The sequence below is a fragment of the Lagopus leucura genome, unplaced genomic scaffold (genome assembly GCF_019238085.1).
Source record: "Lagopus leucura isolate 7727_CA_CO unplaced genomic scaffold, USGS_WTPT01 Super-Scaffold_73, whole genome shotgun sequence".
NCBI classification, from domain to species: Eukaryota; Metazoa; Chordata; class Aves; order Galliformes; family Phasianidae; genus Lagopus; species Lagopus leucura.
This window is the reverse complement of record NW_024962252.1, coordinates 81,619,060-81,763,238: the sequence shown is the minus strand read 5'-3', so window position 1 is coordinate 81,763,238 and position 144,179 is coordinate 81,619,060. Positions and strand designations below refer to the sequence as shown.

The following is a 144,179-nucleotide window of genomic DNA, read 5'->3' as shown; positions in this document are numbered from 1 at the left end:
CCCGCCCCCGCGCGGCGCCGAGCGGCACGGCTGGCCCGGGGCAGCCGCGGCTCCGCTCGGGGCTCCGCTCCGAGCCGCCCGCAGCCGAGAGCTGCGGGCACCTCAGGATCAGGATCAGGCTCCTCCGGTCGCCGGCACATCCCTCTCCCCGGAGCCGCCCGCGGTTCCTACCTTTAGTCCGTCGCCGCCGGCCGGCCGGGGCTGCTCGCCGGCCGCGCCGCGCCCGTTCTCTCTCCCGTGCCCGCTCCGCCGGCGGGAGAGCAGCGCCCGCTCGCGCTCCCCGCGCCTCTGCCTCTCGCCGCGGTTGCATCACTCCCCTTATATAGCCGAGCGGGTAGAGCTGGTATTTACTCTGGCGGCGAGTCCCGGGCTGATGTCATGCTATTAATAGCTCCCGGAGGGCGGGCGGCCGGGCGGCCGGGCGGGGGGGCAGCGGGGCCCGCGGCGGTGATGCAAGGCTTCACACGGAGGCGGGGCGGCGCAGCCTCGCGCTCCATAACAGGAGCGCACCGAGCCGGGCCGTGCCGAGCCGGGCCGCGGGGACCCCGCGGGACCCCCTCCCCCCGGCGGCGGAGCGCCCCGTGCCGGCAGCGCCCAGCGGGAGAGCGGCTCTCGGCACACGGCGCGGGGCCGTCCTCCCCCGGCGTTCTCTCTTCCCCTTCCCCTTTTTTTTTTTTTTCCTTCTTTTTAACAGACTTCAGGGGGCGTCCCGACTTCTTAGGCGTGCGGGACGCCTTGTCGCTTTATCATAAATCGGAGTCCTTCTTACGGCTCGGAAACAGTCAAATGAAGTGAAGGCAGCGCAGCTTTCGAAAGGGCTAGAAACGGGAGCCTTCTTCGCCCCCAAACTGTTGAACACCCCCTCCCAAACAAAAAAACCGAACCACCCCGCGCTCCCTCCGTGCCGCTCCATCTGACGGCCAGAAGCTCTTCGCGTTTCGGGGCGGGGGGCTTCAGTTCTTAGCCCGAGGAAACGGGAAGGAGCCGTTTAATTAAATTCCAGAACGCTGAAAATAAATAAATAACTTCTCCCCTTAAAACAGCGCAGCACGCGATGTCGTTCTGGTTTCGGGGAGAACCAGAGACTCCCCGTAGGAGACAGGGGAACGTGCTGGTGGTAGTGGTGAAGGGGTTTTGTTTTGTTCTTTTTTGTTCCCATAGCTTCCTGGTTCGGTGAGTGACAGCGATTGCCTTCCAAAATGTTAGAAAATAGACGTATCAAAAAAGCACTTATCTGAGAGCACGAGGCTCACAGAGATTTGCACAGCATTTTCCAATACGATAATATTCCATCCTCGGTTCATACAAACTTGTTATCTTTGGGTCTCCCTGCTAAGCATGGGAAGAGCCTGGAGAGTCGTTTATTCACTTATAACACAGACCCCAATCAGCCCTCCAGACAGTTAATTCATTTTGCAGTGTTCATGGGGCTGCATTTGGTAACAGGTAACATGTCTCAAGTGGGAAAAGCTGGCATGTATTGATAGCTTAGAGCATGGAAACAAGGACATGGATTTCTAACATTAGTCTAGCCCATCTGTACCTCACCTTGGCGCACTTGCGTCCACACGGGTGTATGTGTGCATACATAAATGCACACGCTGCCCACCCAGATGGGAACTGTACTCTCAGCTTTTGAAATGTCACCGTGTTAGCACGCTCAGCTTTGCAAACACAGCGTTCCTATTTCGAATTTAATTGTCTGCCTTGGGGGAAAAAAAAAAAAAAAAGAAAAAAAAAAAAGCAGGCAGGCAGACCTGTGCTGTTGGCTCTCCTCCTGCAGAAGGTGCGGCTGCTCGTGCTCCCCAACGGTTCCATGCACTCTGCAGGCACAGGAGCGAGCCCTGACCCACCTGGCAGCTGCTCCTGCTGGAGGCTCGGGCGCTCACTTATCGATAAATCAAGCTGAGTTCTTTCAAAACATGGTTATTTCTTAATCTAGGTAAAGAAACGTCAAAAATAACGCCAGGCAAAGGCTTTGCTTTTCAAAGCTTTACATTTCAGCTGGGCGCACTCTGAGGAGCTCACACTACTTTGGAGGCATAATGTTATAATTCATGCTGTGTTCAGAAACAGCTGGCATCGTTTTTCTCAAGCCTAGAAGAAAAAAAAAAATCCCTCTCAAGCAGAGGCCAAATGTGGGAAATGTCTTCCTAAAAGATAATTGGTTGGAAAGTTCTGAGCGTGAAGTTATTGTGGAAATGTGTTAGCAATGTTTGTTTGAGTGGTCACGACCAGGTGCCTGCTACAATGCTGACAGAGATGGAGCAACTGCCCGCTCCCCTGCACATAGCTGCTCCAGAAGGGGGAATTTGTCTGGAGGCTTTTCTGACCAGCAGGACAACGTCACAGAACGATGGAGGTGGAAAAAATCATGATTTTTTTTGGATTTCCCTCATCCGAAGTGACCAGAAATACCTTTGAAATGCAACCATTGCTATCCAGTTGTTTAAAGGTCACTGACATTTACTCAATAATCACAACACTTGGCTGAGTAGACAGATGATAATTTTGTTTTGAAATCATACTACATTCTACAGACGTAAAGCCAATAGTTTTGTTTGCAATCAAGGGTTTCTTCCCCGCTGCTGGTCCCACCACTCACTGCAAGCCACACTTGGAACTAAGAATTGACAGCAAAACAGTTGTGTTAACTCCTGAACCATTTCTGGAGCAAGGGAGTCCCTCCCTGCAAAGCAAACAGAGATTGTTCCCTGTGCATTTCAGATTAGGCCACCGAGACATGTCCTGGCTTGAAATTCTCCAGAGAAAAAAGAAAATGAAACCACAGTGAAAAATAAACCAGGCTCCTTTGTGTCACACAGGACTTACCCTGCTCTTTAAAAACAAGTTACCCTCACCTCCGTGAAGATGTAGGATCAGAGTCCTGTTCAAAACCAAATTAATTAATTATTGAGACTACCAGGAAGTGAGAGAAAGGACTGGTACAGTCACCAGATGCTCTGATGCTCTTTGCCAGTTTCATTCTCTAGCATCTCAGGAAATATCTTTCATTTGCTTCCCTCTCAAATCTACCAACCCTTTTCCATTCCATTTTTCTGCTGGTGTCAAAAGCTTCAGGGGACAGTCTCACTGGCCAGTAGCCACTTCCTGTAGCTGAAATTCCTGTTAAATTTCTGGTCTCCAGGTACAGCAGCTCATCACCAGCACTGGCATTTGTTGGGCTTCTCCCTCTGGAGAGACACCAGACAGAACCTGAGGTGCTGTCTTTGCAGCCCTCAGAAAATGCCCAGTGCAGAGGAAAGAACTCTTTCCTTTACCTTTTCCTGACCAAATCCTGCCTCCGTATCCCTTCACACCACATGATGGGGGTATTTGCATAAATCAAAAACTTGTTAAACAGAGCTGTGAGAGTCACTAAACAGAGCAACACATCCTTACAGCAACAGCTTTCTTCTGTCTTGTGCAAATTTATGGGGGTCAATCGGACTAACGCAATGCAATCCACACATCCCATCCAGATTTTATGTTGTTTTATGGTCATGCAGTTCCACTAAACTATTTGGTCTGGTTAAAATACAAGATGCAAACAAATAAAATGTGTAGTGGTATCCTGAGTAAAACCTGGCTCCCTGTGTGCTTTGTGGCTTTAATTGTTTTAAGTCTTGAAATTACTGTAACCCTGAGAGGTCCAATTTTTCCTTTCATGACACAGATGTGAGAAAGAGCTTTCCTGAACTGGGTTATTGTGCTGTAAAATCAGCAGAGAAATCAGGCTTGCTGACCGTCCCTCAAAAATGTTCTGTATTTCTGTGATGGCAATTAGCTTGCACCATGTTTATCTTACAACACAGTACAATCCATATGGTAAGGCTCCTCTGTTCACCAAGACATGAACTATTTTTAAGCTAATTTTCACATCCGATTGGATTAACAACCGAGCTGAAACTTAAGAATATTCTTTCCAAGATTGCTGCTGCTTACGCAGAGCCAGCATCGGTGGTTCCCAGTCAGCCCAAGCTTCGTCAGCTGCCAGGCAGGGACCCCTTGGGGGTCTGTGAAATGCCTCCATGGCTTTCCCCAGTAAGCCACTAAAAATCCCAAGGCAAAAGTAGCAAGAAACTAATGCACCACAGAAGGTTTGGATGTCTGCTGGTCTAAAAATTGATGGGAGTTAAAAACCGTGGAGGCAGAGGGCAGATTCTCACTCCAGCTGTATGGCAAATTATCTCACCGTATTACATTCAAACTCACCCAAGTGGGTGGGTATTTGTCGTGTAGTGGGAAATCAGCTGCTAATAAGTGCACAATTTTTACTTCTATTCTTTAACACTGAAGACAAGATTCATTTGCTCCTCGCTTTTCTCTCCACAGCTTACGTTTTTTTTCTTACTGCCTGTTTCCATCACTACCCAATATTCCTTCTAAATACATTTATTCTCTGTTTTTTGGGTTGCTTTTTTTTTTTTTTTTTTTCAATTTCCTTTTCTGGACACTCCTTTTTCCTCCACACTTTTGCTTTGTTTCAACAGCAGCCCTCCTTCCCATCCCTTTAAACCAGCAGCTTCTCATTTGCTTTCCCCACTTCTCTGTTTCTCTCTCTCTCATGTCTCCCTGTTCCCTCCCTGTATCCCTGGATTCTGTCATCCCACTTTTTGTTCCCCTTTTCCACAGTTTCTCCCATTGGTCATCTGCTCCTGCCCGGGCAGCTTCCTAAGTCTAAATGAGTCAAATGAGTCATTTTGATTTTCTCTTTCTGTCCTTTTTTTTTTTTGGTTTGTTTCTCTGCTGATAAGATGGAGCCAGAGATAATTACATTACCAGAGGGTGCAGAAATTACCACAAACTTTAATGCCCCAAATTTCCGTGAACTTTCATGGAACTTTAGTGAACTAGACGTTCCAGAATGGTGTCTGTTGTTCTTCTGTCCAGCGCTCTGGGAGTCTCTGGGGGCACATTATTCAGATCTCCCCCTCTGTAGCTGAGAGAACCTGATGGGCTGACTGAGTCAAGTGCATTTCTCGCTCCTTTCTAATGAAGACTTCCACGGTGTTTTTGTGTTCACTGGCATAAGAGCTGCTCACCACAACAGCCTGCAGTTACATTCGTTAATCCAACAACCAACAAAGAAAAGGCATCCCACACTGGGGATCCCACATATGAAATAATCACTCTTAAAACAGGCTGAGTAAAGCAGAATCACTGGTTCCACTGAACAAGAAAAATATTAATTGCGCTCCAGGCAACTGTGAACTACATCTCCCTTACCCAGCCCTTATCTTCCCACCCAGATTATGGCAATAAAAGTTCTGTCTTCACAGACCCTTCCCTCCACTGTCCTCTCCCCATCCTGTAAACACACGCTGGCAGGTTGTTTCAGAGAACAGTCAGGGGTTCATACTGAACCACATGCACTCAGTTTATGTGTAAAAAGCAGTTCACCAATTAAAGTGTACGCCAAGACTTGATCTAACCATTGCTAGAGTCAATGGAAAGATTCCCTTTGACTTCAGTGAGAGATAGATCTAGCTCTGAGTGGCTACGAAAAATCAGCACTTGATCACACTGCTATTGAAATGACTTAAAATAAATGCTTAGGAATTGTTCACTGAAGGCATGCGTTTCACTGAGAGGACTTGATGTGAGTGTGTTCCTGTAGCCTGCAAGGCAATCACAGGGATGAGGGAAAGAGTGTGAGAATATATGCATTTCTTACTGTGATAAGTTCCAAATATTTTGGGTACATTATGGCATCATCATCTTGCTACACACAAACACACACATGCACCCTATAAAAATTGCCTGCTCACATTGATTACACTTGAACCGTGTGTGCATAAAGAATGTTCCAGGGCTTAATATACTTAATGACACTTACAACAGCACTTCTATCTTGTTAGTATGCAATTTGCAATTTACTAAAATGATGAACTGAGATTTCCTATTAGTAAGTATTGATTTCTGCATTAAAAAATACATTTTAAATACCAACAATATAGAATAGATTTGTCATCTACAGAAAATCCATAACCAAGGCAGCCACTGCAGCTTCCCCTGTGCTTATCTTTTGTCCTCTCACCTACTTCACATGTGACTTGCCATGAGGAGAACACATGAATGATCTTAACTTTCAACCTCTTATCTTTGCTTTTTTTTTTTTTTTTTTTTTTTTTTGTTTGCTTTAACCATACAAGAACCTGCCAAGCTAATAAGGACAAAGTGTAAATTAACTGAAACTGACAGAACTGCAGCCTGTCCTTATTGCCAGCCTGGAAGCCCACCCCCAGCCCGGATCTCAACTGCCCTTGGGCACAGGAGGCTGCACCCACCTGGCACCTGCCCTCAATGATCAGCCCAGTAAGAATATTAACAGGCTACACAGGTGCTGATTTTGTTCAGTGACTCTGAAGCAGCACGGTTACATGGAGAGGAAAGCAGGCTCCAGGATGCCCTTTGTCCAGAGGCACGTCCTCCCCAGCACACTCTAAGTCAGGCATCATCTGCTTTACTAACAGCTCTCAGCTTCATGACAGCATAGCTTCAGTGGGAGAAGCCAAGAGTGAGGTTTCCCAAACAGCACAGATTATCATTTTGAGGTGGGTCATTTCTCCTCAGAAAGAGGGGACATGGCTTTCATCCCTCTCAGTAACTGACAAGAACTGAACTCTGGTCCTTACTTCCACACCGAGTGCTGTCGCTGATGGGGCTTTATTAAAAGATGGCCTCGACCACTGAATGGTGTTCTGCAGAGTTTATGGGGGAATGCTGGGGTCACAAGAGCTCTGATCACAGTGATGCTTCACCTCAAGCCACAGGCTGGGTGTCAGTGGGGTGGGATTTCAGACACAGCTGCCCTGCAGTGCTTCTGATCAGCACACAGGGGTTAGAGAGGATAATGGTATTTACATCCTAGGGTAAAGTGGCTGAGGACCACAAACAGAAATCACAGATGAGGCTGGTGTACTTCATTTTTATGTCTAACTTAAAATAGCACTCTGATGTGCCATCAGTCTGGGCCTTTGTTGCTTTCTAGTGGCATTATTATCTTTTCTTACCATTCGCCATATTCGCTTGCAGCAACATCTAGCAGCAATAAAAGTTCTGGGTGTGTTTCACTCACAAATAAGAGTCTTATACTGAGCTCTAAAAAGGATGACAGTTTTTCAGCCGCCCAACTGAAGCCCAGGTTCAGCACAGTAATTCAACACACAGCTCAGCAGTCTCTGTCCAAAAACCTCAGGACTTGCCGTTTAGTGAAGAAATAAGAGAACCTTTATAAATAATACAACTTATTCCCGTTAATGGTTTCTTTTTCCAACATGTTTGGGATGATAGTGCCTGATATGGTACAACGTTGTGGTCTTCTGTTAAGATTATTATTGTGGCCATTTTCTTATGTATAGGGGCTAACAATTCATATGAAGTATTGGAAATACTATTATTTTTTTCTGAACCGACAGAAGTTTAAAATTTGAGTGGAATCTGAACTATTAAAATAAACAGAAGCCTAATAACCTTAAAAGGCCATGGAGAATAAAAGAAGTGTTTTGTCCACCTGTTAACACCAACCTCTGGATGCCTGTGGATGTTCCAGCAGTGCCTAGCTAGCAAGAATTAGGTTCCACTGTACTGCACAACCAGCTCTAAGATAAATTTCCTTTTTATTATTTTCATTCTAATTATAATGGACCTGGAATGTAGCAAATCATTTAAAACTACCTTTTTCAGTAAGTTATTTAGAATTAAATGCTTCCTGTACTTAAATAGGAATGCAGAGGATTAATTGCACAGTCCTTTACACCCAGATGAACCGTGAGCTTTGCTGACTGAAAACTCCTTGGAAGCATTCCACCCTGAAGTGATTCTCCCTGCAGCAGCAATAAGCGATGATGACTGATAAGAAAAGCTTTTTCTGGTACTTTAATGATGAGTTGGAAGAGTTTTCATCCCTGTATCTGCACTCTGCTTGTCATTTACTGGCAGGAAATGCCTTTCCCATCAGGCATTTTTACTGTTAAACGCTGGGAAAATGTAAAACATCAAGAAGAAAAAGAAAAGGATAATTTCTACTTCATTTGGACGAGCTAAACTCACACTGCAGCAAACAGCAACAGCAGTAAAGGTAGAACCAGGATTGGACCCCAGGCACTGGTAGTGGGACTGCAGAGACCAGAACTGGGAGGTAGGAGGGCTGCTGTATAGCAAGTTAGCAAACTAAAGAAAAATAAGAGAAAACTAAGAAATTTCACCCAGGCAGCTGCAGGACAAAAGAATGTTTTGATGGTTCTGTTTGGTTCTTTGCGAATTATTATATGTTGTTAAAGGGTAATTTTGTTCCCTGGTCTTCCACCATTTCAGGCATTCCAGAGCTTAGATGCAATCTTAGGCAGACTTAGATGATGGAGATGTTAAACTAGTGTAAAGAAACACAACAAAGTGGCTGATTTCTTAAGCTATATATTCATTTGAAGTAGATGGTATATGCCTTATAACTTCACTATATTTTTGTCAGTGCTTTGCAGGACTATTCAAACCACAATTTGTAGGAGCATATGTAAAAAGATCCAGCTTGCACTATGGCTTCAAGAACCAAAGTGAATCCTGCGTAACAGAGATCAGCAGGGTGAATCAGAATATTGGCCAGTGCATATGAGAGCATTTTGGTAATGATTTGCAGAGACATTGCACTGTCCCGTGCAAGCAATCTCTAACAGGTATGCATGTAGCTAGTTTTACAAATTTTAATTAATTAATCAATTTAATTTATTAATTCTAGTACTTATCAAGACCTTTAAGAACCAATGTGGGGAGTTTTTTCTCTGATACAACTCCTGTGAAGTTCAGTGCAAGGTCAGTCCCAATTAATTTTGCAGGGCTGTGCCTGCAGTGGGAGTGGACTGCTTTCCAGAATTGCTGATTACCAGGTCAAGAGTCTGCTTGCTTTTGCAGATAAACACTGGAGGATTCGTAGTGACTGTTTGTACATGAACGTGCATGTTAATTTAAAAACATATAGACCTATTTAACTAAAACTACCATGCTTCCCTTCATGTAGAAAAGAGACTTTGATATGCATTTATATAGAAAAGAGTCTGTGATATGCCATCAGCCAGCAAATGCCATGAGAGAGAGTAAAAATAAAATACTCATGGAATGGGCTGTCAGGACTATTCAGCAGATTTCACCGTGACTTTCACTGTGTTCTATACTGGAATTCAATACTCTATTGCTCCACATTAAGGGAGAAATGTACCATGTTTAAGGGTTCAGTTTCCCATAAAAAGAAAATGTTGATCAAATATACTTAAATATATCAGTTTTTCCCATAAGTGAAAGCTGATCAAAGTAAAACGTGGTTTACCTTCTCATTTTAATGATGCAGATGTCTGTTACTTTTCTGGAGAGGAAAGCATTTTCATACCACTGCAGTTATTTCCTGCTCTTATATAAGCCAAGATGCTCCTCTCTGTATCAGAAAAGTTGTGAAATGCTTCATTAAATGTGCTCCAAACAACAGCCATGCTGTGGCATGGGTAGATACCAGGCAACTGCCAGCTCAGCCTGACATTTGGTCTTGGATTGATAGCTTTCATCACCAGGTAGCACGTGTTTTCACACACTATTCTTTCTCCTTTTCAAAATGCCTGCTGCACGTATTTTCACAAGAGGTGATGTAAGAGCAGCACTCCTGGCTGCAGCCCAGCTCCCAGGGAGGTGACCGGCACTGCGGAGCAGTGGGTGGCCGGGGCAGGGCTGCCTCAGGAACTGTCAGTACAGGCCTGGGAAATTTTGTCTTTCTCCATTGAAAGATTGGGCCCTTCCGAGTGTAGCCATTTATCCAGAACCATTTTAGGATTCTTCCTTTCCTTTCAGGTTTTCTAGTACGTCATTCGGTTGCACTGGTACTTCAGACACAGCCATGAAGGCAGTGAAGAGGCTGCATGCTCGCACAGCTTCTCCCCATTGAGCCCCTACCACAGGCTGTCAGCAGGATGGAGTCATGGTCCTCCTCTCTGAACCCACTCCCATGAAACGTGTGACAGGAGAACCTCTATGCCCTTTGACTCTCCCACACTGTCTGTTCATTACGTTGTGCTTCCTTGAAATGTGCCTGTCCCAAGTGGACTGTTGACAAAGCTGGAGGTGGGAGGGGTTGTTATAACCACCCTTTTTCTGTCACCCCAGCCCAAGACTTGTCTCTCTCAGCTCCTGCTACATGTCTTGTGGAGCCTCAGAGAAAGATTATATAGTGAAAGTTAATGGCTGCGGTATACATGAGATCTGACCCAGTGAGATAATGGTCATCAACTATTATCGTTACAGTGACTGTTATCACAGTCACCTATCTCCCAGATTCCCCTCAGGTTAGTACAAGGGTCTGTCTCTCGACCTCGGCTCACTTTGGCCCTAATTCTCCTTTCATATCCCAGAGCGACTTGACTGGCTTCAGTCTGGCTGCACTTAGTTGGCACAAAGAAGAGGGCTGGTTCTTGAGGCCAGCTTCTGAGAGATCTAGCATTCCAATAGCATGTACATTTATGTGGTAAGACACCTAAATATCTTGTGAGGTGCTAAGTGTTCTCTCTGAGTTACGCCTCCTACTACAACACAGATTATTTTAGATGTTACATGTATATCACTTTCTAACTGCAGCCTGCGAGGCCATTTCCATTAATGTAAGCATTAAACTGGCAGCAGGGTTAGGGCAGGCCCTAATTATATTACAGTGTAATGGGGAAGCAGCCTGTGTCAAGTGGGAGGTCAGCAACATATTTTTGGAGAGCATTGCAAAGTTCACTCTGTACGTGTCCTTTGCTTTTACTAGAACATTCACAGTCTGTTTCAAACAGGCAACATCCCTTCTGTGAACCTCTCCTGAGAGACCTTTGGGACAAAGATGGTAGGTAGAGTCTCTGAACAGACATCTCCTGTAGGAGAGTCTCCTGTTCTGTGTCCTCTTCTTCTCCAGCTCTCCCGTGATGGATTAAAACAGCAGCTTTAAGGTGAACAGGCTGTAGTAACCCAGACAGCAAATGTCAAGTTCTAGAAGACCATATGTGGTGCAACCAGTAGTCAGACAGGGATCTCTCTGTTTAGGCAGCCTCTTAGATCAAAATAAATCTGATTTAAACCTTGTTAGACAATCAGTGGGACCTAACCCTAGTCTTACCTATCCCTATTGAGTATACAAAATCAGCAGCACTACCTTGCTCTTCCATGAGGCTTTGTGAGAGTGATGAAGAAAGGAGCTAAATTGCAGATAAGAAGTCAAAGACGAGGCAAAGGTCTCACATTTAGAGACTGGAGAGGACAGAGGTGCTCCCTGCAGCCCCGGGGTCTCCAGTGGGGAGTTCAGGCTGCTTCCTGCACAGCACAGGCACTGCTGGGAGCGGTTTTGGAGGGAGTGATTTAGCAGAGTTTAGTAAATCTTGTATACACAAAGCATGTTTCCAATCCAAAGTAACATACAGTATTTTAATTTTTTTTTTTCAAATATCAAGCTTATATTTATAGAAAAATGAAATGAACATGTGAAAAAAATCCTATCTTCTGCCACCTTATTCTAAGACAACAACGGGATCGTCTTGGTGCAGCATTCTTTCCAGCTTATACTTGTAAGGATTCCTCCTTCCTACCAGGAAGCACAGCTTCTTGGGGAGAGTGTTTCATTCCATTCAATCTGATACACACGTGTTTTATTCAATACTTTGCCTATCAAACAACCACCACGTAAGTATTTAAATTAAACATAATTGCCATTTTCTTATGTGAATATGTGGTTACTAATTCTGTTTTTTCTTTTTAAACTCTGCACTAGGGAAAGAAATTGAACATCTTGACCTTGAGACACTTTTACGCATGCTTAATTTTAATTGTGCAAGTAATCACAGTGGGTCCAGTACTACTCGTGCATTTAAATTTCAGCACAGGCGTAGGTGCCAGCAGGTCAGGGCTTTAACACAGCAGAAAAATTGATGTCTCATTTTTCAGCATTAAAATTGATACGAGTTTTTAAAGATAAATCCTAAGAAACAGATCATAAAAATGAATTTGTATCTAGCAAATACTTATACTCACTTATATATCTCTCAGAAATGTTTTCATAATTGTAATTCTAAACATCCTGTTAGAGGCTTGGCTTTCCCAGCAGTCATACAGGAAAAGGGAAATCAGGGATCTCCTCAAAGAATTAGCATCTATTTTCTGTCACTGAGCCTATGTGCTGCGCCTCTACATCCTATGGAAACCATTCCTGCTCCAAGGCTTTGCCAAATTCAGGCAGTAGTAAAGCCCCCCTGCAGTCTTTCTGGAGTATAACAACTGCTAAGGTTCATGTGGAGATACACAACCCCATGGAGAGAGGAAGAAATCCATGGAGAGTGTTAAAGGAAGGAAAAAGTAGGAAAACTCTGTTTTCCCTTCTCTTAGCAGAACAGTCAGTATATATTCCAAGGAGGCATTCCAGCCCCTGCCCTGCCCCACACCAGTGCCTGGGATCCTCCCGAACAGCTCTACTCTTTCCAGCCCACAGACCCAAGAAGGCTGGCAGGCTCCATGCTGAAACAACCGTCCTTGCTAACTCGGTGCCTGTTGACACAAGTGCTGGGGAGCTATCGCCACTGCAAACAAAAATATTTGCGGTTCATCCGAGGATTTCCCAGGTATTTCCTAGCACACTTGTTTTCCTTTGCCGGGGTGTTGCTCTGACGCCAACAGCAGCGCTCCCAGGGCAGGAATATGGGGAATCTTATTTGTCTGCTGCTGGTGTGAGTATGCAGTCCTCATTCATTCTGTATTCAATTCAGTACTAATTCAGGGTAAGACGTTATCAATTACTGTCAAGATAGTTACTTTTATTATAGGAAACACTGAGCCTCTATATGTGATCTCTATACTCTAGAAAGTCCAAAAATAAATGAGTTAATTTTTCTCTAATTCAGAAAACAAACCCAATCTCAATGTTGACTTTTATTTGCTTTTTAAAATGGTAATGATTTTCTATACTGAACTACTGTCTGAATACTTTGATGTGAACTTGGTTTAAAAATCAAGCTAACAACAACAAAACCCAACCAACCAGTAAGGGCAAGCTGTACTCTCAAGATCTTATCGGTTACTTCCAGCAAACTCCCCTCACTGCCTAGTTCGCTCTGCTATTTTAAGTTAATTTGCAAAGCTTCGATAAAGAACAAAGGTTAAATACTTGGGATTTGCGCAGGTTCTGCGGTGCTGCCAAAAGGTGAATAAACATTACAAATAAATGCTAGTTTCTCCAAGAAGGACAAAGGCAGATGGTGGAGGCACGGCATGCAGCTGCCCTGAAAACTGTGGTAAGAAAAAAATTCCTCTGGAGCTGGTAGCAAAGCAGAAGCTGGAAATGCAGAGCACTGCAGAGGTACTGCTTTCAGGAGTGTGTGATCAGGGGGCTCCAAGTAGCTATGGAGCCCAGAACTGTTTTGCAAACAGTTCCTATTAAAACACAAAACTGTAACACATGAACACACTCTGGGAATAATGGAGTACATTTTTGCAATCTGAGCTGAGACATGAGTTTTAGTAGCTAGGGATATTGCTAATTACAAGTGGTGAAAATACACGTGAAGCCAGCCATTAGATCCATGTGGTGGCATAGCACGTTACGGTGGTGGATGTTTGTAGTTATAAGACCTTAACCCTGCATGAGCTTATAGCAAAGGAGAGTCATTTTATGACTGCTAGGTTGTGCTATGTGAAATTATTTCTGTCAATGGGGCTTGGGTTGCTCTGTTTGTGTATGTTTGCTTTGGTTTCTGCTTAGTAATTTTATCAAGGTCTGTTAACTTCATTCGGGCTGCTCACTGTAGTAGCAGCTGCCATTCAAAGCCACCTGAGCACAGCACACCATAAATCTCCTAGCAAGTAAGAAGCAGGGAAGCTGAGGGTGCAGAACGAAGGTCATGGTCAATAGGTCATGCAGTATGAAAACCACTGTAGAGAAAACCAAAAGCTTCCAACTCTTGGTCAACTCTTCTGGCAAGTGGCTGGGTGGCATTGTCAGCACAAGATGCCATTAGCAACCCTTTCTTCCTCCTGCCTTCTTCAGACACGTACAACTATTTTGTGACCAGTTCTGGTATTCATTCACTCTAAAAATCAGCGATGATAATCAGTGCATGGTTAGTGCCTGGTCTCGGCAGCGTTTTGAGTGAAATTAAAATATGGGATGCGATTTGGGAGTTTCTCCTGAATCCTTTGAATATGCCTCCTGGAAAATAGTCTTCCTACCAACAGTTCTGCATTTTGCTCTCTTCCCCACTTGTATTACTGTGACAATGTACAGAAAAGTTATTAACTATTTTCAGTTTTAGTACTCTATGGACTCTTAGTTCATTTCTGGTGGTATTTCAGAATCAGATTTCAACATTCACAGGCCAATTCTGGGAGAAGTAAGTGTACTCAGCCCATAGGAAACCTGCAAAGCTGCGCACACTCGGCACATGACTAAGGCTGAAGGATACCCAGCCTTAACAAACAACTAGCTGAACAGCAAATACCCCACTATCATCCCAAAAACTAAACCAAAACAGGCAGGAAAAGAAATGGTAACTGTTCCTCCAGCTATTCTAACAAAATTACTAGGAAGCTGGTCAGTTCTAAAAATGGTACCTAACTGTTGAAACTAAGCACTAACGTTTTAATTTATTCTTACAGTTTCTTTTTTTTTTTTTTTTTCCTCCTAGCTTATGCATTTCATGAATAAATACCTCTCCTAGTATTTACTCAGAATGTATTCATCATAATTCTCTATACCATTATCGCTAGCCTTCAGACACATTTTTCTTAGAGAGGAAGATTTCATCACGGTAGCAGCAACCAGCTTTGCCTTATTCTTACTGTTTTCCTTCTTTCATGTTATTCACGTATACAAGGTCCAAAATACTTGCACAATGATCTCATACTTTTTGTTGCTGTTTCATTTTGATCCTGTTTTCCTGTCTGAAAGGATGTGTGTCACTTGCATTTTGAAACAGACTCTGGTAAATACAGCCATTTCTTGAAAAGATCACTGCTTTCATGTGAGCACCACTTTTCCATAAATATCCAAGTGGGATGAAAACCATGAGGAGTTCTCATGTGAACTACCCACGGGCTCAGCCTTAGCCCCATTACAGCACGGTGCCATTTCTGGATTCTTCCTCGCAGCCCACAACCTATCTTCCAGCTGTGTGCAACACTGAGTTCCAAAGAGGGATCACTGTGTTATAAGACTTTTTAATTCCCCAACTTAGTTCAGCTGTTATCAGCAGCTGGTTACTTCAGCTAGCTGATATGCCTCAGTGCCTTGTAAACATTCTCTCTAGTATTGCACATTACTCATAGATTGAAAATCACTTTGACTCCTCTAACATAATTATGTTAATGTCAGATGAGTCACAGAGAAACAGAAAGCCTGCATCAGAGCTGCACCTTAGTGCCAGTTTCTGAAGGTCCTGTTAGCACAGGAGAAGTAGGTTAGGGGGTTCACCGGGAAAAACAACTTTCGTTTAATGACTGATGGTAGATGACGAAAATGACTCATGAGGAGGCTGTGTGACAACCAAATTTGGATTCAGGGAAACAAAATCGGTAAGAGAATAGGCTGTCTGATTATTTACAAGAGCAAGAATGAAAAGTACGGCATTTTTAAAGAATGGCTTTTTTAGGAAAACTTCACTGATACCTTCTGAGCATAAACAGCTTTCAACATTCATGATTTAGTACCAACTGCTGTAGTTTATTTAAATTTACACCTTAATTAGATTACACTTCACAGTCACCCATCTCTAATGCTCTATTAGTTCTACCTCTTTCCTTAGTTAATGCAAGTGATTCTTTTGGATCACAGTGTGGAAAGGCAGAAGCTCTTCATCAAGCCCAAAGGGGTGGCAATGCACTTTGTCTCACTTCAGGCAGCTGAAGGGACATTCAGGGTAGGGCTGTTCCAGAGGCAGGGATGGGGACACAGACCTGCAGCAGGGGCTAACATTGTAACCTCTGGCACTTTTTACCTGCCATACAGAAGCTGGTTACTCTGGTATTTCCCTAACAGGTCAGTACGTGCTTATCAATATTCATCAGGCTGGCATGTGTGAGTAAGATATATCACCTCAGTGTGAGAGAAAGGCTCTTTTATTATTATTTTTTTTTTTTTTTTTTTTTTTTTTTTTTTTTTCATTGAGCAGATACGTTATTCCCGGAACAGTTCAGTCCTCAACAGACCCACGGTGCCCCTTACAAAAAGCAGACTCCCAGCTAAACTAACGGCAAAAGCGCACTAAAGTAAAGCAGGGGAAGCCTCAGACAGGCAGCGCACCCGCAGCACTCATTCCGCCACAGCCACCTCCACGTCCGCATCCCTGTCAGAAGCTCAAAGCGCACTTACGTTTCCCCGAGCGCTACATCCCTCAGCACCGCCTGGCGGCTCGCTCCCTCGGACCCGCTCCCACCAGCCCCGAACCCGCTTATTAAGAGCCATCGCGCGTGCCCCGCGCCGTTACTAAATCGGGCGGGAGGAAGGTCATGCCGCAGGTGACTAACGGCGCCCTGGATGCCGGCTGACCTCAGTGCGGGGCCGCGGTATCCCCTCGCCCCGCCGGGGGGGCTCGCGGCGCTCCGCTCCCGCCCCCTGCCGGGCGAGTGCCGGGTGAGTCCCGACGGCTTCCCCGCCGCGGCCGCGAGGGGACCGCTAAACGGCCGGCAGCCGCCCGCGCCGCCGCACCCCGGGCCGGGCTCCCCCGGCGCCGCTCCCGGCCCCCAGCTGCGCCCGTCCGTCAGGGCCGCCCCCCGCACGCGGGGCGGGGCCGGGGGGCGCCGGCCCTTTAAGGCAGCGAAGCCCCGCGAGCATTCCGACCGCATCTCCCCCCAACGGCGCGGCCGCGTCATCGTTCCGGGAAGCAGATGGCGTCATCCCGTCCTCCCGCTGCGGAGGGGCGGGGACTTGAAACAAAGGAATAAAAATAGAAGGTGAGGCCCGGGGCACGGTGGCCGCGGCGGTGACGTCGCAGTTGACACCGTTCCCGAGCATCACAAGCATCGCAACCCCTGTCTCCCCCCCTTACGCACTCACACCCCTGAACCGCGCCCGCGCCGCGCATGCGCCGTGCCGCGGGTTATTTATAGGCGGTGGGAGCGAGAGGGGTGACGTAATTCGGCGCTCGCTGCGTCGTGCGCGCGGTGTGTCACGTGCCTGGCGGCGTTCCCGGCGGCCTCGCGCCGTTGCCCAGGCAACCGGGGTCCCGGCTTCCCTTGGAGCGCGCCCTGCCCGCCGGGACCCGCTCCTCCGCCCGGGTTGAGGTGAGGGGGCTACGAGCGGGGCCTTCCGCGCCTTACCCGCGGGACAGGGGGGGAGAGAGGTCACCGACACGCGTGCTGTATCCCCCGCGGTTAATTGGTGCGTGACCAATTGGTTTGCTTCTCGTCCCGGGAAAAGCCCTTGTGTAAAGCCCGGCTGTGCGGCCCTCAGCTCTGTGTGCTGGGGCAGCGGGAAGCACGGCGTGGTCACACTGCCCTCAGGAGCTGCCTTGGATCCTTTGCCATTTTACTGACAGCCAGCTCTTCCTTCCTGAAAAACGAAATTACACGTGTAGGTTTCTCCAAAAGTAGTGCCTCCTGTTTATTTCCGTGCAAACAACCAAAGACAGAAATGGCAGAGTAGCTGTATTTGGTAGAGCAGATTCTCAGCTACGAGAAGTGCTTTTTCAACGTAGCACCCACCTGTGTTGAAGTTAGCTGTGTATTTTCACCAGCAATGAAGGAGAGCCTCCATTGCTGCGCACGTGGCGGTGACCCACTGTCGCCATGGCTGAAGCACACTGCCTCGCTGTGCTCACACTCGCTGGTTGGCCTCCAAAAACGTTCAGCAGATACCGATGAATGTCAGTGGGTGCCAATTTTTTATGCGTGGAGGAGTTCAGTGATGCGCCGTTGCTCCATAGGCACTCCCGGGTCAGATGTCATTTTGTCAGACTGCCCCTCTGCTGCCATCTGTCGCATGGCCACAGCGTGGAATGGGATATTGGTGGGAAGGTTTGACTTCTACTGCCAGAATGCCAATATCTGCCTCCGACATCATGGGCCGACATCATAAAATAGGAGGCATTACATTTGCAGCAGCCCTTACATAGTAATGATTGTGTATTTGAAAGAGTACTGGGCTACGTGCAGGCTTTTAATAGTTGCCTTGGTTAGACAATGCTTAATCGCTACTGTATTTCTGTGTGTTGAAACCAGCTTTTACAGTGATGCTGGGATCTTTTGATTCAGTCAGGAGATGACTTTTTAGGGAAATTGTCCATTGAAGTCTGTGTCTGTCTCAGAGCTGTTGTTTTCTGTTATATGTACCAGGCAAGAAATAGCTATTTAGCTTGTAAAGGCTTGTGTCAGATGGTTTGAGCTCAAGGTGAATGTGACAGGCCACATGAAACAGTCTGAACTGCACCATCAGTAAGTAGCTTCTGGGCCATTGCTGGCTGAGGAATAGTGAGCAAGTGAAAGACCTGAGAAGATGCTCAGTTGTATAAGTACCAATAGCCATGTCTGTGAAAGAACCTGCACGTGGGAAGAGGCAGTAGATTAGTTGCTGATGATCCTCTTCAGTCAGTCCTTGTTTTAACAACATGCATTCACAGGTGTTGCATATCTGATTTGAAGAGCTTTGCTGTGCAGGAAATGGTGGTGCAGTACAGTGCAAACTTAAACCAAATACTGCTGTCACAAAGGATGTGAAGGGAAGACATGCTTGATGAAGGGTGGCTGCTGATCTGTTGTTGGATCAGCTCATGCAGTGGAAGAGAGGAAAGCAGTGGGCAAGTCTTCAGGTTGGCAAGCTTTTTTCCTTCAATAGCTTTAAAAAAAAATGTGAAAACCTGTACCAATAATTTATGCTGTTTCTAAAATTAGGGTTAGAAAACTGTTCTCTGTCAAAAACCTAGATTGCTACATCAGTTTCTGTGACAGAAACTTAATAGCTGCCGGTTTTCCATTCGGCTGTTTCTGGTGACGTGCTGCTATGAACACACCTCTCCAACAGAAAACTGTTTAGACCAGTATACGTGCAGTTGCACAGTTAGTTGCTCTGTGTGCAAGAAAATGGCCTCAGGATATACTGTCAGTTCTGCAGTTAGCTCTGCACTGCTCTCAGTGGGCGCTTGCAATGCCTGCCTCGCCATTACAAGGATGACTGGATGCCAACAAGGAAAGTCTTTGGAATGAGCTACCAGAACGTCACTGCAAAGCTTACTGTAATTCTGAAAAAATCTGTAGTGACTGTACATCCCTGGCTGTGATGCAGTATGCTATTACTGGAACCTCTCTGGAAAATGGTTAAATAATCACCTTATCCTGGAAGAAGTCCCGTGCTGTGAAACAGTTTTCCTGAACTTTCCCATTTGCCCTCTGTGGCTTTCAGGCAGTGCTGCAGCCTTACCATCAGGAGCCACCTTCCTGGAAGCCCTTGAGCACCAAGCAGAAGCATGCTGTGCATGTCTTGCATAATAAATGTCCTCTGCAGCAGAACCACCATGATTTATGGATCCTACTCATTTGCATTCCAAAATGTGACGTACTTGCTCAGGATTCTGAATGTCCTGATGGAGGTCAGTGGGATGAGCCCAGGAGGCCTCCAGGCATTCAGTGCTGCCTGTCACAAGCTGAAGGACAGAGATGCCAGGTCAGCAGCTGGAGGACATTTTCATAAAGCAGTCCAAGTAGACCGTTTGGGTGCCTCTAAAACACAAGCCCTGTGTTTGTGGACGCCAGAGAGCAAAGGAGCTTAAATTTAGTATTTAATTTTGTTATTAGTCTTCCTGCTAGCCTTTTCTTTCCCACAGGCAGTAATTAGCAGCTGTTCTTTAAGTTCTGTGGTGATTAAAGCGTCTCCTCACTTTTCAGTGCTAATTGCTCTTTTCTCTAAGAGTATCTACTGTTTTCACATAATCAGAGTATTTAAATTCTTAAGAGAATCGTTAGGGTCCACATACCTCTAACAAAGTGTTCTGTTGGTTCAATTAAACAAAACATTTTTGACTGCGTTCTACATCCTTGCCTTCTATGTTTCCATGTCTTCTGAATCTGGAGTCCATTTTCAAGGCAGACTGTGAGGAGTTTCTGGTGGAACTGAAGAAAGACTCAACAGGACTCTATTTTCAAGGAAGAGAAACCAAGAGGATCTCTTTTGAGTTTCCTTTAATTACAGGCCTGAGGGTAGAGGGAAAGGAGCAATAATTTTTGTTTCTCAATATGATGTTTGCGATTTAGTTCTGCCTGGAGGAGTTGCTGATTTGTTGCTACACTGTAATGCAACTTCCCTGCAGCTATAGGGTTTTGGCTGTGTTACACTGCTGATTGGAGATTGTCTTCCCTTTATCTGTGGGAGCTCTCCAGAAGGCACACCAGAGTTGTATCTGTGACTTAAACATTCTTCTGTGCATTTCTCTCCTCACTCACAAGGATTTCCTTTTGGTGTGATCTGGAGCTGAGTGTCAAGTTGGTTCTTGTAGTTTGGCTTTTTCATTTTAGAGAAAACATGATACATTTGAAACGTATTTGAAATACCGTTTTCTCATTAGATCGTTGGTTATGCAAGGTGGAGGATGGCAGTTACCCTTAAAGCTATTTATTAAACTGTGGTTGTGAATCTAATGAGGGAAGATGAGATTCAAGAAAGGACATGATGAAAGTTTTGGTAGAAGGGGGTATAGTCAGGGTGATGAAGGTGTGAGAAAGTTAACGTCAAAAAAAGGTTCACAAACCCTTTGGAGCATACATCTCCGCTGTTATGCGTGAGCAGCCCTTGATCAGGCAGAGGTGCTAAATCAGTGCTCTGTAGTTTCCTTCTTTATGGCAGTCTTGTAGCAGCACCAAATTCAGGAGTTTTGTGACTTTTTGAGAAGCGTAGAAATTATTTATTTTGTCCCTTCTGTGATAAGTTCTTGCCTCCTAGCAAGTGTAAACAGAACCATCAGTGATCCTGAGCGTTTTTCTGTACGGGTGGGAAGAGCAGTTAACTTGGGAGCGAGGGTCTCAGCAATCAGTCCGCCCCAGTTTGATTCAGGTAAGTCATTTAGTACCTTCTGACAAATAGAAATGATGTTTTGTACCTCATAGCAGTGTGGTGAGCATATCATTTAGAATGTTTATATTGTAAACAGTGAAGATAAATAGAAATTGCACTTAAAAGGCCTTTTACTGCTTTCGACAGAACAGGTACTGCAGCGTCTGTATCGAGTAAAACAATACAGCTATTCATAGAAGCTGCTGTAATCTCTCAAGTAAACTTATGGAGCTTGTAAGATTGTTCCATATTGAAGTCTGAATAGCTGTTGGAAAGAAGTCCCTTTTTGACCTCTGCCTTCAAAGCTTGGTCACATTTCAGAGTGATCAGCTACCTGTGAATTAATCGTGAACTGGAACTTGTAAGGATATCAGAACTTCTCACTTAACAATCTAAATTCTGTCCTTCCATTTGATCATCCAGTCCATTCATAGGGTGAGTGCAGAGTTGTTGTTTTTCAAGACAGAATGAATTATAGAATTCACGAATGTATTCTTGTTGCAGCTGCTCTCTACCAGCAGCACAAATTGAAAGTTTATATTAAACATGACTCTTGATGTTCAGAAATAGAGATCAAGCACCACTGCTGCATTCTGCATTCTAATCCTCCCTGCCTTACCTCCAATTCCCACCTCCAATAGTGTTTCCAACAGCACAGAGTGAAAATATTTCACATAGGTCTTGGTGCACTCAGTCCCTTTGAGAACTTCAGTACTTCTCTGTTTTTTCCCAACACCTCACACTGTCCATTTCCACTCATTCTTATTTTGTTTGTTCTGGCATGATATTTAGCATTATCTAACATTTTAGTGGTCTGGAACTCTCATTTTCAACTGTTACTCAAAGATGTGGACAATTTCATTACTTTCATACAGAAACAAATGTAGCATACTGTGAATTGCAGTGGGAAATTTATTTTGCAAAGCAGGAATGGTTGTGTAAAGAAGTTTAAAAATAAAAATAAAAACAAAAAACCCAACCCTTTGTTTTCCCCCAAAGGCTCCTGTTTCTATTACTCTAGACTCAGACGTTCTTGGAACTTGTCTCAATCCTTGGCTTCAGAATTCCTTACCAAATGTGAGGAGTCTGAAATAGACCCCAGATCATGCCTGCCATTTTGAAACTTCCATAATCAGCAGGGCACACTGTGTATCATGAAACATCTGTCTTCAGTGAGCACCATGCTTACATATCCTTCAACTTACCCACTCACTTGCATGCGCAGCAGCAGCAAAGCCATGCATGAACACATCTACAAAGGCAATGTATTTAAATAGTGTCAGCAGAAGTGCAGCGTGTGGTTGACACTAGAGGTGACAACTGTTGCTCTGTGGGAATTTCATCTTTCCACATTTTTTTTATTGAACAATTCTGAGATGGTATCTTCCCTCCGCTCTACCATTAAAAACAGCGCAAATAATATAAAGTTGTCTTCCAAGTTGGGTGTGATTCTTGCCCTCTTGAGCAAGCGTCACACTTCTTGTTAAGTGGAGTGATGCAGGACCAGGTGTGTAGGTTTCTGTGATGGAGAAGATGGTTTGTTTGTTCTTGGCTTCCTTTCTCTGTATGGATTGATGTGTGAGCAAAAGCCAGAGGTTTGGCTGCTAAAACACACAACCTACACTGTTAAAAGTGAAGAGCGTTTTAAAATTTGTTTGATTCCCTTTCAGTAACTATTTTTATGATAAACAAAGTCTGTAGATTGAAATTATCTACTGTTTTTTTCTCCTAGCACCAGGAATACAAATTCTATTTCTGGGCATTGATTTCTGTCTGAACTTGACTGGCTTCTTAATGCTGTGTTCTCATAAGCAGGGTCTTCTAAGGTTTTGTGATAACGTGTCTGATTTTGCAAACTTTGTGGGACTGGGAGAATTCCCACAAAAGCTTGTTTCCTTCCTTCCTTCCTTTTCCCATGGAAGTCACTAATTTGTTTTTGAAAATACCTTTCAAAACTTGTCCAACTGTAAGTTTTTTAGCTTTTTACTTTGCTTTCTATCCTAAATAATAATATTTTTAAGGATCAAGCCGTATACTCCATGAATGTTATTCAGAGTTCTACTGCCAACTGGTTTTTGTTCCACTGCTATTTAGTCTATCATTGCTTTGTGTTCTAGAACACTGGATTGCAGTAATTCTTAGTAGTATCACATGTGAGAACAGCTCCACGAAACTCAGAAAAAGGATATTCTGAATTGTTATGCTGTGCTAAACGCAGTATTAAGAGATAAGTTTTGCTTTAGAGAAATAAGTTTTGGTTTAGCCTCTGTAATTCAGATTGGTTTCAATAACCATGATTACAGCGTAGTCTCTTGCCTGCCTCCTAGGCAGTTAGGCCATCCTTGATGCAGTCTTTGACAGCTTGGCAATGCAGGTAAAGAAATCAAGATTTTATTCTTTTGCTCTTTCATAACTGCAGTAGAGATCTGCAGTTTATGATTGCTGTTCTACTTAAACGCCAGGTTCTTCAGGGCTGAAAAGAAGCAGTCTTCAGCTGTTGAAAGTAAACATGCATCTGTATCAAAGGTTATTATGATTCATTTTTATGCTTGTTGTCAGTTGTTTGAAAAATATCCTTTCAAATGTAAAAAGATAGATCCTTGTTTATTTAACGATCCATTAGAATATGTTCCTGTGTCACTGAAACAGCGATAATGGAAAGAGGTAAAAATTGATGATTAAAGGCAAGATTTTAAAGTTCATTGAGAGTGTTTTAGCGTTAGTGAATCATATTCTGCATCCAGTAAAGCAGAGATTACCAATTACTTCTGAAGGAGTTTAGGGGAAACTGAATTTGCTGAAATGGTCTGTTTTCACTCAGACTTGCAATACACGGATTATGTGTTGACGTGTATTTAAACCAAACTGATGTGAATACTAAACAGATGTTTCATGGGACCATTTTTTATAATGCACTTGAACCATAAAACACAAGGTGACACTTTTTAATCAGCTTTTCTGATGCTTGCATTGAGGACGTGTGAATTCTAATAGATACAGTGCTCGGTGTTATTGTGCAGATTCTTGTTTGGTTACGAAATACAGTGATCTTATACAATGTTAATGCTGCAATGAAAATCTGGGTACAAAATAGAGTGATCATTTGTACGAGAGAAAATAAATCACCTTGACCTAAACTAAACTAGTACTCTTGCTAAAATAACTTTCAGAAAGTTTTAAAAACTAGGTTAAATCTTAGTTTCTGTCCATTCTCACTGAGCACGAGGCCAGCAGCAATCAGTTGAGAAGTCAATGCGGGGTCCAAGAGTGAAAGCGGAGAAAATGTAAGTCCCCTAATGCTTTTCTCCCCTCATGGAGGAGCTTTCAGAGGTGGGACAGTGCTGTTCCAGTGCAACCCCTTCTGTACCAGTGTCAAATAGCTACGCCAAGAGACACAGCTGGGAGATCATCATCTCCATATTGGAATGCGTTACTCTGATAGGTGCTGACTTTTATTAATTCTACTAAAAGGAGTAGAGGAAGTTACTGAGAGTTGCTTCTACCTTTTCCCTCCCCCCTCCCCCAAAGTTATGCTTGACTGTTCTACTGAAATCCTCTAGCATTTATAATGAACTTATCATACTCTTATTAAAAACAGAAAATCCGTGAATTTTGGACAATTGATGACTGTAAATTATCTCTCCGCTGTGTAGTAATGTTACCTCTTCAGTCATTCAATCACAGGAGTTTTGCTGTTGGTATGTCTGGAAAGATGACTTTCTCCCAGTCCTCTTATTTCTCAGAGAATTGGATTATACATTTATAACAGGATGTAGTAAATTAAAAGGGAACAGTTGCACATAGAAATATTTTCTGCTCTCCCTTTGTTTGCGTTATATGATTTATGTAGAAAACATACTGAAAGCCATTTGTATCCTTTCTTGTGTATCTTTGAATGCCTTTTCTCCAAAACCTGATGGTTTAAAAGAATTCTTACAGCATCTGACACCAAGGATGACCTTGAGGTTTTGCAAGATGTGCTGACAATTCTGTGGTGACGTTTTGCATAACATTTCAGTAAGACAGTATGACAGTATGTCCTTCCTGCTTGCATCTGCTTTCAGAAAACTTCTGTCTTAGGATGATGGAGTAGTTCACTTTCTTATGATTGGCAGTGTCATAACAGGATATAAATTGGGCATAGTGTTTCACCGTGTGCAGATGGATGCAGTTTGGAACCAATTCTACAGCGATCAGATTAGACCTTTTCTGAAATACACTTCACATGCATACACTGCCTAGTAGTAGCAGTGTGCAGGCAGGGGTACGTAGGTTAGTTCTGAAGAAGCTCGTGGTATCTGTATGTCACAGCATGGTGTCTAGCTCAGGTCTTTGATGTGGTGCAGTGCTGTTGTGGATAGCTGAGTTCTCTTTAGAGCTATGCCCAGACGATATAGAAGCTCATATTACATATTGTAAACTTATATATTATTTCTGAAACTGCAGAGGTTTAGAAGAGGATAGAGGCAAAGAACACTTTGTACAGTTTGCTTTAATCCGCTAAGGGAACTTTAGTATGAATACAAGCAGGTCATAGAAGTATAACAATAACTTGGCTTTATGCACTGAGCCATTTTTTATTCTACATTTTACATATTTATGTGCTTGCATAGCTGTACCTATAGTTCAGCTGCACAAAGAATATGTATAGCAAAGAATAGCTAATGGTTAAGGCTGCTTTTGTTAATATTTGCTTATACATTCTTCTGTCTAACTGCCAGTGATGCCAACCGCTTGCAGAAGGACAATAGCATGTTAATTGACATCAGCTTGGTGGGTGAATTCCCAAAGTGATGATAGGTCCACTGTCGTATACAAATCTTCAACGATGACAAAGGCTTTTAGCACAGTGATGCCTGGTGTATAAATTCTAACTAATGTTAGAAAAAGCTGCCAGATTCTTGGCTCTTGATTTTGTTCAGAAGTCTGGGAACCTGATCATTCAGACTGTTAATCAGTCTGGAAACTTAGTTCATCCATCCTTACAGGGCACCTACCCAAGGGTTCAACAGCAACTGTTCTAACGTTGTTGGTGTTTTTTGTTATTTCATTTTGCATTATGGTGTGTTTGCTCCCAAAAGCAGCATAAGTCTCTCATTTGACTTTGATTAACTGGTCACCACATGACATTATAGTAAGCATGTGTTGATTAATTCTCTTCAGTTCCTAACAGACACCACACATCATGGAGAACCGTGAGTGGCCGTTGTCTCTGTTACTCACTTTCCTGTAATATCTCATTTTCAGTATGAAACCCTTGGTCCTACACAGTATTACAAATAAGCCACATAAATAAAAAGATCTTGCCACAAAACTGGAGTAGTAGGGCGCTATTTTCTAAACTTGGAACTTTCCCAAAATCACGGTCACTGATCCATGTGACATGTTACCAAAGTTGCTGATGCCATTGTTTGGTGTTTTTAAGCATGACTTTCAACTTGTAGATGGCTGAAGGCTGCTGCAGTCTGTAGGCGGAAGGACACAAAGGGCAATGTATTACACAGTGAAATGGAGCTGTGACTCAGCTTTTGCCTGAAAGTAACACTCAGTTCATTCCTTTTACTTCTTCCTCGCTATCAAAAAATGCCCTCCAGCACTGAAACAAAGGAACATTCTGCCTATTTAAATAATGCTTTCAAAACTTACTGAAAATGGTGAACTACAGAAAAGTAAAGCAGTAACTAACAGTAGCAGTGTTGCTTTCTCAGCTATGAAATTTGTAGCAAGTACAACAGTGCAGCACAATTCCTTATTTTAGGGGCAAAGGGTCTCATTTTGTGTACACACAGCATAAAACATTGGACAGAGGTGAAAACTTTCTGTTAAAACTTTCTGTCTCTGATATAATGCGGCTTTGCTATAGTAACGCTGAAGGATAACAGTAGTACAGATGTTTTGGGAAGACCTAAGAAGTTCTGGTAATGGCAAGTGTTTTCCATGCTTGGTTTGTGTTATCTCAGGTATCAGGGATGGAGAATTAATGGCATCGGGACAGAATGGGTGCTGTGCCTCATGCAGAGATTTCTTTGATGCTGATGAGAACTGGTGTTCTTACATTCCATGAACAGCTATGTACTGTAAATAATGTAATATTAAATAAATAGGTTTATGGGAGTGTTCTTGTTTGTCTTGAGTTTTTGTTACTACGGACCGTAGTTTCTACTTTGCTTCTCACACCACCTAAATTCTGAAGCTTCCAGACCAGAAACCCTGACACCTCTCTCCCAGGTTTGCCACAGGACAGCATAGTAAAGTAAGCACTGCATGTGCTTGTTGAAGAAAGTTTCACAAGTTACCACAGATACACTAACAGGATTATTTTCTTGAAAAATCTTCGTCGCATTTCATCTTCCTAGCAAGCGAAATCTCTGTCAAAGAATAACAGAATTATATAGAAAGGGACATCTGGAGACTATCTGATTCAAAGCACAGCCTACTTAAATTGGGTTGCTCAAGATGTTATCCAGTCAAGTTTCAAGCACTTCTAAAACCAGAAGAACTGTCTTCTCTCAGTGACTTGTTGCAAGGTTTAACTAGTGTCACGGTGAATAATTTCTTAAAATATAATCAGAATTTCCCTTCTTGCAGCTTGTGTACATTACCTCATCTAATGCAGTCCTATCACTGTGCCTTTCTGAGGAAAAAATGACCAGACCTTCTCTGCATGCTTCCATTAGGTCATGGCAGACAGCAATGATCTTCTCCTCTTAAAACCATGTAGGCCCATTCAGAGTGCTGCTTTGGTGCTATTTAACTGTCCACTGCAAGATTAAAGTGCGTGTCTTATCTTGGGGAAAGAGGTTTGTTTATCTTCAAGGCCTTTCTGTGACTCCCAGAACGGTAGGTGAAGAATCAATAAAAAACCTGAAGACAGAAAAATGTATAAATATATTTTGCATTAAAGTGTGTGACCTTTACAGTATGGAATAGGAAAAAAAGTCAAAAGGGGCTTCCCAGTTCTGTATTTCCACAAACAGTGTAGGTGCTGTTGTCTATCATTACAGCCAGACACAGTGACGTAACAAAGTTGCTTGAAACTCTACGCATCCAACCTTCAACCTCCCTTTTTGTTAATCTCTAAAGCCTGTTTGGGTTCCACTCCTGCTAGAGATTTATGTAGCAGAATTTGTTCTATGAAGGAAAAAAATGTCATTTCTGTTGTCTCCTTTGTTATGTATCAAAGTATTCTTCCCAGTTACTGAGCATGTAGTTCTTCCCTGCCTAGTCCTTTCCCGCCTTGATTCCAGTAGCACTACAGATTGAAGTGTAGACTGGAAAACCCTAGTGTCTTTTCTTTTTTTTTTTTGAAGCAAGTGCCCACGTTGCCATTGCAATCTCTACTGATGTCGGAAGCAACTTCAAACTGGTTCAAACACCATCCTATTTTTACTCTTTTTGATGGGTCCTCACCTGTGCCAGCAAACTGCTTACGCCCACAGCTAAATTCCAGATCTGCTAGAAACACTGCATGAGATAGATCCAGGAGCAGTTCTCACATGTTTTCTCTGCTATACCCTAACCTTCCTCCTGGCTGGAAAAGTATTTTGTTGAGGTGAACAGAACTGGTCAAATAAGAGGTTGGCAATGTCTCTAGGGTGCCCTCTGGTGAAATTGCCACTGCGGGTGCCTCTCCATGATGCACAGAGAGGGTGGCTGCTAGGGGCTGCAGATACCAACGTGGTGCCTTTGGGCATCCTGTCTTATTCTGTTTCACTGTCACATGACAGAAAGGAAGACAGATCAAAGTGGTGTGCTTTGAGCATTCTGGTCAAAAGCACAGAAAAAGACTTTGCATCCCACACAAGGCCAAGCAAATTCTGAGTCCATTGCTCAGGGGTTGGCTCAGCCATGAGTGGAAAAGCTGTATCTACTTTGAGAAAAAGATATGAAAAGGTTAACAGTTTTTCTCTGCTGCATAGCACGCGTCCCTCACCATCTAACATTCTTCTTGTGGAAATTTCTATTGCTCACTGAAAATAGAAGGCAGTCTGAGGAAACATTACGTGTTTTTTTTTTTAGTATAATTGTGCATCTGTTTGTGACTTTTTTTGTCATAGCAATACTTAGTATCTTTTGGATTAGTGTTGCTGTTGTCTTCAAGCCTAGGATAAGAAATGCCTTGGAGTAGACTTCAGAGCACATTTTTGTTCTCTGCATTAATGTTGCTTTATTTCCTTGTAAGTAGCACAGACTGTGTCTTAGAATATTCTGGTGACATCTCTACTTGACAATTAATTAATCCTCATGGAGTGAACTTCTTAATCTTCTTAGGCTTTAGTGTCTTTCTGAATTAAGATCTGTCTCATTTCCTACCTGAGAAAAAAAGAAATTGGTAATAACTCTTAAAATGTGTGTCTTATTACTGACATGCCAACAAAATCATGTACTTATTATACATTCAGGAGCCTTTTGTTTTTTTGTTTTTTTTTTGGTTTTTTTGCACCCTACATGCAGATGTCAGGGATGAGAGTTAAAAAGGTCTTATCTTCCTCCCTGTGTTCTCTGTCTCTTCTCATAGATGGCCTAGCATCCTGCATCCACTTTCCTGACTCTTGGATGCAATTTGAGCACAGCAGTCATCGGAAGGGAGATGCAGTCAGAATGCTTTTCTGTAGAGATATCCACCTCTCTGGTAATATTTTAAAGGGCTGCATTATGAGCACAAGCTGGGAAATCTGGAAACTGCCCTAAGTTGTGCTACTGACTGTATGTGGCTCCAACATGTGAAGATACAAGCCATCTCTCTTAGATCCTTGTACCCTGTGCTGGCAGAAAGAACATGGATGAATCTGAGTTGGTGTGGAAAACTCAGGCATAGTGAGCAACCACATGGCTGGGACAGCTTCTGTGAATTTGTTGTCTCCAGGCAATGGACTTCGCTACTTATAGAATTACAAGTAGAGCGTTTATTCTGAACGCTTGGACATGATTGTGAAAATCTGTGAAGCCTTGGTAGCATATGAGCACTGTAAGCAAATGCCCACACTATAAAGTGATGGTGTGAACAACAGCTGAGTTGTGTATATTGACTTTTGCCTGTCCTTTAATTTGCCAGTGCCATACCAAGCTGTGTTTTTTACATAAGGTAGGACTCAAATTACTGTCAATATTTAACTTACAATTTGAACTAAGATTACAGCAAAACCAAATTTAATATCAAAGAAGCCTGCAGGAGTGGCTCCTGGATCAAAATAATAGTTGATCTGACATGCCAATCTCGTGTATGGGCCTTTTGAAGAATGAAACTATTCTGAATTCCTATAAATACAAAGGCAAACCCGAGGGAAGTGAGGTCACTTTTCATCTAAACATGTAGATTGAATCAAGGACTTCAGGAGACCTAGTTATAAATTTGATTTGCTAATCTTGTGTACAAATTACTATCTTTATTGCTATTACAGAGTTTTCAATACCAGTGAGCTGACTGCCTGAACCATTTTGCCAGCCATTGCTGAGCTCCGTGCTGCCCCACCTAGATTGCTGCAAGTATCCCAGCAAATTATTCTAAAGCTAGAACAGGCATGTCTAGGTGATACTGCAGCCACTGTTTTGACTGCATTTTTAATTACTGTGAATTAATATAATTTTTTCCTTTATGAGGACAACTCTTGGAGACACTGCTCTTTTTTTTTTTTTTTTTTTTTTTAATTGTTTCTGTTGGTTGAAGATAAAAGCTACTTAGACTAAAAAAGTACAGAAGTCTTTTTTGTTTTAATGAATCAATGATATATGCCAGTATGAACACATCTGACATGAAAAAATAGTGTCAGTTGTACTTCACGCTTCTAAAACTCCTAAGAAATGAGGTACTCAAAAGATTTTAAAGCAACTTTAAATAGGACATTGTGATGCATCTATCTTGAGTAATTCTGGATTTCTAGAAGAAAATATTTTGTTGTATTTTACACATACGTAGATTTAGTCATGCTTAGAACAGCTATTTAGTCATGTTGAGATGAACTATGGATAACTATGCAGATGTTTTGTAGTGGAGAAGTGATAAAGTAGCAATATAGAATATAAAAGTGGGATGGATCATTGAATTAATCTTCAAGGTATGACTTAAATTGAGGAAAGACAGTTAAATCCTTAAATTCACCCATTTTCAACAAGTAATAGCAGCAAAAAAAATGGGCTGATAGAGTACTACATGATCTGAAATTTTCGAGTCTGAATGTAATTTGATCCAGCACCTCACCACTCTCTTGGTAAAGAACTTCTCTTTGATATCCAATCTAAATCTTCCCTTCCTCAACTTAAAACCATTTCCCCTTGTTCTTTCATTGCTCTGAATGCCGAGCAGACTTTCTTCTCAAATGTTAATTCTGTACGGATAGCTCTTCCTCCTAGGTCAGCAGGACTGTTCTTAGAAGGACTTGAAGTCGTTATCCATTTTCCTTTGCAGTTATTATTGAAATGGCCATCTTTTACCCGAGAATAGGAATTTTTCACATGAAATCAGACAATTCTGCTCTATTTGACATCATTAGTTTAGATTTTTTTTTAATTAATGCAATTTTGTATGTGTTATTCTTAGTTATAAAATACAGTTAATTTGTCAGGTACACTTCAGAGTGCATACAGGACTGTATTCAGGATAACTATCTTGGAACACATCGTGTGTGTCTACAGTAACCTGTAATTTTATCTCTTCTGCCAAGTACTTCACAAAGTAATGTCAAAGTCATTGTTTTTTGCATAAGAAGTTGCTTGACTTGTTAATGCGCAAAGTGTAGCTAGCATCATTTTTGTATGTGTTGATAAGACCCTCCATATGATATAGGGCTATCATGGGAGTGCTATTGATAGAATAGGATCAGACGCTCTGTCCCCTGTCATAAATCCAGTGTCTATGTAGGTTGGGTACAAATTCCAGACTCTAATCTTTGTGTTTCAATGTCCAGATGTAATAGTGTACCTTGATATACAATCCACTATATCCATTTAGAAAAAATACAGTTTATATCCAATTTATTGCTATTCCAATGGATGTTTATCTTATTTGTTAGTTTTAAATTAGAGTAATTTCTCTAGTTTAATATTTTCTGTGTGACTTTCTAACCAAGAGTTGTATCATAAAGGAACTAAGGAAAAATATTAAAACCTTCGTGGCACAGATAATGCATTTAGGTTTCCTTGCAGATTGCCCCATATTGTCACATGCGAACAAAACCTTTTTATAACTGATTTTTTTTTTTTATCAATGTTTGTTAATATTACAGAACATGTTGCAAAAAGAACAGTCATTTACAATAAACCTTTAGTTTTCATTCTTGTGTTCTAGTAAGACTCTTTGGAAAGTATTGGAATTTTGTGTGACTCATTACGGTAGGGAATTCTTAATCTCAAATATACATTCTATGGTCCTTGGAAAGTACACTGTTGATTGCACAGGAGGTGTCTAAGTTGCTTAATATATTACCAAACACTTGATTACTAAATAATGCTTTACATAAATGAATTTTGCTTACAGAGAAATTCTATGCTAGAAACAATTTACCACAGACTTGAAAGTCGAAGAGAAGATGGCCAGGTTAGATGGGGCCCTGAGTAGCCTGCTCTGGTCTGATTTGGTTGTTGGCATCCCTGCCCATCGCAGGGAGGCTGGAACTACATGATCTTTAAGGTCCCTTCCAAGCCAAGCCATTCTATGATTCTGTGTTTTGTTTTTCTCAAATCTGTGATCTGAAATGGCAGCGTAGGAGGAAGATACTCTGTGCCAGAAGCACTTGTTAAAATCCAAAACCCACTCAAAATAAATCTAGTTTCATATTTTGTTATGTACTCTGTATGGGAATTAGGCCTGTCATCCATGCCTGCAAATCAAGCATGTTACTATTATTTCTAATGTAGGTGTCCCAGTCAGAAAACTTGTACTAACCACTGTAAAATCTGAGTAGATATTGCTCACGTCAAAATAGTACACAGCAAAATGACATGATTTTGCAGCAAGAACAGGAGAAATTGAAATATTCAGAGTTTGAATTGTGAATGGCTTTTTTTTTTTTTCCCATAAAACTTGGTGAAGCAGAAAATCTGGATTTGGAATGAGATATAGACTAGATTTTGTAAACTAGTATAAGATATTTCCTCTCATTACCAAACATTCTTATACCAGGTCTTCCATACTAAACAAGCAATCTGGATTGCATATGAATGCTTGTGTCCAGCTATGCAGCTGCGAATTAATCAGCTTCCATTATCCCCAGTAACACTGGCATCAGCATGGTTCTTCACTATATAATATTCAGTGAGGGTGTTATTTTAAGCCAGGCCTTGATTCATTTATAACACTTAGAATTGTCACTGCTCTTTTCAGCAATGTTAGTTTGAGGCTTTCTTCTTTGTTTGCTTGTTTTTGTAAGTTAATGAACTAAATACGTTCTTAAAGGTTACTGGGTTTAACATTAGTTTTTGTATTTCTCATGATTTTCTTTATATGGGTTATTCCTTCTCCTCCTATAATCCCATATACTGTAGAAACCTTTGCTAAACTTTCTGTAGTGTGACTTTCTTCACTGAAGTCACACCTCATATTTAGTTGCTGACTTCATTGTGCTTACTTTCCTGAATGCTTTGCTATATTGGCTTAAGGATTTAATCCATTACAACACTTAAGTACTGCATTACATATGTAAGATAAAAAACAAAGACAGACCGAACTGGAAAATGATATGGACCCAAACTCCGTGTTCACCTGATGAGAACTGTGAGTTAATGGTGGTTCTCTGAGACAAGTTAATTTTCCCTCCCTGTTGCACTTCTTTGAACCCTTGGAAGTTCGGATTTTTAGGAAAGGAGCTAAAAACCAGAGTCGTTCTCTGAAGTGCATGGAGATGGCAGGATCAGCGTCTACATGAGAGTTCTGCAGAGAATCAAATACAATAATTCTGTTGCAGTACTTGTTAAGATTTAATTTTGTTCTAATATTTGCAGTCCGTTCCATGCCCACCGCCCTCTGGTGCAGGCCCTGTCCCTCACCCCCAGCTGCCCTCCCCTGACGCAGCTCCATGCCGTTCCCTCAGCCCTGTCGCTGTCACACAGAGCAGAGCTCAGCGCTGCCCTCCGCTCCCTGTGAGGAGCTGCAGCCGCCATCAGGCCTCCCCTCAGCTCCTCTGCTCTGCGCTGAGCAAACCAGGGACCTCAGCTGCTTTCACACACTGTGCTCTCTACTCTAGGTAATTCACCATCATCTTAACCCACCTTTGAACACCCTCTAATATTCTTATATTGTGGTGTCGAAGCCTGCACATAGCGCTTGAGGTACTTGAGATTGAGGTCACACCAGTGCAGAGTGGGACAGCCTTTTCCCTCAATAAGCAAGCAGTGCTGTTTAGCAGGGTTTCTGCCCCTGTCTGAAAGCTTTTTGTTACATGTACTTTCCAAAAGATTTCCATGTTGCAATGAGCATGCTCTCAAGACTGACAAAATTCAGGAAATGTCTTCAGCCACATTCGTTAATTCAAGAGAATGATATCAGTGGTATTTGATGAGCAAGGTAAAGTCTAACGCTCAGGACATTAACATTTCTGTGACTATAGTGCGTTAATTTTTAATAAAGCTATATTGTTTATTCCAAAACTTCAAGGAATGCTCTTGGTATTGTTTTGAAATTTCCAATCGTAGCACCATGGAACATTTCTAAGTGATCAAGTGAAGAAAGTCAGGAGCCCACGCTTAGGGCAGAAGAGTAAAAGCTTGTAGGGAAGGAAGGATGAAAGGTGAGGGAAGTTATGGTTAGTGAAATAGATGGAATTAGGATTGGTGAAATGACAGTTCTGGTAGGATTTTTGTTTTCAGAAACGGGTTTTTCAAATCCAAAATGTTCTGTTAGAATGAACAGATTTTTTTGTTGCTGAGAGGCAGATGAGCTGCTCAATTTTTCCAGTTTTCCAGCCAAGCAGGAACGAGCCTGAGGGAAACAAGAAGATTTACCGTTATGTCATTTACTAAACTGCAGTTATTAGTTCTTTATTTTCAAGGCTCCCATGTTCAGGGAGTTTCCAGATCTGGAGATCAACATTCTCAAACTGATAAAAATATTCCAATCATGAAGTCTTGTAACATCTTGTACAAAGACCCTTGGAATTTACCAATTTACATATTGCTCCATATGCAGGGTTTAATTTTGCCAGTGAACTGTGGAACGAACTACTGCCATTAAAAAAGCTTTGTTTGACCGGGGAGGAATACACTAAGCTGCTAACAGTTGGATCAAATACTTGCAGAGTGTATACCTTGTGAATAAGCATTCTATTATTTCAGTCTTTTTTTTTGTTTTTTTGGTTTTTTTTGAACTCTGGTGGCTTTATAAATAGACTGATTTACCAATAAGAATGTTGGTTTCTTCAGTTGTGTTTCGTATGTAACATTACTGTTTACGATTGGAAATGGTCCATTTCTGACGTGTTGGGAGGAATGAATAGCGCTGCTGAAAAATGTGAGTTGTCTCTGGCTTCGTTATAGTAGGCTTGTGTAACCGTGATCATGGTGGCACCTACAGTTCATTATTAGTCTCCATCAATTTGAGCAAGGAATTCCGAGGCTTGGTAAGTTGAAAATTCTGGTTAATCCTTTCATGGTCTTTTTAAATATTACCTATTTGTCTTTTACACGTGTAAAATATTTCTTAAGGATGGTTTATTAATTACTTCTAGCTTAAGAGTAGTCCATTAGCTTTGATAAAAACTTGGATTAGAAACATCCACTGAACATATTTGTATTCTAGGAATTGCTGTTAAAAAATCCATATCTGGAATTCATACTTCTAGGAAGGTGGAGTGGAATGCTTTTGTACAGAGGTATCTTTTGGAAAGAAAAGCTATTTATGGTCATTAGGAATTCTTTTCAAGGCTGTAAATCTCTGTATCCTTAAGTCGTGTATATAGCTGACTAATTATCTCTGAACTTTCAGATGGAATATATGCTCTAAACAAAATAATTGTGTAACACTGTTAAACAGCTGTTATTTTTTGCCTCACGGGTGCCTACATTTCAGTTTCATTGAAGCAATTTCTGGATACCTTCTAAGTCAGTTGTAACGGTTAAAATTTTTTGTACGCATGTACATTTGAATATTGAACAGATTTTTGACTCTGTCTCCCATAATATCCTCATAGGTAAGCTTAGGAAGTTTGGGATAGATGAGTGGACAGTGAGGTGTACTTAGGATGGGCTTTCTGGCACAGCTCAGAGGGCTCAGTGGCACAGCCTAGCTGGAGGCCTGTAGACAGTGGTCAGTTCCCCAGGCGTTGGTACTGGGTCCAGTCTTGTTCAACATCTTTATCAATCATAGAATCACAGAATGGCTTGGGTTGGAAAGGGCCTCAAAGGATCATTAAGTTCCAGTCCCCCTGACACAGGCGAGGTTGCCAACCTCTATATCAAGTACTAGATGAAGTTGCCCAGGGCCCCATCCATCGTGGCCCTGAACACTTCCAGGGATGGGGCATCCACAGCCTCTTTGGGCAGTTGTGCCAGCACCTCATTCCCTCTCAGTGAAAAACTTCACCCTGACATCTGATCTAAATCTTCCCTTCTTGAATTTAAAGCCATTCTCCCTTGTTCTGTCACTATCTACCTATGTAAAAGTTTTCCCTTGTGTTTATAATTTCCCTTTCAATATTGAAAGGCCATAATGAGGTATCCCCCAGCTCCTTCAGCCTTTCCTCATGGGAGAGGTGCTCTAGCCTTCTGATAATCTTCATGGCCCTACTCTGGACCGTCTCCAAAAGTATTACATCTTGCCCCAGACCTGGATGCAACACTGCAGATGGGGCTTCAAGAGGACAGAGTAGAGAGAGACAATCCCTTCCCTCACCCTGCTGGCCACCCCTCTACTTTAGCCAGGATCATTTTCATACTGCATGAGGAAGAACACTCCTGCAGTGTACATTTTTAAGTCCTCTTTTAATGGAGAATTATTTTGTTCTCTACTGGGCTTTTTGTTTTATGGGTTGCAGAGCTTAACGTGATGTCTTGTGTTGAGATTTTAACATTAGCTTCATATGATTGCAGAAAATTGTGTAGTGATACAATCCTTATGTTTGTAAGACTTAAATATTCCTGAAAGCAGAGATTTCAGCTGCAGCTTGTTAAGACTCTTCTTCACTTAAAGGCACTAAAATTTTAACCTTTCTTTTTTTGTTTGTTTGCATGCAAATAATCATTGGTGTTCTGTGTCGTTGCACAATTGCCAGCTTTCTTCTCACTTTTTATTATGATGTGTGACTGAGTTGAAAATAAGAACCCATGTCCTCCTCTGGGGTTGGAACGGAGGCTTCTTTATCAAGCTGTCAGCTGTTTATCTGATGTTATAACTCAGTTCCTTTAAATCACAGCACTGTGATGCAGCAATTCTGCTACCGGAGATTCTGCTTCGTTTTTGCCATAAAAAAAATTGGATTTGGCATTTTTCTGTGACTGGAACTGTTTTAAGACATAATTTCTCTTTGTATTTAGACTTTCTGTAAAACACTTCATATGCTGTAAGATGTATCATCTCAGAATTGAGTCACGTGTTTAATTGCAAATGACTTGAGCTTACTGCATTTTAGTGTGATTCTGTGATGTTCTCACCAAAGAAACAGCACATGATCATTTGTAAGCTTGCCATATCTAGAAGGAAATTTGATAAGGCTTTCAGAATCTGCACTGTAAGGCTAGTAATTGCCATGATCCAATAAGGGAGCCCTCGGTGGCATCACTAGAGAGAGTAAGCGTGGTGTGACTGCTGCTGGCTTCTCGGATCATGCTGTCTAATGAAAGATTCATAGGGAGATGATGCTTTGTAACAAACATCTAATACTGCCACCAGGTCACAAGCTTGATTTCAGCCAATCAATAGAGTTCATCCTCCTAAAGGTAGCTAATGACAGCATGCTTATGAGAAATGAAATGGCCTGCAATCTAAGACAGCTGCAAGTTCCTATTGTGTCAGCCTTAAAGAAACAGTACTCATTTGTGATGTCATTTAAACCTTGGAAAGAAAGAAGAGGCAGGAAGAAACTGCCAAGAAAACTTCTTAAAATTCTGAAACTCAAGACAACTGAACTAAGGGAATCCTGAATTAAAAAATAAATTGTAGTTAAAGCTCTCCGCAGTATAAAGGAAATAGGAAAAAAAAAGTCTTATATTCTTAGAGCTAATCCTATCTGAAGTAGAAACAAGTATTTAATTTGACTTCAGAGTTCAAGGATCAGATGTGCATGAATGTCTGAACCCTTAATCCTAGCAACGGCTCACTGGCCCATGACAGGCAGGGGGTCATGTCCCCTTCTGTGTCATATTGACCCATCTGAGAAGAGATGAAAAGAAACTCTCGTTCTTGCACTTGCAGAGAGCCAGATAATTTTCTGTAACTTAAAAGAGTCTCCATTTATTTATGGTTTTTTAAACATTTTACTAGTTATATTAATTCCAGAGAGCAAATAGAGATGTGGGTATGTGTTTAATTATTGCCCTCAGGCACGATCCTGTGAGCGACTGGGCAGTCTGAGAACTGGGGAGCAAAATGAGGAAACACAAAGCAAGACTTTCTTCTGAAGTTCTCAGTAAAACCTTTGAGCTGAATCTTGCATCCTCGCTCCTATCTGAGCAGTATTATGCTGTGCAAGTGTTGGCAATGAGTTATTTTAACTACACGTGTATTAAGCTATGGTAATATATGAATAATGGAGCTTGACTTTTGAGCTACTGATTATTAGACCTCAGTTTTCCAAGCTGCAGAGTGGGAAATCCTTACTTTTCTAATTAAAAATCTGTTCAAATTGTACAATGAAACATTTTGATTTTCATAGCAAAGTAGTATTGTCCTCTGTGCATGTATGGGACCGTACTGACCTGGCTCCAATTATTCATTACATACAGAATAGCATTACAAAAAATTATGTCAATTCATTTCCAAATTGAAGTTAGTATTCATTTAAAATTTAGGATACTTACTCTGTGTGCTAATTTCTTTCTGCCTAGGTAAGTAGCATAATAAGCTCTATGAGTCTTAACATTATTTTAATTAACAATGTTGCATTCCTTATATCTGGAACAACTTGAAATTTGTCACAAATATCTTTGTGATAAACAAATAAATATATATATATGTGTGTGTGTGTGTATCAAATATCAAAATAGAGCCCAGGAGAACGTCTGTGCCAACATCATTTTCCAGGAGCACAGGTGCATCAAAACACTCCCTGGCAGTGAGTAAGCAGTCTGTTTGATGAGTAAGCCACTCTTAAAGCACTGAACAGCAATTCTAAGAGTCATTTCAGACTATTACACTGTTATAAGAAAGCTGTATATTGTCATTAGATGATGTTTCTTAATGTTTGTATTTGTAGTTTCTGACAATAGAGGTGGGAACAAATTAATCACCTCTAACTGCAATTTGAGGTGATGCCAGGTCTGTGCTTCAGTTAATAATAAGCTAATTTTTTCCCTTTACATCGATTGCATTTTGCTTCCAGGCTGCACTCTGATCTATTGCTCTCATGTGTCTTGGATTAACTCAGATTTCTCATGCTTTCTATTTCCGTTTCCTTTTCCCTATTCTGGTAAGTGCTTTAAAGTTTTAAATGTTTAAGTAGAAGCTCTTTCCCATAAGGCTTGGAATTTGCCAGGATGCTTTCCTAGAAGAGCATCATGACCTATCTATCAGTCAGCACAAACACAAGGAGATGGATGCTGCTGTGTTCTTATCCTATTTGACTTACATTCGTGGCCTTGGGCAAGTCTCTAAACTACCTACCAGGGGACCTGTGAGGGTTAATTAAACGAGCAGCATGCCACGTAATGCTTAACATGGTCTGACTTGAGGATTACTGTACATTCACTGTAAGCCTTGAGTATGGACAGTTTGGGGAAATTGTACCTTTTCAGTGATCTTGTCTGAAGAGCAACAGTAAGATTTCTGATTCCAGCAATATGAGAGTTGTTTTCGTGAAGCAGCCAAATTTTGTCATTTCTGCCTGTCTTTAGAGGATGATAACGTTGCTAAAGTTCCCTATAAAGCTTTCAGAAGAAGTGAAGTTTATCTACATTTGTGAAGATCCATATTGACATAAATTTCATACCCATAGTCCTGGAACAGGAGATGGATAAAAGAGATGTGCAGAACACAAATGTGCTAAAGCTGATGTCTGCAGAAAGGACAAAGTAGTACATAATGGTGGTCACATAAGTTGTAATTATTTACTCATAAAGGATATTATAAAGGAAATATTCAAAGTATTGATTTGTATTAGCTTGTTAATGGTTTGATCAGATATTTTTCTTTCGTAAGACATTTTATCTACATCTTTAGCATCTAGCTTATTACTGTTTAACTTGGGAACTCATGTCAGATTTTTTCTGTAATTGCTCTGTTTTGATTTGATTTAATTTTTCTTGAATATTAATGAAAAGACCTTACACCAATAACTTTATTTGATTAGTTCTTTGCATCCTGACAGAATATGTTAGTGCCACATCACAGCGATGGCTCACAGTCATCCTCTGGTGGATCTCATACATCCTGTTTGTTCTCCTCATTTGTTATCTCCAGCTTGTCACAGGAATTCATAACCTTATGTGTATGACTATGCACTTCATCTAATTCCACTTTTCTTTTTCCATCATGGCAGAATTACTCATTCTCTTTTGGTGTGGAACACAGTCTTTCTTTGTATTAACAGCTTATTACAGATGTAGCTTCTGTGCCAAGGTCACAAGGGAAAATATTAAGCATGTCCCAGGACTTGAGGAATTATCCCAGCAGTTTCTCTTTAGCCTGATGTTTTTCTGTTCTCTCTTCAACCAAGCTACAGAAATACAAGGGCATATATTCCAATTTTACCTTAACTTTATAAAAGAGCTGGAGGTAGCATAACCCATACTTAAATGTGAAAATGGATCTTCCGTCAGTGGTCAGAGAAGTCTCAGATTCCAGAGATTCTTCAGGTGTCTCCACTCAGACCACAGTGCCATCACTACATTTTCTAAGCCAAGTAGCACATTTGATTGCAATTGCATTGCCACAACCTCTTCTCAGGGCAGCTGTAGAGAGCAACAAGGTCTCCCCTGAGCCTCTTCTCCAGGCTGAACAATCCCAGCTCCCTCAGCTGCTTCTCCTAAGACTGGTGTTCAGACCCTTCTTGCATAGTATATTGTCAGGTGGTTCCCAGAGCAGTTAATAACGTTGCAGTGTCAGTACAGAATGCCCCTTGTCTGTCTTACAGGGGAGATGAGAGCAAGTTAAGTTTGTGCTGTAGGGCTGTGGAAAGGGTGAAAAATAATTAATCCATTTCATGAATTGTTGGAACTAACGCCAGTGATCAAGAATTGCAATGTTAACATAGCAGATGGCATGGCTTCTTAAAAGCCTGTTTGACACATTTTTGGCACAGCTAAGTTTCTAGTTGAGAAATTTTTGCAGCTCTTGAAGCATTAAAGCTGTCAACTGGATTAAATGGCTGTTTAATATTTTTAAAGAATAGTGCTTTATCACAGAGATGCCTTTCCCTCCCTGTGATTAATGATAAGTGAGCTGCTCCAGGAGAATACTGTGGAGACAATGTCAAAGGCTTTGCTGAAGTCTAGGCAGACTGTTTCAACAGCCTTTGCCTCATCTGCCTGGCAAGTCATCTGGCCATAGAAGAAGATAAGGTTAAATACGCATGTGCTCAGGGTTTTATTAAGTCAAATCTCGATCTGCTAAGGATAGAGACTGCAGAACCTCTTTGGACAATTTATGCTGGTGCTTGGCTGGTGAAAAACTTCTTTATTTCAAATTGGAACCTTTGTTTCAATGCGTAGTTTTCCTCTTATCCTTCTGCCATGCAATGCTGCCATTAGATGCTCCCAAACCACCTCTTCTCCAGGCTGAACAAGCCCATTTCCCTTAGTCTCTCCTCACTAAGCCTGTGCTCCAGCCCTTGGCTATCCTGGTCACCTCTCAGTGAGTTCACTGCAGTTTCTCAACACCATTCTCATACTGGGATAGCCCGAAGTGGATGCAGCATTCTCAGTGCTGTTTCAGATGTGCCGAAATAAAGGAAATAACCACTTCTTGACCCTCTGGCTATGTGTCTGGTGACACAGCCCACCCAACCAGTTTTTTACCAATTGCATCAATTCATCAATAAATCTCTTTTTTTTTTTTTTTTAAATTCACTTAATATAGTAAGTAACATTTTATCATAGAAATGCATTTAAGCCATGATACTTGGAGACCAGGGTAATCTGGAGGAAAGAAAGATATGGATAATACGACAGCTTTTAAACCTGATTTTATTTCATTTATTCTTGGCTGATCCTGAGATAAGAAGTCTCTAAAACTGGGAGCTCAGTGGAACACTGTGTTGATGCTCCCAAGTTGGTGCTTTATAATGACATCTCAAATCTAGAGAGCTTTGTTAGCTCAGATGGAGTGCCTCGGGAACATATGTCCTTTCTGTGCTCAGGCTTGCCTGAGAATCCAGTACTCATATTTGTGTGCTGTTGCTTAGGTTTGGTGGACTTCAGCTAGCATGTACGTTACTGTATTAAGTATCTCTGCACCTGTGTCCTGATTTATCTGCAGAGTAGGGAGCCCACCCAAGAATGTGCCTGAGTTATTGGCTATGCGCTAACAAAGGAGTCTCAGTAACTAGGTGGTTCAGCCTGAGCATGTGTGTTTTTAGTTCATATTTTCCAAGGCAACCTCCTATTTGTATTTTGCAAGTGATTTGGCAAATAAAAATTGAGTCATTTGGTAAAGTTTTCTATCTGATGTCATTCACAAATTAAGCAGATGTTTAAATGACCCCATTTACGTTTACAGTTATTTGCAATTGTAAAAATAAATGGGGAGGCAGGAATCTCTTTAAAACTAGGTCCTGAATATTTTGGTCTTGATTTTGCTTTCGTTGAAACTTCTGAAGAGCTCACTGCTAGTGTCAGTGGGAACAAGGTGGGACATGTTTATAGGATATAGACATTACGTAGACTGGTAGTGGTGCAATGTTTTATGTCATTCAATGTTAAGTGGCTTGCCTAGAATCACTTTCAATATTATTTCTTGTTCAGTAAAGTATGTTATTAGGGAACACATTATACAGCAAACTCAGTTTCAAAAACTCATTTTTAAAGCATAGAAGAAGCAGTGACTAAAGTCCTGTCAGACTCTATTGAATACTCACATGTATTTTATTGCAAACATAATATGATTATGCTGTATGTTGTCGTAGTAATTGGCAGGGGTATGGAAGTCAGTCACTGAGTGCTTCATTCATGTGGTAAAAGATGAGAAGGGCTCCAATGTTTGTTGGGAGTAAACTTGTTTTGCTTTGTGTTTTTCTAAGTAAATTGGTTTTAAAATAATGGTGAGGGATTTTTTTTTTTTTTTTTAAACCAACTATCTGAGGATCCAGATGGCTTTATCTCTTTTTAATGAGATTTGGACATTCTCCTCAGAAGTGCTGTTTGCTCAGAGCTGTCACAAAGGCTGTGTTCTTTCCTTAAAACTTGATGCTAGAACAACAGTGATAGGGGATACTAAGTAGTGATCAGCAGCACAGAAGGGTGTGTTAATTCAGATTATTTAGCTGAAAGGTAGTGTGAGTCAAGAGAGTACATGAAAACTGAGTCTGGAGGCCAGCAAATAGTTTTAGGGTAGTGAGGAGGAACATCTTAGCTGCTCATCCATGCCCTAATCCTACCTCATGCAGGCCATGTCACCAGGCCCCAGGAACTGCCATGTGGCCAGAGCTGGTTGTTGTGTGTAAGTGGGGCAAAACTGCTCCACTTGTGGCAATGACCCCTCAAAGAGCAGGCAGGATAGATAACAGGAAAGGGGTGTTCTGCTGCAACTTCAACATGTTTCTTACTGACCTAATTGCCAATGTCACACAGGACAAGACCCTCTTGAACTGGGATCTTTTAAGATCCAGACCGTATGTGCTCTGCAGCATCCTGAGAGAGAATTTTTTGGTGGCTGGTGCATTCACAATAGGTATGCATTTCTGTTATGATGGAGTGAATTTCACCTCATACCACCTCATACAAGCTCAGCAGCTGAAAAAATGTTGCTTGTACCAACTTTTAATCTTCCATCAAATTCATATTGTAAGGCTCACCTACTTAGCTTCAGATTCCTGCCAAATCAGCACCAACACACACACACACCCTATTCATCACCATTCTTTCACCTTTACGTATATCCTGCACTTCTGCCAGTTTGAGTCCCAGTCCAGCCCTTGCTGACTTCATAGTACGTGTTATAGCCATATGCTTCCTGCCTTCCCAGGCCTCCGTGGCTTCTCTCATACTGTTGATGTGTCTGTCCTGCCAGTCCCTGTGCCAGTCATTTTCCATTTCTTCACTTGAGGCCACATTGCAAGGTCTCTATTTACCTGCTGTGGTATCATCTAGCGTATGATGAAATTGTTGCTGCCTTTCCTCACCGAGACATAGTGATATGTGCATGAGTATATTCTAATACACAGTGAATTCTTAGCTTAGGTATTAGAATCATTGCAAAGTGTGGATTCTCCAAGTGCTTTTCTCCTTAATATTATGCAACTAAACATCATTTAAAAACAAAGTTGCATGTAAAAAATCTGTTTATCCTTTTGAGGGCTTGCTAAACAATAAAAGATGCATTAGCTGCACGTGACCAAACAAAATCAGAAAAGGAAAATTTTCATAGCTACAAGGTACTTGAAAAATTTTTTTTTCAAAACTTGTATGAATTCTTCTCAGTGTGCTTTACACACTGGGATGGAAAATCTATTCATGCAACAGTGCGCAGTGCTGACATTGGGACTGATTTACCTTGTATTTAACCATCCATAAGGAATCCTAAGGTCTCCACTGTCTCTTGTGACTTTTATCCACTCTGCTGCTTTAGCAGTTGAGCATTTTTAACCATGAAAATCTTGAAGATACAGCTGTGCTTTGCCACACCTCTTTCTCTGTAGGGAACGGTAGAATGGGAGAGAAAAGGTTTCCTGTACCAAAGCCATTAATCAGAAACTGGGCCTTTTTATATTCTCTGCAGTGAAAAAAATGAAAAGGGTAGTCTTCACATTCCTGATATTCTTGGGTAATATGCTTGAAGGCACACAGCAACCTAGCCTTAGGAAAATACACTCTCCAAATTTTTACAGCCTTTTTATGCCTTGTACCAGAGAAGGAAAAGAGAACGCAGATGTGGCTCTTCCTTCATGAGCCATTTTATTCCTTTGATACAATTATTTGCAAAGAGACTTAAAACTGTCTTCTTCAAAGTAACACAGCTCATTAGAAATCTAATTGATTTCTATCGATTAGATCGAGTTAGCTTCCGCTTCTTGCACATTGAAAAATTTTTACCTGTCTTGCTTTAGATTCAGTTCAAAGGGCAGATGCAAAGTTTGTGAACTTGGGTGTTGCACTGCTTCAGAGTCATGCTAAACTCTGTGCTGAAGACAATGCCATGCCCTTTCAACAGGCATTGTGAAGTGTTGGCCATCGTCCTTCAAACAGTGAGGTATTTGCGTTTCTCTTGATCATGTGTCCCAGAGCTAAGTTCAGTGGGTTGAGGAAGTATTGTTTAAGAGCAATTGATCTAAAAATATATCAAAAGGAAACAATTGTATATGAACAAACTATGGAAAGTCTTTATATAATTTTGTTGATGTCTGTAAATACATAAACAAGGAAGCAAGACCTTGTGACATGGTTATTTCTGGAAAAGCAGAAGGTCTGACTGTGTTATTGCTGCACCATGCACAGAGCCAGGCGGTTGCTCTTGAAGAAATCGAGGGGGATTAAGAACCCCAAAATTAGAACTGTTTCTGCAGTCTTAGGAACTCTTTGCTCTGGGTTTGCCTCCATGCAAATAAATGGAAAATCACATATTAATCTGTTTGATCGAGCTTAAGATTTCTGCTTCCCTCCCCACCCCCTTTTTAATCCAGATCCATTTCTTTTCCTTTCCTGCTCTGATCATAACCCTGAGGATATGGTACCTTTTAGTGATTTATGGCAGATCTCAACAGAGCATATTCTAAGGTCAGTGATCTCTGCTGACTTCCATAGAAGAAAGAATGAAATGTATCATAAATAAATAAATCTGCAGGGGTCTGCTAAGTCAGTTAACTTGCTGTCTGTGTCATAGGTCATTATTACCCAGTAACCCCCGTACAGAATATTTGGTGTCCAGCTGCAGCAGGAAGCATCTACATATGTGCTCAGCTGCAGAGCTCAAAGTGGTATCCAGGCTTGAAGACCTCAAGAACTAAAGATGCTATGGAAAATTCACATGTTAATTGAAGTTATAAATAACTTGCTATTTAATATGCCTTGTTTCCTACCTGAACTTTGTGTTTACACTCAAGAACCCTCTAGGAGCTTGTATTTCTATGACATATTAAGTCAAACCAGTTAATTATTTTAACAAATGGACTGTAAGTCTTTGAACATCTCACTGTAAAACGTTTTCTCTTCATTCTGTATACTTTTTACATTCTATTTTGAAAAGGCTGAGATGTGAAACTTGATGTGGTGTTCCACTGTGTGTTTCACTGGTGTTGCATGTAGTTGTATAAATCTGTTTTGCTGTTCACCACTTATCTGTACATACTAGGATCATCTGAGGCTTTTTTGCTGTGACATCAGCTGGTTGTTACCTCTAATTCTAAATAGACCATGTGTTTTTGAGAGAGGAGACTTGCCTGCTGGTGGAGCTTTTAGGTCTGATCCCTGTGCGTTTGGTTGTATTAATGCATGTTTAATTTGAATGGCATTAGTTTGTTAACTGATCCAGATCATTCTGCGTGGCTATTTTCTGCCCTTGTCTTCACTTATACTTTAATTAATCTCTTAAACTTTATTATTACAGATGTAGGTATTTATTTCCAAGTCACTGATGAAAATGATAAGCCCTAAAGCATGTACATATTACTAGTCTATGTTTATAATTACATTTCTGGCTTTTTCTGTTGTTTGTCCATCTAACCTATCTTCTTCACCTTGTGTCATGCTAATTTTCATAACTGGCATGTTGAACACTGTTGAGTCAAGTGCACTCCACAAATACACTACGTCTATAGTATTACTTCTTTCTCACCGAGCAATGTAATGACTTTATGTTACAAGCTATGTTTGCCACACAACTGTTGACTGATATCAATTACATTCCCGTACTTTATTTCTTTATGAATTTAATTTTATAACAGCTTTCCCATTTGATTATCAGGAAGTGCCGTCAGACCAACTAACCATTAGCTCTCTGAGTCACCCTGCTGGCTTTGTTTGTGTTGGCACAAATGCGAGCGCTTTTCCACTGAAATGGAATTTCTCTAGGATGCCTTCACTTATGAAAACAAACATGATTCGTTCGAAGGCCTTCTCAGTCTTATTTCTCAGGTGTAAGGCAGATGAATCGGCTGATTTTGGAACGCTTGTTTCTAGTACCTGTTGTATAACATCCTGCTTGGTTAGTAAGTGACTGGGTAATGCTTTGTCATCGTCGTGTGACATAAGAACTTCTTTCCAAATATAGCATAGAAATATTTCCAATAGGTTTTTTATTTTCTGCATCGCTTTTGAGAATTTTTATCATTTCCATCTGGCAAAGAGGTTTGTGTTACTGCTACAACTAGTGGAGTCTTGGTAACACTTTTAACATTTTCAGACTGCATTGGTACTGTCAGCTATGGCCTTTCTGCTCATGTTTCTAGCTTACGTTATCAATTCTTGCTCTTCATGACTCCTAATTCATATGGATTATTGCTGTTTCTTTTCAATCTTCATTTATTATGTAGTATTTTTATTACTAACTACTGCTGACACTTGGGTAGTGAAACAGGACACCATTTGTAGCCAAAATTATGCTGTCCTTAGCAACAGAATCATGATTTCTTGAACATCCTAAGAGTTCTTCCTAAATAAACAACAATAACAGAAAAACTTCCGCCTTGATTTTTCCACCTGAGTTTAAGTCATCATTTTAACTACTCTGTTACGATTCTTAAGTTGTAAATTACTGACAGCTGTAATGCATGTACCACACTCACAGCTTTATCCTGGAGTGTCCCCAGTCTCTCCTGGGCTCATTCTGCCCTTTCTCTGATGATCTTTCTTCTTTTTTCTTCTTTTTCTCTTTTTTTTTTTTTCTCCTTCAAATCAGGAAATCATTGCATAATGGTCACTGATGATAATGGCATCATACTGTTGTTCTTTTCCACTAGTGATAATTTATTACCTCTTCCAGTCTCAATATGTAATGCCTTGAAAAATGTCATCTTCTAGTACTTCTTACCACAATAATTCAATGTCTTCAAGGAATGCTGGAGCATGCACTGTGTTTGCCTACTTACAACTTCTTCAGGGGCTGCTACTTTGACATCTCCAGGTTATCTCCAGCTCAGACTGGATGCCCATACTGCCAGCTGTCTTGTCCCTGTGCTCCCATCCTTCAGGGCATTTCAGTCTGGCCACCAAGCTGTTAGTGTCACACCATGCTAACAGCTCACCTGTTTGATACTGGTGTTTTCTAACTCTATGGGAGCAATGGAGTATGTCAGGGGAGTGGAGAAAGAGGGAGTACTTGCACCATCCTCATTTAGAGGTTTTCTGAGAGGTCAGATTACCATGGGGAGTGGATTTTCACAAAAGCCCTGGTGAAATCTCCCCCCAAGTCATACTATCCACCTGACCATACTTAATCAGTGTGTTCTGGAAGTGATACTACAAAACAGAGACTTCAGATGCCACAATGTTAGGTTCTCTATGCAAGTTCTGACCAGCATGCCTTCCATACTAATATACCAGCAGAAATAAAAAATAAATCTCATTTTTCTGACTTTTTTTTTTTTTTTTTCACAGCACATCCTCCTTTTAAATTCATGCATTTCTTTCTAATTTAATGCATTTTACCTCTGTGACTGAGACTCCCCAATATCTGGAATATGCATCCTCTTTTTATTCTAAGTAGTTGCGTGCTTTTCTTTCTTGTTTTAGAATAGAGTGTGGTAAATTCAGTGACATGATGAGAGTGTTGAGATAAGCAGAACATCTGTGTGTAAATGTTAGTGATGTTAAAGATTGCTCTCCAGGAGCATACTGCATATTTCGTGTTGAGTGTTCAAGTAGTTTCAGTGTTCAGAAGCAGCAGTGAGTTGGAGGTGATAAACAAAAAATGTACTTAAGCAGGCATCATTGCTTCAGTGTTTTAAATTAGATGCCTGCAGGGCCCTTAGTGCAGTCTCTCCTTTGACTCCTTCATGAAATAAAATTGCTGTCACTGTAGGCTCTCCTATCTGCAGCAGGTATGGCCAGCAAAACCTACGTGTTTCCTTAAAATATGTAAGTAGCAATAAAAACTTCCAAATTTTATTTTAGTTTAGCAATATTCCTGCTTTAACCTGCCGCTAACATGGGCTAAAGAAGAATCTGGAAGTGAAGAGTTATTTCTTTCTGTAGGTTTTCATCTCTAGAGAGCAGAAATACTGATAGAGCAGAGGGGAAGAGAGCTGACAAATTTTAACTGCACCTATTCCTTTATGGGCTTACAATCTGTTCTGTAATGAGGAAGGAGAAGAGCACTAATCAAAAGAAAGCAGAATGTACAAATAACCTTAAATCCAGGCTTTTCTCTTCCTAATTCATGGTTTAGTACTCTGTTTAAGTGGACCTCTTATTATACAGATGTCACCTAATATTTTCCAGCGACAGATTCAAAACCCAGTGATGACTGAGTGTCATGCATTTAACCTGTGGCCTTGGAATGATTTAGTCCAGGTCATGCTGCTAAAGAAATCTTTAGATCTCATGAGCGCATAAGAACATTTATTTCCTTTCTGAATAAAGATCACAGAAGCACTTTGTGTAAAAGCAAGTACAGTCCTACTGTAGCAGCAGTATTTTATTTGACATATATAATATAATGATAAATACAGAAAAAGTGCTAAGAAAGGGTCACAGTGATGGAGCTACAGTTTTTCTAAATCCAGACTTGTTTGGTTGTTTTGAAAGAGAAAATGAAATTGTCACATGGTTGCTGATTACATAGTGAGTGAATTGTTTCTAACTGTGTGTGCTTGGGGAGATAGACTGTGCAGCTGGGAAATCCCCAGCATGTGACTGGTACAGCTGTGCTTGATAGCATGAACCAGCTTCACTGTAGACCTGAGTATTTCACCATGTTGCATCTGTACCTGTGGGTGTCTGCCTGTTGCAGCATTCAAGTAACTGCCAAACGTTGCTGGTCTTTCAGAGTTTGCATCAGCATTTGAACACCCAGGGTGCTTGAACTGTGCTAATCTTTCTTTTGTTGGCAAACAATGAGGAAATAGAGTCCCAAGTGCAGCGAAGAAGAAAATTTTCTGTAATAGTGAATACAGTATCCTTAAGTCATTTGTGCCTTCCTGAGAAAGGACAGAAATAAACAGTTGGGAAAAGCAGAAGCTAGGACTTCTGCTTTTCCCCAAGCTATTTTTGTGCTTATCTATCCATGTCTTGTTCCTGTGTTTTCTCCTCTTGTGGCATCTTGTCAGCAATTGAACTGGTGAGTTCTTTGGGATAGGAGCTCTTTATTACTTGCTGATACAGTGCCAAGTTTAACACGACTCAGTTCCTTATGAAGTCTATAAGATTCTTTGTAATACAAATTTTTTATTTCAACTCATGGTTTTTTGGATGGCTCATTCCAACACACAGCATGTGGTTGTGTGTGTCAAAACTGCAGGCAGTTGGTTGTGCAAAGTGTCTGCCGTCCAGAGCTGCATGGTTGGAGGTTTGGTTCATTAATAATTGCAAAGCATCACTGTGATGATTTTGCCTGTTTTGTAGTCAGACTTTTTCACAATTCAGCCATTTCCTGGAAGGTCTTTAATACACTGTGGACTTCAGTGTTTCTCCCAGATACGAATCCATAGCCCAACCTGATAGTGAGCAGTCATCTTCATGATGTTGCAAGAAAATACCTCTCCTTGGATTTAGAAAATCAGTTATATGATTTCTAAAATACTGCGATCCCTGACCAGAATGAGTTACTAAGAAATAATGTAAATAGAACATAATAGTTCAGTTGGAAAGGACCTACAGAGAGCACTGAGTCCAACTGCCTGACCATATCTGGGCTAACCAAAGGTCCCCCTCTGTACTCAGCACTGGTAAGAATGCACCTTAATTACTGTGTTCAGTTTTGTACTCCTCACTACAAGAAAGACATTCAGGCCCTGGAGCACGTCCAGAGAAGGGCAACAAAGCTGTGAGGGGTCTGGAGCACAAGTTTTATGGGGAGCGGTTGAGGAAGCTGGGTTTGTTTTAATCTGGAGCAGAGGAGGCTCAGGGGAGACCTTATCATTCTTACAACTGCCTGAAGGGAGGTTGTGGTGAGGGAGGAATTGGCTTCTTCTCCCATATAACTAGATATGGCCTTACAGAGAATGACTTCAAATTGCACCAGGGAAGATTCAGGTTGGACGTTAGGAAACACTTCTTCTCTGAAAGAGTGGTCAGGCCCTGGAATGGGCTGCCCAGGAAGGTGGTGGTGTCACCAACCCTGGAGGTGTTCAATCAACTTTTAGATGTACTGAGGTACATGGTTTAGTGGGAAGTATTGATGTTAGGTAGAGGGTTGGATTGGATGATATTGGAGGTCTTTTCCAACCTTGGTGATTCTGTGATTCAAAACATATTACTTAGGACATCAAAGGTGTGATATCCTGGTAGAATCTGCTAGGGCTGTAAGCTTTCCCTTCTATGTCAATGCTGCTCATTCTGGGTCTGGATTCACTGCTGCTTCAATTGTCCTGATAAAGCTCTACAAACAGTTAAAACATGTTTTCATCTTGATGTGTGTTACCTTACATTTTTTTAGACCAATTAGGGCTGATACTTAATGATTGCATCAAAACATCAAATGGGGAAGATGACACCTGAGAGGATTTGGGTTCAATATTATGCCTGCAGTTTGTCACACAATGTGGTGCTAATGTTTGTGGTGGAATGCTGCAGCATGTTACCCTTACCTTCCCTAATTCTGGGTGTAAATTGTGATTGTAGACAAAATTGCATATTTGTACTGAGAGTTGCCTGTTGCTCAGTTTTATATTCTAAGTGACAGAAAGGTATTTGTACAAAGAAATGCCACTTAGAAAAAAACGCAGAGCTATATTCTTTGTAGATCATTATATTCTATATTCATATAACATTTTCTTCTTTTTATATTTTAAATAACGATCCCTTTATGAGGCCTTTTATTGGGCTGATACTTCAGAATTCCAAAGTATTCTCTTCTGTGAGTCATTTCGCAATGAAGAACAGCACATGCCTTAGTTGATCTGTTTGAGTAGTCAAAGGGTAGCAGGAAATGGCACAAATGTTTGGTAGAGCACATAGTAAGGATTAGCACAACAGCAAGATCACAAGCTATTATTATTCCACTGATTTGTTGCTTTCTATTTTCTGTATGCGATATATTTCTCTGTAGTTTTTGAGGAAGTAGTCAGATAAAAGGTCACAGTGGCTTTATGAAAGTGAATCATGCACCGATTCACTGTACGCAGTGTGTGTGTTCTGTATATTTGGATCGTGCCGTCCTTCTTTAGTTTGCTGTCCGTTCTGCTGTGGGAACCAGACTTAGATGAATTGGGATGTAAATCAGCTAAGTAGATACGGTGTTGCAACATAACCTTATGGACTTGAGTGGAAATGATATAGTTCATTTAATTTCCATAGATAAACCATAATTCAGTGCTAATTTAGGCCATATCCCCAGAATCTCTGAGGTGGGATTGAGATGAAGAGAGATTTGCTTGGCAAAAAGTAGAATGCGGGGAGCATGCTCATCACTTTCTTGTCACAGGATGGAGAATGTGCTCTCTTTCCAGACTTCCGTGACTGCGTGCAAGTGTCATAGTTTCAGAATATGATACTTCCCCAGACTCACATTAAAATATGTAAAATGGAGTTGGGAACAGGGTCTTTGTGACAACCCGCAAGAGCCAGAGCATCAGCTTCTCTCAGCTTTTCTGTTACTGGCATTAGGTTTGTCAAAGTTGCCAAAGCTGGGGTTTGGGGAGGGCAGGCAGGGAAAAAACACAATCCCAGGTAAAATTCTGAAGCAAAATAAGTCACCAAAAATTGTGATTGGGATGGTGCAAGAGTCTGGTTTGGTTTGGTTTGGTTTGGTTTTTTTTCCACAGCGAAACTGACATATTTGTGCATGCTGCATTCTGCTTAGTCATTTGGCTAACGTTCCTTGTTCTCCAGGGCCACCATATTGCATAACGTAGAGGCATTTAACCAACCTCACATGCTTCACCACAGTGTGATAGGTCACTTGACATTATGAGGAACATGACATAGTAATTAGGGACCTTTTCTTTCCTCTTCCCCCAAAAAGTAGACGATTTCGTACTTGTGGTATCATGTTAGCAGTTTAGGGAAATGATGCTTTCTTTTTCCCCCAGAGGAGATACAATGTGTTCTGTTATGCTGCAGGCTTTCATCATGCTGACATGTCAGCATCTCAATTCTCACTTGGAAATGCACCTTTTAGGGCTGAAAAGGCAACTTAGGCCAACTTGGGCATTTAGTTCATTGTTACCGAACATTCTGGCTGAGCTAACAGAACATTAAAGCTAGAGTATTCCCTGTAACTTCAACTAGAGCAGACAATCTTGAGATATCAGTACTGATGCCAGTGTGATCTTCATCTGCTGGAGGTTCTGCTCGGTACTTGAGACAGCCAACAGCTTTCTCATAAATCACGTAGACCAAACCTGTAACACTTGGAAATGCAGCCCCAGCAAAGCTGTGACCTAGCAAGGGCACTCCACAGGCATAAACTATCATACATCTGGGTACTGCTGTTGGGAGTGAAGGATAGAGAGACAGTCCCATTAGCAACATCTGTTATTTTACTTAAAAGAAGTTGGAAACCAAAGCTTACCAAGGAAGAGTACCACTAAACTTCTCTATGATACTTAACAACAAAAGCTAGCCAATTTCATTGGTGCATTTCTGGACTGAGGCACCTCGGGTTTCTTCTAATGACAAGTATAATTACAAGTCCTCTGACCTTTAGCTGTCTTAATGCTGGCATCCAGGCTTGAAAGTTGTGCATTGTGCTAAGGCAGTTTGAGTTCTCTTACTACACCTACAAGTGGAATGCCAGTCCGATGTGCTCAGTAATGAAAATAAACACTGAGTTGAACAAATAGAAGCACTGTTGGACACAAGGGCTCAGTTTAACTTTGGCATCATAACTTCGTTCTTTTAACGTCATCTTGAAGATGTTTTTCAAGATGGAAGAAATCTGTTTTCCAGCCTTTCTTCTTCAGATAATGTGAGATCAATATATATGGAACTGAATGGATTTCATACGTTTTGTAGTTTACATCTTTGGAATTACCCCACAACATGACTGCTGAGTATTGCTTCATTCTTGCAGATCTATTCCTATATTTTCTACAGATAAAAGAACGTTTTAAAACTTTACCTGAAATATGAATTGACAATAGTGGTAAGAGAGAGAATGTCTCTGTAAAGTGTCTGTAGTTATCTGCCTTTGAATATTCAGGCATTATACAATACTCAGTCTTAAAAGTGGTTTTGTCCCTTCCTAATAGGTACAGTGCTTTTTTCTTGCTGAGATGCAGATTTACAGTATTTAAGGAGGAAAAAATAGGACTATCATTTCCCCTTCAATTTGTCTTTACAATTATTGGCATAAATTCTCTTTCCGTGATTGAGTTAAGCTGTTTGTTTCATACATACACAAGGGGAAGATGCAGCTGCCTTCATGTGTTTGTGTGTTATTAACTTTTCAGGTGAGCTTTGCAGAAATAAGGAAGTTTTACTGATGCACTTTATTTTATGCAATCTTATGTTACAGAAATTGTATTCTGAGAGAGACGTGCACATCACCAATTCTGGAAACAAAAATACACACAGAGTTCTTGGGCACTGGGAATAATGGACAATACTAAATAGTTGTGAGGACAGGGAAATGTATGCAGCTGAGTTTGGGAGCTAAAACAAGAAACACAGAGTAAGTAGGAAGTTTATCTTGGATAAAGATAGAGGAAAGATGAGTGAGAATGTAGGGCTGTATCCCACTTTACCAGTTGGGGGCTCTTGTAAGCCGTCTCATTTGTTTGGTTCCTGCACAGCTGGAAAGTATCAAGCTCTGTAAAACGAGTTGTTAGTTTTATCTTGAGAGTATAGCTGATAAATAAATTGGAGGGAAAAGAAGAAAAACAAACACAGTGTAAAGTCAGTTCTAGTTTCTGCCTTCTCTCTGTGGGAGGTTTCTAGCCCTTCGGCTAGACTGCAAGTTGAGTGCCTGCCTTTGGCACAGCTGAGAGCCCAAAGCTGTGATGAGGAACGCAGCCTGCAAACAAGAGTTAGAAAACCGACCTAGCATCAACGGAGGAGGTTTCTGTGCTCCTAGCAGCAGAGGTGTGGGGAAAGTTTTGCACTCCTTGCCTGGCTGCCCTGTTCTGTTCCCCAGCTGTGGCAGAGCCTGAGCCAAATGTCCCTGCGGTGTGCTGCAGCTGGTGAGGCAAGGCCAGTGAGCAAGGTGAGCATAGGGTGGGATAATGATCAATCAACAGCTAATTAATTAAAATTAAATCAATTAAAAGCTAATTATTATTTGTGAAACCGGTAGTAGTAAACCAGTTACTATGTTTAATTGAAGATCTATGCTGATGTCTTCCAACTGGAAAGACCTCCAGAACTCTACATTTTGTCTAGATGCTCAGGTAAAAATGATAAGAGCTGAACAATCGAGATGGTGTCAGAGTTTAAATGTGCACTGGCAGTGCTTAAGGATTGTGCTCAGCTTCCCACTGGGGTGCAGATTCACCTATAGTTCCATCTGTGGGAATGGCACATTCCAGGCACATGTAGTGCCATCCACTAGATGGTCCTTCTTTCTTGCTTCCCACCCTTACCTGCATGTTGTTTTGTCCCTGTTTGTGTGACTGCACAGTGATTTAGACTGGGAAGCAAATTCAACTTGAATTTATTCATTCATCTACTTATTGAGGGGTTATTTTCCTCACTACAATTTAGTTTGTGCCTTTACCAGCAGCTATCCTGGCATAAGTAAGGCTGTGGTGTAAGGTGGAAATAAGCTGGACGGAACAAGGTGTTAAAGCCAGTACTGTTGCTGAAAGAGATGTTTGTGAAAATACACCTTGTTTTGGTACAGAGCAGCCAGAAAGAGGGTGTAACTGAGTTCCCTAGGAATTGCTGGGTTATATGTGGTCACTTCTGCACAGAACAGAGACCTAGATCTGAGTTCCTGTGAACCTCCATTCTCTTCTGTAGTGCACTAAACAGAAATCTCATTGCCTCTAAATTCTGTTCTGTAGTTCTGTTCTAAATTGAAGTGGATGTAAATTAATTCACAGAAAGGAGGGAAAAAAATCCCAAACCCACACTGAAATGTTCAGTATGATGCTGGTGTTCCTCAGTGCAGTCCTCTTGTCCTTTTCCACACTGTGCCCTGGCATTGGTGCAAGAGGAGATGCTGCTAATGGCCCTTTGTGCTGCACAGATGTAAATCCCTTCTAGGTGTTCACCTCAAATCTGCTGTTTCTTGTACTGTAAATCACAGCACTTGTGCACTTCGAAGCTTTTCAGTGAGACGGCCTATTCACTCCTTTTGTGTTTGTCTCACTGCTTTCCCAGAGCTGTAGTTCCCTCGGGTAAAGACATTCCTTGCCTTACTTTTTTGAGGTATAATGCTGGAATATTTTGATTTTTATCGAGTGCTTTCTACTTACAGTTCTCACAGTGGCATAAGCACTTTGTCATTTCTTGTACAGAAAAATAGACATAGATGAACAGATTGACCAAGTAGTTTGATCTCCATCAGAGCTCGGAATAGTTCAATAGCTCTCCTTGCTTCAGGCCATTGCCCAAGTGCAATGGGACTATTCCTTACATAAATTTAACTTGCTTATTTTTACATGTTTGTGTTATACATCTGTGTTGCATATTTTTATTAATTTGGGCTAATTTGGTCCTTAAAAATAATTAATGAGAGACAACCAAATTCTCCTATATGTCCAGCTGCATCTCTTTTTTCACATCTGAGGTAACACTCACTCGTATCACATCTCTCATTCCAGTCCTGTTCATCCTATGCTGCCATTGTAGAGGTCCTCAGGGCTGTCCTGCTAAGCCACTTGCTGATATTGCAGAGCTCTCTTCACCTGGGTCCTGGGGGAGGCAGGTCATCTCTGCATCAGAAATCGGCTGGAACTTTGACACTGAAGTTGATGCCGTGATTCAGAAATATAAATGGAATCGGAATTGTGCCTGGGTCCCTGGAAGAGAATTTATGCTAAGTAGCAGTTCTTAATGGCTTTTTAACCCCCAGCCCAACAGAGGAGCAAAGACCCACCACGGACTCTGCCTGGCCCCTGGAGCTCACCCCTAGAATTATCACTGCTCGCCTGTATGCTGGTGCACCAATCCACGCTCCAGGAAAATAAGTGTGCCGTTTTTTTTTTCTTTTAATTTTACCTCACAGTCCTCTTCTTACAGATTGTCCTACTCTCGGCGCTGCTGCCCTGAGTCTCCTCAGCCCACTGCTGCATTTCCAGTTGGTTACATTATACCGTCCTCTAGTGGTAAAACGCTCAGCTTGCTAGCTCGTATCAAAAGCTGGCAGCTTTCTAGCACTTTTTTCTCTATGTTTGTTACACGTTAATGCTATTCCAGAAGAACCAACTTGCTTTGAGAAGGTTGCTTAATGACAGCGAACACTGAGAAAGAAGTTTTTGACAGAGGAACTTTGTAACAAAATTGATTTTAACTGTGATAGTGGTACTTTGCTAACATAATTTGGTTTCAGGTTTAGTTTTGTTTCACTGCCTCAGCCATTCTTCTGTGCTGTTTCTTGAACTAGCACGTGGAAGAATACTTGTTGGAAAAGCACAAAACATCAAGTTAGATTTTAGATATTAAAAATAAATTCTTCATTCAGGGTGGTGGGGCATTGGCACAGCTGCCCAGACAAGTTGTGGTGCCCCATCCCTGCAGGCACTCAAGGCCAGGTTGGATGGGGCCCTGGGCAGCTGTAATGCTGGGGGCAGCCCTGCCCAAGGCTGGGGTTGGGACTGGGTGGGCTTTGAAGTCCCTTCCAATTCAAATTGTTCTGTGATTCTAAGTCAAGAGATTTGAGTTATTGCTCCGTTTCAACTCTATAAAGTTTTGGTGAAACTTTCAATGTCATTTTTCCTTACTGTTTTCTGTATGAAAGGGGAGTGACACTATTAGGTATTTCATCGTGGTGTTTGATTGGTGAAATCAAATTCCTAAGTGCAAAGAGTTTGCAATGTAGAAAACAGTACTATATCGGCACTTGTTAGACAATCCTGTCCCAGAAGTGGTATTTTTATTTTTTTGCATTAAATCAGGGTGAGTTCTTACCATATGTAAATAACCCAGGTTTGTAACTTTCCCTCAGTGATAACTTACTACCTTACTACCTACGATAACAGACTTAATTGATAAAAGCAATTTGGAAGCTAAGGGGAAAAAAATGCAACACTAGAGGTGATTTCAGATTTACTTTACTTTTCCTATACATATATTAGAATGTTTTGTTAGTACATTTGGACCTACATTAATAAATCATTGATTTATTTGTGTTTAATTGCTGGTTTAACCTTTAAATTAAATAATAATAATAATAAAAGAAAGGAACAAAACCTGACCTGAAATGTAATACTAATGTCTAGTTTCTAGTATTCATGTAAGTGTAATAATATACAGAACTAGGAGAAAGTTACATGAATTACCATTTTGATAATTAACATTTCTTCTAATAGGAAAAAATTCACATGGATTTTTATGCACTCTTCTGCAAGAATAAGCATAGAAAGAAAGAAACTGCTATGAAACCAAGTGGTTCCTCCCAGTGGGGCATAAATCTGAAGGACTTTTCATTTCCAGAGTACAGCAATTAGGTAAGAATTAATGATTTTCATGAGTCCAAGACTGATCACAAGGTGTCTTTGTAAAATGGAAAAATCAGCATTCAGGATGGGTTGTACAGTTACACTGCTAACTACAATCTCAGAGCAATCCAGTTTTGACTGTTTAAACTTGATCACAAATTGCCAATGGCTGTCAAGACAGATTGGTAGGAATGCAGCTGCCATTTGTCCTTCACTTACTTGACCTAGAATCTTCCTGTAGACAAAACTGCCTCTGGGCAGGCAAATTCTGAACTGCATGGTCTATTGTAGGTGCCCTTCCACAGCTTTGTGCATTACTGAATTGTTGCCCAACTAGGCCAGTTTGTTGCTACAGAGCTATTCTAGCATATAACAGCATGGGTAATAAAATGGAGATCTGTTATCTCCTAATGCCTGACTGCCAGTAACGTAGCTTGCTTTTGTGAATGGGAAAGAAGACTGGGATTTGCCTTTAAAAGCTTTGAAGTGAGTGTTTTTGTCTGTTTTCTGATACAGCTATTCTAGACTTGACAGATGGACAGGTCCTTGAGCTAGGTTGTTCTGAGTTGAGGCAGCTGGGCAGTTAATTTAACGCTGCTCAAAGCTAATTTGGGAGGTGGCCTTTGTGCTAGGTGGGCTGCAGCTTGACTGTCACAACATAGTGCTGCAGAAGCGGAGGAAATAGGAGTAATGGAAGTAACATACTAAATTGCTTAGGTGTATTGCTTTAGGTGCAACACAGCTTTCTGGTGTAAAGATGTTTCAGACACTGGTGGTCCACCACCATACAAAGACCTGGAATTAGCTAACAACATTAGTTAAATGCCAAATCCCTCCCCAGGCTGGTCGAGGCATGAGACTTGCTGATTCCTCTGTTGATGGGCCTTGAAATCAGAACACTATACATCCCCAATCAGAGCCATGGGCCTCCACCTGTATAAGTGAATTTCTGCTGATTATAGCTCCATTGCTTCAGCAGAGTCTGTTTGGCTTCCCAATTACGTCAAATATGGTCTAAAATCCCAAAGGAAAAATACTTGCTCTGATTTTTTCAGTCACTCTCAGGTCTAGGAATATATTGATTTAAAGCCTCAAAGTAGACTCTAATGATGCTAGCTATTAAAATCAAGCACAATGGATGTTTGATAGTTAAGAAATCTTTTATTTCATTCAAGCACAGAATGAGTGTTGACATGAAAATTACACCAAGGAATTTTTACTAGGCAGCAGTAAGAAGTGCCTTGTGGACATTTCTGTACTGTTTTTGTAGTAGTAGTAATAACAGCAACAGCAGCACGGTTGAAAAACCTTGCAAGGTAACGCACAGTAGAGTGAAATATCTCCTTCTGTGTTTTTATATATTAGGAATAACTCCATTGCAGCTTGATATGTTGTTTAGCTTGTGTGTGATGCATTTTTCTGTGTATGTACATGGTAAGAAAGGAACCTAATTTCTTCTCATATTGAGTATGTCAGTTTTTTTCCTAAGTAACAAGCAGCATACCCTACTAATCTGTGACATCACATTACATGATCGCTCCTTACTTCACTGGCTGCATTCAGTTTTCTTTCCAAAAACAGGGATATTTGGTCAGAGCCATCAATTGTAACCACATCTCCTCATTCTACACTGTTGTTAGTGGAGTCAGCAATCGCCTGCATTCAGTTCTTCATTACGTTTTGGAGGATTAATCCATTCCTAACTCTCTTATCTTTATTGGTATACATTTTTCAAGTTTGTAAAGGTCGTGCCCTTTAAAAAGCCAATTATTAATATATGCCAGTTGCTTTTAGCAAATAAACTACTTGTAAATTATTACTGCTAATAATTTGTCCAAAACTTTGTTTCTGCTTTTCCTCTATCTACTCATTCTTTGTGTTTTTGAGTTTGTAAGTACTCTTGTGCTGGTATGTTTCCAAAGAAGCTGTCTTTTTGTGTATAAGATATAGTTTGGATGGGACAGTAATTGTAAGGATTTTTTAATAACACATGCTGTAGATACCACTAATTTATAGTGGTAAATTTAGAATCTTCTTGTTATTACATGAAGATCAAGCCACTTTATATCAGGATTTACCACATTGATTCTCTGGAATTCTCTGGTATTAGTCATGACTAGGAAATCAATTTACTGTACAGATAAAAGTAAGTAGTACAGAATTGGAGAAAATATTTGAATGAAAGATGGTAGATATGAAAAGCACTCATGGGAACGATGAGATGTTTAGAATGAGATTCTAGGTTGACAGAAATTGCTATTGCTCCGTGGAATTTAACAACAATTTCATCGATTGAGAATCAAGATAATGAAGTTAAACTTACGAGAGAAAGTGAGAACCACCCATAGACTCAGCATGCACAGAGAATGTCTGCAGGAGGAAGACCCAGCAGAGGTAACAGCAGTTCTTCAGCCAGAAGGAAAGTTTTCCTGTGATTCTCTCACAGCTGGCATATGGATGGCTTCTTATACAGGTTAGAATGGAATACGTTGGGATACTGGAGTTTGTCTTGCTAGATTAAAAATGCACTTATATGATCCAGCCACTGGATGTCTCTCTTGTTCCGCTTACAAGGACGAAGTCTGGCCTCTCAGAGCCAAGCATCTCAGAGTTAAATGGGCCACTGTGGAAAACCAGCTGTCACAGATGTCCAGCTGACTGCAGTGACACAATGCCAGGCCTGGACTTGCCAGCTTACAGCGTGTGAGGCTGTAACAACAAGATATGAGCAAGAACAAGAGCTGACAAATGCATTTTTTCTTGCATTACAACTGCACTTCTTACCAGCCCCTTCATTTCCAGCGTTCAACACAACTGCATTAAGCAGCCTGCTGCCAATAACTGAATACTATTTGAGAAAACAAGTTGAAATCAATTCTGCCTTTCTCAGTAGTTACAATATATAAGCAAGTACTTTGTTAGGCTGAAATAGTAAAGTGCACCAGAGACGTTTTCTTTTTTCCTGCCAGGGTTTTTGTTCAAGTGGGTTGAAGTTGGCAGTAACTTGAGCTAGACAAGAGCCAGATTTCCTTTTTCTGGAAAAGTCTGCAGCTTCTATTTATTTCTCTGTTCTGAAAGGGAATTACAAGAGATGCTTTCAGAGCTTCCCATGAAATTCTGTTATGGAAAAATAAACAGTAGGAAAGGCTTTTTTTTAACCTGTGTGAGTGAAGATACAGTATCAGCTCTTTGTTTTGCTCCACTGTGTTGCTTGAGCAAGGGAGATCTTTCTGTGTGCAGTCTTGTTCATTTGAACATCCTGAGATGTCAGAAATTAATGAATGTGGGAAAACATGTAAGAAAATCCTTTTGAGGTAAAGAACCTCAAGATCTCTGGCTTGTATTCACATTGAATCAGATAATTTCATGCAGCATCAAAGCACACAGCACGTAGTGTTCCAGAGGTCTGAGGAACAGGGAAAGACAGAGTCGAGCCTTAGGTGATGATTTCAGGGCAAGTGAACCTGAGTGCTGAGAGCACAGGGTTTCAGTGGTTCACACAGGATAACGCAGGAATTTGGGGATTGGGAGAACTAGGTCACTATTTCCATTCTTCCCTTCTTGACACCTTTTTTTTCGGTTTCATCAATGTGTTTTGACATACTCTCCCCTCCTTATATTAATACTATATTTTACTTAAAGTTAAAACCCTAGATTACGAATTCTGAATGAGAAGAGCCTGATGTCTGTAGGAATTTTGCTGGATTGTTTTCTGTACTTCTCAGTATGCATGGAGTGAGTTATGTAACTTTTTGCCTCGGTGGTTGGCCAGTGTATGAGATCTAGGGCTTATTTCTTTCAAAATATTGGTAGGAAATCTTTCTGGACATTGTTTGTAATCAAAATGGGATTAAACTGCAGTCCTGTTTCCCTGTATGAAGCAGGAAAATAGACAAAAGGAAACAGCTCCTTTTGTGGTAATCCAAGCCTCTCAGTTCAGGCAGCACTGCCCTCAGAAAACTCTCTCCTTTTCTCTCTTTGTGTGTGCTCAGGATCATTCTACAAAATGTCCCACTGATTTCCATCTTTGCCTGCATTTTGTCTTCAGGTGGGTTTTGCTCTCTTCTATCTCAGAATAACTATAAGAATAATGGAAGTGCTTTTCAACAGCATAAACTAAGCCTTGAACCGGCATATAGCAAGTATAATTTCTAACTGATTGATGTAGGCAAACCTGTGTTTTGCTATACTGAACATTTTAACTCCTGGATTCCAACATTTTCCAGTTAGTAATCCCCAGTCCTCGTCATGCATGTGAACACCATAATCTGAAGTGGGCATTTAGTGCAAGAACCAGACTGTATGGCTGTTACTTTTGGCTGCGAAAGCCCTGGAGAGCTGCTTAATTTTGCCTAGTACTGTGCAATTGGAAAATAATTTGTCATCCCACCCCCAGAAATCAAGAATACACATCATCGTAACATGTGATTTCTTTTTAGAGCCTTCCACTAGATTTGGCAATAGCTCCAGTATTCATTATTAATTATCCTATACTGCATTTTGCAATAATATCTGTGCTAGTGTTGCTAGAACTCCTTGCAGCATGTATCCATAAAATTTCTGCAAAAGGAGCAGTGAAAGCAAAGGGATAATGATATGTGCAGATGACTGCAGTAGGGTATTGAAGTTCCAGTGTATTTTTATTCAAAAGCAAATGCCTAATTCAAAAATATTGGATGGAAACTGGATCTGTAATTACGTTCACAAATTGAGAGGTCCTCTTTTGGAGCTTAATCTAAACAATATAGTGAATGTAGGTTTCTGAGCTCCATAGGAAACATCAAAGCTGACCACATAGATTTTGGTGGTCCAGGAAAAGGAGGAGGGATTGGATTCTGAAACAGTGAACATCAGCATAGCTCAGTTGGAGCTTTTTATTGATGTATGCAAGTTGAAAATTGTTTTATGACTCCAAGTTGCATAGAAACAAAGCAAACCAAAGAAACTGTTATGAAAGCAACCGTCCAGGAAAACATGGGGGAAGAGAAATACAGTGAAAACAGAACTCCTTCTAAATTAAATTTACTTACTAAATTTAATAAAGTTTCCTAGTGAGGAGTTTCTGGGAAACAGAGATTGAAATGTGAAGCAAACTTTGATTGCTCTTTCAGCTGCCTTGGCGGTACTTGCAGCAAGAAGTAAATTTCGTTTTTGTACTGCTTTTAAAAGAGCTTTCTAGATAAAAATGCCCATGCTTCACAACCACCTTAAGAAGTATTTGTTGTGATTGTTGCTAAAGGAACAGTGTAATAGTTTCATAAATATCAGAGTTAACAGGCTTCTAAAAACAAGCAAAATTGCCTGTAGGTGATTTCCATTTGTACAGAAATAGTTACTCTCTCAACTTAAACTTTCCCTAAACTTTCTCCCTGGGCCTGTTACCTATTAGTGCATACTTTACTGTCCTATTCCTGCTTCCTTTAGCTGTTTTGAATTAACTGTGGGTAGAAGCAATACTTAATTTAAAAGTACTCGAGGGAAAAACCTGATCTGACAAATTACAGAAGATAAACAACATTATGGATAGCTTGTGTCTATGATGAGATCAGAAACGGGCTGATGAGCCACACTTCTTTTTGAAAAAGCAGTGGCGTAAAGCTTATGACTGATGTTAGAGAAAAGGTGAAATCTTCCAACAAAGTGGCTTCCAGAGTAGAGTCTGAGCACAAAGAGGCTTTGATTTTGATTTTTATTATTTCTTTTGTTGAGTTGCTGTTAGGTATTCAATAGGGGTGCACTTCCCTTATTTTCACTGTCTTTCCCTTGAATTTTAATTTTGATATTGTTAAGGCACCTAGTATCTTGATAGGCAGCTTTTACTAAAGCTGATACAATAATTTTCCCTACAGACTTGATGTTTGGACAAGCCTCATGCTAGTCATATTTAGAGCTTTTTCTTCCCTGTGGAAATGCAGGAGAACCTTGCTGCCAGCAAATTAGCTTGCATTGTGTTTTTCTGTTCTTCTGCACAATATTTCTATCATACTTGGGATGCTTATCATTGGACAGCTATAGGATTATGCTTATGAAAGGACAAGCAAAGTACGAAGAGAGAGATTAGAAAATTGGGTCTTCCTGGTCTGATTTCATATCAGGCCTTGAATCCCCATGGACTTATCCCTGAGAGATCCTTAAAGCTGTTTGAATTAACTGTGGAGAGTCCTGCAACAACTCCTTCCGACGAGCAAGAACAAGGTGGCAACAGTATACCAAAAGGATTCACAGTGCTGGTCCTAAGCTGGCACACTTAAAGTGGTCTCAGGTGCTCAACTCACATCAAAGAGTTGGTTTTACAGAAGGCAGCAAGAGGCAGGAACATGGCTGAACAGTATGGCCTTATGGTATGGGAACTGTGTGGTGAAAGCTGATGATGCTCCTGATCACGGAGTCACTTCAGCCCAGGAAGTGCAGGTGGACTGTGGTAGTGTGTCCTCATCCCCATTTGGTGCCCATTAGGGAAAAAGTAAGAGGCCTTTGCCCTATGCTTCTTCAGTATTCCTGGGTTTGGTAACTTCACTTTGTGTTCATCATATTAGATAACTTGTACTCTGCGTTCCTCAAGTCTTCTGAATCCTTTGTCAGTGGGAAGGAAGCATTCATAAACTTGTTTGCATAACAAGTTTCTGAAATTTGCCTGCGGATAAAGTTTTATGTAAGAGCTTGTCTCACAATCTTTAGTTTTAGAAGGTGATTTTAGAAGCACACAGTTACTGGTAACACCTCTGGGAGGTTGATTCCCCCTGGAAAATGTATAACTCCTCAGAAAAGATGATGAGATGTTATGGTCTGAACTGCAGAGTGAGTTTGTAATCCCCTCATCTGCTGGCTTTTTTTGGCAAATCTATCCCTGATGCTTCATTGCAAGGCACTACAGAAAATCATTTCTTTCTCCTTCAGGCAGTACATAAGCCTTTGCATTTTCCCACCTTTGATTAAACAAAAGCCATCACAGAAATTTAGGTGGAGAAATAAAATGCAGAATATTGGGTACAATATAAAACATAAATAAATCTCCAGGTTTTCTCTTTAAAATGTGTATGCTGCCTTTCCTCACTACACTAGGCTGAAATAACAAGGCAGGACCCAACTAGATAATAAGGCTGGCTCTGATCTCTTATTCCACTGACACTGTTGGCATCCAAATTTCTACTACCTCTCCATTGCTTAATTTGAGGTATTCTTCTCTACCTTTATTCTCTTTCTCCTACTGGTCTTTCCTTTTCCTGATTGTGTCAGCTTTTCAGTTTGTTCCACGATGGCAGGGTTGGGCCTACTGTATATTTTGTGCTGTGTGACAGGGAAACTGAAGCTCATCATCCCTTGGAATTCTCAGTGCTGTGTGATGGGATCATCTGGAATGTTAATTCTTATTTGATTATTCTGACATTCTTGATGAAAAATACACACATTAAAATTATAATGTAATTACAGATTTTGCTTTTAGCATGAATATATTTCTTCTCAATGACACTGAAAATATTTAGTACTCCCAATATCTGTTTATTATTTTGACAAATAGGCAGAGAGCTATGTGTAATTTTAAGGTCGCACAGTTTGTTCCATGCAGCTTAAAGGCAAGGATTTTCGTCCTCCCCTTTTGCCCCATCACATTTTATTATTAATGGATGCATGTGAATTGTCAGCTTTTCCAAAGCTTTGGCATACATGCTGGAATGAATAATTAACCAATCAGATTAATTTAGTTGCTTAACCACATTGTTCACTAACTGAGAGTACTGAAATCTCCCTCGTTCTTGCTTTATCTTTTCTCTAGCAGTTTTCCTTCTGTCTTTCACTTCATCCTGTTAGTTTGAACATAAGAATTTGAAGCTGACAGAACCTCTGCTGTGGAAAACACAGTATTCCAAGGGTTGTGTGTTTAGAAATTAACTTCTGGCATCGTCTGGAGGCAAGATCCTAGGGCTGTGCAGCTGGCAGGTTAGTGATGGTTGTCATGAATATTAAATGATAAGAACTGAAAGCTCCAGAGAGACGCTTTGCACACATGTGATGTACGGACGCAGACAGCGCAGAGACTGGCTCTCTGTAGACTGTCTCAAAAGGAAGCAGCACTGAGCACATCAGGATGATCTTTATAAACCTGAAGGCCAACTTGTAATGCATTGTTTGAAAGTTAGATGTATTAGTGATTTATAGCTGGAAGCAGAAGTCTATTTCTGAAGTACATGTAGATGACCGGTAAATGATATCAGTGCTGTTCTCTCTCTTATTAGCTGTTTCCAAACATCTTTGAGTTTAGCACTTGCTAAAAATCTTACAGAGGAGTAACCCTTAGTGTTGACATTTGTATCAGCTCACTGTTGTGCAGCTGCATCTCTACCCCTTCCTCTGCAGTTCCTCTATTTCCTCCTTTGTTTTCTTCCTCTCTGAAACCATCACACTGCAGGTCATAGCACTGTGAATTACGGTTGTGACTCCTTCCTCACAGGACAGGAGCTTGCTATTCAAAGTGTGCTTCCTCAGCCCCAGAGGGGTAAAAACAACTCCTGCAACATAGAATTGCTCCAGCACAGGAATAAATTACATTCAGAAAGTTTGGATTGAATTGAAGTAATATTAGCATAGGTCCGAGGTAATTCTGCAGTTACGTTCAGTTTCTAAGAGGATAAAATGCTTCCATGATGAGTGAAACATTCTCTATAGCTTAAAGAGTAGTCTTCTACTACACTGTAAATTGGGGTGAGGTTCTTGACTGATAATGGCTATGGTTATGTAAATTTATATCAACTTAATCAACTTGTGGTTCAGTGATTTTCAGACACCAAAACGAATGAGCTGAAATAGCAAAGTAGGTTTTCTCAGATAACTACATGTAGGCATGGTCCATTTTGTGCTGCTTTTCTGAGTTTAAAAAGATAAAGTAAATCTAAACTATTTTTAGGTGCAATGAGTCAGTGTAAATGCGTTGATGGAAAAAGATATAACTGAAAGGACAGTCCAGTTAGAGGAAGTTATGAAATGTAATGCTTTTATATAAACATTCTGCAGAACTGATTTGGCTTTCCAAACACAGTGCTTCGCAGTGGGTCATGGAGGCTTCACCACTCACATGGTGCTGCCCATCTCTGCTTTCAATTCAAACGCATTAAACGCAGAATGTGTTTTTAATACAGAATTGTAGAACTACTGATGTAAATAATCAATGCAGTTCTTAGAGTGTTGTTATGTGAATATGAATGGTGTGTGCAGTCAGAAATAGAAGAGGCCGGCAGGTTGCTAGCTGTGGAAAAAAAAAGCATTTGGTGAGATATTTTTTTCAGTTAGCATCAGGGCAACCCCTGACTTATTTTTGCTGCTGTTAAATCAAACACTGTAATGGAGTGGGAGCTACTCTTTTAAGGGTAACATAAGCCAGATTTGTTTAAAAGACTCATCTAGAATGCCTTTGGTTTTCACAGAATCATGAGAAACTTACATCCAAACTCTCTGACACAGCATGCAGTGTTGCCTGCTACAGTATTATGGAATAATCATTTGCAGTTATTTCCCTATGTATTAAATGTTCTCATAAATACATATTAATTTGTTTAGCAGATACAGCTAATATAATTATTCAGATAAAAACCTGCTGAAGAATTTACTCCTTCTTTTCCAAGCTGAAAAGCTTCTTAAGATGCTAATAGAAGTTCATGTTAGTTTGTCTGCAAAGTCTACAAACTCTGGTTTGAGGGTTGGAAGCCCACTTCTTACTTATTTGAAATATCTCATTTATTTTAAAATAAACCAGCTAAGCCTAGTTTATGGATGTAAAGTTTACCTCTAGCTTCCAGCTGCAGCTTCATTTTGCACATTCTGAATGTATAATTATGCATCTTGGCACTGTTGTGAAATACCTTCTATACAATATCTTTAACAGCTGAGCCAGAAGTACTGCTGGGGTCATTGTTCTTCTTACCAGTATTCCAGTAAATGTCCAATGGGCACAGGCAAATTCCAAGAGACGACAGACACGGATGAACATGAGCCATTGTATCCAACTGACGTTGCCTTCTTCAAATGGCTGAAAGCTCCCAATACGGCAAAGGGAATTCGAGGGAGGCATGAGCTCATTTAACAGACAGGAAACCTGCAACTTGCAGAGCTGTAGTGGAGCACTGCACTTTGATCTCTGTGTCCCTGGTCAGGAAAATTGCAGCCTTCTTTCTTCGACTAAAGTGGGTGTCTTCTGAAGATGAAAGGAGAAGAATTGCTAAGTTATGGGCTGAATAGCACCTGTGCGATTTGCTGTGAATCCAGGCACCTGCAAGGTATCAAAGCCATATGCCTCAGTATTTTTGGAAATGAGACTGAGTGTCAAGCAAGGAGCCAGCAGCCACAAACTGCTGAATTTCCCAGAACCGCATGTGAAGGGGATGTCACACTTTTCCATTCTGAAGTTCAGCCTTTTCTCTGAGTACATCAGCAGATTTCACCACTTCTGAAACTGTGCTCTCCTGTGAGTTATTTATAACCTCCTGCTGCTTTCCATAGGTCGAATTTCACTCACTTTCATTCTCTGCTGTGGATTGTTCTATCCCAGTGATGTACTGCTGCTTCACATGTTCACCTTTCAACAGCCTGTTTTCTTCCAGCTCCAAGACATACTAGTCTCAAAGGAGACCATTCAGAGAACTGGGAAGGAAGTATTTATCTTTGGCAGCAGCAACTTAAAGACATATGTGATATTCAGTGTATAGAATCATAGAGACTCAGCACATACTCCTAAAACATCCCTGCAAAGCATTCATTTTTAAAGTACCTCTAGGAGATGCACAGATGCACAGTGCTGCCGTTCAAAATTAACACTTTACATTTTGTGTAACAAAATTTAGATTTTTTAATGAAACTGCCTTTAAGAGCTGAGCTCAAACATAAAAATTATCAAAGGGCTAAATGTAGAATGAGATGAAATTATTCAGCATTTATCTGTGATCATTACCAAAAGAACCTTTCAATTTTAAGTAAAGGGTGGGTAGCTGCAGTCTCCCAGGTTGCTCTCGATCTGCCACAGCTCCTTTTGACCAGTTAGGAGTTTAATCTATAAAGTTATCCTTCAGGCATAGTGGGTTGGTGGCTTGGCAACAACACTCTGCATGTCTAACACTACTGATTTACTATTGCTGCAGAAGAGCACAGAACAACACATAAGGACATTTTCACTTTAATCATCATCTAATTCTGTCTGCCTGAGTACCAGAAAAGAAGATGCCCTTTCCTTTGCAGACTGAAGCAAATACTACCTGTAGGCCTTTTTTATTCAGAGACTCTCCTGTCTGGAAAAGTAGGGCTGCGAGGCTTTAAGTTCAGCTCTACTTTCCAACATTCCTACACGTTAGGACTGTTTACATTCAGTACATGCGACTGTTTATCATTAGTCTACTATTGGTGGTGTTGTAATCTCTTAAAGCCCAAGGAGACATGCCAAGAAGTATAACAACCTCATATTCTGATTTTCTTGGATGGCTTATCTCTAACATGGCTTTTACCCAGATTTTTCTAAACTTTTAACTTCTCAGAAGGATCATGTCTCATGTCAGAAAGATTAAGGCTGGTGTCAAGCTCAGGACAGAGCACAGTAATCTGAAATATTCATTACAGGGCAGAATTTCTGATTGCAGCAGCTACAAATAACCTATGGGAAACAGTAATAGGAATTGTTTATTCAGGAGTACATCCTGTTGCTCTGCAGTTAATCCAGGTGCAGAGCTCTATTTTTAATAGAAAGTTAATTATTGTGGATTTCTTGTCAACAGCTAAGCCAAGCCAATAAGATCTGAGCATATGTTTTGTAAACAAGTAAATTAGGACTTGCACCTCTGACTGAAAAGGAAAAAAAAAAACCAAAGGAAGCTGTGTAAATATCGACAGGCTATAAGCTTACATTGTTATCACTGACCACATTTGACTGAAATAAACATGGGAAGCCCTGTCTGTTACCAGATCTGCACGTACTGCTTTGCCAAATCTACCTTTGCAGTATAGATTGCCCCAGTACCATCCTAAGATGTGTTCTTACTTCCTGACTCTTCTATTGTCAGGGTTAGGTTTTTTTGTGTAAGGTTTTTGACTGGTTCTGTGTTTTGTTTTTTTGTTTGTTTTGTCAAGACACCGAGATCAAAATAATGCCTATGCTGTGAAAGTACTTCTAGCAATAATGTTCACCTGTAATGCGCTTTGAGACTTCTGAGTGAAGAAAAATCACATTTTGATATAGCACTGATTTTTCTCTCAAAGTAGTCAGATACATCCTATGTTATGTCTGCAACTATCAGCATTCACAGATAGGGCTCTGAGTCAAATACTTATTACAAATCTAAAAGTTCAGGGTCTTTCTTTGTTTTAATCAAGTCATTCACACACAAAATGTTTGAAACTGTCAGTTCCTTAGACAGTATAAGTAGCATTCATGTGATGGGCTTACATGCATTTTACTCTATCTCAGTATTGTTGCATGTTGCATTCATCTGTCATCTGAGCTGTGTAGGTCTCTATTATTTCCTGAATGGACACAGAAACTTCAAGCAATAGTATACATGCATGATGAACTGCAAAGTGTGTAATTGTTACCATTAACATCAGTTCTAGGGATTTTAAGGTGGTATTTAAGGTATTCCTGAGGTATTCCTTAAAGTATTTATTATTATCCTTAAGGTATTTATATTTAAGGTATTCCTGAGGATATCCAGTATTCATCTGAAAATATGCAAATATGAATCACCATGACTTAGCACATCTTATGGATGTGCAGCTGAATCCCAATGAATGGCAGTAGGTGACAAGCCCTATAAGCCTATATAATTTCATAATTATTAATGTTCTGAAAAGTAGACTATTGTTAAGTACTAAAATAAGGTATTTCAGTGCAGCTATCCATTAAAACCTCAGATCATTAAAACACCCATGTAAAATCAGCAAGATGCAGGTTAGAAGCAGCACAGCAAAAATATTGGCACTTGCAATGAAAGAAATGCCAGAAATTAATCACCCTCCAAGGGAGCTGTGGGGTAGTAAGTGGACTACAGCAGGGCTTTACACAGTGTGCTTGTTTTGACTGCAGCTTATAGATAGTGGGGGCAGTTGTCTTACTGGAATAATGCAGAGGTCAGGGAAATGCAATTGACTGAACAACACAATACCAGTTTGCTTGTGAGCAAAACAAGTAACAAACTGTCGTCAAATTAACACTGAAAGAAATATTGTGGTACTCTGAATACATTAAATAAGTAAGATTAGTTGAGGACCTATGTTTACATAAGGCTTATTGCCATAATACTGTTCTGTTGAGTGGGAACCTCAAAGAGCCTGGGAAGTATAAGGGAATACTTCAGTTCCCCCAAAAAAACGAAAACAAAAAGTAAACATTTTACATTCCAAAATGCACTCATTTCATTGGTGATATCATTCATATGAGTAACAGAAGGGAAGGACAGGAGTATCTCCCTCAGTTTGCAGACATAAGGATAGGTTGGATCCACAAGGATCTCACACTGAAAGTGGAGTTTTATCAGCCATTTCCTGTTGCAGCAGGATGTTTCTTCACCAAAATGCATCTGAGTTTGAGTATGAGTGGGAGCTGATGAATTAGCTGTGTTGAGATCAGCATTAACACGAAAAAGCAGGGAGAAAATGATAACATTAAGCCATAAGTTACAATCTAGCTACAAAATCTAGGAAATACTGGTGGATAAACTGATCCTAGATAAAGCAATAATGTGATAGTAGTCACAGCAGCCCAATTACTGCAGCCTAGCCCATAAGTAAACTGGAAGGGAAAAGGAAGAACTGCTGGCAGAAGGACAGCAGCCATTATCAGCGAGTTGATGCGTACTCCCGTAAAAATGGCAGGTATTACATCAAGGAGCCAACTCCCAGCTACTGCTGGTGGTGTATGATCAAAAGGTTAGCAGTTATAATAATGACAGTAAAACAAAACCAATCATCTGAAGTGGTATTTACTTCATAAATGCAAACCTACTTTTTTCACCCCAAAGCACCAACAAATAGAATGGGCTCTGTGGAAAACTTAGGGCTTAATAACTGGTGTAGTGATAACATACAAAACAAAAGTAAAATCAGTAGCACTGTGAAAATAAGAATAAATATTAAAAAAGTAGAAACACTTTCTGTAACTGACAGGCAGCAGGCCCCTTCTCACAGCACAACATCCAAATCCTAAAGTGGAGAATCATCTAAATACATTTCCTTCAAAAAAACAGCTAAAATGTTAAAGAAGTAGAAGAAAACATCTTTGAGGAAGTGGGAGCAGATGCGCAGTTTTTCCATGACAAGTCAACCTATTGCAGTGATAGAAAAAATCCACATGACAATTCACATTCCTCTTCAGTTACTAGAAGTCAGTGGTCAGCAGCAATTTAGAAAGCACACGCTTGTACTGTCCTCTTGCTTTACTGCATTTTGCCCTTGAGGACCTGGAGGTTTATAGTAGATAAAAAGGAAAAACAGCACATGAACGCACATTTCACTGCAACAACAACAGTGATGAAGCCAGAGTAAGAACAAAGAAAAACTAACAGAAATTTAAAATGAGACCTGAAATTGTCAGTGTGAAGGATTCTAAAATACTATAACAAACTCGGGCTGTAAGAGTATGTGGTAAACAGTAGGTGATAATTTCCTTTTTGTTTGAGAGAAAGAGTGGAGGAAGTTAAAAGGAAATCATAATAGTCCAATATAGATGATATATTTTTTTCAGGAAAAAAAAAAGTATCACATAGTTCTCATAAAGAGAAAACCATATTTTTCCAGTAGGCTTTACATAAATATTCTACTGTAACTGTGTTTTGAGAGTGAATGTTTTTATATCCAGTGTTCTCAAACCTATCATATACTAAACCTATGATGCCTTTTAAAGTACAAGCATCTATTACACATCCTTATACACATGGGGCCAATACTCACATGAAGCAGAGAATTAATGTTAGCTCATCCAGATAATGCATTACTTTTCCAAAGAATGAAAAACAATTTGGGATTCACAAAAAAACCATTCATGTTTCAACCCTTAAAGGCTTTCTTTTCTCCGCTAAGAAATGTAATTTTACATAATGTACTTGCAAACAAAGAAATACAAGCAGAAAGAACTTTCAAAAACATCAAAAAATTCCCATCATTCAGAGCAAAGATCCTGTGTGTATGCCACTAATACAGATCTGTTTTCTTTCATATTTTCAGTTATGCATTACAAATATTAGCTGTCATTGATCAGTCTTCTGCTTAGAAAATGTAGATGTGTATACATATCCAGTACATAGGGTTGTGCCTTTCAGGAAATATATCATGCTTCTCCCCGGGCATTTTCCAGGTACAAAAATGCTTTATCAAAATTCATCTCTAATGTTGAAGTGTGGCTGATCTTCAGGCTTAAAGTCTAGATTGGGGCTGCCATCCTCATTCAGAATTCTTCGAGAAGTATAGCCAACAATTGGATATTTGGCTTTGTAAACATTATTGAAGATATCATCCAGTGACTTTAGTTCCTCTTCCGTGAGTCCTGTCTAAACGAATTAGGGTCAAAGAAATAAAAATGTAGGTATTAAAATTAATTTTTCTCTTCTTCTGATTACTGTGAGTCTGAAGGTCAGCTTTTGGGTTTATTTTGGAGGGCATGATTAACTAAATTGATGGACTAACCTGTAATTTCTTTCTTCTCATTCAGCCTTACAAAACTTTAACATATTCAGGTCAAACAAACTGTTAAGTCACCTTTCTTTTTTTTTTTTTTTAAGAAGTAAATCAGATGTACAGTGAGCAACAACACTTCCCTTCCAACCAAACTGTTCTATTCTCATACAAGCTAACTGAATGTTATCATTCACCATCTTTCTGAGCTTTTCACTTACACTGACTAGCAGCACACGAAGCCAAAGAATGAAATTTTGCAAGATGCAATGAAATTACTTGTCAGTTTCTTACTATGTCATGAGTAAGATCTGCTGGATCCAGAGACATCTTTGCAACTCCTCTTGTTGAATCTTTCCCAACCAAAGCATTGTATGGGGCTCCTTTTCCATAAAATTCTGTCAAACAACAATAACAAAACAAACATAAAACTGCACAAAGTAATGATCTGACAGTGTAAGGGCTTGTTTCAGCCTGTAATTTTCACCAGCCTATTTCACTTGCTAGTGAGTTGAAACTGTTACCTCAAGTCTAAGATTCTTCCTTCCAAAATTTTTTATTATCTCAGTCCTCAGAAAGCAGAGGACAGAATTTAACACAGCCACTGCATTCCCATGCTGCAGTCTCAAAATTTGAGGGAGCAGTGCTTTACATTCTCATAGACTGTTTGTAGACTCCAGAATTTGCAAGCCTTGTCTCACTTAGGATTTGAAGATTATCGGACACGTATGCCCAAGCAAGGCATATGAATAAGCTTAGGACAAGCACAGCAGCAAGCCATGAAGGCCTGTTACGGCATTAAGTTGAATGGCCAGGAACCTTTGGTGCCTTCAAACATTTTATAACCTCCTGTTTCCTTTTCTGCTTTCCACTGAAAGAAAAAAAACTCCGTGCAGTGTGATACAGGAGCATCCAAGTTAGCCTTGATCTGGCCAGTTCATGTGCCCAGAGTAGTAAGACAGCAAGGACATGGGGAGCCAGGCAGACGTCTCCAGCATTTCTGCCATCAGCCCGAGCTGCCTGCACTATGCTGGATTATCTGTGGGTGTGCAGTAACTGCAAACCAGAGTACATCCTAGAAACAACCTTAGTGTGGGAGGCACCAGCAGAGGAAAACTGACTTTTTTAAAAAACAGAAAACATATGTTCTTTTTGTTGCAATTGAACTGTGGGTTTTTAATAGTGTGGGGACATTTGAAAACAAATGACTGAACAATAGCACAAAAACAAAGGAGAAAGGAGAGGAAAACCCAACTTGCCTTTTCCAGAGGTGACATCAAACACTACCCCCTTCACTGCTAGGTAAATGGGCTGTCCTTCCTGAAAGAAAGAAGTTGGTATGTCCTCAGTTCTTAACAGTAGGCAAAATATAATTACTTTTACCTATGAAATCTGTAAGTGCTCAGCATGCTTAGGAGTGGATAAAATGCTTATTTGTCTGTTCTCAAGCAGCTTACAATCCAATGCACAGTAAATACACAGCCTGTAGTCAACAACCTGGTACAAATGGCATGTCTGTATGTGGGCAATGTAGTGCATGGTATTTTCATACCTGGCCATTCTGAAGGCTCTCAGATACCACCTACTCATGCATCCTTGTGTCAGCTACTGGCCACATGCAGCAGGAAGAGAAGAAACAACAATGAAAATGGTGTCAGGAACTACAAAGGAGGTAAAGAAAGGCTGTGCCCTCCTACCTCACAAGACGCTCCCTGCAAAAAAATCTTGGTGCCATCTGAAGACCGACAGCAACATTGCATCTCCCCGCCCTTCTGAATGCTTTAGGGTGTGTGAAGTGTATGGCTGCATTCCATAATGCAGTGCCTTTTTTTGGAGCTGACAGTGATGAAAACTGTTTACTTTGCAGAAATCTGTTTGTATGTATACAAACAAACCTGTTTTCTCCCTTGACATTTCTTACTTGTGCTTCACACTGTCTCTACATCTTGCTCTTAGGAATGCAGATGGATGTTGCCCCAGTTAAAAAGACGCAGGCAAACAGCATTCTTTATTTGCTTAAGAGAGTAAGGGATTAACACCCAAATGGGATCTGCTGCTGTCTGCCTGCATGAGGTGTGCAAGCTGCCGAGTTCCTTGGGAGGATGTTGAGAAGGTCCCGGGAAAGCTGGCCAGCTTGTCTGTCAAAAGAGAAGGCATCTCTCTGTATTGCAACTGATGCAGCAACTTCTCATCTGGAAGATTTGCCGACTCTCTGTCTGTCTCACAGGAAGCTAAAAACTCTGAAGTTACAATCACTTCGTTATTTTATCACCTCGGAGGGGAGAAAAAAATTGCCTAAAGGTGTGGTTTAACGAATCATTCTGAGAAAGTTTCTGTAACCTGAAGTCCAGTGACCTCGTTGGGCAGCAGTGCACGAAGCAATGCACGTCCGCCGGGCTCAGCGCGGAGCTTCGGCAGCTCCAGGCCGTGCAGCGGGACGGGCACCCGAACCCGGCTGCCTCGCGGCCCTTCAGCCGGGCAGCCCCCGCTCTCCGGCGCGGCCCTACCTGCTGCCCGTCGTATCTGGCCAGCTCGGGCTCGGTGAACAGCCGCACAGGCGCCTCGGCGGGCGGCGGAGCCTTGAAGCGCAGCTCCCGCTCGGCCGCCGTCAGCACCACTACCGCCATCAGCAGCGCGGCCCCTGACGGCCGTCCCGCCGCGCAGCCCGCCATGCCGCCAGCCCCGCCCCCGCGCGCCGGCCCGCGGGAGGAGCGCGGCGCCGCCTCTCCTCTCGCCGCCAACCGCAGCCCCGCGGCCGGCAGCGCGCCTCGCGCCGCACTACGCCTCCCAGCAGCCCCGCGGCGGGCCGTCCAGGCGCCTGCGCGGCCCGGCACGGGCAGGGCGGCGGGGTTCGGCCGTGCCGCCTCGCGCCGATGCCATGCTGAGGCCGGAGCCGTCTGCGTCTTACAAGGAGGTACGGCGCGGGGGGCGAGGCGGCGGGGAGGGCTGTCGCTTGTGGAGCGGAGGAGCCGGCTCTTTGGGCGCGGCGGCTCTGGCGGTGCGATTCCTTCCTTGCTCGTGCCCGGCGTTCCCGTCAGCCCATCTGCGGCAGAGCTACAGAAGGGTGCTGCTTTTCGCATCCTGCGGGGAAAGGCAGCACAGGTGCGTCGGTGCTCGTGTAGCGGCTGTGTGCTCCGTACGCCTGAGGCGGCGCGAGGGCTCCTGCGGCGGACCTGCGGCTGCTGGCCGCGCGGGGCTTCGCCCCAAGGAGTTGTGGTTCAGCTCGGCGCCGCTCGATCGGTTCCAGCTGTGTCTGTTCACGTCGGAGCAGAAGGCGTTAGAAGGTGATGAATAAGTTGTCCGGCGGCAGGCCTGCAGAGACAGGTTCTACTTTTGTTTATGAGGGTTTTATCGAGTAGGAAGGCCTCATCCTGTAATTATCAGGATGACGTAGTATCGTTAAGGTTGGAAAAGACCACTAAAATCGTTTAGTCCAATGCCAACCCACCCCCACCGTGCCCACTGACCACGTCCCTCAGTGCCACATCTCCATGTTCCCCGAACGCCTCCAGGGATGGTGACTCCACCACCTCCCTGGGCAGCCTGTGCCACTGCCTCACTGCTATTGCTGAGAAGAGATGTTTCCTAATATCCAACCTGAACCTCCCTTGATGTAACTTGAGGCCATTCCCTCTCATCCTATCACTGTTACCCAGGAGAAGAGGCTGGCCACCACTTGCTTTCAGGTGATTGTAGAGCATTGAGCTCTCCCCTGAGCCTCCAGATTGAACAATCCCAGCTCTCCCAGCAGCTCCCATAAGACTTGTGCTCCAGACCCCTCACAGCTTCATTACCCTTCTCTGGACACGCTCCAGGGCCTCATGGCACGTAACTCATGTAAAAGCTTGCATTCAGGGGAGTGCTTGAGACAGTCACTGATGTCACAGAGACACCTGAAAGCAGAGACCAAACTATGCACATTGCCCTGTGCGTCAGCCAGCACCACCCAGCCCTGCTCCACGTACCACGTCCCCAGCTCCATAGTGCCTGTCTGCTTTCCATCTCTCCTCTGGATAGTGAGCAGTGCACCTGCCTGAGCAAGGATGCTGGCATAGCTGGAGTTATCTTCTCTGCGTTTTTTTTTCCAGTGTGTGGGATGGGGAAGGAACTGCTGGGTCACGGGCAGGCTCCTGCTGTTGTTTCCCAGTCAGCTGCATGTGCTGAACACAGAGGATTGCTGAACAAAGCTCCATATCATGTCCTTCTTGCTCTCTATCATATCTCCATGTCCTCTTGTAAACTTAACAGTCCCATGAGTTGCGTTCATTGTACCTCTCAGTGAGAGGCTTCACCTCTCTATGAAAAATAGCAGAGGAAAAGCCAGCCTGTGGGAGTAAAAACACCACTGTGCCTGATAAATTAAATTCACTAACGTCACCTGCCACAATCTGGGGATTTTGTCCAAGTTTCTGGAAAAACTGGAATAAACTGAATGCAGTACTGCTGTGCTGGTTCTCTGCAGCTCTGTATGCAAGTTACCATGCTGGTTGGTCTGTGATGCGGGGCCACAAGCAGTGCTAGCTTCTAGCAGCCACAGTTGGGCTTACTTACCTCTGCTTCTTCTCAACACAGGTGTTTGGGATTTGCAGTGAAATTAGTTGGTTAAGGGGAGGCTTGTGCATCAGCTCTACTTACTCAGTACACCTGAGTTCTGCCTGCTTTTGGCTATCTGTACTTCACTGGTGCTCCACGTGAAAGGTTTCTGAAACTCTGTGTGCATTTTAAGTAGAGATCATAAAATATGTGGTCGCTTACTGGTTTTCCTGTTTGTTTCTAAGTATTGCTGGCTGCTTCTCTTCCTACTTATTAGAATCAAGAGGATCTCTCTTGAGATGATAACAAGTGTTGCGTACTATGTTCTTGTTTAAACCCCTGTTGAGATCTTGCTGTTAGGAACAGAATGCACTTAACCCTCATGATGTCAGCTGATGAGGTGTGAGATCAGGGAACCCAGGCAGTGAGGTGCAGGAGTCAGTTGAGACACTGCGTGGACGTTGTAACTCCTGTAAACTCTTTGGGTCAAGAATTTCCATCAGTGTATAATTCAGAGTGGCTTTTTAGCTGATTTAGCTAAACTGGTACAAAAGGCTTAGTGAATGTTCTTCCTGTGCCACAAGAGCTTATTTTAGGTAAGGTAAATAAGTAGAACTGACGTGGCCCTGCATAAAGGGGCAGTCTTGAGTTTCATTTATTTTATAATGGTTATTGGACAAAAAATATCTTCAGTCATATCCAGGTACGTCTCCTGCAAAGGAGCTGAGTGTAGCCTATGATTTACCTGTGTATTCCATGCCTTATGCTAACAGAAAGCATACTTTGTTTTAAATGCTTAGCACATAAATAACTGATGAATGCTTACAGCTTGCTTTGTATGGCAGAAACAAATACAGAAATGTGTCAGGAGGTGATGGAGGCTTTACGTCAGCCTTGCGAGATGTGAAATTAATGAATTCTTTCCTAATAAATGCAAATGATGAACTGTTAATGATGTAATGACAATAATTTTAGTACTGAATTGGAGTTGCACAAAAGAAAAGCGCTTATGGATACAGACAGTAACTGTTCAGTTGGGGACGTAAAGTTTATTAGCATTCAGTGTGGGTACTGCATTTAGTATGCACCCTTTTTCCTTGAAGTAGGAACAAAGCTAATTTCCCTGAATTAGCTATTTGATACTGAGTGTTTAGCTGGATGGGTACTGTGCAGAACATGATATGCTGTAAGTTCGGGACTCGGCTTACCATGCTGCAGTTTGTGTTGTTCCCTTCCATGAAAGAAACTTGGAAGACGTGCAAGGTGTACTTTTAACACACAAGAGGGGGCAAAACAAAAAGTCAGTCATTTCCTAATCCCTTGTGATCTTCTGATATGAGGAGCTTCTAACTCTGATGAAGGTGTCTTGGTGGTTGGGACCCAGAGCTCTGAATAGCAAAAACAAGAAAACATCAGGTCTCTGCTGGTGTGGAAACACTGGAAGACCAATTAGTTGCATCACCACTAATGTAGAATAGTACTTACAGAGAGCTCAAAGAAACATCAAGGGTGTCTTAATGTCTTGTAATGACCCACCCACCTACCTATATAGCTGGGACTGCATTTGAGTTTTTGTCCTAATATCTGTCAAAATTCATTTTGCTTTTTACATACTTCTCTATTAAGGGGTGCTGATGCTCTGTTTGTTGGTATGTGGTGTGGTATCTTTATACCTAAAATATGTTACTGAGTAACAGAACAGAGTTCCTGCCTATTTCAGAAGGCATCCCCTTAATTGGGGGTTCTGTGTGAGCTGAAATTGCCAGGGAAGGAATTACATCCGTCTTGAAAGAAAAGGTGATGTTATTCTTGAGACAGCAGGCTAGAAGTAGGTTAAATGCAGTATGAGTGGCACTTAATTTTCAGCTCTAGATCTATGCAAATGTGACTCCAGTGAACAATTGGAACAGACACTGGGTGCTGTTGGAGGTATGGTTTTGTGTGTTTGGTTAGTTCGAGCCTCTCTTATTTGTACCATAGAAATTCCAGCAATTGCAAGTTGAGAGCATGTTTGGAAATTGAACCACTGTTTTAACTACACAGCTGAGTGAAGATGTGGAACGAGTATCTGAAAACCCGACAGATGAGAGAGAAGGAGAGATGGAAGTTGATGAAGATACCAGCTCTGCTATTTTACCAGGTGAGAACTGTTGACCTCAAGATTATGAGTTTTTAAGTACCTATTAAGCTGTTTCTGTGCAAGATTTTGGGTTTTTTTTTGTTTTTGTTTTCAGTAAATGCGCCGATGCGGGCTAGATTTGAACATTAAGGTATGCCAACCTGCAATGAATATCCCCTAAATGTTTTGCAGCTGCTCAAGACAGACTTTTTGTTAGTAGTGCAATTTTATGCATGTTAATGACCTAATTTCCTTGGCTGACATCTCCTGGCAATGAAGTTTGGAACACTTGTGTGGCCACGGACTTTTATATGTGGTTATGTGTTCAGTAGGAGCTACAAAAAGACTAGTGTTTGCTGCGGTAAGGAGCAAACAGCAAACCCTGCCATTATAGCTGAAGGGCAGAGTGTGGCATGGCCTGAAAGGGCCTGACTCATTAAATTACACCACACGGAAAAGTCAGTTTAAAATATGCCTATTTATCTTCTTCCATGCTTTTAGTTTTGATGTTTATTTTACAGGTTCAGCTTTATATTGCTCACAATCAAAATATGAACGTGTAACTTCAGTACATCATTTTTTTTACTTACAAGTACTGTCAAAAGAAGTTGAGAATGCAAAAGGGTATGGAGTAAGCAGTGTTTGTGTAGCTCTGGATGTGTAAGTGAGACTAGTGTGAAGATCTTCAGAGAATAGGCTTTGAAGGCAAGAAGGAAGGAATCGGGTCTGGTTTTTTCCTAGGTGTAATTGGAAAGAGCCTTCTTTTGTGAAACTTTACGGAATATGTGCCAGGAGTTACAAATTACAAACCAGAAAATAGAGGGTCACAAATTCACAGTGGCCTTTGCCATGGTGGAGGTGCCATGCAGTTAGCTATGTAAGAGCATTATTAGAATATTAAATCTCCCTGCGGACGCATATACTGAAGGTGGTCAGAATCAGATCAGACTGGAAGCGAGGAGAAATGGGTTGTTTGTTCCAGGAGGAAGGACGGAGCACTGAGAGACCTTTTCGTGTGAACTTTGAACTTTGTTTCCAGATTGGCCTTCTTGAAAATAACTGCTGTTTCCTGCCTTGTCCTTAGGTGAATGCCAAGTTCAACATTTAAAAAAGGCACAGCTGTCCAAAAACTCTGCCTCATGCTTGAGGAGGAAGCAGCTGTCTCACTGATCATTAAAGACAGCAATAGGTTGTTTGTTTGTTTATTTGTTTTAAATCAAACTGAGCTTAAGGTTTACTTTCTTCTCAAGTGATTGATCTTTAAACAAACACTATGTAAATTCTGCCCCAAAATCTGTGTTTCAGAGTTCTAATTCATGTTCTGTTTGGTTCCAGATAGCGAACTGGGTACCGGTGCCCCATCCTTGCGTTTCAGCAAGACCTGCCTAAAGAATGTGTTCTCAGTAATTCTCCTGTTCATTTATCTGCTACTTATGGCTGTAGCTGTGTTCCTTGTCTACCAAACCATCAGTGACTTCAGAGAGAAGCTCAAGCACCCTGTGATGTCTGTCTCTTACAAGGAAGTGTCCTTGTATGATGCACCTGGTAAGACTGGTAGCTAATAAAGGGCAGCATTTGATAGCCAGGAAGTGTTTGCACACTCTAGAATGGGCCCTGTTAAGGAAAGAAGGTAATTTCTCATGGAACTGCTCCCCAGACAGCATTAATGGGGCAATGGAGCACGTAGGATCTGTTCCTGGATCTCACTCCTGCACTGGACAGTGAGGTGCTGCTGACAGTAAAGAGGAGTTTTCCAAACAACCCATAAAACAATAATAATAACAGCAAAAAACAACCAACCAAAAAAATTAACCCAACAAACCCAGAAGTGGTGCCACTTCCTACTTCTGTTCTGCGTTTTTTTTTAACCACTTGAAGGTGCATCAGAAGCCAATGACAATGTGGTATGACTGCAGAGAACAGTGTTGGCAAAAAAATGTAATGTGCCATCAGAGAACTGTATTGCAGTTTGCAGGAGGGATTACTCCACAGAAGCATTTTTGGATAGTGAGTTCTATACTCGCTTTTTAAAATTACCCGGTAGCCATTTGTAAATAGAGCTGTGGTAGCAAATGTAGCTCAAACAGCATTGGGAGCCTTTTGTTAGTTTCCAGTGTAAAAATAACACTTCTGTTTGAAGTCTGTTCTGTTTGTTACCACATCTTAAATATCACAGTTCCAGTAATTGTAGTTGTAAGGTGTTTCATGTTGTTGTCTTACTCTTACAGATTTTTGTAGAATTAATGTAGCCTTTTGCTAATCAGTGCATCAGTGTTCATCAGTGTTGCTTTTGTTGCTGTTAAGGTAACGAGATGGCAAGTTGAATGCATGGGGCACTGAAGGAAGGAGTAAAACGTTTTTTACACTGATGTGTTCTGGCTATTCTTATTCTTCAGAATACATCTTGTATTTTGGTGGACAGGTCATCTCAGTTGTATGAATTAATCGCACAACTCATAAGTCATACTCCTTCTTGTAGTTGGCCTTGATTGGCTTCAGGCAAGTTTGTTTCCAGTACTGAATGTGGCATAACAAGATGTTTGGTTTGGAGCCTCAGTACTTCGCTGGGTTTCTACAGCTGAGGTATTTGAGGTATGAAGCCTCAAGCCTGAAGCTTGCTGTTGGTCTGGAGCCACAAATTTATGGTGTATACAAGTACATGAATTCACATACAGGTGAAGTAGTAGCTTGCCTACCTAAGTGATAAAAGTAGTAAGGGATTGGTTATCACAGCGTTGTATTTTATGAATAGAAGATACCAGCTGTTCTGAAGAGCATCTTTTCACTTTTATGAGATTAGCATAATCCCTCATATATAGTACATATGCTTTTTCCAGTTAAAATATCATGTGTTAAATCGTAACATGTGAGTGCATACGTTCTGGAGCACTTTGTGTCCCATTTAACTTCAGTGATCTCCTAGCTTACTTTGTACTTTCCTCTCATCTGGGGTCAGAAGGACTGATTCCTTAGCTGCTTGCTAAGGGGGATGAGGGAAGCTTAGTACCTTCTGTGAGCTTTGATTTGTAGTAATTCAAAACAAACCTGGATTTTCTTCAGTGCATTGCAGGACTTCTGTCCTGATGAGTGCAGCTGACACTGCTGTCCTGCTCTTAAAAAAATACTCAAGCGCGTGATTTAATTTGATTGTGCTGCTGGATCTTGGCAGGACAGCTCAGTGTCCTGTGGGATTAAATTCCAGAGTGAAAATCTATGAATGTCAGCTCTCTTCAATGTTCTCTCTCCTGAAACAGGTATTGCCTTTTACCCAGGAAAGGCTCGGCTGCTCAGCTGCAAGCATCATTACTATGATCACATTCTGCCTCTGATAAATCCAGGTCAGCCGGGAGACATTGAGTGCACCACACAGAGTATCAACTACACAGATCCTTTTACTAATCAAACTATGGTAATAATACAACAGAATAAAGCTTATTCAGTGGGCTGTGGGGGAGTTCTGCTTGTACGAGGGGTAATTGAGAGTTTGTATATATTCTATATTTTTTAGTTTTATATTTACAAAATACTGCAAAATATCCTTGCTTCTAGGGTTGTGTTCTTTTCTATTGAGTTGGTTGGTTTTTTTTTTTCCCTCCAAACCATCTCTTTATATTTTCAGAAATGTAAAATACCCCAATCAGTTTGTATGTATGTTATGGATGATCAGCTGTCACGTGGCTCTGTGTAACATGCAAACCTGAACGGAGCAGAAGTCTTGCTTTGCAAGTGAAACTCACTTAATTCATCTCCTAAGTGCAAGCACGCTCCTTGATATAGTAAATCTAATGTTGAAAGCAGTAACAATTTCATTATTTTTGTCACAGTTGGCAAATTCTTAGTTAGGCAGCTGAGCATTTTATTGTATTGAAGCTCTGTGTGCCAGTAAGATAAGATAGTACATTAAATGACAATCTAAATTCCCCTTAAAAATGCAGGGAGTCTGGCTTCTGTACAAAAAAAAGTTCAGAAAATGAAGTATGAAGTGGGGTCATTTGTGTCTAATCTGAAGTTATTGCAGATTGTTCCTAAGAAAACTAGACATGAACAAGGAGTTTAGTTACCTCTTTGGTCAGCTTTTTTTCATCCTCGTGTTTTTCTTCTGTCTAGTCATCAGTTCTGTCTGGGAAGAAGCTCCCAGTATGTTTTAAAATAATGTGCCAAGTCTAAATATTTAACGTCTTTCATTTCTTCCTCTATTTTTTTGCCCCACATGTTTTAATAAACTAAGAACCTGTATTTTATGCTGTGTGGTAAATTTGTTTGGGAGCTTGCAGTCCTCCAATTGAATGGAGAGGCATCGAGGCAGACCTGAACCATGTAACGCCATGTTCGAATTGGCAGTCATTTTTGCAAGCAACAACTTGCTGTCCATTGTAATTCCTGCACGTTAAGCAGTATTCTGCCTGCTAGCTGGCTGTCTTTTTTTTTTTTCTACACTTCCTCCTTTGCAGCTTGCTTGAGGGCTATGAAACTGTGCCTTTTTCTCAAAGGCAAGCATAATGTTTTCTACATTGGACTCCAAATGAAAATTGATTCGTGTCAAGAGCTGAAAGTTCCCAGAGTGTAATGCCCTAAGCTGTCTTGATTGTCCTTCTGCAGAATGCAGGCTGCAGAGCCTTAGCTGGTAATTGCACGTGAGCCCGAGTGGCAGTGATGGAAGTAGTGCAGATTGATGGAAGTGGTGCAGAATGATGGAACTAGCGTGGATCTCTTAGCAATGCTCTGAATTGATTTAGAGAATTCATTTTTCAACCAAAAGGTGGAATTTCATTTGCTTGGCAGGCGTTCTTTTTGGATGTCTTAACAGAATGTCTACTTACTAGAGGCCAGGAGAACCTCATTCTCTATTAGATTTCTGCAGAGTATCAGTGACAGGTGGCAAATTCATGAACAGGAAATGAGGATTCCTCCTCTCCTACTCTCACTGTCTCTCTGTCTGCTTATAGAAATATGCTTTGGTTGTTCAAGGCCCTCGTGACGTGAAGAAGAAGGAGCTGGTGTTTTTACAGTTTCACTTAAATGGAACAGACCAAGATTTTAGTGCCATTGACTACCTTCTGTTTTCTTCTTTCCAAGAGTTTGTCAACAGGTATGTGGAGGGGTGAGCCTGTGATGGCATTGAACTGTTATAGATGGGGATTTTAAAAATGCTTTAGTTGATTTATGTCAGTACCATTGAAGTGACTGATCAGCCTTTTGATTATTTTAATAGGAGTGGAATTAATCCTTGCTTGAACTTTCTTGAAAGCCCCAAGCTTTTTCCCTCCTCATGAGAAGCTTAATTTTAGCTTTTAATTTAAATACAAGTTCTGTTTTTCTCTTTGTGATCCAGATGACAAGCTAGTCAAAAGCCATTAGGTACAGTGATACCTAATAAGGAGACTTAACTTCGTTAATGGTCAGACATGGTAAAGCGCCTATGTAGAGAGTAATAAGGTGATAGAGAGGAAGAAAAATAACCTATTATTGTACTGAAGCACTTCTGGAGGCTTGGGCATGATCATACGGGTGTATTTTCAAAAGAGGAGCAAAGACTGAAAGAGTTCACTCCCAGTGTCTCTGGGTGTCTGAAGACCAGTTACCTGAATTTGCTTTTTGGAAAGCATTTCTATTTCAATGAAGGAGACAGATATTAAGCTGAAGTTATCAGGTACTTCCTAGAACTGCACAAAGACGCAAAGATGCAAATGTCCCAGGTACTTTGGGCATTTATATTTTGGGCACTGATGTTTTAGAGTCAGAAAATACCAACTGAGAGTAGCGCTGCTGGAGGTACTACTGGTTCCTTCTGTGTTGGATTTTCTCAGTTTTGTGGCTTGTACTACAGTCAGTGGCAGGAAAGGTGGGACTGATTCCAGCAAAATGCACAGCTATTTCTGTACTTCAAGACATGAGTGAGTGTCTGAGACCATCCCCAGTGGGTGAAGATCAGAAGGGGTGGTTGTGTGGTGTCTGGTTGCTGTATCTTTGCAGAACAAGCTAAGTTACCAAGACACAAATTGGCCTGTGCGAACTTAAGTTCTGGAGGCTACCTTTCTGTTCTCATTGTATCAGTTTGCAGATAAGCCATTCTAAAGAGCTGTTTGTTTCCCAGTTAAAGCATGTGTGTCCAGGTTAAGCTAGCAGTATTTGAAGTATCTCCTCCTGCAAGCAAGTCTACATACTGCTTTCTGAAATGTTTGTATCATATGTTGTGCAGAGGTGGGTTAGATGTGAAAAACAACACTAAATGGTATTGCCAGGGTCCTAGCTTGAAGGCTGTATTTGAGCCAGAGTGGATGAATCAGTAAGAAACATCTGTAAGCTGCCTGAAGAAACTGGGGATTGCAACATCCTGCCTCCAGATCAGACGGGTTAGATGGCAGAACTGATTCCTGAAGAGAAAGGGAAATGATGCTCTGTTCCTAAAGAAGCTGCCTTGTCTCTGCTGGGAGAGTGAAGACTGAGCCTGAGTTATGTTTGAAGCAAAGCAAAAAGGTAGGAAATGAGGTCTGTATGAAGGTGCATCTTTGTGCCTGTTCGTAGCATGTAATAGAAATGTAGGTCAGGGCTGGTTTCGAACTAACCCAGGTAATGGTGGAATTGGCAAAGGCACATAGGCCTTTAAGCGTGCTGGTAAATGATCCGATTATCCAGTTGAAATAGAGAACCAGTTGTGTGCAAGATGTTTTGATACTGTCTCTCAGAGCATTCTCCAGAGCTTAGTACCAACTGTATGTCTTTGTCTTCCTCAGTATTGTGTATTGCTCTCTTGGTATCCCAGGGCACAAACAGGACAGGTTCAGGACAGGCTGCAAACAGATCTTTTCTCCTGACTATGAACTGCAAGTGGAACATTTTGCATTTGTGGGATCTGCTCGTTCTATTCAGCTTCTAGCAGGAGAGAAAATAGAAGTGGCTTCTGGTTCCTCAGCTGATGCTAAATTTAGCTGATGGGGAAGTCTGGACTGATATCCTTAGAAACTGTTGTGTACTGACAATGTAACTTTGTCCTTCCATGCGCTCTCTGAAGAAACTTCAAATACTGACCAGTATTTGGCTGTTAATTACTTTTCCTGTCCACATGTCTCACTCATGGCTTACAAGAGCATGTTCTTAGCACTGTGTCCAGCAATGAACATAAGGGTTGTAGCATTCCTGAAGATGCTGAGATGCATGCTGCAACTCTTCAGATATCGTAATTACAGGTTGTTGGGTTTTTTTTTAATTAGTTTTTAGTATGGCTGCAAACAGCTTAGGTTGGATTGGACAGTCAGACTGCTGTAACATTAGGATGTTTCATCATAAGTCGTAATCTGAACACCGTCCTCCTTAAAACTGATGAAAAGAGTCCAGCTGTATCTCCTCCACAACTTCACTGTAGGTTTATTACGTGCAGCTCATTTTTGCTTTATATATCAATAACCAGTGAAGGCTGCTGCAAGCATCAGCTGTAAGAATATTAAAAATGGCTTCTAGGCTCTTATGCTTTTAAGAATTTGTTGAGTGGTGAGGACTCAAGTAAGGTCCAGCTGTTTCTGTCAAGGGTTTTATTTTCTGTAGCTCTCATGTTAAAATTGGATCACCAGCTTGTATTAAACTGGTAGTGTGTGCTAGCTTTGTTTTGGCTTTCACAGAACACTGCTGAATTGTGTGCTATTGTCAGACTGTGAGTTGGAGTAATACTGCCAGTGGATTTTCTTCTTCTGTGTTTTTCTTTCTTCTTTAAGACAGTGGCAGCTGCTGTGTGTACAGCATTAATCAGCGAAAATGAAATAATGAAACTCTTGCGATGTTACAAAAAATGTGTAGCTAATGTGCAAGTTCCTTTCCTGAACTATCATTAGTGTAATACATGGGTTTAAGTAGCAAATCCTCTGAACATATTGCTGTTGAAACCATTGTTATTTTAGCATGTACAATAACTTACGTAAGATGACGAATACCAGTCAGAACAAGGCAGAGATTATTTAAGGGTCTAAACAGAGCTTCGTGTTCACTTCTCTGGATTGCTGTGTGCAGAGGAATAAATGGTAACGAAGAAGGGTCAAGGCTTTAATACCATGACATCTGACCCTGTGTTACGTCCCATGTAATGTTGGAGAGTTTCCAGTTCCCCAGCAGAGGGGAACTCAGGCATTATTTGCCCTCTGCTATTACTCGTGCAGAGCTTCTGCATCTCTGCTCTGTCCTCCCTCCTTTATTTTGTTCCTGACTCTGTGGCACTGGTGTGGATTATTGGTGCACACAAGGAGATGCCTTTTCAGATCACTTCTCCACAGCTTCTCTTAAGATATCCATTTTTCTTTTTCAAGCCTACAATTACCATTGAAGGCAAAGTATACTATACAAAGTTGCTGCCTGCTTACCATGTAAATTGTGGCTGTAATGTTCAACTCTAAGTCATAACTTCCTGCCTCAATTTTCCATGTTGGTTTGGAAAGCCTTTCTGGGATGCTGTACTGAGTCATGCGTTGGTGACAGGCTGGCAGAGTGCTAAGTATGTTTCTCTTAGTGGCAAAACACCACGCTCTTCCTGGCTGTCTGTCCCCAACATGCTGCTATACCCAAATACTGAGAGGGGAAGAAGTAGTTTGTCACTGGTTGGCATGGCAAGGAGCAGTCAGGCATTGGCCTTTCCTCTTGTGCTTTGCTCACATCTTCACTATGGGATTGAAGAGCTGTACTGCAGCTTATGTTACAGAGAGATGAAGATGTCCTAAATGGCTGAAGCACTCTGGAGTACCTTGACAGTTGGCAGAGTATTGTTTTTACTTTCTGGAAATGCTTCTCCTTTCTGAGTTTGAGCTCTCCACCTGAAGCTCTGAGCTGAAAGCAGTGACTTTGCTAGGCTGTGCCATGCTGTGTTATCATGTGCATGCTGATCTATTCAGCCTGAGCAGTCAGTGTAGTACAGAGCAGCCGCCAGCATGGTAATCTTACCAGCCTGTGCATGTGCTGCCACGTGGACAAATCATCATTCTTTATAGGAAAAAAAAAAAAGGAGCCCCAGTTCTGAAAACTGAGAGAAAAGTTGGAAAAAGTGTAAGTCCACCCAGTGTTGGTATGTGACAGATCTTCCAGATCAGTCTTGATTTCTTTGCATCTTTCTCCTGGAAGACCAAAGTAGCTTCACCTTCTAGTAGACCTAGACGTGAGCTTCCTCTGCCATATGAACAGAAGTATGCTCTTTCCCTTTACCTCAGAAGGTGGATTTACTCTGGGTCAGAAACGTTTTTCTCTTCCCTTGTCTCAAGAACCAGCATACCATGGCATAGCTCTAAACCTTAAATCTATCTTCAGTGGAATTTGCAGTCTGTTTTAATGTTTTGTGACTCATAACAGTGGTTTACCTGTTCATTTCAGATGAAACCTTGTGCAAAAGCAGCTGTAGGGAGAGACAGGCTTATTTCATGGAGAGGACATGAAAGTGGCTAAAATCACTGTACCAAGAAGCTCCAAGTGAATGGAAGGGTTGATTCAGTGTGTCCTGTGCATTTAATAGAGACAGGATTCTACCCTAGAGCTACCTTGTTACTGCTTGCAGGGTGAGGGATGTTGGAAGACTTAAGATGGCAGAAAGTCACAGTATATCTTATAAAAAGATATAAACCAATCCTATTACTCCAGGGCTGCAAATATCTGTGGTTGTGTATTGGGAAAATGGCTGTATAGCGGATAGGAGCCCTTATGTTGTTCCTGAATTAATAGGACTACACTAAATGTGAATTTCAAGGCGTGTTGTCTCCATTGCAACCAGCTTATTTGCTCCTCAGAAACGGTGTGAAGCCTTGGCCTGAGGCTATTCCTTCCATCACTTGCTTCTTAGCATTGTGGTGAGTTGTTAGCTGGGGTCCTGGCTCTCTTCCTCTCTTTTCCAGTGGTGACACATGAGCAGAACAAAGCTCCCCCACAAAGCAGCACAGCCTGCAGGGGGAGCAAGGCAGCAGGTGAGTCTTCTGCCATTAAGAACGGAGTGTAAGTGCTAATGTTAATCAAAACTTTCCTGCTAACAGTGTATTAAATGTGCTGAATTACAGCAGTTGATATTTCAAAGAAATTTTAAACACGTTGGAGAGCTTGGGCCTGGCATTCTGCTGCCCCAGTGTCCAAGCACTGCTCTGAGTTTGGTCAGCAAAGTAATGTTCTTTCTCCTTTAGTCCAGAAAAAGCAGAATTCATGAAGGACTGTGAAAGTTCATACTCCAGCTGGAAGTTTTCTGGAGGCTTTCGAACTTGGGTCAAGATGTCCTTGGTGAAAACAAAGGAAGAGGATGGCAGAGAGACTGTGGAATTCAAACAGGAGGTAAGCAAGCAAAGAAAAAAATCCGTGAAGATGTTAGGGCATTACGTGATTTAAAACCTGGTTGCTCTCAAAGAGTAGGGGGCTTCTAGTCGAAATTGGCCAACAGAGCAGCATGGAGCAGGTGGCAGTCTGAGCTGGAGGAAGGGGTGGGTGCATTGGTTGGTTGTTTTGAGTGAAATGCCAGGAGACTGGCTTTTGTTTAATGGTATCTGTTCTACCCCTTGCTGCTGAGCAGTTGGTCATCTGAACTGTCTCTACAGTGAGAGTTCTTTCAGTTGGAGAAATTCTGTAGAATTGTAGATGTGCTCTGCTGTTGGTATGGAGACACATCTCAGGAAAAGCATCTCCTAACAGAGAGATGAGAAGGCCTTGGTCGTTGTCATAAGTGACACCTGTATCCAACGTGTGGGTCTGAAGGGACAGAGCTACCTTAGTTCAAGGTAGAGATTTCCAAAGGAATTATCTAAATAATAATAATGGAAAGAGGTACTGTTTAGGTTACTACAAGGGCTGATGTTAAAATGAAGAAATAAATGTAAGCTGAGTATTGATTATAGCACTCTCATATCTGCTTTTTGTTTGGGATTGGGATTTTTATCTGCTAATTACCCTTAGAAATACGGAGTAACTTCTTGAAATATCTCAAGATAGAAAATATGCAATTGGAAGACGCAAACTTAGCTAGAAATGAAATAAGTTTGACTGTTCACACTGACAGACAGAAGTGTGTTCTGAGCCATTTCACTTGTGCCTATTGATGGGAGAGGCCTTAAGGGACAAGCTGTGACTGTGGGCTGGTAACCTTCAGCTCTGCTGCAGGGGAGTGGGAGAATCCTGAAGTCCTGTGGTGTGGGCCTTAGTCTGAGGAAAGGATATCCCAGTCAGCTGCTGTCGTATAAGCACTGACTACAGTTGTCGGTCCTTTGTCATCTGGAGCTCTGTTTCACTTGCCAGCTGTGGTATTTATGTAGGGTTGGATTTTTTTTAAGACTTTGCTGTGTGTCCACATCTAAAGCATCTCAAAGTAGAAAAGACTGACCCAGAATCAAAGGTGAGCTGTTTGTTACCACGAGCATCCATTTAGTCCGGCAGTTATGGATTTCCCAATCATCTGTGTGGGCTGTTTAGTTTATTAAAAAATTAAAAAAAAAAAAAAAAAAAGGAAATACAAATTGGTACAAATGTGAATTTCATGTTTCAGTTACCTATTAATAATACAGCAGAGGTTGAATTAGTTCAGGCTAATTGCACTTGCTGTTTGACAGTACAGTTTCTGCTCAAATGGAATAAGGAAGTTCACTGGCCTGTCAGATGTAAAACAGGGAGGCAGCACACCAGAAAGCTGGATACAAATACTGGGTCAAATAGCATAGCCAGTCAGTCTGCTGAGTAATACAGTAGTCATTACTCGGTCTTTTCTGCCTTTCCCATTGCTTTTAGTCAGCGTTGTGACCTGGTTTCCCATTGTGCAGTTTTCCTGAATGAGTGTAGCTGAAGTATTGTATGCTGCAATAAGTAAATGAGCTACAGAAGCATTGGGTGAATGTGCAGCAAAGAGGTTTGACTAGAAAACATAAGGCTGTTAAGATTCCAAGTGCTTGGAATGGGTGCATACAGTGCTCTGCTTCCTGCTTCTGTTTGCTGACAGCATAACATCAGGGGTGCCTCCCTGGGAGGAGACTGATAGAAAGCTGAAGGTATTTATAAAGAAACTAAGCTGTGGTGGAGAGGTAGGAGGTCGTTCCCCATCCAGTGTCTGCTGAATCCATTCTTATATCTGTAGCTCCTGGAATGAAGTAACTGTACTGATTCATTACCTCGAGTACAGAATTAACTTCTCTAGGAAGATCACAAGTGCTGCTTTGTGGACACACCAAGGTGTAACCTTTCCTCTGAGGTCTGGAGAAGGGCCAAGTCCTCCCATCACTGCAGTGCAGCTGGTGCCTGGCTCCTGTGTGCTTTGTGCTGTCCTCCAGGGACAGGAGGCTTACAGCAAACTTACTGCTGCTGCATGTGGTTCCCCATATTGCTCCTTCTGGGCTCAGGTGTCTGTATGTGGACATACAGACAAGATGGATGTTTTTCTGAGGCCTGGTGTCTTCATGCTTTCCCAGTTGTCACTCTTTAGCAGTCAGTTCCGTGTGGCTGCAACATCTCTCTGGTACCCTGAGCAGTAGGTATGTCACAGCTGCTGGGAGGTGTCACACAGCTCTGCACCAGGCAGTGATCATTTCAAACAGCAGCTCGGCCAAAGGGCAGTACTGGGAGGTAGGGTTTGATCAGCAGTGTGTAGGCTGCTTTCCCTTTCATTCTGCAGTTTCTGGTATCCAGCTTGTTCCACACCTGGCTCTTTAAAAAAAAAAAAAAACCACCCAGCCTCCCAGCCTATTCCTGCCACCATCGTGTAGTTCTGTGGTAAATAAAAGTAAGTCAGCACTCATGAATGACAGCTTGCCGAATGCTCTACTGGCCTGATTGGTAAATGAACTCTCTGCACTTTGAAGGGGGAAAAACTTTATTTTGACAAAGGTGATGGATAGGGGCATTTCCAAAGCAGGTAGTGAGGCGTGCAGTGGGCTGAAACTGGCCACTGCTGGAGCAGAGTGCTTTCAGTAAGCTGCTTGTGCGGCCATGCTCCAGGTGAAGGCTTTCATCTGCTATCTCTCACACCTTCTTGAATGTTACCACGCCTCCTTCTGCCCTCCTGCACAGGAATAAATGAATAAAGCAGTCAGGCCCTGCTTCTGTTTTGCCACTTTGATTTTTAAAGAGAATATGGACCTGTAAGCACAAGGGGACAAAAGTGATCACTGACACCACGGGTGAATGGAGTGAGACTTCCTGTGCTGATATATATGGCTAAGAGCTGTGCTGCTGCAGCGTGTGCTGTGGTTGTAGCTCTGTTGTGCTGTGTCAGCAAGCACTGGGGCATCAAGTAGGAACAGTGAAGCACTGCTATATGTCACAGAAGCCTTGGCTGCCAGTCTGAAATGGTACAGTGTTTAATTAGGTGAGAAATAGGAAGTGAATGTGATCGTGAAACAGATGGAGGAAACTGATGTTCTGTATTCTGAAAGCCTGACGTTCCAGGTGGAGGAAGGCTGAACAGCCTGCTCTTTTCACCTTATAAGCCTTTTCTGATGCACTGAAGGCTGGATTGTACGACTGAAGAAAGTCATCTGCTCCTTCTTCACCTTTTTCTTTTCTCCCTCCCCAGACTAGTGTGGTTAACTACATTGACCGGAGGACTAAGCTGAGAAGTGACCAGCTGTTTTTTGTGGTGTTTGAATGGAAAGACCCTTTTATACAGACTGTTCAAGATGTAAGTAAACAGCCTTGCACCTTATTTTCTTGCCTCACACGCTCGTGGTGTGTATTTGTGTGCGTGTGTGCCTCAGAGCTTCTGTGTGAACTGAGGGAACAGGAAGAGCGAAGTTAGTTTTGAAATCTCGCTCTGCAGGGTTTGGTTGTTATTTTTATACCTTCAGTAGTAAATAGCCACTGGGGCTCAAGACCAACCGATGTCTTTCCCTGGCTCAGTGACACAGCATCATCTTTGCAGCTGAGGTGCATGTAGCTCAGAGAAACCACGCTGTGGTCTGTATGATGGGCCACCATCATACATGGGATGCCCCCGCCTCCTTCCAGCCGGGAACGCCCTGTGCTGCAGTGAAGGGTGGTGTTTATTTCCTCTTGCTGATGCTACTGCAGCCTGTGGTGCTGTGTTTGGGCAGATCTATAATAGGGGCAGCCAGGTTGCAAACCTTGTGGCTCAGCACGTGACCCAGAGCCATCGCCTTTGTGCTGTCAGTGTCTGGTACCCCACAGCAAATCTGAAAGCTGTATTACTTTGTTGCTGCCTAAACCTAAATCTGCTCGCTTCATCTTGAGGTCCTGGAAGTCACCATCATTCCTAGGGGTACAAGAAGAGTTGCAAACTGTAAATAAAATTAACTACTCCTAAACCAAACGTAGTTAAAAACAGAAACTGAGATACTTGCTGTAGTACTAGAGAAGCAGTTGCTGCTGTCAGAATGTAGTTTATCATTACAGTGCGTCTTGTTAAAGCTTTCCAGTAGTTCTGGCTTTGTTTGGTCTTAATGGAAGAGCCTCTTCTGTATGACTGCTTGTTTTTTTACATCTTTAAGCAATGTAGTAAATTGCTAATTTAACAGTATCTAAAAAGTTAAACAACCCTGAAAGTCAGAAGGAATCTAGCAGGCAGTACAGGCAGCTCCTGGCACGTGTGCTTCCTTTCTCACAAAAGGAATGGGACGAAGCCCAGAACAAGGCACAGGTGTGGCACAGGGCCTCAGCCCTTCTTTGCAGTGTGAAGGCGTGTGCTGCCAAACTCTTCTGATAGATGCATTGAAATGCTTCTTAATGTACAGGTAGAATATATATGGAGTCAGATGAGAATAATATTTTCAATCTCTTTCAGATAATCACAGCAAATCCTTGGAACACGATCGCCCTTCTCTGCGGTATCTTTTTGGCCCTGTTTAAGGCTGCAGACTTTGCTAAGCTAAGTGTTAAGTGGATGATCAAAATCCGAAAGAGACATCTGAAGAGAAGAAGTCAAGTAATGAACCATATAAGCTGAGACTAAAACTGCCCCGTAAGTATCTGCAACAGAAGGGACAGAGCACAACTGGAATAAGCTTCCACTGGCAATACAGCAAACAGGTATGTTTTCTTCAGGAAAAACACTGCTGGAGGAACAGCCTCATGAACTGACATCTGAACTCCTGAGAAGAGCTTAACTCTAGGAATGCTAGGACAGCTCTAACAAACTCATGCTTTTCTAGTCCAGATTTAACAAGTTTACCTCGGTATGTGGGGGGGGAGATTTCACTAATGTAGCAGTTAGATTCTTTAAAAACAAAAACAAAAAAAAAAAAAGAACTGTTTTGAATGCTTGTCAGAACAGGGGGTGTGAAATGCTGCCTGAGCTCTGAACCTGCATCTGCTACCAGAATGCAGTTATTTCTGTGACCATACCTAGTGGAAGGTAGAACCCAAACAACAAAACAGTCCGGCCTCCCCTCTCCAAAGAATGTTAAAACAAAATACACTGGAATTCTACTACATCATTTTTCATTTAAAGTGTATTGACTTGAATATTAAAAAAATAATAAAAATAAAATATTGGAGTGAGCTGTCATATCCTTCTCTGAAACTGCCTGCTCTCAGATGCAGCTGGAGTTTTACAGGAGGTCATCCAGATGGGAATATTAATGCAAGATGTTGAAGTTTACTAAATAAGTAGATTTTATTTATGTATTTCTGATCAGTCTAAGTCAAGCAACTTGATAGTTTCAGAGATAGACTTAGGCTGCTGCTCCTCCCTGTTTCTTGCAGTCTTTGCTAAGGTATTAAAGAAGCCTTTCATCAGCCTGCTGCTTAAATGTGATTCTCTGTTATAGAGAATGTGCACTAACGAGCCATGCTGGGGTGGTGGAGTCCTTTTCTTCCTTATAAGTCCCTTGCTGGTCAGATGCCTAACAACTCGGAGCTGTGCTGTCTACAAGGCAGCTGTGCACCACTCAGTGCTGTGTGTTTGCTCTGAAAGGTTTGTTGCAAGGAAGGAAGCATACCGCATCATATTTTGCTGCTTCCATCCTCTGCTAATGGCTTGTTAATGGAGTGGTAAGTGTACTTCCAATTTTTTTTTTTCCTTCTAAGGAAGTGTAGTAACTTCCAGGTGATTTCCAGAGCAAAATCGAGGCACTTGCTCAGGTTTAGAAGCCACATTTTAAGTGCCTTGATATTGCCAAGAGTGCTACAGGTTGAGGGTTGTTGGTAAGAGCTGCTCTAACCCTCTGGTCTTCATGAGCACAAAGATGTGATTACAGCACTAAATACAAACATAAAGACTTTATTGAATGCTGCTCAATTCCCCAAAGATCTTTCATTACAAAAGTTTTCCACACAACTGCAATTTAGGAGATTGGAATGGTACTCTGATAAAAGATGTGAAAAATACTTGATCAGGTGACAGACAAGACTTCCATAGTCAACTTTCCACTTACAAGAAGTGGACTGCATTTTCTTTAAATAAAACAAGGAACTAGTTACTGACAGCCTTTCCTCCTTTCTGAAAGGAAAAATATACCTCTTTTGGTATTGCTCTTCCATCCCCAAGGTGCTAAAAGTAATGCAGAAATGGCCACAATGGATGGGCAGTTTCCAGGAGAACTGTGCTATTCTGCAGCCCTCTGTGGGCTGAGCAGGAGCAAATGTTGAGTATGGCCAGGACCAGGAGGCAGTGAGAAGAGTGTAGAGGTACTCACTGCATGTAAGCAAGCATGTGGGCCATCCTGCCCTGTTCAAGCTGACCTTCTCTCCCTATATGTCTCACACTAAGTGACCTTATACAAAAATCTAAATGTGAATTCAGTCAGGAATTCAGGACCATCTGAGAGCTCCTTCCAGCGCTGTGAAGGACACACACTGCGTGTCTCACACTACTGGGAACGGACCGTGGTTTTATTTGAGAAAATACAGCACCGCTAGAAGCCTTCTCTATCATCTTCACCAAGGTATGCAGCGATGTGAAAAGCACATATAAAACAAGGAAAAAATGTACATAGCAAACTATACCACCTATGTGCAACACAATCAAAAATTCAAGTCATAATTCTCACCACTCCCGTAATTATTTCACTCATTAAGGATGATAATTCAGTTCTATGAAACGCTGGAAGTGACAGGATATCGATAGACAAATTTACAATATGCTGTGGTACTGACATCACTTAAATGCTGTATTTAAATTCAAATCTTTTCATTTACACTTAGCCAGAGAAAAGTTGGCTGTTCCTACTGTACTGATGAGGTTTATTTTGCAAATTTTTACGTATTTCAAAAGGGTACAAAAAAGTATGTTTGTCGAGTGGAGGTTGTCATTTCTTTTATTTGGCACTTGTATCGTGTGCATTGAGCACATTGTGAGTGCTGTTCTGCTTCTCTGCCATAGCCTTCTTCAGCTTTAGCTCCTCTAGCTTTCTCCACAGCTCTTCACGTTCCAATTCTTTCTTTTTCTCTCTGTGGAAAAGAGTGAAGTATCAATTTCAGATCCGTCTTTAAAAGAGCAGGTACCCAAACAACTGTGGTCTACACCTAGCAATCCGCAGCTTAAGTTAAGGTTTTTTCTCCAAAGCTATCTTCAGAGGCATTCCATTTCCTCTATTAAAAGGTAAGCATGCAAGTTAGTGAAGAGCAGTAAGACAGTGACTGTGCCCTGACAGGAGTCTGTCAGATGATTGCTGCAGTGCGCTTTTGCAGAGATGACTGCGGTTCGGAAAAAGGAAAGATGCTGAGCACTATGGGCCAGGGGAAGCACAGCTGCTGAAGGAGCCTTAGCATGCACATCCAGCTAGCGCAGCTCCAGCAGCACTGCTGGCTGGTTGGGGGGATAACAGAGGCGTTTGAGCAGTGAGGTATTTTCCAGCCAAGCTTCTTTCTCCAGCCAACAGCCCTTGAAGCAGAGCCAGCACCAGGCGGCCCCTGTAGCACCTGAGCCCACTTCTCCCCCCACCAGGTGCCTCCTGCTGCAGTGCCACCACAGCAGCAGTATCCACTGTGTGCTTCTACAGACCCTGCAGCCACAGCAGTTAAGTGCTAGATTCCAGCTAGGTACAGACTCAACATCACCATCCATCTGGACAAACAAACAAACCCATTACCTTTGCCTTTCTGCTTTATATGAGCTGGTAAGCTCATCAAAAAGCTTGCCGTTCATTTCCATCAGTGTTTTCAGCACGTTGTATACCAGTGCCACAATGGTTCTAGAACAGAAGGAGCACAATCGTTAGAATTAACGCAAACTTCAGTAAGCAACTGTTTGGTTTCCTTTTTGGACCCTGAACTTTGCATTTAAGGTGCTACTGTAAAGTCCAGTTTTTGAAAGAAAATCTTGTACTGGAGTTCCCTCCACAAACAAATGAATATTTAACTTTAAACTCCCAACTCCAGTCAACACATACAAGATATAACTCTTGGTACTGTGATGGTACTGTAAAGCCATGCAGTTATGTTAGTATTTAATAAACTGAATTCTAGCAAGGATTTTTAAGTATTTGAGCAATGAAATAGGAGAGTCCTAAAGGATAAAACTTCTGGTGATAGGCACAAATTTGGCAGTTAATTCAAGAAAGGGAATAGCTCAAGCAGTACTGCTGTGTCTAAGGTAAACTGCAAATCTTGACAGCCACAGATTATTTTCCTTTTTGACTCTATTTGTGAAGATACTCTCATGTCATAAAGTTATCTTAATAATGTTTATCTCCTTTCAGCCCACTCTGAATTATTACACACACACCTGCAGAAATTGCAGTAAACATGAACAAGGTGCCTATCTTTCAGCTTATCACTAATCAAAAAAGGTAAGCTGTAAGGTAAGCTGTCTCTCCCTTGTTCCCCTCGCTACTGGAGACCTTCACACAGCAGTAAGGTGTGTAAGGCCATAGAGCAGGGGTGCCATGCTCTCACCAGCTTGAAAAATGAGGAAAAGAATAATTTAAGGAAGTAACCAAAGGACCACGTTTGCCTTTTCAGTGCACTCCGTTCACTGTGGCACCTTTGAGATCTCTCTCCTGCTGACTGGAGGCCTCACACTGACCCAAAATGCAAAGTGGCCCTGGCTTGTCCACGCACTGAACGCTGGCTGTCTCGTGGTTTGAAGACAAAAGCCTACTTAGGTTATTGGTTTTCTGAGAGGAAAAGCCTCATCCTAAGTGAATAATTAAGACCACACTAGACAGGTAGATGGATATAAATAAGCTTCTTTGTCTTTCAAATCAGATTAAAACCACAGGGCTGTACTTGCTTCCTGAACTTCCTGCTTTTCAAAATATACAATTAACTTGTGTCTTCTGTGCCCTTCCTAAAGTAAAGAGCACCTTCTGTCTGCAGCTGGAGGAAGAGGGACACCATTTGGATTTGCTGAGGCCCTCAGGCACTACTAAGGCTCCAAGAATCAGGTCTCCTGTAGTTACACTCAGGCTCAGCTGGTAGGTTTGTACCACGTGGAGACATTCAGAGTAACTTCAGTCTCTATGGGCCCTTAACAGGTGTCTGATCTGCTCAGACTGCAGAAGGCTCCTGCCTACCTGGGTTTCTGCCTGTAAAAACTTTCTATGTATGTTCACTGACTCAGTTTCGGGTGCTGAGCACAGCCAAATTTGGCATTTTAAAAAATATTTCAGTGTCATTACTTTGTCTTGCCAACGTAGGAAAAAACAACTAAGGAAATTAAATAACCAGCACCTAAGATCAAATGTCATTAGAACATCACAACTGCCATCCAGTTCCCTCATTTTTTGAGTAAATTCCAGTTTTCCATCATAATGCAGAACAATGAAAGCACGATATTGCTGAAAATGATGTCCATTTCAGCAGATTTCATCTACGTTAAAATGAAGACGTATTTACAAGGTTATGATCTCAACTGGAAATAGTAGGCTTAATGCAACGCACTCCCGGTACCGCAGGTAGTTAAACGTTACTTACGGGTTCCAGTGTTCTTTGGAGATCTTGTATAAACTACCAAACATAATTGGTAGAATTTTATCAATGTTCTCCTCAATCAGACTAAGAATATATTCATTATTCCAAAAGTACAAAGCTCTTTCTGCAACCTGAAATGCGAAGGTTAGGAGTCAGCAACCAGAAAACAAATTACTGCGGGTGATTTTTGATGGGTTTTTGTTTTGTGATTTATTTTTTTTACCTGAAAATGTGAACTTGACACACACTTGGAAATTTGCTTAAATAAAGGCTCTTCTATTTTTTTGAATTGTGTCGGCTCTATTACATCTAAGATTTCTTCAATTTCACCTAAAAACATTACCTGTTGTATAAAAGAGATACATCAACAAGTATGAGAACGTTTTATATTGACAGTGTGAACAGAAACAAAATGTGGCTTAAACATGACAACGTGCACAGAGCAGTGCATGTCATTACAGAGCCTTGGGCTCTTCTGTGGTGTGACTGCTCTGGCACCTACATGAGCTGCTTCTGCAGAAAGGTTTTCTTTACAGTTTAAAAAAAAAAAAAAAAGCTGCAACATTTTATTTCTACAGTATCTGCAGAGGTTACCTTTGAGATCTGCAGACTAGCTGCTCCATGGCCAGCAGTTAATAGTTTTAACCAAGAGCCAGCAGGACAGCAGGCGTGGAAAAATTCAATGCCAAACAACTGAACGGACAGCAGCTCTGAAGGGCTGCAGTGTCAGACAGCCACAGAGGTGAGCTGGGGGGTATAAGTCCAACTCCTGACTGTGCTCATTTGGATTACAGAGAAGAAAAGCCAGCCAGAAAAAAACAATTTCCCCAGACCAGTAAGAGTTGTTTTCATCCTGTGGAAAAGTTCTATTCAGCATCTCAGTGGCTGTGTCTGGGCTGTGGTACAGATGACTGCCTCCAACATTGTGTGACCACACCACAGTGCTTCTCACCTCCCAGACTTTTTCTCTACACAGTATCTTAATTAGAATGAACCTCTAGCACAGTTTTAACATTGCAAGTGACAACCACAGTGACAACTGGCATGCCAAAAAACTGCACTGAGTAGCACGACAAAGATGAGCACTCTTTATAAAGTTTCAAGAGCTGCAAGTTTGTTGCAAGATCTCTTGAGAAGCGCAGCAGAGATGCAGAGCACAACCCTGCCTTGCTGCAGTTTGCAGCACAGCAGACAAGAAGCAGAAGAGAGAAGACAAAACCAACCTCTTTCTGACTGCAAGTTTTGGGCCAAAATTTGAGCAGTCCTCTGATTACCTGTATGAGAAACACAAGTTAAACCAGAGCACGTTTCTGTTACATATTTGATAAGATGGAGGAGAAGAAAAACAAGGCAGTTTCTTCCTCTCCAGCGCATCAATAAAAGCTGAATAAGGCTAAAAGCAATTGCATGAAAATAAATACTTTGCTCATTTGAATATTTCTGTTGCTTTGGTTATCCACTCCCACCACACTATGTACACTAACTGGTAGCACGTTGATGTCATCAAAGCATCCCAAAACGAAGCTCATTTCCCCGTGGGCAGTTTGCAGTACTTCTCCTTGTTCCCTCGTGACCCATGCACCGCACAGCACTGCACCCAGGGGGGTTTGCAAGCCAAGAGAAAGCAGTGCACAGACGGCACAAATGGCAAACAGAGGAGGCCTGGCCTCCACCACACCCTTTTTTCTTCTGTGATTTGAAGTGTCAAAGGCTGGAAACTAGAAATGATGAGAACTTACAAAGAGAATGGTTTCCAGTGTAGATACTGAAATACATCTCATGTAAGACTGGAAAAACCCCTTGGGAAATATAATTGGAAAGCACAGCCCCTAAGAGGGGCAGGAGAGGAGGGAAACCACCACCACCAAAAAGAGCAGCAGCCATTCCCCAGAACAGACACCAGGACCAGCGCCAACCTGCAGACCTGACGCTGCCTGTAGAAAGCCCAAACTGCGCCTTACGCACAGAACCTTCAAGCACTGTGAAATTTCATTCTGAGGAAAGACCTCAGCTTTTATGGTATAGCAGCACCTAACAGATCGCACCCAACTGTAGAAGTTAGCCTACCACGTGAGTGCCTTCCATATTGCAATTTTCCCATGTTTTTTTGCTCCAATCTAACCTGTTTGGTTCACAGCTGTGTGCACTGTCACAGGTGACATGCTGACAGTAAGTTAACGTGTTAGGTGCTCACCAAATTTTATCCTGGGATATGCAAACCAGAAGACTGGCTGTCACTTCAGGTGAAACTCAGCAAATGAGGACTTCATACTTTATATTTTTAAAGAACAAGTCGGAACATGGACAGTCTGCCAGCACCTTCCCTTCCCCCAGACAACACCAGAAAGCCAAAAGAATTTCAGATAGGTTCTAGTAGCTTCTCTGTGGAAGATGTACCTAACATACATCTCTGTAACCTGGAGCAAGAATGTACTGATATTGGAGGCACAGAGCTGGTCAGCTCAACAGTCCCGTTTCCAGCAGTGGGCAATGAGTGCTGAATAGACTTCACTACATGGACTCACATTCTCAACTTGACAAAGCAGCAATGTTCCTACTAGAAAGTGCAAGCCTCTACAAAATACCTCCTGCTTGCTCTTTAGAGTTTGAGTTTCCAGCTTGACCACGCTCTTACACTGAGAAGCTGATACATGCACATGGAAGTTCAAAGCCTTTTTTTCAAGAACTGCACAAATGTAGATCTGAAGTCGTACTGTTCTCACAGCACAAAATACACACGGTTAACATTCCTCCCAGGGCTACAAGGTTCCTATAAAGCTGACTTACACCAGCAGGCACCTGCTAGACAACTTCTGTACAAGGGCTGCACATTCAGCCCGATTCTCATGAAAGGAAATTCCATCCATGTAAAGGCTGTGGCACTCAGCAGGGTTAGGTAATGAGCTCCTGTCAGCTCTGCAAACATCAAGACCAACCTAAGGCAGACTACCATAGCTACATGAGCTCGGAACACACGTCCTCTGCATTGACCCCGAGAGACAATTCCTGCCAGAAAAATAACAGGGAGGTACTCATGAAGCCTTCTGATGGACTTCTTAAAATACTACTTCACCTACAGCCAAACAGAAATCTGTATGCTATTTCTGTTATCAGTTGCTCTATTGAGTTTTGACATTTACATTTCGAGCACTTCACGTTTCTTACATCTTCACTTACTACCATATATTAACTTTTACTCTTCCTTTATAAAGGCAATTTTACTGTAAGTTTACATTAATAACCAAAGTATTTAAATTTCCAACATCTCCTTAATGGGAGGATTTCCAATTGCTGACCAAACTGTTGCAGCGCCGCTCCGTTTCCCCAGGAGCTGCAGCAGTGCCTGCACTCTGTACGGGCACAGCCAGACTGCCTGCAGGAAGCACTGCCATTCCCTTTGGGGCTGGGCAGGCTGTGTGTGCCGCAGGAGATGCAGTCTGGCAGAAGCCACTGATGCCCAAAGCACCTCTCCTGCAGCTGCCAAGAGCTGTCCCAGGAACCAAAAAGACAAACGTCACATTTGGAATGTCAGCGTCCTTCCTGTCTAAATAAAGTGTAGTTACTCTTTCTCACTTCCATTTTGGGACAGTGTATTCCCTTGAAATATTTCTGATTTGTGCTAGGCACGAGCCATCACACCACTACTACTGAAATTTCAGCTCTTAGCAGGAAGGAACTCGCGTTTTCATATGAGGTGATTTATGTGATCTCAGCGGCTCAAACTGTTATTTCAATTTCATCTTGGATGCACGCTAAGAGATAACTGCACTTTCAAACTCAGGACTTTCTCCTACTCTTTTTTCCCCTCCTAAAAGCACCTATGGATCATAATCAAGACACCAGATAGCACTACTCTGCAATTCCAGTGAACTGCATTGAAATACCAAGTTGAAATTAAAGCCAGAAAAACATGCAACTGAAAAACACTTACAGGCTCTGTTAAAGTTGTATCTTTCTCCAGGAACTGTACAACACAATAGGCGAGCTAGAATATAAGTCACAGAATTATTTAAACAGGCACTGGTTAGACACTGCAGCATAACTAAGTAGCACAGCTTATAATGAGAGCACTTCTGGGCACGAAGAAAGAAAATGAGAAAGGATAAAACCCCAAGCACTGTGTTCTCCCCCACCTCAGTGATCGCTGCCCAAGGGCCTGAGGAGTGATCCTGTACACTCTATGTTCACTTATTTACATACTGTTTAGTTACTCAGCACACGGTTAAGTGACAAAACAGCCATGGCTCCGCCATGTTCAGAAGCCACGCGATGACAGTTACATTCCATCCAGACTGATTTTGAGGAATCATAGCATGCTTCATCTGACAATATGACTCAGACATAACATTATTCCTGTGCATTACATGTGCATTGCCAAACCTGAACTCAAGAATTACTTTTTTTTTTTGGTCTGTTATCCTAAAACAGGTCATTACCACAAGCCTAACGTACGGCTGCTACACCTAAGGATAAAGATGTGTGTGTGTGTTGTGTTTGTGTGTGTATTCAAAAAACAGTCTGGCACACAGACTTCGCAAATTCCCATTAAGGCATTACTGTGCCATTTATCCACTGTTCAAAGACACAGAGGCTCAAACTTAAGCCAGCTTTAAGTCTTCATCTTTTAAGGTCAGGCTCCTTGTGCTGCAGAAGCAGAGCGATGGGACTGCTCCCTCATTTCCAAGTGCTGTTTTGGAACATAGCTCTAGTGCTTTGTGACAGAATAGGCAAGTAGCCTGCTCAACAAACCAAATGCTGCTTCTCAGTATCCAGTACAGCTGAGTTTAGAGCATGCTTTCAGGTACCAATGGGTGTGATTAAACATATCACAGAAGAAAGGCAGCTTGCTGCCCTGATCTATCTAGAATACTCCTGGCATGTGATAGGTTCCTTTATTTCACGTGGCAGCCTATCACACAGTAATAAACCACAAAGACAAGTGATCTAATTAATTCCTAATTCTCAAATACAGTTTTAACTGAGCCCTCAATCCTGTGTGTAGTCTATATAGTCATAATGATTTTGCTTTAATTAGAAACTCATTTCCTTGTTTTGTCTATAAAGGAACTCTATTAGCTGGCGGACTAAGTTAACAAAGCTATTTTTTAATTAGCCAAGCTGAATTACTTGTAAGTTCACATCAAATGTATTCAATGCTCAAGTGCCATATGTCTGGCTATAATGCACATTATACCTCCAATAAGACGAACGGCCGCGCTAAGCATAAGAATGGAAGTCAAATGAATAACTGCTGCATTCTGACAGCATGTCATGGATCTACATAATTTCTAGCTGAGCCAGAGAGCTATTATGCGTTTCTGCCATTTATACCCAGTGCCCTTCCCCCTCTCACAATCACTGGAAGGTTTTAGAAATAAAGAAGCACATCTGAAATAAGCACCCATCCATACTCGGGGTTCCTTGATACACAGCACGTAGGTTACATTAAGAAAGCGAGAAGAGAACACAGCAAGGCCTGGGATTAAATAAAGCTTGGAGTGTGACAGACGGCCAAACCAAAAGCTTCCCACTTCAGCTGATGCGAGTTCAAATCACTGTTACATCCCTTCACTTTAATACACGCTAAGCATTATCTCAAAATTAACATTTACGAACAAGATCTGCAGGGTCTTAAAAAGTATGTTTACAAATACCTCAAAACGTTGACATTACAACAAACAGCTTCAAACTTTCATTAGCTTCAAATGCAAATACAAAGAAAAGCACTACTCTTAAAAATAGGTGAGAGCTTACCTGTGCGTGAAACAAAGCTAATCCCTTTGCAGTATGCATGGGAATCAGAACTTTCATAAGGAACTGTTTGTGCTCCGCTTTCAGTGGCAGTGCAAAACCATTGATAATACTGAAAACGTGAACAAGCAGGATTTATTTTTATTAAAAAATCAAAACAAAAGATTTTCCTAGCAAGAAGTAAAGAATTCCTGTACATTCAGCAGACATTCAATTTCTGATTCCATTTCTAACCCTGGTAATTACGAAGCCATAAAATAACTTCATATATGCACAGCCTCTACAGGTTTGGCATCTAGGCAGGCAGACGAGAGAAGCAGAGTGGAAGCCCACTAACACTCATGAGAGGACTTTCACCATCACCTCCTCTAGGTAAAATAATCTAAAGTAAGTTGCTGGCTAATGACAAAGCTCACACACATCAGGAAGCTGATCCATTTCATGCAGAATCACTTAAACACAGCTTGCAGAGGAACAAAAGAGATGGCATATAATTTTTTAATTATTACAACAGTGCAGTTCGAAACTGTTTTGAGTTTTCCCCCTAAAAGTAAAGCTTCCAAGTGGTCATTGATTCAATAACCTTGTCCTAAGAGCCAGCCATAGAACAAATGACAGTCTCTCAGGAAGAGCTTAGGTTTTGTTTCCTACATTTCAGATAAATCTGAGCAAATGGAATCCCGTTCACTTAGTTTTCATCATGATTGATTCCATGATACTTCACAATCTGTGAAGCCACTTGTGTTTATAGTTTTCTACCATGAAATGTATCTGTGTCAGTTTTGGACAATTATTAAAAGATACCACAAACGCCTTTCAAAGTGAAAATTAAATTACTGAATTAGTGACAAAAATGGTAATGAAGATACTTTCGAGGCTTTTCTGAGCACACTTTAAACAAAATCAGCCTGCTGAAGGTTAAAGCATTGTATTCAACTTGAGAGCTGAAGTTAACAGTCATTTTCCAAAGCAGAGAATCAGCACTCTATTGAATACATTCCTCAACAAGCGAGGACTCCTGAGAAATATTTTGCCTGTCATCCTTAAAACACACATTGAAAAAGAAGGATTTAGACTCCATATCCTAATTAGATATTCACATGGTAACCCAGACTGTGTTCAATTACATCATTGGCTGCACTTCATCACTCGTTACTGTCATACTCTCCCCATTCCCAAAGCAGCGAAACTGAAGCAAGCACTGCCCACAATAACATTTTGCATCTTTTCTGTCCCCTCAAACTTACCTTCCTAATATCTCAAGAAGTTCAGCAACACCGTTGAAGTGCTCTGTTTCATATATAAACCTATTAAGAAAAAAGACAAAAATGGAAGCAGGTTCCAAATAGATAACCTTTAGTAAGTTTTAGGTATTTGAAAGGCAATCACAGATCAAACCCAGCTCTTTCAGTGCAAGAACAAATCTCTGCAGTCTCAGACTATGAAGGGGAAACAGCACAGTGCTCAACCCGGACAGACAATCAGACAGAGCATACCTGAGGAAAATGTTATTGATCTGTTTCCTGATGAATGCTCTTAAACCAAGGAATTTGCCATAAATTCGATGAAGAACTGTCTTTAGGAAATCACGTTCTCGTGGGTCCTCACTGTCAAAGAGCTCCAGTAACTTCAAAAATTAAATTGAAATTTATTACTTTCGGAAGACTTACATTTTGTCAGGTTCCTAATCGATTTGAGCTTGATCTTTAACTTACAAAGTCTGCATTAGAAAGAACAGAATCGGTTTGACTTAGTGTTTTATTTGGACATCCAATGTTATTTTCAAAACTAGATTTCAAATAAAGCTGATTTAAGTACACCCAACAGTTTCATTTCCTTCTGTATCAAAAAGTCTGCATACAGCAGACATCAACAAAGCCATTGCAACCACTACCCTATCAAAATAACAATGACATTTTAAGAATGATATTATCAAGTTCGGGGTAAGTGGTTTTTACTCGGTCTTCAAGAAATTAGAATGAAGCAAATTTGTGTCATACATTTATGATTTCTTAATTAAGATCTTGTTCTACCGATTTCAATACACTACTCATGCCTTCAAGGTTAAACACAAGCATAATCCTCTGCAGAATCATTTTGTAAGACAAGTCTATGATAAGAATCATGCACATTTCCTCAGGGGACAGAGAGGGAGACAGATGTTTAACAGAATGCAAATGCATTAAAAATGAGCTGAGGAAGGGAGGGAAATCAGCAAGTACAAGTTTCTTCATTTCTGTCTGACTCTAATGGTAGCATTTCCCCCACTCGGTTTGGTTTTGTTAATACCTTCTTCCTCCCCACAGTAACTTAGCTCCAGCAATCACTACAGCCTCCTGCTTGGTCCAGATCTGCAAGCTCACAAACATCTACACCAAGCAGCAGCAGGGCCTGGGAACTGCTGTATGAGAGCTTTGCTCATTTCATGTCTATACTCAGAAGGAGTTTCTCAGGGTCACTACTGCATTTTCTCCCCACAAACAGCGTGGTGTGCTTTGCACCATCTTTATTATACTCTAGAGAAAGACCTTGTGAAACATCAAGAGCTGAAATACTGCAACATAGCTCTTAAAAACTGTTGGCCAGTCAGTGAATTGGACAGGCATGGCCAATAGTTCCACAGCAGCTTCAGGTTTGAATTCTGTATGAAAGTCAAACAAAATAGAGAAGGCAAGACAAGAAGGGTAAGCCCAGAGAAGCAGGCACATAAACAGTCACTGAAGGCAGCAAGTGGAAGCATTCATCTACGTTTTCACTTCTCACTGCTGTACTGTGGCAGCCTATTCACGCTCAAGCTTTGAAAAATGAGCATATGGGCATGGTAAAAATCCAGTGAGGTAACGTTGGACAAGAACTGTTACCATATCATACAGCCTAATGCCTTGGCAAGTGAGGTGTGATGTCCTACTTCACTTTTCTTCATAGAAACTTTGTATGATGAAACAACTTCACACTATTTTCTCATGAGCTTTCTCATTTAATTTTCCTTCTGCATATAAGACACCACAATATGAGAATGACACCATCCAGTAATAACTCAGCACATGCTGGAACACATTTCATGTACATTAAGTTACTTATTCATAGGAAAAACAATTTTGCTGTAAGATTTCCCATCGTAAATCTCTATGAAGAAAACAAACTTCAAAGCAGTGTAACAGTGTCACTGGCACGCTGTTGATGTGACTGGAAGTAAGTTACATTGAAAACACAACTTGTATTAACAAAAAATAAAACTCCTGCATTGCAAAGCAAGTATCTGCTAATATCTGCTAATATCTGAAAACAAAGTGTTTCTGAAGCTGCTAATTACTAATTATTCCCCGTGCAGCAGGCATTGCTTGGCAGAGATCACTGTTGAAACGACTAGAACTGAACCCTCTGTCAAAGCAAAAGCTTTATGTCTCCTCAGAACAACCACCAGTTAAGCCTGAGAGGCAATCTTTAACTCTGAGGTAGGAAAACTGTCTACTTACCTGCTGTACAAATTTCTGGTCAATGAATCTCTTTGCAATGCTAGGCTGAAAATCCGGGCTTTCCAAAAATCTTAGGAAAAATTCATACACCAACTACAAACATCAAAGTGAAAATTTTGAACAAGTTAATAAGTACATCATCCTATGGATCTTATCCCCTACCTGAGTCAGTGGGACTATTCACATAACTAACATTTACAAATGAAAACCATCATGGCCTCTAGTGCAATTTACTGTAAGCGCCAAGAAGAAGCACCCAGAAAATTCTAAGCTTAACAAATAAATAGCTGAAAATACCACTCTACAACAAAAATAACGTAGAAGCATTACACAAATTCACATTTCTTGCCACATTAAGAATGCGTTATGTAGAAATAAGTTACCAAACACTTATCAGCACTGAGAGTAACATTAAGTGCTCTATCAGTATTTAATTCCCTAAAAACAAATTCAGAAATGTTTGCTAAGTGCTCCTGAAGTCAGGTTTCAGATTTAAGCTCAAAAAATGGAGCTTACAGCTCCAAAAATGGTCATACTGGAAAAGCTGAAGCAATACATACAAACTTTAATGCTTGGCACAGCATTACATTTCTCTACTCTGGATGTTCCATTCAAACAGTAAGACCTTCTGCAGATTTACCTTCAATATCCTGTATATTTTGTTGTATGTTCTTTCTATTGACTTCAAGTCCCCATTCACTAAGGCCCACAGACAGAGAAGAGATGGAGGCAGCAAGGGCCTGAGGCAGCAGAGCAAGGCACAAAAATGGCAGAGCACAAGTCCCATACTACTGGATCCATCACAAGTCCAAGACAAACAACCGCGTGTATCCGTAACAGTGGCAGGTGGGGGAGGACACAAGCAACCTTCTGATTTATAAAATACACCTCAGGCATCTCTTAAGCAAGGCAGAACTGAGAGGAAAGATGTCTTTAGATTAGCTGCATTCAGGGCTTCTCATGTTTTCAATGCCTATTTCTCATTCTCGGGAATCATTGAATAGTAAGCAATAATATGAACGTGCACTTCAGATAAATACAAACGTACTTCCTGGACCGAGGAATAAAACCTACAGAGGTAACATGTACAGGCATGTATTTCAACAGTTGCCACTAGGAAGAGTTACTAAACCACTGCTACTCATCTCTTTCAAGCTAGAGATTAGATAAATGTTTCAGTGGTTTGTAATGAAATGGGAAACATGACTGGAGGGAGGTTAACAGAGTATCACGGGAATTCATGCTGGAATTACATTTCATTAAGTACTGAATTTGTATATTATATACTTCTATCAGCAAACACAACAAGAATAGTTATATGAAAGCTGCTGGAATGAAGCCACAATATTGGAAGCTATTGCCTGATTTAAAAAAATAATAAAGAACATCAGGTTATCGGTAAGAAAGGGCCAAGACTGACACAGAATGAAACTAAATGACTGCAAAGTCAGTTACAGAGAAAAGAAAAAGCCCTACCAAGAAACAGCAAGCTTTGAAGGTGAGAAAAGGAGGACTGGATACTGGTTCTGAATGCTAGGATGACGAAGTTCCCCAGCTACACAGCAAAGCCACAGCAATGACAAACAAAATCCTGGGATTCTCCAGTAAGATAGTAACAGAACAGAGAGAGATGTGCAGTACCCTACATGCTGGAGAAAACATATTCAGATCTGAAAGGATACAGATGAGCCAGCAGAACAGCCAAGGGCCAGAGTACCAATTGTTATGAGCCAAGACTAAATAGGTCTGTTTTGTTTACCCTAAAGGAAGGCAGGGAGGGAGGACAATTATGGCTTCTTTCCATAAATAGATATGGGAACTGGGATAAACATCCAGCAGAAGAATGAGGCTGAAGCATAATGCCCCAGCAGCGTCACAGACTAAACCAATATTGATGCCAGATTCTCAATATCTGATGACGTGGCATATCTCATTTCCAGTACAGAGAAGATCAATCAGTTACCATGTGGATGCTCTGTATAATCCAGGCAACTCCAGAACCACCACTGTTGCTACTGTTCTTAAAGACAGAAGCTTCTAGAAAAACAAACATTTCATGCTAAAAAATCCACATACAGCTACAGAAGCCACACTTAAAAATGCACAGATAGTAAAAGGTAGCAAGAAACTTTGGGATTCCTTGGGAAATTTAGGAAACTTTATCCATGGTGTCCCAAGCTGTGATGGCCATTTCTGAATCACTCAGCCTCTTACTTCTCCCCTACACTGTGTTTGAAAACAGAAGCACAATCCTAAGTAACAGCAAGGGGAACAAGGATGGGTTCTAAACACAACAGCCATTAGCTAATTTAACCTTGGTGAAAAAAACACCAAACCAACCAAATAAACAGTCAGGTATTCCTTCCTGAGCACAACTGAAGTGTTACCATTAGGAATACTAAATCATGGGGAGAATTGTTGGCTTTGGTAGCTTCAATTCTCAAAATCAGTCTGTTTGGGTAAAAGAGTTACAGCAAGTAACTCCTACTATGTTTTGGTGATTCACAGTTCATTATTGCAGAGACCACTAGGATACTACTGCTTTGAGCTAACAATTCCACCACCTACCCACAGCTCATTACGCCCAGAAACACAGGGTGGTTCTAATGCCAGTTGCTCAATCTAGTCCGGTTGCTACAAACCACCTTGAGTGTAACTTTAAAGCTATGTCTTTCAAGTGACTCTAGTTACTGAAGGTCTACAGTCTTTTGTAGTGGCTACACATGTTGCTGGTAACTTACTGAGCTATTACCTGTAACGTTATGTTACAGTGAAGAAACAGATTCATCAGAACAGACAACAGTAGTCAGATTTTTTTCTCTTTTCCCTCCCAGAAGACTGGTTATGTGACAGACAACGATTTTGAGTTCTACCATCTAGGTAAAGGGTGGAGAACTCAAGGAGAGCTAAAGGAGAGAAAAACACAAGCTATTTCCATTGTGCTGCACTGAGCAAATCTATTCTAAGGACCAGGATGATCGACTGCAGGAGCAGGAAGTTCACTATCAGTAATCAGGTAGCCTAGCCAAAACTCATTTAGAAAAAGGCAAAAGAAGAAGCCGAAAGTAAAATTTCAAACGATAACACAACACAGAGCTCTTCCACTTTCCCAGAGATGAGCCTAAAGCACAAAGTGAAATGGTCACAGAAACCACAAGTTTTTTTCCCTGTAAGAACCACAGCTCAGTCATGTCCTAAAGTGAACTGAGCAAACATTCACAAATTTTATTCCTGGGAGACAGGAGCATTTGGAAGTCAAATGATGCCTCTACAGACTTTAGGAGATATTTGCATAGCCTTTGTGCAACCCCCCACTGCACGGGGATACGCATTGCCTCTTGTAAGGACACAAAATATTATATCCTCATGCAGTATTTTAAGGACAGAGGGGGACAGATGGCATACAGATACATAGCAACTATTATACTCTTCTACTCTCCATTAGGAGTTGCTACACAACTGAGTACCTTGGATGTCTACCTGAGAACTTGGATGATGACAAGTCATTTAGGACTGTTCAGCCTTTAACTGATAATTGAAAAAATCAGCAGTAGCACAAGTAAATCATGTCATTGATACAGCGATGCTATAAAATCACAAGATTGGTAGAGGAGAGCAACAATAGAATAACTAACCTACTGTTAGCAAACAACAATGCCTATATTGTAAAGTTCTTGAACAGAGGGTGGGAAGAATGAGGAGATATCTGTTTCTTGCTCAAAAGACAGATAAAAGCTATTGCTGTTTTTGTTATTGTCACAAGAAACTGAATTGTTAACATTCACTTACATTTTATTGAAACCATACAAAAATTCATCAAGTGCAGAAAACAAACCTCCTAAATAAAGAACATAATTACCCAGAACATCGATACATTTTAAAGACGTATAGATACACACACCACACTTTAACACTACGAATCACTGAAAACAGAATTCAGACCATTTGGAACGCTTATGTTTTTCCATATTCACACATGTAAGAAAAACCTCTCTTTTTTCCCCTCTTCCACGCACAGAAATTCAGTTATATTCTTATAAAACCAATTCTGACTTTCATGCCAAAGGTACAAAGTTACACAGAGATCTCAGATCAGTTCATGCCTTGCAAAAAGGCTTGACAATAAAGGAATGCCATACCTGTATGTGGGGCCACGAGGCCTCAAGAGTTGGCTCATCTTCTTCTGGATCAAAATCTGGGTTATCGCTAGGTGGAAGTGTTCTGAAAATATTAGAACTAATCTGTAACAGAAAAAAATACATGTTAGTGGAATCATTTCTTTGCTTCCGCAGACCACACAGAGGAAGGTACTGCCTTTATCTTAAAATGACACAAAGTAACACCAGCTTAAAAAAGCAAACAAACAACAGCAACCTCACTTTTGCTTTACATTTTCCAAAGGCCAATGAAAATATTAAGAAAGTAACTGATGGCTTCATTACTGTATACATTTGCAGCTACATATGGGCATTACCTACATTTTTTCTTCAAAACTACTCAAAGAAAATTTCTGCTTCCTCCCTCTGAAGCCTGGTTTTTAACTACATGATGCCATGAGCTGAAGCTTTGTATCAGGCATGAAATACAGCACAACTGGTTATGAGTCAGACACGGTTCTTCTCACATGGAAGGTAAACAATCCCAAAAATGTATCTGGCTTTAGACTTAACTATATTTCAAGATGCTCTTCACTCTTAAGAAAAAAACAAAACAACCGCTTACAGTTTTTTACCTTCCATAACCTCAAGATATTTCAAGGTTTTGGGAAGTCAAGCATATCTAACAATTGTAACCTTTTGATCTAGCACAGAGGAACTTTGAAAAGCTAGCAAAAATGGCTACCAAGTTACTTTAAGTATGACCTAGTCATGTCAAATCAATTTCAAGAGAGAAGATTCAAAAGGAGGTTTTTCAACTATATACAAGTCTGGATAGAAGACCCATCTTTCAGATGTCAAAAGAAAAATAAATGTCATGTCACCTGCCAAATGCAACACATCAGATTTTAAATCATTATAACATGAACAATAGAGAACATGAAGTTAATTTCATTTCTGCATTTTCCGCTGTTCTCTCAGGAACACATTCAGCCCAATTTTTCCAATTAAATTTCAAACTCGTTAGCCTTTTCAATCAAATCTGTTTCAAATAGCTGCTATCCACCCAACCCTACTAAACACAAAAGAAAGAATGTTTGACAGTTTGCAGCAAATGCTACTGCACAGCTTCCATGGAGTCTCCAAGGTGTTTGAAGGATCTTGCAAAAGGACGTAAAAAGATCCAGAAGCCACCAGTTGGCTCTGCACAGAAGAATCAGCTGCTTCATTAAACAAAATACAAAGCTATTGCATACACTGACTTCTCAATTCCTCCCATGCCCTTCATTCCACTCCCTGTCACTGTCTCCTGTTGGCACACATTAAAGCTGCAGACACTGCTGCTCTAGACTAGAAGGTCAGTGATGTTCTGTATGGATAGGCATCAGAGCACCATCTCCTAGCTCACACTGCAGTTTGTTGTGTGGTGTTGTTAAACATAAGGGACATGAATAAAATTGGCTGGAGGGAGAAAATTAGGGAGGGAGAAAATGGGAGCCTGAGAGAACGGGGATTTTAATCAAACCCAAAAACCAAGACTTGGTTCTGTTACTTGACAATGACTGCTCTTACCAGGTATGCAAGAAGGTAACCATGGAAAACATTCAAATAAAATCAATCCCCTACCAAGGCTCACCTACATCTGCCTGCAAGACTTCTGGTAATGTCTCTTGAAAATGCACCCTTTTATTTCTAATGCATCTTGCTGGACTGAATCGGTTAATCCTTTAGCACAGAGCCTCAGTTTCCATACAGAATACAACAATTTTGAGGCTAGAACAGAGTACCAATTACCAAACATATCTCTGTAGTAGAAGAATAACAACCTCTCTTATTATTTAAAACAGCTCTTTTCATTCCTAAGCAGGGGGCATTATCCCAAAAGAGTGATTTTAAACACACACATGGTAACAAAGTTCTACAGGTTTTGGCAGCTCCATCAGCTTTTACAGAAACCCAGCGTTAGCTTTCTAAACCTCAGAAACTTTTGTAAAGCGGCCGCTGAAAATGTACCGCTTAAAGTGTTAAGATAAAGCATTGTTTATTATTTGCACTGAAACCAAAAAGAATCCCTTACCTCCCATTACATCCCAAGGAGGCTTAAACATCTGGAGGGACACCAGATTCAGTTCTCATTTCTCAGCACGCAGATAGAGATATGTGATACCGTTTGAAATTCTGAATACCCCGCTGCTAGGATCCATAATCAATTTACACTGCATTTCCATGTGCTGGTGCAGAATGAGGGGAAGTTGGTAGAGAAATGAGGATGAAGCAGAAATGGGGACTGGAGGGACATTCCCGCTGTTCTCCCAAACTCACTGTGTTTTAGAGCTTTCAAAGCTCCCACTGATTTTAAGCTTTTAGAAAGATTCGTTATGCCGAACTCTAATTTGCTGTTTATCTTCAGAGTACTACTAAGAAGTTTCCAAACTGAGAAGCTGCTAGTTTTAGACAATCTAGCAGGGAGCTGTGCTGCCCCTTCAAAACTATTTGCATGCAAAATTCTTCCTCAGTTCTTAAACCGAAGACTTCGGCAACAGAATTACGTGAAAGTCAGGCTGCCTGGGACACCAAATAATATTTGACAGTATATGTCCTGCACATCTGCCTAAACAGAAAGACATCTTTCAGACCTTTTTCCATCCTTGGCAGCCTGAAAAGATAGCACTGTCGTTTCAACCAGTGCTCTGTACCTCAGAGCAGAGTAGCCTCAGTTACACTGGGCACAACTGCGGGGTGCTGGCTCAGCAGCTGCCACAGTACCAGAGTTCATGCAGAGAGAAGGAAACCTCCTAGGAGACCTCCTCGCCTGTACAGATCTCAGCTCTGGATATCTGTAAGGGATTGCTGACTTTGCTTCACCAAAACACAGGCAATTCCAATGAAATCTGTGCAAACTGGAAGAAAGTGATCCCAGGCCTAGGGAGACAAGGGGCCTTGGAAAGAAATGAGCTCTGTTTCTGCCACTGACACCACTCCAGCTTCTCTAAGGGAATTTCTGTGGTCTGTTCATCCTTTACTACAAGTCACGTGGTCGCGGAATTTCACCAAGGGTGATTTCTACTTTTTGCCTCAAAGACACTATCCTTCAAACTCTGCAAAGAACTCAAATGGCTTTTCTTTTAATGTATTAACACGGAAAACAAAAGCTTGACAAGTAAAAATAAAGATACATATTTTTTTCAAAATCTCATGGAAGCTACAAAGAAAGGCCTCAAACCCAACACACATGTTGTTTGTAGGGACAGGGACTGACCCACCCAGGGCTCTTTCAGAAAGCTGGTACTTAGTCCTAATTCATAGCAAATACCTTTTCTACTGCCAGTTGCCAGGGAGACTAGAAATGCTGTTCAGGCTTGGAGAGATCTTTTGTCTCAAGCTCTGAAAAAACTCTCACTGAGCATTTAAGGCCTTCTTCATTTGCTGTTATTTTAAGAAAAAAAAAGGAGATGGAAATTTGTTGGAAGGAAAAATCAGCATCCACAGAGCCCAATCATTTGCACAACAACAATAACCTCAAAAGAACAGCCTAACACAGTATCTCCAAGAAAGGGAAACAACTCCAACATAAAAGAAAGTCTCTTCACCCTTCAGCAAGTATGACAGGCTAGTTAGTGTACTCTTTCTTCTAACAAGAGGCTGCAGAGGACACACAGATAGAAAAAGGTTCAGGCTTGGTGCCTCCAGCAGTGGGGAAAGAAAAAAAAAGTCAAGATATAGGTGGACGATCTCTGTGCCCTACAACCTTGGGTGAAAACCATTTAGTATGGAAACACAGTACGTCTAAAAAATGAATGCTACACACACACACAAAGTGTCCTAGATCTTTTGTAAAGCTTAACAAGTATCCTGTGAAACAGCCAAAACAATTAGCAGAGTTTCGATAACCTGTTTCAACGATCTTAGCCCTTGATTACACTGGTATAATTCCTATGTTTACTTACAGTAAAGACCTTTCACATGAGCTTCTCACAGAAAGAAAGAAAAAAAACATTGAGGGGAAAAAAACAACAGACTTCAGCATATAGAAAATTATAAAAGTTGCAGGCCATGTGCTTGAAACTGCTCTGCTTATCAACTCAACAGTTACTTCTGAGGTCAGCACTGGGCATATGTAAGCTTAACCAAAGTTTAGACAACTGTCAGCCTAAGTGCAAGAGGGATTCAACACATTCCTGAATATTCTGAAACATTTTTCAAGTCCTTCAGTTGTGTTCCCTGCACACATAGTACAGATATATGTGGTAGCATTTTAAAATGTGTACAAAAAATCTTGCAGTGTCAGCAGATAACAGCCACATATTTTGTTGCTTATTCAACGAGCCATTTGCAGAAATTGCACAATACGAGTCATTCTGTGGTTTACAACTCAAGCAGACCACTTAGGCTAATCCAGCACAGCTCTCTGAGGCCCAAACAGTACTAACAAACAGCCACACTGTGTATTTACTACATGCAGACAGTTTGTCACATTGATAAACCGTTCTGTTGACAGCAGCACCCACAAGAATCCTTACCAGAAGACTTCATGCTATCGTTTCACTGACATTCTTAAATAAACAAGGACAGGTAGCACTGAAATATTTCCATTTTCTGAATGAGAATGACTTCAAAGCATATACAAAATGCAAACACCTGCAGTACGTCAATTCCTTCATTTTAATTACCTAGAAGCATGTACTTAAGCTAATAAATAAAACATTCAAGTTGTGATGCTGTTTGTTTTTTGTTGTTGTTACTTTTTACAAGCCTTTCTAAATATTCCTGTAAGCCAAGCTACCATTAACAAATGATGCTGTGTTTTATAAGCAGAAAAAACCAACAGCAATTCTGAGTTAGATGCCATCACAACTGTAAACTGATTCACTGAGGATACTTTATTCGGTTTAGAGCATTCAGTTCCAGATTCTACTTACCATTTTCACTATGTCAGCATAAGCTGATTCAACAATCACTCCACGATTCGTTGAAACATATTCAACCAGTTCATTCAGTGTTGCTCTCTTAATTTCTTTGCCTTTCAGGTCTGAAACGGAGTCCATGAAGTCAAAGAGTACGCAACACTGCTGCAGCTTCTGACAGAAAAGATCTTGCTGTTCATTGGAGGTGGCATCTATAGAAAACAAAAAAAACAACACCGAAGTCTGTTAAAGCAAATTTAGTCGACAAAAATTTGCATAATCTGTCAGATCTTTAACCGAGGAATGGTGTGTTGGACAACTAGCAAGTTAATAAGCTAAGTAATACTGTGAAAAGAGAAAGACATCGAGAGTATCTGTTTAAGTATGTTACAATGGCTCATTGTTCAAAACTTGTATTTCATGGAATCCCAAATGAAAGCAAGGCAGAAAATATATATATAGAAAACAAGTGAATTAACTTTATTAGAAACACACAGCCTTCAGTAAGCACCAGCTCTCCTTCACCAAAAGTCACATACACAAGCAGTGCATCACACTAACCTCTCATTCATCCGATTTATCTCATTCTGTTCCCTAATCCTTTATTATATAACCCGCTTAAAAGCTGTAAAATCAGCTTTGAAGGAACTTTGTCTTCTTTTTCTTTTTTAAACCCTGATGCAACATACCTCACATACTTTTGATATCATGTGATGAATGTTTCCCTTGAGAATCAACTCCAATATTTCAAAAGGATTAACCCCAAAATTTAAGATTTTGGTCTAAGTAATTTATTACAGTCTTAGTCATGTAAGGTTTTACAGCTCTTTTGGCCTATTAGAGCAATGTGTTTGTCTACAGCTTGGCATTTCCATTTGATAGTGCGGTTTCTCTGATAGCTGATAAGCAAAATTCCTCTGTTAGTATTTCATGCTAGCTGCACATCAGCTAGATCACTGAGTAATGTATACTCCACAAACAGAATACACCCTCACAACTGTTCGAAGGCAGCCATGGTTTTAACTGAGAAATCAGATCAATGTCACAGTGCCCAGGCCAATGCTGAGAACCCAGGTGCCCTTTGTCTGTGTTTTTTTTTAGTTGCTTGAGTTGTCAGGCTTCTTCTCAGCCACTCCAGCAACACAGTACCACCTCATCTATCAGTCACTTGGGATTTCACTTGTTTCCCTATCTATTCCCTATTTTATCTGGGAGTAAGGAATGCTTTTCCCCTGTACAACTTCCAAGACCTATCTACAGGCAGACAACCTAATCCCTTAGTTTCATTCATCCCCTGTAGTATTTGTTTTAGCACTGCCACTTCATCAGAAGGAAATTAAGAAGACGAGGAAAAGACAACAGCCTTGTAACACTGCTGAAAATCTTAAGCTCATTATAAAGGTTGAACAAAACACAGAAAGATCTCATGCTTCTCTTTATCATTTTAGGATTACTCTAACTTAGCAAGCTTTAAATTTGTCAGTTTAGTGACTCAAACACATTCTGATGATGTCAGCTCCTCAAGTTTCTCAGCAAAACACCTTCTAACAGTCAGCAATGGTTTTAACATTCACTAACAGTCTGATAAAATCCTTTCATTTCCATGCAAACAAAGAAGTTGCTGCTAAAATGGACTAAATGCAAAATCCCAAGTGCATGCTGCGTCCCAAAAGTTCCAACATCAGAGCACTGTACCATCTTCCCCTTTGCCATCTGACAGTGGCGGTCCTATTAACTGAGCACAACAGCTTCAGAGATCTTGTAAGAAAGCTGGTGGTTATTATTCCCTCGTAAAGAACAATCCATACTATCGTATGGCAATTCTGATATTTGAACCATTTCTTCTGAAGAAAAAATTGCAGAAGATGCTCGTTGCTCTCAGATATCAAGAAATCACACCATAGCAAAGACGTGAATCGTTCCTCTGTGCAAAATAATGAGCATCAGCTGTAAAAACATTTGTAAGTTACATAACATTTCAGCTCAGAGCTTCTAATATTCTGCAGCAGATTGCATGAGTAAGTGCTGTATCATAGCAACAAAGCAATAACAGTGACATGCTGAGGAGACAATCCAAAAAGCTGAGCTAAAGGAACCAACAACACAGGAGGCGTTTATTTCTGATAGTAACCCCAAGCACACAGCCAGCCTGAGACAGGACTCGCATCTCCTCTCTGCCTCACTACAAACCCAGCTGCACTCCACACTACAAAAGCCCAGCAGCGAGAGGCAGCACGTGTTGTGTTCCGTTGATGGTCAATAAAATGAAGCTTCATTAACCAAAATTTGGAGTTTCAAAAACCAGCAGATGTCACCTGAACATCTGCAATAGTGGTGAAAACAAATTCAAGATCTAATGCTGAAATCAAGAAACAGGAATTATTTCCAGAAGAAATAATTAAATCAGTTGTTAATTTCTTTAGAATATTAAAGAAATCTCTATATTAGCCACTTTTATTTAGACATTAGACTGACCACACATCAGTCCATTCCCTTAGCAATCCAATCTACCTTAGTTAGACATTTCTCCAGATGAAAAACCAGTTCATCAATCATTCATCAATCATTTTTGTTCCTTGTACCACTCAGAACCAGACTGAAGGAAGTATTTTCTTCTACACATCTATTTTCCACAACAACACAGGGAAATATAACCACGACATCTGCAAGAGATAAAAATGATGTGCAACCACCATAATAAACAAGGCAAGAGGACAAGCAGCTCTTCTGGATCAGTACTACCTGCCTCCACCAGTGCAGGACCTGCTTGACACACAGCACATGTATCCCAGGAATGTCAGGAGAGGTGCCCTGGTAAGCCTCTGGGGATGTGGGAAAGCTCCTCTGTCAGATAGCCTTCTGACCCTAAAGCCTTGTCTTGAACTCCTTTAACTACGTCAGCACAACAGAAGCTAGGCACTACTCTACCACAACAAAGTCATGTAGCAATAGTGTATTCCAGTTCTGTGAATGAAAACCTGTGCCACCATAATTGCAACACCACCAGAGCTTGCAGTTTTAGTACTGTAACAACCGGCAGGATGATTTTTAAACTAGCTTCAATTTAAATTCTGTGAAGATTTATACCATCCATCTGAAGTTAAAGACAGCTGCTTACCCTAAATAGCATGAGGGCCACACACTACAACACAGGTTCAAAGTAGGCAGTGAATGCTTCAAGAAAATAACCTTGTTGGCAGGCTGTACTTTGAAGTGACAAAATAAACAAATCCTGAATTCTATTACCAGCGCATTCCAAAATTGCTGTATGTTGCTGGAAAATTATTTAAAAGAAGGGCAGGAAGGAGAGAAGGAAGAAAGCAAAACACAAGGGAGTCTAAAGCAGAAAAACGGAGCTAAGACATTTAATCCTGTTTGGAGGTGTGTCATGACACATTAATAATAAAAAACTGAAAATGGCCTACACAACATCTGATCCAGGTGATCCGAATCCAATTGCCTCAGCTTTGTTTTCTAGGGGCTGCATGGCAGAAGCGCGAGTCAGGAAATTCTTTAAATCCATTCTTATAACCTTTGAAAGGCTGTCAGTAGATCTGAGGTCCTTGGGAAGGCAGTAATGAAATTTTAGGCAGCTGCAGAAAGTCAACTGTTAATCAGATATGATGGCAGAAAATCCTGAAGACAAAACCTTCTACCCAATACCAAAAAAAGCCACTGTAAATTATGATTCCCTTTAACTGTGACTTTTTAAGGACAGTCACTGCCTGTGATCACTTGCACAACAGATGTTAACGTGCACTTGTAACTGATGAAAATAGTTCACTGGATCCTCGCACCCCGTAGCACTGAAATTCTCAGCCTCTCTACTATTTACAGAAGTCTAATGATTACAGACAATACCTCAAAACCAAATGCTTTCATACTTGTGATGCTAGCAATCTAAGTCTGAGCATGGAGTACTAAGTTAAAAGGTAATATAGTTATTTATATTTAAGGAGGACCCAACAAAATATAGACAGGAAACTTGACAATCCCTGACCTACATCACCAGCACTTAACAGTAGAGACAACCATCACTGTATCACTAGCCAGCAAACTACAGTGACATCTTCCCACAGTATGTTTATTTCCTATGTTTACAGGCACTCCTCCTAGAAGGAAAAGAAAGATACTTCTCCTTTCTAAATGTAATTGTTTATCCAAGACCTCCTGTGCAAAGCCAGGGAACTTAACACAGCAGAAAGCAGGATCCAAACCCACAAAAGCTCCCTTCCCAGCTACACAAACTGGAAATTCCAAAAACTTGCTTTCCCAGGCAGTGCAAAATTAACTCACTATGTGCAGCTGTACTCAATAGCGGAGGGATGTGCAAACAAAGAATGAAGCCTTAATGACATGACACAGCAGAAGCACACGCACTATGGAACATCACGCTTGGTTGTGTTTTTTTTTTATTTCCTCACCTCATTAGAGTAACAACATTGCTGTACAGTCTGCTCTTTCCAGAGCAGAAAGAGGCTGTTCTGGTAAACTCTGGTCTAACCCATCTAAATCAAGCATAGGGAGTTCTGCCTAACATCACTTTAACATTTATTTTTGTCCTGTGAAGTTCTTGCTATTGTTGCAATCTCCTGAAGCACCTGAAAGTCTGGAGTGCCAGTGTTTATGTTGCAGGCATGGTAAGACATCGTTAACAGAGTTTTGATGCAACTGATGTTACAAGAGAGGACAGAATACACTTCCCAGCTCTCAGAACCTTGTGCCTGCAGCTTGACAGGCAGTGACACAGCTGGCTGACAATGACAAGGACAGGTCTCTCTCCCCTCTACTCCCTTGTCATGTACTCATCCCTTCCCTCCTTTGCTCCCAGTCACATCTACCCTCAACACTGGCTCTGGAATTTGTCAGACCCTTCTGTGAGCTGCTTTAACTCAATAACATAGCCATATTAGAGAAGTTAAATGGCTTCTGGAGGGGTCTGACGATCACCAGGTCTGGCATGAAGTTAGAGATGGGAGCAGAAACTCCTCCTTCAGCTGCATTGAGCTGTTACTTCACTGTCTCATCTGTAACCATATCCTCCAACTTCACGAGTATGAGATAACTGAAAAATCTTAACTATATTTTACTTCCCTTTCTCCTCTCCCTCAAAAAACAAACTTTAAACTCCATGCTAATGAAAGATGCAGCCCCTGTACAAAATCTCACAGCCTACTTCACTATACTGCTAGTCTAAAATATTCTTTCACTATGTCCTTACATCTGTAAAAGATGTTCCCACAGTTCCAGCTTTTGGTAGCTCAGCAGCCCAGCTAGGGCTACTGGAATTATGCACCACGTTGGGTATCCAAGGAATCCTGTCATCCATATTTTTTTTTTCCCCCATCTAGAAATATGTTGCCATCTAAGGGATAAGTGCAATTTCCTAACAGAATAGGGTTTTTTTTTGTTTCTGTGTGTGTTTGTTTGTTTGTTTTTAATGCAGTTTGGCAGCATACATTTTCCAGTTAGCCATAGCCCTACAGTAGTCTACAGGTCTTGCTGGAATCCTAGAAGGAGTTGCTCTGGGTGTTTTCACTAAACAGAGCTCAGATTTGCAAGTCAGATAAGGGAGTCAGATAAAACAACATTATGTATCTTCAGAGTTAACAAGCTTTCTTCCTGAGGAGGCAGTTTGGAAGATAACGAAGCAGAACACCATTCTCAAACATATGATACTAGGAAATCCGTAGCACATACAGAAGACAGCCAAAATAAAGATCTGGCACAGGACTAAAGGTATGGGATGCACACTGATTGATCCTGTCTGGGACGTGTACGTTCACAAAAACACTTCTCTCCATTTCAGAAATGCAAAGGACTGCAAAGGAGCAACCAAGGCAATGTGCTGAACTGCAGCTTCTACCACTTACAGATAAACTATTCTGCACGTGATCATCAGGCAGGACTTGCAAACAGATACACGTGAACATTACTTTAAATACAACAGCACCCTCCTATTTGCTCAACCATCCCCAGAACATGCATTTTATCCAATTTTTATGAATGCACCTCATTCTCCAAAGACTTGTGCAAAAAAAGCAGTTAAAATGCTTAAAAATAAACTAAAATTTAACCTTAATTTCTTTCAACTAGTTAAGAAATCACAAGTTTTGCTTATGAGAAATTGTGTATTTAAGATTAACTCCTCGATACGTCCTATGGCAAAAAGTGATTTAAAAAAATCTCACACTAAATAGGAGTAACAGCCTACACTGACTTTTATTCATACACTTTGTTCTGGCTTTAGAAGTTAGCTAAGAATTCTAGTCTATAAAAAAACGTTGAAGTTGTTTACTAAAAGCACTACTCGAAAGCCATCTTCTGCCCCATAGCAGCACTGCTTTGCAGTAAGTCTCATCTGCCACTCCATGTGGCCAACAGTTGACCTTAACGAATCAGTCCAGAAAATCTGAAAAGCCTACGCTGATCCAACGACATCTGTCACAAATTTTCTCTGACATGACTCCTTGGAGTGATGGTGAACTAAAAGTGTCCCCGATCTAAATTGTTTCTATCATCTTCCAAGCATTCTTATAATCTCATATGGCTAAGACCTCTTGCCACGATAAATCCCTTGACTTTAATGAGAATTTGACTCAACCAAAACACTTCAGACAATAAGAAAGTACCCAGATGAAGTGCTTCCCTATTTAATAGCCCTATTTCCTGCCACTTAATTACAGAAGACAATATGCAAACAGATGCAGAAAGTAATAAATTACTCACATGGTCCCCAAAAAGTTAAGGATAGCAAGACTCTAGTGACCAGACCTGCCACAATTCATCTCATCTCTTCCATAATGTTCTCAAAAAGGAGGATTAAAACCATACCAACTCCTTAAACAAAATATATATATAAAGATATAGATATACATGTTTAAAAAAAATTAAATAAAATCTACCTAACCAAATACCGTATCAACCACTGGAATGGGAAAACGGATCATTCTATCACACTAAAATCATCTTTGACAAAATGTACAACATGAACCTTACAAACATTTCCTCAAGAGCACCACTCATTCAGAGCTTAACTGAAAGTCAGTTGCATGCAACAAATAACCCCACAAAACCAAAACCCAGCAAAAGCTAAATAACATACATGCATGTACATGCTGATATACATACATGCACGTACATACAGCTGATGACAGGACACAGTTGAACCAGTGTTGCTTACAACAGAAATTACCAAGAAGATGATGAATTTGCATGTGGTTAATTAAATGCAAGCTTCAATTGGAGTGATACTATGAATTTATTATAAAAGGCAAAGGCATTTCACTTTGTGCAGCTGACGTATGCATTTTCACAGACCAGTTATGTTACTCTTCTTGAATGTGAAGCAAGCTTTCTTGCACTGGTAAGACAACTACCACATTCCCCAGTGTGTTCACTTGTTTTTGGCATACACTGCTACTACATTCGCTGTGCTCATTTAAAAACCAGACTGATCACGTGCCAGGATGGGCCTTATAATGGTTTCACTGGCTTGGTGAAGGTGGAACAGTTCATGATTATGATGCAGTATTAGTCTTAAAATAATTTAGAATAGGAAGCCTACTTCTTTAAGGAAGACAGTGATAAATGTAAGGGTGATAACCCTCATCATGGAATTAATGTGCACAGCCAGACCATTAAACTGGGGAATAAGAGTAAGTAAACGACTTTTAGAATGGGAAATTTTTATTTGGAAGGCAAGAAGATGGAACAGGCTTGATAATGTGAACTGCTTTCCTGCAACAGACATAGAAATGTAACACGCATCCCTCAGCAACAACCACGCATCGGTATGCAAGGGGCAATGCTGGCCTGAACCCAGGGCACGAGGAGGGCACAGTGAACTAACTCAAGTTGTGGTAAATAACTGTACATGTTTTCGTATACTGGCTAAAACCTGTCCTATGAACAGAGAAAAATAGGTAACCGTGCTTTCTGTTTCAATGAAAGAATTATGAGAATAGGTTTCAAGGCTCCCATAAAAGTCAGTGTACATCTGTGATTCCATTTTCAGTCAACACAGATACATTACCTGAGGATTTTCAAATGGAATGTATAGTTGCAGATATTTGACTCAGATTCGATCATGTCTCTTTACCAGAATTCTCTAAGACCTCTCTTACCAGAGGAAAAATATCTCTCACTTCACAATCCCATCTTATTCACATCACTGCTACTTGGCAGTATGCACATTTGTAAACAATTATTGGCAAGAATGAAGTGCAGGAAGAATAAAATTTCCCCAAAAATCTGTGACTAGCACCTTGAGAGCTCACTGAGATTTGCAGCCGCTGCCATCAGACCAGCCTGGTGCACTACTGTCACAAATACAGGACAGCATGGCGCACCAGTCTTATGATTTTATTGCTCTCTTTTTTATCTGCTTTAATAGAAATATTAAAAACTAAAGGAAGTTTGATTAATTACATACATTAATTTATATACATGACAAAAGTAATGCCTCCTATCTATTATGTTGGCCCATGATGTCAGAGGCAGATAGATGATGGTGGTACAGCTGTAGAGGTTGAGCCTTCCCACCAGTATTCCAGGACATGCTGCTGCTGTGTGACAGACAGCAGCAGAGGGGCACTCTGACACGACGGCATCTGACATGGAAGCGTGTATCAAGCAAAGGTGTGTCATTGAATTTCTCCATGCAGAAAAAGCAGCGCTCATTGACAGTTATTGATCCTTTCTGAACATTTACGGAGAGTAAACAGTGGATTGAGCACCATGAGGCGACGGGTGGCGCATCTCAGCAGTGCCAACAGTGGGTCAGTTCTGCTGCTGCAAAGTGTTACAAGCACGGCATGCAGGCTTTTGCTCATCGCTGGCAAAAATGCATAGTTAACGGTGGTGACTATGTTGAATTAGAGTTTTTTTGTAGCTGAGGATTTGCATGATCAGTTACTGTGTAGCTGTATCTGGTGTAGTCTCCATGAAAATAAATATGAGGCACTAATTTTGGGGTGACCCACATGTATGAGGCCTAAGGCAATTCCTCTTCCCTGAACACGACCCTCACAGGCCATAAGGTTGGGCATTCATGCCCTACAGAAAAGGAAAACAAATACAAACCAAGTCTCTAAGACAGCCACGTCCAAAAGATGAGAATGGAACGATCATGTGGTTCTGCTGGTTCCTTTAATACATACTGCACCGAAGTACAGAAAGCTGTTGTCAACTTCACAACAGACTTTTATACTTTCTCCCAAACACAGTTGCTTTTAATGAAATGTTGTTTATTTAAATCTGTGTGTTTGATACAATGTAGGATTTCCATATGTCATTTTGAAGATGCAAAATAACCCTTAGGGTGGTGAAGACCAGGAACTGTTTCACATCTCCCCTGCTTAGAATTAAAGTGATGGGAATGCCCTGCTCACTGCTCCCCCCTCTTTGAACAGCTGTACTACTCCATATGTCCAGGAACCACAGTATAGAGCCATCTGGAAAGCAGGTGACAAAATGGTGTGCCACACCAACTAAGCATAAATTTTAGCTCAATAACCACTATACAGTACAGCATTAACAACACTCTCAAATTCACAAAAACAAAGCTTTGCTTGACCAGAAGCTCCAAGTGAATTCATTTGCACCTTCTAAGGCTAAAAGGATAAAAAGTACATTTACCATTTGAAGAAGGCCCCCTTTTGTTAATTTAAACGTATACTTAAATGTCTATTTTCTTAACTTCTTCCCCAGCCATTTGTCTGTCTGACCCAACAAATTAATTTTTGAATAAAATGCTGAAGTTACTCAACCAGGTTATGTCAACTTTACCAATCAAATTTCCAAAAACTGAAGAAACGCTCTTATCATTATCACATGGTAAAATTAGCACTGAGTGCAACACAAAACTGTTTTTCTTTGCAAACCAAAAGGGTAACTGTTACACATTACTGCACAGAACTACAGAATCTCATTTTACAGTTAATTTAGCATTTACACTATTTTCAGCATGTGAAGAGGATGTATAGGGGAGTAATGTAATAGGGATACCAAGGAAAAAAACTCTTCTTTCTTTGATTGTCTCCGTAAACCAGGGTGGAAGTTACGGGTATTGGAGTAATTCCTTGCATAAATACACACTTGAAGAATTGGCTAAACTTGTGTTTCTTAATTTCTCAAACAAATAAGATAAACTTAATAATGATATAAGTGCTAAAGTAGGAAGAAATGAAATTAAACTATACTGGAAACAAAGGTAAAGTCCTGGTTTTGCTGTTATTAGTGACTTAACTCCCACTGACCTCAAAAGGAATAGATGATCATCTTGAGCAGACAATCATTCAAATATTTGCACCCACTTCATTTAAGCTAAGCATTCAGCTGCATACATAAAAGGTCAGAATACTTCTTTTTCACCCATTTTATTGGTATTGGTATATAAGCACTGGTTCTTTCTACCAAAAATTGTAAACGCTGAGTATTCAATAATAAAGGATTCATTTTACACATCAATCTACTTCCATTTGGCAAAATCTCTTTGCTGTTTCTAAACTCTACTTAAATCATTATGAGTACTGAGTTTACTTTGCTCCTGCTTCCTCCTAAGGGAAAATCCTCAGAAATACAAATCTTTAAACCTTCTCCTTCCTGACTGCATTGTGGGACCCGGCCTATGCCTCTCTAGGGGGCTCTGACATTTACATCTTCATCTTGCATCTCAGAAGACTAACAAGTGTTTGTTTGCCTACAGAAGCGACCAATGCTGAAAGTACAATTTCACTTTGCATACGCAATTCAAAACCTAAGGACAGCTCTTGTCACTTCTTCCTGTTACATGCAGATGGGACCAAAATTTATGCTGCTCAACAGGAATTCAGTCTTATTGTGTAAATGTTACATCTACCCCGCATTTTAAGTAAGCACGGAACTTATTAGAAACATCACAGAGTTTTCAAAGACCTTATCCCACTATTCCAAAACGAAACAAAATAAAAGTTTTCCTTTTAATTGTTTTTTCTTCCAAAGCTTGACTTGCTTACGCAACGATGCACCCTGCTAACTCCCAGCTACAGCATCAGCAGACATAAAGCTGGATCCCCTTCACAGTCAGACAAAATGCTCTGACTTTTTATTACTGCTTTTCTTCAGATCAGCTTTCCTGGCCCACGCTACACAATCCTTCTCCAAATTTGCTCACCCCTCCTTTCTCATTTCGTCTAAGAAAATGTCTTGAGCTATTTCCACCCCTTTACCCACAGCTTGTCAATACTTTAAGTATGCTATGGCCTCCTATACATCAGTTTCTTTTAATCAGTAATGTGAAAAAGTAAATTTGAACATAGTTAACGTTTTCCTAGCTATGCAAGAGTCTCACTTGATGAACCAACTCATCTGTTATCAGTTCCTGATTTATCAAGGCAAAACCCTATGCTAGTGAAACTTCAAGACAGATTCTTCATAGTCACAGGCGGTTTGCAAAACTCCTTGATTACAGTGCAAGACTATGAAGAAACTAGGAATGGAGATGGCATTTGCAGGAAGCTTCACAGCCAGCCTCTGGCAGAACAGGAGTGCTAAGACACTAAATTCCAGACTTGCTGCACCTGCCAGACAGGGAGCTACAGCTGTAGACCCTTCTGCCCTCTCTTCTCACTTGGCATCTCCAGCCAGCCTGCTGCTTCCGATTCCATACCACCACCTGCAATACACTTGCAGGTTTATAGCTCAAGACCATTGAGTTTTTTTGTTTGGTTGGTTTTGTTTTGTTTGGTTGGTTTTCTCTTGGCAACATATAATGTATTTTTACTCTAGCCTTAGAAACAGTTTGAATTGTTTTTGCTGAAACTAAGAAAATCAGCTTGAGGAACAGTTCCAAATCAAACTGTCCATACTTGGCATGGAAAACTTCAGTTCAAAGAGTTCAGCAACACTGCAAGCAGCTGAGAATAAGGTCTCGTGAAGGAAAATTGCTGGCAACTTAGCTAAGAAGAGCTCGGCCTTTGAGTCAAAAGTATACCACTGAGAGTGACCACCAGCTCAGCAAAACTGAACAGAACCTGGTTCAGTGACACTGTGGTAAAAACCAATAACTCAAACATTAAAAGAAGCTGTCAGCGCAGTTTTTGGAAGAGCATTTTGTTCAGACAGTCTTATAGAAGTTATTTACCATTTATTTGTCTGGATAGCCTGTGGTTCCAACCTTCAAAGTTCACACACTGCTAGGAGACTATAGATGTAATTTTTGCCTGCTAAATTAAAACGGGAGTAGGCACTGCAATGGCACAAGTTGAATTTTATACTCTTCCCAAGGGAAATATCTTGTCTCATAACAACACAACACTTAACCCTTTTACACAGAAAGAATATTAATCTGTCCAGAGCAGTTGGTACAGCGCCTCTTCAAATACACCAAACAAAAAAAAGATAGATAGATAGATATTAAAAAGAGTTGCTGATCGATGTAGTCTCCTTTTGATCGGACAGCCAGAGCAGTAATTCCATTTGTATTTCCTACAGCAACTACCATTAAATGCAGCACCTGCAAAACTAATATCTGACTAAACTAGAAAGCCACGAATATGGAAAAAGAAACGTGATACTAAGCTGGCACGCAGAAGATGAGAAAGATTTAAATAGAAAAGTTCATGTGAAGACTGTCAATAGGCTCTATATTTAGGAGTTGCTCACGATGGAAGTATATTCTAAGACCAAAAATTCAAGTCTAAGGATAAAAAAGGTCAATTTGTTCAGAATTACAGACTGAATGTTCCACTCCATAAACTAGAAACAGTTCCTTAATATAGGAAAAAAAATTAAACAGTGCATTTTCAGTGGAACTACATTAGACTATTAAAAAAAACAAAAACAAAAACCCACCTTCAATCTCCTCTAGCTGCTACAGGTTGTCTATTTTTCAAGACTGAAACTTCACTGAACAGAAGTTCTAACTGCCTCACTGTGTGTCCTCTGTGGAGCCTGTATCTAAGATTTATTTGAAAATCATCAAACCAAACATCTTTATCTGAAATTACTTCTTAGGGAAAAATGTAGCTGAGAAGATCATAGCTGCAAGTGGTGTGGAACACAAAAGGTAAAGATGAGGCACTATAGAGGAGGAACTAACATTGAATTATCAGGGATTTAAAAAACACCACCACAAAACAGTGCAAGCTCGAGGGACACGCATCTGCCTTTCACTTACAAATATTTGTTAGGGCTGTAGTAAAAGCAAACCGTTCTAAACTTTCTAAAAGGTATTTTCCTTTTGGGAACAAAGGCAACTTAACATTAATATGAATCAAATTCCTTTCAGCTGTTTTTAACTCCACTTATTTTTGTCACTCTGAAATACGCACAGGATGACTCAGAGCATCAGAAGTTTAAGGTCCAAACTGCCCCTGCTGGATCTAATAAGATGAAAATTGTACCCATAAGCAAGCTTAGTTAATAGGCCTTCCTATAATGTTTCCACAAAAGCTTAACTTGAACACAGCACCAGGTTTTCAGTCAAATCCAAGCTCTTGCTAGATGGTTTAAATAAGGAAAATACTACTGTTAGCACCTACTCTGAGCCCCATATTTGGAGGCTAAAACTACCTACTGGAAGGACTTTTTACAAACGTCTTATCCCAGGCTACTTCACCACCATAACATGCAGTCCCACAGAGATTCTTACAACCAGCCCAGGCCTACAGCTGACAGATTTTTGGACCAGATTCCAGCTGTTCTGCTGCAAGGGCCAGAGTTTTCTCTGTGGGGAGGTGGTTTAATTTGGAAGTGAATACCAAGAATTTCTTTTAACAGTTTTGTTCTTTACGTGTGATATAGGAAATAAGCCTGCAGAGACATTCACTTTCCCAAATGGTTCTTCAGTACTGAGAAAGACATGAGGAGACATTTAATTGTCCCAGCTGTACTTGACATCTTTGGTAACAGGAAAAAGGTATGCTTGCTTTAAAGCCTGACAGACCATATTAATTGTGCTGAACAAAAGCAACAAGCTGTATGCTTTTAGTAAGACCTTCTTCTCTCATTACTTCCAGTTCCCATTTTCCACCTGTATTTCTACATACCTCAAAGATCATAGAATATGTGTAGTTACATTGCAATTAGTCAGACCGAGTCCCAAGGTCAGGCTATTTTCTTTTCTCCAACAGCAAACTAAGTGCACATGCCTTCACAGCCTTCCAAAACAAGTCACTAACGAGACAACACTTCCACTCCTCGCAATGGTAAAACAACACTTCCTCCACCGGATTTCTTGAAGCCCAGCACTCTTGGGATTGCCCACTAAGTGACAAAATCGCACTGCTAACAAGCACGTTATTCTGGCTGCAGGTTTGCAAAGGATTTCTAGTAAGTAACCTAGCAAGTAAAAAATGAAAAGGAGCAATTTCAATATGTCACAGGTCACAGAATCACAGAATCACAGAATCACAGAATTGTAGGGGTTGAAGGGACCTCCTGAGATCATCGAGTCCAACCCCCCTGCCAAAGCAGGTTCCCTACAGTAGGTCGCACAGGTCGGCATCCAGGCAGGTCTTGAACATCTCCAGAGAAGGAGACTCCACCACCTCCCTGGGCAGCCTGTTCCAGTGCTCCGTCACCCTCACTGTAAAGAAGTTCTTGCAAGGTCTAATTCTTCTTTTTTAAAAATTCTGAATCTTCAGTCTTACTTATTCAGCTGAAGCATTACATTAAAGTGCAGCCCTCCTGAGTAACAAAAACAGAGGAAGCTTAACTGAACAACACATTCCTCACTCATTTTAGGTGTCCTGACATCAGCTAGGTTTTGCCGAGCTTTTATCCAACAACGATACATAAAATCACGTGAATAACCAGAATGCTAATGACCAATAGGAAGCTGCTGCCTTCCCCTCACCCCCACAAGCTCCCTGAAGTTACAAGTCCCCACCATACGGGACCTCTGCCAGTCTCAGATAGACAGCACCTCTCCTAGCAGTGCCATCACAAGCAGCCAGATTAAGGAATTCTGGTAATACACAGAAGCAGTACGATTAACTCCAGAATTATGTAAATAGGAACATCTTTCTACAGGCTTCCCAACAGTACTATTTAGACCCCTACAAAAGGGTGTCACACCATCTGGTCTGTCCATATCAGTGGTAAACAAGAAACAGTCCCTAGATGAAAGTAGGGAAATAATCTACCCAAGAAGATGTGTGGTAAAGTGAACGGTTAATTTTTATTTGCTTCTTGAACATCCTTCCTCCTAGTGAAAAGAAGTATGCAGGTATTTTAGCCCAGTATGACAAAGCTACCTGGGAGTTTTAGAGTTCTTTTTACTGTCTTGACAATTATCAGACAGGACAGTCACTACGAGTCAGAGTACTTCACAGTAGTTCAGTACCAAACTACTTTTTCATCTACAAAGTGCTACTTTTCTTCCAATACAGTCTTCAAACACCCTACATTTAACATTTACTTGAAGATATCTGGAAAAGCAAAAAGTCTCAATCTAATTACTTAAGCGTGTGCTGAGCACTCTTGGGTGCTAGGATAATGACTGTACTTTCCTTTTTTGGCCCCTCCTTGGGAACACTGGCTACTCGGCTGGGAGATGACATTACAGCATCACAACTATTACTGAATCTCAAGCTGGCTTTAAAGAATAAAGCAGATCTTCCACCTTTCTGAGACATATGTGATTACAACAAGAAGTTTCACAAAACTGTACATTTATGGAGAACAGACACTTTTCTTCTGTCAGTTCCGGTGGCTTGAGGCCAATGGAGGTTCGAGAGGGGAAGGGAGAAAGGGAGTCAGAAGCAAAGAGGAGAAAGCACCCTGCATCCTCAGCTACCACATCCACTCCAAATCTAAATTCCCATTATATGCAAGCATTACAGTCCCAGGACAAAGCATGCAGCAGAGTGCTGCCTAACTTTCTGATACAGGGCTAAGTGGGATACTGTAACTCCTAAGACAATATTTACCCTTTGTTTTCTGAAGCAGATTTGAAGGGCAAGACTCTGAATGTAAACCATAAAGACAGCTGTGATTTTCCTTTAAGGATTTAAGGCAATTCAAACAACTATAGAACTCTGCTTAACTGAACACATTCCTGTGATAGTTTATGGGCTCGAATTTCTAAACATTCAAACATGCCGTGCAAACTTTCTCCACACAGTAAGCAAAAAGCTGTAAAACTGCACTCACAAAACTTGAAGACTTAATCACACAAAGTTTAGGTTTTTTATGTTGAAGTCCAGCAAAAATGTAAATGTGGGTATTTTGCTGATTGAAGCTGGAAGTGCCTGAAGTATGAACGCTCAGCTGTTTACAGCATCAGGATCCAAACTTTCCAAAGTCTGCCACCTATGTGCGATAATTATCGAGTGCTTTCACACTCCCTGGAGTGGCTTTATTAAAATGATCTTTGAGGGAAATTGGCTGTCTGAACAGCACGTGAATTTGTCTTTCTTTGTTATTAAGAACAGGCTTAGTCATACTAATAGCAGAAACTCAATCATGATTTCAAGGAAATTATTTTGGTTATAAATCCCATAGAAATCAGGCTAGAGTACCGAGATAGGAAAGAACTTCACAAACAAATAAGCACCACGAAGAACAGCTCCCCTGTTAAAGCAATAATGTGCACAGCCACTGCAACAAAGAAGATAAAAAATAATTCTGGTGCTACCTTCCTGCCCAAGCTTATTTGTACTTAATAATATTTCTGCTAATGGTCAGATTCAGGATTCATGAATACCCACCATTTAGGAGAAGGAAGAAAATGTCTTGAGATCTTACAGCCATGACTGTAAAATCCATAGAAATGAAACAGAAAAAGAATTAGTTATCAGCTAAGGCTAAATTTAAGTTAGCCACACAGCACTCAGCTTTCAGACACTTGCTGCAAATCATTACTTTTTTTTTCCTCTATCATATGATATGGCTTCAGAAACCAGGAGATTTGATTTGTTGGGTAAAGCTAAGGGCAAGGTAACCTCACTCTCATTTTCCAGGTCCTCATCAAAGACTTGAATGAGTTTATATTCTCTGCCTAATCACTGTTTTTCTAACTTTGAAGAGAAATACACAGAACTTTCATGAGGCATTCAAAGGTGTGGAAGGCTGCCATTAACTTCCGTTTCACTTTTGCTGTTGCGAACTGTGCACATTCTGATTTCAGTTTCACAACAAAGGATAAACTCTTCGCTACCGATTTTAACGCCAAAGTCTAAAATCCTCATTCACTGCGCACAGCCCGGAGATGAGCCGCCGCAGTTCCACCGAGGCAGGCAGCGGGTCAGCCGCACCGCGTCCCAAAGAGACGGCAAAGGGACGGCCAAAAGCAAACTCTCTCCGCTAACTCAGGGCGTTATGTCACAAGCACAGAGTTCCTTTGGCAAACCCCCCGTGGGAGGAGCCACCGCTCGCTCCCGAGCTGTAGCGTTCAATCCCCTCGCTCCTAAACTCAGCATTTTGTGCAGCAAGACCTCTCCGGGAGCACCTGCCCAGCCAACGCTCGCTCCTAGGTGACCCGGAGGAGTGGAGCGAGGTAGCGGGGGCAGCCCTCGGGACAGCGGGCGACGGCAGTCCCGCAGGACGCTCGTTTAGCGGAGCACGAGCACGGACCGCCAAAGCGAGTCCGTGAGCGAGGAGGAGGACCCGGGGGAAGGCATGGGGAAACGGCCCGGGGGCACCTGTACGGGAGCGGGGCCGCGGGGGGACGGCGGTACCTTTGAGCTGGGGCAACGGCGAGAGCTCCACCTGGCTGCTCTGGCTGCGGAACTGCGAGGAGCCCTGCGAGCGCTTCTGCCTCTGAGCCTTGCGCACCGATTTCCGTGTGAAGCCATCCACTTTCTCCGCGGCAGAGATGGCCGCCGACATGGCTGGGCGGTGAGGCGGCGCGGGGGGACGTCGCTCTCCAGAAGCATATATTAAAGCGAAGGGAGAAGCGGGCGGGCAAAAAAAAGGGGGCTCGGAAGGAAGGAAAAAAAAAATAAAATAAAGGGAAAAAAAAAAAAAAAATTGAAAAAGCTCGCCGCCGCCGCGCACAGCCCGGCACCGGGGCGGCCGCCCGAGGGGACGCGCTCCGTGCTCCCGAGCCTCCTGGATCCGGGCTGCGCCTGGCTCCCGAGTTCCTGCTTCCCTCGCAATTTCCTCTCCGCGCCGAGCCGGCTCCAGGGGAGACGGGGGGGCCGGAGGGGAGTGGAAGGGGGGAGGAAAAGGAAAAACAAACAAACAAACCCGACGGCAACTTCGCCCGGCAGGGCGGGCGCTCGCCAAACTTTCCGGCGAGCGAGCGGGCGGGCGGCCACTCTCCTCCTCAGGGCCGGATCCGCCGCCCGCCCGGCTCGGCCCGCTGCCGCCTGCCTCGCTCGCTCCTCGGCCCCCTCAGTCCGGCTCGCCGCGCCGAGCCCGCTGTCATCGGCCGGACTGCCCCGCGCCGCGCCGCCCGGGGAGGCTGTTCCCACCCCCCCGCACCCCGGCCGTTCTCTTCCACACGCCCCTTCTCCGCCTTCAACCGCTACCGGGGGCCCCCCGTGCCTCTGCCGTCATGCTGCCTCCAGCCGCTCCACCACGGCCCGCGAGCGGCTCCGCGACTCCGGGCAAACGGAGCGAAGCCGAAGGGAAAGAAGGAAAAGCGCCGACGGGGCGAGAGGGAGCGCGAGGAGCGGCCGTTGCTGCGGGGTGATTGACGGCGCCGAGAAGCCAATGAAGAGAAAGATTCGTGGAAGCCCCGCCCTCCAAGCCGGAGGGTGGGGAAGCCGGGACGAGGAGCGCGTGATTGACGGCAGAATCCTCCAACCGACAGCGGGTCGCGGGGAGGGCGGGGTTTCCCTAGGCGACATAAATAGGAGGGAAGGGGAAGGGGCGGGGAGCCATGGGGCGGTTCAGGCCAATCCGCGCGGGGGGCGGCCGCCGCCGCCGCCCTGGGCCATTGGCCGCGGGGAGCTCCGGCCGGGCCGGGGCTTTGTGCCTGGTTTCTTTAAGTGTGGGCTTCTCGCTGCTGCTCGGGGGTGATGAGAGGAGCCCGTGCCGCCTCCCAGCTTCTTGAGAGCGCGTCAGCTGCGCTTCATCCTTTCCTGGAGGCCCTCGGCAGCCGCGTGCGGATGTGCTCCTCGCGGAGGAAACTGCTGCGAGGAGGTTTGTTTCACCGCCTGCGGCGCGCCCGGAGTTCCGGCAGCATGCCGCGTGCTGTGCTGAGCTGTGCTGCGCTGTTATCGCGGCGCTCCGAACTTTGTTCGCCCACCCTTCTCGCACCGCGGCGGCTGTGCGCTGCATTACGCCTCCGGGTCAGCTTGGCTGCCGCGCATCTACGCTGCCGTGGAGGTCGCAGTCTGGATGTGAAGGCTGCGAAACACGAGTTATCCAGGACGCGTGAATAGTCAGGGAGTTAGCAAGTGCCGTGTTCCGTTGGCTCGGGCAGAACGCTGAGAGGTTTGTGGGCTGCAGGAGATGGAGCCTGGCACAGAGGGAGCCGGTGAGGATGAGGCAGAGGAATCAGAGACTTCGGTCTTCCTGCACGACAAAATGCAAGGCTGAACTGAGGGTGAAACTTGGATCTGTTGTCTCTGTTACCATGTGTTTCAAAAAGTAAAGACGTAGTACCGCTTATGTGGTTGAAGGTGAAGTTAAGTGATAAGCAACAAGCATAGGAAGTTGTGTGTGCAGCATGGTAAAACAGGCCCAGGCCCATTTCCAGCTGTGAACAGCCCAGCTTTTGAATTGCAAACATGTGGGATGCCTTAACTTGTAGTCATTTGGGTGCAGAGGAGCTTCACACACATCAGCATGTTTCTTAAGACGTACTTCTAGGTACCAGTTTAACAAGTGAGCTTTTTTAGCATCTAAAGTCACAGAATTGCAGATGCTACAGTCTCCGTAATTTCAGTAGGATGTAAATACTGTCAGGTGTGTTTAAGTGCTTTCGTGAGGTGGAGCTTAAATGGTGTATGGAATCCATAAATCAAAAGCCATATGTAAATAGCAGCTTTACTGAACACAAAAGAAGGTGGATTTGCAGCTTCCTCAATAGAAACCATTGCCTGTATTTCCTTTGGTCGTTTTTTCCTTTCTCAGTTCCTTCGTCAGCACCAACTCTGCTAATGTTAACTTTCTTCTAAGTGTATAGACATTCCATTTTATTTTTTTTTCCTCTCAAAATCCGTTTTGAAGAATAAATGGCAATCTTTGGGCACTTGTCCTTTAAACTGCCAACTCACTCTTTGTAGTAAAGGAAATCCTTGCATTCCTTACTTGGTGAATTCACATTGCATTCTGTGGCCCTTAGGTCTTATGCAGGCAGCACTAAGGGGCAAACCCTGTGTGTGTTCCTCTGTTCCTGCCTGCCCTCCAACAGCTGTCATTTTCTGCTGCACCCATTTTTAGAAAGTGACATGGTCCCGTGTGTCCTGTATACTGTTTATTGGCAACTCAACCCTTGCTGCCTGTTCCCAGCATACAAGTGCCTACGTTCAGGCTTTATCGATTAAATATTTTCAAAATGGTTAATGAGGTTTTATATAGGTTCTGAGCAACATCAATGTGTTTTCTGAGATTTAAAGCGTTTTCTTCAAGGCTTTGGAACAGTTGCCATGTTCTTTGAAACAATGCTGTAAGATATTGGCAGTTTAAATTTCTGATGCAAAGCCCTAAGTAAATAGTAGGTGTAGCCTTGCAATGATGAGATTTTCATGTCAGTTGCACTAGAAAATAATTTCAGGTTGTTTCTTCGTTTCTCGCTATTATTGTGTAAGAAATATCCATGAAATATGAGTCAGCCAAACAAGAAAATAAACTGCTTTATTGTCTCAAATAAACGAGAAGTGCTTTTAGCTATTGAGTTTCCTGTTGTCTCTTTAATGAAATTTTTCTATTTGGGGAAAAAGAATATGCAAGCATCAGCTCTGTGGACCAGCAACAGTTTCCCAAATTGAAAGGTAATATTTGAATTGATGAATGCTTCAAAAAAGTGAAAGTCCGTGGTTGTGTGAGGCCAGTTGAACAAAAAGGCCTATGAATTGTATGTTTGGGGAAAAGGAAAAAATGGAAGAGGGCTGTGGCTGGCAGTCTGAAATAGCTGCATTTGAGAAGGCTGCGGATTACATTTCCCTGCTTTCTGCACTTACTGCTTCCTACACAGCTGTCTGAACTGCTTCTGAGTCAGCTTTTGAACCCCACGATTTCTAGACTGTATTTAAGGCATACAGCAGTGTGCCAGGTTATAAGCTGCTGGCTCCAAATCTGCTTCATAAAAGTCTGTGGTGTCCACAGCGAATGTTGTGAATAGTAATTTTATGCCAAGCCGTTCCTGCTCTTCAATCAGAGCCTTCAATATGCACAGAATCACTGATTCTGCAAAACCTTATGTGTGTATCTAACTACTTAGAAGAAGCCTCATCATCGTTCATGATCCTTATTCAAAACAGAGATGCAGCATTTTAGAACAGATTTAATTAAAAGTCACATTAGCAGTTCTTTTCATTCAGTCACGGAGATTTATTCCCTGTATCTTCTTACCATCTTTTTCTTCAGGAGTGAGACCTTTGGAAAGGGGAATGGGAACATGATTTCAGAACGCTGTCCAACTTGGATTGGAAGCATGGGGCTCTTAGTACCAGGTTGTTGCTGAGTTTTTGCTACAGGGAGTCATCTAGTTGCCAGCAGGCAAGAAGTTATCTGTACTTTTTCTTTCTCATTCTTCTGTACAGGTGCTGAGAGGCCAAGTTTCAAGAAATCCAGTTCTTCTCAGAGATAGTGGGGAGAATAATTTAGCAAAGAGGATGCCATGAGTATGTGAGCTCTCAGCCAGGAAGGTTTATGGAGAAAGGCTGTGAAGACTTATTTTGATTTCCTTCTCAGAATTTTCAAGGAAAATCCATGTTGATTGCAGCAATGCTTGTATTCACTATTGTGCAATCCTATTTGTTTTTCAAGATGTTTCAATTATCTTAAAATACTTTCTGGGTTAAGGCTGTGTTCTTTCAAGTACACAGGAATTAAATTTAAGCACTTGAACTGTCGTAGTAAAACCAAATGAGCTATTCACATACATCAGGTTAAACTACGTTCTGTGATCTGCACTATCCAGTCACTGTACAGCAGAAGTCTTCCTAAGTCTTCTGCCTGAAAAATCCTTATATAATACAGAATCAATTATCTCAGGGACCATCTGTCACCTTCCTCCCAGAGCAGGATTCTGGGATTGGAAACCAGAGATTAGTTGGCAAGACCTTCTTTTTAAGGGTGCTGAGTTAGATTTCCTTCCACATACCTATGAATACGTCACTACAGTCTTTCCAGTCAAAACTATGCACGAGGGTATGTGCAGGCAATGGACTGTTAAAAGTAGCTCTGATTCATGTTGTTATTTTAAAAACCTTTTAATTACATCTTCTTTCAGACAATCCAGCATGATTGGGCTGCAGATAAACGATAGTTTTGAGAAGTTTGTACACGAGCACATCCGTACACTCGTACACCGATTGTCATAACTGGTAGGCCAGTAAAAATATATCCCGATGTAAATCCTTAATTCTGTTTGTCTTGAATTATTATTTTGAGTGGGAACAGTGCTGTCTGACAGCACTACAGCAGCCTGGCTCAGTAAGATGCAAAGCACCCCTAAGGGACGTAGGTTTACAACTAAGCTTTCAAAGTCAGTTAGCATCTTTTCCATAATGGCATTCCCTTAGCAAAAATTTACAGCACATAAACATATATATATGTTAATCTGTTACCTGAGCTGGAGATCAGTATATATTTGTTTATACTAACATATTTGAGTGTAGAATGGGGAGCGATCTTTAGTGAGAAGAATGGATTCATAATATTTTGAAACATAACAAATGGCACCTCCGTTCACTAAAATGAATAACAAAACAAACCTGAAACCACCATCATAGAAAGAAGGAAAAAGCCACCATACCAGATATAACCTTCCACTACCACTTTCTAAATGCTTCTCTCTGTTGAAAACTGGACTTCTGTAAATGCCAACTAGCATGATTCTACAAAGCTTGTTCAAAACAGCATTTAGAAAATAAAAAAGAAGCATTTCTGTTATGAAATGTTTGCATTTAATAGCAAGCACCTGGGAGCCAGTGTTCTTTCAGAAATAATTCCTAATGCTCAGTGAAGGGAATTAAACAAACAAAAAACAAGGTTTATTCTGTCAAGTTCTCAGCAGGCTAACAAGAATTACTGCATGCTAAGAATCAGCTGCTCTTGGAAACTTAATGACTCTGGCAGCCAGAAAAGTACAAAACATGGCTAGGAGATGTGAACCAGCTATATAGGCAGTAACAAAGAGAAATGAAGGGAATTGGTAAATCTCTCAGTAAATCTGAAGTGGAAAGACTTCGCCATACCAGGGTTTCCAAACACTTTCACAATGTAGAATACTATGTGATGAATCAGTTTTCCATCTCAAACTGCAATTCTATTCCCATGTTGGAAGTGGTAATTACTTGGAAAAATAATAGAACCTAGTATTTATATTTTCACATGTCTCTGCTGGGATTTAACAGCTGGAAACAAAGAGCCAAGCCATAACGGCCAGGTCTCTGCGGTCCACTAGCCAGTGGCCTCACAGCCACTGCTGGCAAGTTTGCCCTCTTTCCACCCTCAGTTTCAAGCAGTACCTTCTGAGGGACGCGTTTTTGTAGCTTTTTATTGAAAAAGCAGAATGAGTGCCAGTATTAAGGAGGATAACTATAATCAACGCCTTCACACCCTGGTCAATGGAAGAAATCAAATCACACGCACTTGTAGATCTGTGAATTTATCATGTAGGTTACAAAGTTTTTGTGTGCATTTGCTGCGTGTTTTCAAGCTGTACTCAGCTGTTTTGATAGCTGGAAAAAACTTTAAAGAGGCTGCTATGGTTCTCGTGTACTAACACGACTCCCAGAGCTGGATGTTTGGGAAAAAAAATTGACATAAAGTCATAGCTGTGGGTAAACCCACAGAAGACATTGAATTGAGCTTTTGACAAATCCAGGTGATGTTATAATAACTCAGTCATTTGTCTTTTTGTCCGTAGTGTCCATAAAGATTTATTTTTGCCAGCAGTTGAAACAAACACCTTACTGCCATTTCAGGAGTACACACCTCCATGTTAGGACTTGCCTCCTTGGGGAAATTTACTGCCTTTGCTATAGCAGAAGAGCCATAGCGATCAAATTAAAGCAGCCCAGTAATGCTGGCGAGTTTTGCTTATGTAGATGTGTTCTTAGTGATGATGATAAAGGAAGCGGACACTCATTTCTGCCACAGTGAAATCTGGCTCTATAGCAAAAGCTGCCTCTCACAGGTCACTGTGTACATCAGAGTCCCAGCCTTTCCCTGCTTTTGCAGGAGGATGGAGCCCCTTAGGTGACCTGACTTGCTCTCCTTCCAGCAGATCTGACACCACAGGCACTAAGCACAGACCATGCAGCAAGCTCACTTAATCCTACCCAGTGAACACATGAGCCACAGTTTGTGTTTCAGTCTGTAAATTGTTCTTTTGTTTTGCAGGCTTTACTGAACACAGTTTTATTTCATGTGACTGTGCTATTTATGGAGGAGTAAATATTGCCGGGGGTCTATTTAAAAAGGCCAATGACCTGGATTTTTTTCCATTTGAATTATTTCCAAGAGTCAGACGTGTTTAACAACGGATTTTTTTTCCCCTCGTTGCTGCAGACTGCAATCCTTTCTAATGTCTTGGGTCAACACCAGCTAAAAAGGTGAAGATTCTGAGATAAATAAAACTTTGTGTAGTATGAGAAAGATCAGACGATACGCAGCATTTCCACATTTGGAAAAGACTAATTTCATCTGGCAATTCAACCAGTTATTGGCACACCATGTCTTTAGCTCTGGATGTTAACCTTGTCATACTGATATGGTAATTTCAGTTCATAACTCTAGTTTGTTGCTTTTATATTTTTTTTTACTATTAAAATTATCAAGTTTATTTCCGCATATTATC

At 41.5% G+C, this 144,179-nt stretch overlaps 4 protein-coding genes across 8 annotated transcripts in view; 1 reads left to right on the top strand and 3 right to left on the bottom strand.

Annotated features, from left to right (window-relative positions):
- ATF3 (activating transcription factor 3) overlaps nucleotides 1–16,421 on the bottom strand; it is a 23,549-nt gene extending 7,128 nt beyond the window's left edge. The window contains exon 1 of one of the 2 annotated variants that reach the window (XM_042893970.1): nucleotides 16,364–16,421. The gene's annotated coding sequence lies outside the window, so the exon portion shown is untranslated. Of the gene's footprint in view, nucleotides 1–171; nucleotides 221–16,363 lie in introns of those variants that run through there. The other variant, XM_042893965.1, reaches the window with a different exon arrangement.
- A 42,415-nt stretch (nucleotides 16,422–58,836) lies between these two features.
- PACC1 (proton activated chloride channel 1) lies at nucleotides 58,837–101,333 on the top strand. Of its 4 annotated transcripts, XR_006181103.1 has the most exons (9): nucleotides 77,431–77,512; nucleotides 81,175–81,271; nucleotides 82,586–82,795; nucleotides 84,505–84,659; nucleotides 86,197–86,339; nucleotides 91,390–91,534; nucleotides 94,752–94,856; nucleotides 95,976–99,921; nucleotides 100,094–101,333. XR_006181103.1 is itself a non-coding variant. In XM_042882757.1 (8 exons), the coding sequence occupies exons 2-8, from the start codon at nucleotides 81,232–81,234 to the stop codon at nucleotides 96,135–96,137; spliced, it is 960 nt and encodes a 319-aa protein (XP_042738691.1). In that variant the 5' UTR covers nucleotides 58,837–58,968; nucleotides 81,175–81,231; the 3' UTR covers nucleotides 96,138–101,333. The 4 variants fall into 4 exon arrangements, 3 of the variants coding, with proteins under 3 accessions (XP_042738691.1, XP_042738683.1, XP_042738672.1); XM_042882757.1 differs by lacking the exon at nucleotides 77,431–77,512 and adding an exon at nucleotides 58,837–58,968 and having other exon boundaries at nucleotides 95,976–101,333; XM_042882749.1 differs by having other exon boundaries at nucleotides 77,427–77,512; nucleotides 81,112–81,271; nucleotides 95,976–101,333.
- On the bottom strand, nucleotides 74,242–77,270 carry NENF (neudesin neurotrophic factor). Its single transcript, XM_042874885.1, has 4 exons — nucleotides 77,106–77,270; nucleotides 75,858–75,918; nucleotides 74,893–74,996; nucleotides 74,242–74,474 (listed from the first exon to the last, which is right to left on the bottom strand). Exons 1-4 carry the CDS (start codon nucleotides 77,268–77,270, stop codon nucleotides 74,298–74,300), a joined length of 507 nt encoding a protein of 168 aa, XP_042730819.1. The 3' UTR covers nucleotides 74,242–74,297.
- Nucleotides 97,397–137,533, bottom strand: PPP2R5A (protein phosphatase 2 regulatory subunit B'alpha). The gene is made up of 13 exons (XM_042882728.1): nucleotides 136,936–137,533; nucleotides 119,288–119,484; nucleotides 114,411–114,512; nucleotides 110,272–110,364; nucleotides 108,292–108,422; nucleotides 108,043–108,102; nucleotides 106,799–106,907; nucleotides 104,976–105,029; nucleotides 102,268–102,318; nucleotides 101,268–101,387; nucleotides 101,048–101,175; nucleotides 99,223–99,324; nucleotides 97,397–98,581 (listed from the first exon to the last, which is right to left on the bottom strand). Exons 1-13 carry the CDS (start codon nucleotides 137,084–137,086, stop codon nucleotides 98,449–98,451), a joined length of 1,431 nt encoding a protein of 476 aa, XP_042738662.1. The 5' UTR covers nucleotides 137,087–137,533; the 3' UTR covers nucleotides 97,397–98,448.
- Between the last annotated feature and the right edge of the window lie 6,646 nt (nucleotides 137,534–144,179).

Excerpts from the sequence above, each read along its gene's own strand:
- PPP2R5A (XM_042882728.1), bottom strand. The coding sequence starts at position 137,086 with ATGTCGGCGGCCATCTCTGCCGCGGAGAAAGTGGATGGCTTCACACGG. Across the intron at positions 106,908-108,042 it reads CTTCTTGAGATATTAGGAAG|TATTATCAATGGTTTTGCAC; the intron begins GTAAGTTTGAGG and ends TCACGTTTTCAG. Across the intron at positions 101,388-102,267 it reads AAACTTGCAGTCAGAAAGAG|GTAATGTTTTTAGGTGAAAT; the intron begins GTTGGTTTTGTC and ends TTTATACAACAG.
- NENF (XM_042874885.1), bottom strand. The coding sequence starts at position 77,270 with ATGGCGGGCTGCGCGGCGGGACGGCCGTCAGGGGCCGCGCTGCTGATG. Across the intron at positions 75,919-77,105 it reads CCAGATACGACGGGCAGCAG|GAAGGACAGCCCATTTACCT; the intron begins GTAGGGCCGCGC and ends TCTTTCTTTCAG. Across the intron at positions 74,997-75,857 it reads TGATGTCACCTCTGGAAAAG|AATTTTATGGAAAAGGAGCC; the intron begins GCAAGTTGGGTT and ends GTTGTTTGACAG.
- PACC1 (XM_042882738.1), top strand. The coding sequence starts at position 77,477 with ATGCTGAGGCCGGAGCCGTCTGCGTCTTACAAGGAG. Across the intron at positions 84,660-86,196 it reads CTTTTACTAATCAAACTATG|AAATATGCTTTGGTTGTTCA; the intron begins GTAATAATACAA and ends GTCTGCTTATAG. Across the intron at positions 94,857-95,975 it reads TTATACAGACTGTTCAAGAT|ATAATCACAGCAAATCCTTG; the intron begins GTAAGTAAACAG and ends AATCTCTTTCAG.